Source organism: Leopardus geoffroyi, chromosome B3 (genome assembly GCF_018350155.1).
Source record: "Leopardus geoffroyi isolate Oge1 chromosome B3, O.geoffroyi_Oge1_pat1.0, whole genome shotgun sequence".
NCBI classification, from domain to species: Eukaryota; Metazoa; Chordata; class Mammalia; order Carnivora; family Felidae; genus Leopardus; species Leopardus geoffroyi.
Window position 1 is genome coordinate 108,462,083 of NC_059337.1, and position 119,958 is coordinate 108,582,040.

The 119,958-nt window shown below is 37.4% G+C and overlaps 2 protein-coding genes and 1 long non-coding RNA gene across 5 annotated transcripts; 2 read left to right on the top strand and 1 right to left on the bottom strand.

The window, feature by feature from the left end:
- Nucleotides 1-30,040: 30,040 nt before the first annotated feature.
- HIF1A (hypoxia inducible factor 1 subunit alpha) lies at nucleotides 30,041-72,964 on the top strand. Its single transcript, XM_045451176.1, has 15 exons — nucleotides 30,041-30,747; nucleotides 50,313-50,503; nucleotides 51,343-51,488; nucleotides 51,571-51,655; nucleotides 55,382-55,494; nucleotides 56,125-56,327; nucleotides 60,779-60,885; nucleotides 62,019-62,166; nucleotides 64,154-64,374; nucleotides 65,270-65,556; nucleotides 66,809-66,931; nucleotides 67,063-67,490; nucleotides 70,150-70,258; nucleotides 71,045-71,171; nucleotides 71,646-72,964. The coding sequence occupies exons 1-15, from the start codon at nucleotides 30,713-30,715 to the stop codon at nucleotides 71,795-71,797; spliced, it is 2,475 nt and encodes an 824-aa protein (XP_045307132.1). The 5' UTR covers nucleotides 30,041-30,712; the 3' UTR covers nucleotides 71,798-72,964.
- Nucleotides 41,250-75,896, bottom strand: LOC123583960. Its single transcript, XR_006705080.1, has 2 exons — nucleotides 75,573-75,896; nucleotides 41,250-50,532 (listed from the first exon to the last, which is right to left on the bottom strand). It is a non-coding gene; the product is annotated as an uncharacterized LOC123583960 (long non-coding RNA).
- A 240-nt stretch (nucleotides 75,897-76,136) lies between these two features.
- SNAPC1 (small nuclear RNA activating complex polypeptide 1) lies at nucleotides 76,137-119,672 on the top strand. Of its 3 annotated transcripts, XM_045451187.1 has the most exons (11): nucleotides 86,135-86,247; nucleotides 88,338-88,420; nucleotides 88,564-88,723; nucleotides 88,877-89,017; nucleotides 89,882-89,986; nucleotides 92,919-93,077; nucleotides 94,916-94,984; nucleotides 95,736-95,798; nucleotides 104,986-105,136; nucleotides 115,880-115,978; nucleotides 118,585-119,672. In XM_045451187.1, the coding sequence occupies exons 3-11, from the start codon at nucleotides 88,571-88,573 to the stop codon at nucleotides 118,635-118,637; spliced, it is 993 nt and encodes a 330-aa protein (XP_045307143.1). In that variant the 5' UTR covers nucleotides 86,135-86,247; nucleotides 88,338-88,420; nucleotides 88,564-88,570; the 3' UTR covers nucleotides 118,638-119,672. The 3 variants fall into 3 exon arrangements, with proteins under 3 accessions (XP_045307144.1, XP_045307142.1, XP_045307143.1); XM_045451188.1 differs by lacking the exons at nucleotides 86,135-86,247; nucleotides 88,338-88,420 and adding an exon at nucleotides 76,137-76,571; XM_045451186.1 differs by lacking the exon at nucleotides 88,338-88,420 and having other exon boundaries at nucleotides 85,737-86,247.
- Nucleotides 119,673-119,958: the final 286 nt, after the last annotated feature.

A 119,958-nucleotide genomic window follows, 5' to 3' on the forward strand; every position in this document is an offset into this window, starting at 1 on the left:
ACAACTTATGGGACCATTGAAGGAACAAATTTCCAATATATTAAATGACCTGTCTGTTCCATTCCTGTAACACGTACATGGTCTGGATCATTCTGACATGGATCAAACGTCGGGTTACTCCTCAACTGGTATTGATGCATAGCTGTTAGAAAAGAGTTGTGAAAGCTCTGTTTCTGAGTGGGTAGAGAGGAAACAACAGCCAAGCTATGGAACCTTTCGAAGGTATTTTTAAAGCCACACTTATATCATTTCATAATAATGTGAATGTCACGTCTGCTTCTATGTTGTGTGGTCTGAAAACAATTGCCAAATTAAAATATGGTGGCTGTCCCCATTATGTTTGTCCTGGCAAATTTTACTCTTTTCTACTCCTTTAGGTAGAACATGTCATTGACCCAATACTCTGAAGCAGATATATTCAACTGAGAGGGGAAAAAAAAGAAAGCCACAAATAAGGCAAAACAGGGCACAAGGAACTTTGGCCACCTTGTGAGAGACTAGCATAATGCTGGCCGATCTGTCCAGATGTCTGGGAATGGATTAAATGGTTCTTTGAGGTTCCTTTTAGGATCAGGATGCCATAGAAATCTTCAGTAACTGACACATTTAAAGAGAGAAAAAGTTGTGTCTACTTATCTATTTTTAAATACTATACAACTTTGTACATAGGTGAATATTTGTATGTTTCACACTGGAATCCTTTTAACTATTTTCAGAGATATCATTTACTACAACTGAGTAATATAATGAATTGACATGGGAGGAGGTGAAATGTCGTAACTTACAGGAAGTAATTTATCTTCCTGGTGGGTTATCAGGACTTGGTGATGACTAGACTTGTTACTCAAATTATTTCCTAGCAACTACTTCAAAGGAAAGGATGTTGAATTTGAAACCATCCAGCATTTGAAAGTCTGTGTGGGTTTCAACTCAACTTCTCAAGGACTATATTTTCCAATGGGTCAGAAATTAATATATATGTAGAATTTCAGGTATTATCTACCACAGTGGCTACTCTGAGCCTAAGCATGTCACAGCATGATCTACAAGACTATTTGTTTAAGGAAAATCAAGTGGAAGGGGGTAGAAAAAAGCAAATCTCTCTGTTGCATAGAAGAGGAAATTTGTGCAGAGGACGTTTCAATAGACCTATCAAGTTTACCAAAAAAAGAGGGGTGGGGAGAGGAGAATTATAAATGCAGAGTCCGACAGACACCTACAGCTCAAGGGAGCAGATACCAGTGATTTTTGAGCTGGATTCAAAAATTCCAAGAAGCAAAAGTAAAACAAGTTTACCAAGTAGCATCCTTTCCACATCCAAAGCTAAACCTACAAATACATGTGAATAATATCATGCAGGTTATGAAGCTCCCACACAGAAACAACACAAATTTTAAATACCGGAATTGTTGGAGCAGTTACAGATGTGTTTGTCTTTGAGTCCCTAATATCTCTGAAACACAAACCTGAGCCATGAAAAGTACAATTAAGCACATGTGTTCATTTTCTTGAACCCTCCCACTTCTAGAATCAGCCAATTTTAAACTCTGAAGTGAGTGAAGAGACTGTATACCATTTAGACACTAAAAACATCCTTCTACACTGTAGTGTAGCATTAAACAATATGCAATATTTTTTTTTAATGTAAAAATAAAACCAAAAAGCAAACAGGATTATGGAATTCCCTGACATTGCATTAAAGTATTCAGCAGCAGCATCCACGTGAACACTGGAACAGCTTAAATGTGTGCACTATATTTAATTTTCCTATTTTCCAGAAGAAGAAAGAAGTGCATTTTTTACAGTGAATAAGTTGGCATTGCACATACTAAGCAAACAGGATGCCTGAACCATACACATAAAAGAGTGCAGAAATGACAAGGCAAGCAAATTATACATACAGTGCTTAGGCTTTCAGAAAGAACAGAATGCTCAGGAAATACTAAATTATGTACTATGAAAAAATGATGAGCTAGGGTGTAGTTGATGAAGGTGAGGCTAGAAGCTTTTTTTCACTTAAAATACTTCAGGCTCCTTCGTGTGCACAATGCATCAATCCTTAATGGACAACAAGCCACGAATATGAACGGAGTAAAAGCCCTCTCTAAATGGAAATTAGAAACCAGAATCTTTGTTAGAGGAGGTTTGCCTCCACCCACTCTGCAGAGGTGGCTGGCACACACTCAGCTAGATGCAAGATAACATGATAGAGAAATGTGAAGAGGGTCCTCAGTGGTCTGTGCTGCCCTCACTCTGCCCAGGTCCTCCCATCGCTCTTCAGTAACAGGACTGACGTGAGCAGGTGGTTAACCGAAAGCAGTCTGGTTTGGTAGCCCCCGTTCTCCAAGGTCATGTGATTGGACATGCTTATATACTCCTGGGGTGGGATGGTATAAGTGACTAATCCTGCTGAGTCATGCTAAACTTGTTGGGCATGTAGCTTTAGTGCCTTAATTAAAGTGCCCTTAGGAGCATTTGGAAGCAATGACCCATCCCCCTCTTTGCTTGATGTGTGTCAATGACACAGGACAGAGCCCACACAGGATATGATTAATATGAGTCAGTCTTGGGAAGACTTTCTTCTTTTTTTTTTTTTTTCCAGTTACAATAAGAGAAACCTGACCACTTCTTATAGATTTGACAGTGCTAAAGGCATTTTCCTAATTTTTCTGTCCATGCAAAAGATCATACTGGGAAGAACAAAGGGCAGGGTTATTTGTGGACATATTCCCTCATTCCAACTCTGAGGTGTAGGAAAGTAGCAGAAATTTCTGTCTTTAATAAGATTCTTCTGATGCCAGAGTATAATAGAGTTCCAATCATTAACAAGATTGGGGCACCTGGGTGGCTCAGTCAGTTGAGCCTCCAACTTCAGCTCAGGTCATGATCTCGCAGTTCATGAGTTCAAGCCCCAGTTCACGAGTTCAAGCCCCAGTTCATGTTTTTAAGCCCCACATCAGGCTGTCTGCTGAGAGCTTAGAGCCTGGAGCCTGCTTCTGATTCTGTGTCTCCCTCTCTCTCTGCCCCTCCCCTGTTTGTGCTCTGTCCCTCTCTGTCTCTTAAAAAATAAAATAAAACGTTAAAAAAATTAAAAAAAAGACCTTACACTTGTACAGACTTTTACACCTTGCCAAACACTTTCACATAAATAATTTCATTTGTGCCTCATAGCTTCCATGCAATGTTAGGACTGTTTTCTTTATAAAAATTGATTTTTTAAAACCTTTGAATTCACTGTAATATTATACAAGTGATGTTCATGACACAAGTGATTTTCATTGTCCCCTATAAGGGTATAGAGGAAGTTTTGTAATAGAGGCCATCCTCTGGTCCCCACAAATAGAGGCCATCCTCTGGTCCCCACAAATACATACTCTACCCTACCCCCCAAATCTATGGAAGAATGATGCTTAAGAGAAAGTGGTTGTTCACACCTTAATTTTTCTAAAATGGGAAGCAAGCATGATAATACGGAGAAAGGAGAAGCTAACTCCTTCCTCTTATTTTCTTTGGGTCTGTGATGCAAAGCAATGATGAAAATGTTTATCTCCAGACAATCACCACAAGAAAAAACATGATTAAAAGTATCAGAGAGAAGAGTTAAGGAAAGCTATTTTTTTAAAGACAGTGTTTAACAAATGATATGCACATATGTGTAAGTTGGTGAATTAAGTGAAGTAGAATGGTATTTCTTAATTAATATTTTTCCTTTATTTCAGCATTTTTTAAAGGTTTCTCTGTATCTACCTTGATAACCAAAGTTCCCTTCAGGTTTTGGGCAATTTGCCCCCTTTTTCATTCATTCAGTGATATATCATTTGCATGGTGTAAATGCCACTGTCCCTTTTGGAGATCATCACAAAAGTTGTGTGTGTGTGTGTGTGTGTGTGTGTGTGTGTGTGTGTGTGTGTGTGTTTAAGGAGAATTGACAATTATTTGATCCTATTTGTTCTCATGGCATTCTTTCTTTCTCCTTGTCTGTCTCTCTGTCTATAGCCTGACTGTGTTTCTCTCTCCAGACCTGCCATTTCACCCTTTCTTACTTTCTCCCACTTCACCCCATCCTCCCCCATACTCTTGTTAACTGATGTCCTTTATACATCAAGAACAGTATCAGTTCATAAATACTTCCCTTCCTTGGCCCCTTCATATTCTTATTCTGTCCTTTCCAGCCTGCTCCAATATCTTGTTACAAACGCTTGAAGATTCAACTTAAAAATCAGTTGCTGATGGCTCATCCTATGTATGCAATAATGAAAAATCGGAGCTGACCCAAATGTCTCCCTGTGGGTGATTCATTAAATAAATATAGTGAATGTATAAAGTGGAATATCATTCAGCTATGAATAATACAATCTTCCATGGTGTGGAAGATTGTTCATGATGCATTTTGCATGGAAAAAGTGGGTTACAGTGCAGTATGTGTAATAGAAAGATACTTCTAAATATGCATATCTGTGTCTTAGTCTGCTCAAGCTGCTGTAACACAATATTGGACTGGGGGCTTGTAAACAACATTTATTTCTCACAGTTGGGAAGTTTGGGAAGTCCAAGATCAAGGTGCTGGCAGATTCAGTGTCTGGTAAGCTGCTTCCTGGTTCATAGATGGCTATCTTCTCGCTGTATCCTCACACTGAGAAAAGGACAAGGGAGCAATCTGGGGTCCCTTTTATAAGGGCACTGATCCCATCATGAGGGCTCCACCCTCGTGACCTAATCACCTCCCAAGGGCTCACCTCCACCTACCAACCCATTGGGGATTAGATTTCAATATGACTTACGGAAGACACAAACATTTAGTCTATAGCAATTTTTGTGGCAATGGTTTTAGAAGAGTTTATTCCAAATAGCCAGAAGAGGTTACCCCTACACAATGGAATTAACTTTTAGTTTTAGTTACTGTTACTGTTACTATTTAAGTTTTCTTACTGGTTTTTTACAAAATTAAACTGCTTCTGAAATACAATTTCATCACCACTTACTCAAAGTAAGTTATCAAAGAGTCACTTTCCCTAATTTCTCACTGCTTCTTCCTTTTTTTTGATATAGGAATCAGGGGAAATGTTTCTCATGGTTTCTCAACTACCAGAATTCAGAGAACAAACTGAAGCTGTCACTGGCCTCTTTCCTTCCCTCCCAACCACAAATTCAACAGTATGTAATATGTGTACAGCCCCTAGAGCCCAGGATGGCCTCTCCAACTGGTGACAGAAGCAAAGCCCATGATAGTCTGAGAGACAGACCTGACTCTTCCTCAAGGCCAAAGTCAATATCCACACTTTGTATGCCCTGTTGATGACATCTATTTCATTCAGCCACAGCTCAGAGTTGGTAATATGGACCCTTGCTGAGGTTACTTCTGCAAATCATTTCCAGGGAGATTGGTTGTGTTTCCAAAATAAGGAGATTTGGGGGAATGTTTAACCCATTTGAACAAACCTGCCATCTTCAATTTGTTTAGCAATATCCTTTTTGTACACAGTTGTATATGCAAGTACAATGATTTCTAATTATTCTTATTCTTATCTACTTAACAATTGGGGCAACTTTTTCCTGTTCATTTATTTGTATCATGACAATCTTGAGGACAACAATACGAGATGTGCTAATGAATATACAGCGAGCGATTCAGATTTCTTACCAATTCAGGCTGGGCACTCTCCATGTCAAATGAGTTTAACTTTACTATAAAAATGTATCCACAAGTAAATGTCACCTAAAAATAATGTGTAGGGTTTATGCCTTCATTTCTTCATTCAGTGAGAAAACATTATTGAGTGCCTATTCTTTGCCAGAAGTTGAGTTGATCTTGGGAAAATGGACAGAAATAAGACAATCTTTCTGCACTTAAGGATCTCCAAGTCTGGTGCAAGACACATACAGGTAAGGAGACAATTACTCTCCAGGGTAGTAAGTGCTATGATAGAAACTCCAGTTATCTCTTCCACATACTCAGCTGTTTTTTGGATATCCTCATTTAGATGTTCCTCAGAATAAACAGGCATCTCTGAGCATTTAAAACAGAGACAGTTTTGGGGCGCCTGGGTGGCTCAGTCGGTTAAGCGTCCGACTTTGACCCAGGTCATGATCTTGTGGTCCGTGAGTTCGAGCCCCGCGTCGGGCTCCGGGCTGATGGCTCAGAGCCTGGAGCCTGCTTCCGATTCTGTGTCTCCCTCTCTTTATGCCCCTCCCTCGTTCATGCTCTGTCTCTCTCTGCCTCAAAAATAAATAAACGTTAAAAAAAATTTTTTTTAAATAAAAATAAAAAAAATAAAACAGAGACAGTTTGGAGCACTTGGGTGGCTCAGTCAGTTAGGCATCCAACTTTGGTGAGGTTTCTCATGTTTTGTGAGTTTGAGACCCCCATCGCGCTCTCTGCTGTCAGCACAGAGCCTGCTTCAGATCCTCTGTCTCCCTCTCTCTCTGCTCCTCCCCCATTCACAAGTGCATGCTGTCTTCCTCAAAAATAAAAAGATAAATAAACATTTTTTAAAGTCTGTTTCAGGGGCACCTGGGTGGCTCAGTCGTTTAAGTGTCTGACTTCAGCTCCGGTCATGATCTCACAAATAGTGAGTTTGAGCCCTGCATAGGGCTATGTGCTGATGGCTCCGAGCCTGGAGCCTGCTACAGATTCTGTGTCTCCCTCTCTCTCTCTCTCTGCCCTTCCCCCACTCGTGCTCTGTGCGTGTCTCTCTGTCAGAAATAAATAAACATTAAAAATATTTTTTCTAAAAATCTGTTTCAAAAAATTAAATTAAGTTAAATTAAAATAAAAGAGAGACAGTTTAATGCTATGCAGGGGAGAGAAGAGGGGAGAGCCTGAACAGGAGACTCTGAGGAAACCCTGCGTTTGGCAACTCTAGGAAGCTAGTGCCACCCTTAAAGTGGAGGGACGGAGAGGGTGATTGAGTCACTAGAACAAAAGATGTGGGTTATTGGAGGAGAACGAGCTGGGCCACAGAGCAGACGCAATTGCTGCTGGAGACACTGCCAGAGGTAGAAAGGGAAGAGGAACAATATCTTGGCTTTTCCCCTCCTTTTGTTTTCTAATCCCTTGCCAGCGCTTCCCATTGCCCAAACCAAGCTACCAGCCAGCTAACACGGGAGCCTGGGAGTCTTAACCAGCAAGTCAGCTCCTGTTGATACACAACAGAGCAGGGAAGAGCAAGGAAAATGATATGCGGGCAAATGCCCAGTACCAATACACGCCTCACACTCAACACAAAGTGTTTAAAACTGAACTTTTCATTTCCCTCACAGCTGAACCCAACCCCCCAAAACCTCTCCATCCTCCTTTGCCCCTTAATGATTTCTGCCAACAACTGTCCAGTCCAAAAATTTGGGTATCATCCTTCATTCCTTTCTCATCCTCATCCTGCCAATCAGTCACCAATGCCATTGGCTCTGTCTCCTTCATCTGTCAAAACAATCATTCTTCTCCATCCCAACTGCTCATCCTCTTTTCAGACTACCATCATCGCTGATATCAGTGACCACACCAGCCTCCCAAATGATCTTCTGCTGTTAGACCTGCCTCTTGCTCTCCTTCCAATTCATTTTACCCAAAGTAATCTTTATAAAGCACAAATCTGATACATCAACCTCTTGCTTATGCCTTTCTTCCTTCTGTAGAGTACCGATGGGGTGTCCTCAGAATAAAGTCCAAATTCGTTTTCATATGAGGTCCTTCTAATCTGGCCCCTTCTTCAGCCTCATTTGTTCATTCATTGACTGTGTGCATTCAATCACTAAGTGTTCATTCATGAAGTGCCTGCTCTTTCTGTTGGGCACTGGGCCTAGCACTGAAGACACTCCTACTCTGAATGAGCCGGGCTCTTACTAACCAACACCTGGAACCATGTTCCCTCTCTCCTTTCTCTTCCCCAGCCGCTCCCTGCTTTACCCATTCCCATGTCCTAACTTATTCCTATTCTTCCTTCATATCTTAGGTGAGTCTTCCTCCAAATAGCTGTCCCTCATTCCCCAAGTCTGGACTTGTGTCCCTTCTGAGTATCCCCAGAGCACCTTGTGTATATTCATTCATGAGCTAACCACACTTTATCACAATTGTCCCCTTACTGTACTAAATCTCAACTAATGTGTAAATTCCTTGAAAGCAGGAGCGCTATTGTATTCACCATTGTATTCCCATCACCTCACACAATGCTCAGCCCATTGAAGAACTTCAAATCTTTATTAAATAATTCATTCAAGTAACTAATAAGGAAGGTGCCATAAAGGGGCATCTGACCCAGACCTAGGAGTGGTAGAATGTTGGGAAGGAAAGGCTGGGCAAGTTTACCCAGAAAAGGTAGCATCTAAACTCTATTTTGAAGGACAGGTTGGAAAGTTTGTTGGCAGTTGGAAAAACAAGAATTAGGTTAATAAACAAAAGAAAGCATACCAGTGAGAAAAGTTAGCATGGTGTGAACACAGGAACTTTAGGTCGCTTCCTTCAAATAGCCTGGTTCATAGAGTCAGAGGAAAGACAATGAAAGACGAGGTTAACTAGGGATAAGAAGGGCCTTGCTCAAGAGTTAAGAGCTTCAACTGAAAATTTTTAAAGATGTTAAATGAGGAATTGAGAGGACCACACTTATACTTACAAATACCACTGGCAACTGTGCAGTGAGTGAATTAGAGACAAGCAAGGCTGGAAGGAGGAAGAGCAGTTAGACATGAAATGATTAGGACCTGAACATGAGTGGAGTGGAGAGATACTAGAGAAACAGAATTGACAAGACTTGGTGACTAATTGACAGGACTTGGTGACAAGAAAAAAGACAGAGTGAATCTAGAATTATGAGTTCAATTCTATCATTTTGGGTTGGAGGTGTCACTTGTCCATCAAGGTAGGAATTTGTATTTGGACTACATAGGTCTGAACTTAGAAAGGTCTAAGCTGGGATGGGCGTTTCTATGGGAGTAGGAAAGGAATGGACATATGGATGTTCACTGCACAATATTTCTGGTTTTTCTTCAACTTGAAAATTTTCATAATAAAATGTTGAGGAGAAAAAGTGAGAACAGGCTGAATAAAGCAAAAGGAAAATAGAACAGAATTGCATAAAATAAAATAAATAAAATAAAAGTAAAGTAAAGTAAAAAAAAATTTAATGCAATTTAAGAGGTAGATAGAAAACCAGCAAGGGGTGGAATTCTAGAAATCAAGGGAAGTGTTTCAAAAAGAAGGAAGTAATTAACAGTGTCCATTTCTGCAGATCAGTAAAGTGAGGTAAGAAACTCTGACTCACTTATTGAACTAAGCAGTGGAAAACCTAGGTAAAGGCCATTTTGTGGAGTGTTGGGAGTAGAAGACAGTGAGGATAAACAGTGATCAGGAAGTGAACAATGGAGACAATGAGTGCAGACTACTCTTTTAAGGGAAAGCAATATCAGATGACAGCTATAGGGGACTATTGAAAGAGTCTCTTTCTAGATGGGAGGCATCTGAGCCTGTCTGTACCCTGAGGGAAAAGAGTCAGGGTAGAGGTTGAAGATACAGGTGAGAGAGGAGATAAACGGTGTTTCCAGATCCCTGAAGAAAGGGCAGGTGATGAAATCCAAACACAGGAGCAGAGATTAGCTGCTGGGAGCAGGAGAGATAGCTCTTCCTAGAAACAAAGAGTTAAGGATGGGAATAGATGCAGGCAAATTTGTTCAGGGACACAAGAAGCAGAGCAAATGCTTGTCCACCCACCTCTAGTTTCGTTGTGAAATGTTGGCCAGGACACTTGCTGATAGGGATGAGGAGGAGACAATCCAAACAGCAAGGTTATAGAATGGATCTATCTGTTTAATAGTTTTCATGTATACTGTGCACTTTTACCAATTTTCATGGAATTAGAGAACTGTGGGGTAGAATGCAAATACTCCACCAAACTATCCCTAACATGATATAATCTTTAAGCTTTCCATTGCCTGAGAGTAATTTTTAATTATCAGTCATATTTACAGTACAATCTGTTTGAAGAAGTGCCAGTGGATAGAAATAATCTCCCTATGCCTCACAATGCTCATCTGTAAACCAAAGCATTTGAATCACAACCAGATGGGTCTTAATTCTTACGGTTAGTGTATGTGAAGGGCCTTGAGTGCGCCCTATGCAATGTGTGATACTTTGATGTCCAAGCAATGTTTTCGACAATGTTTTCTTAAGAGGTATTTAAAAAATTTCTTGGATTCACACAGCTTTTATTTAGCATGCTATAAAACTCCCCTGGGCTAAGAATCCACTGCAGTGCATGTGGTAATCTCTCTCCTAGACAACGCAAAATATAAATTGAAGTCAGATTGGTTTTAGGTCAACCTCTTCCATAAATTCATTTCTTTATTACAGATATCTAGGAGGTAGAAAGTTGCAAATGTATTTTATAAGAATGAATGATAAAGCTGTCAGCCTTAAACTTCAAAGTAGCAGAGGGGTGCCTGGGTGGCTCAGTCAGTTGAGCATCTGACTTGTGATTTCTGCTCAGGTCATGATCCCAGGGTCATGGGATTGAACCCCGCATCAGGCTCAGTGCTGAGTGTGGAAGTCTGCTTAAGATTTTCTCTCCCTCTTCCCCTCTACCCCACTCACGTTCTCTTTCTAAAAAGAAAAAAATAATTTTTTAAAAAAAATTAGAAAGGGCGCCTGAGTGGCTCAGTCAGTTAAGCATTCGACTCTTGATTTTGGCTCAGGTCATGATCTCACGGTTCACGAGTTGGAGCCCTGCATCAGGCTCTCTGCTGTCAGTAACAGAGCCTGCTTCAGATCCTCTGTCCCTTTGTCTCTCTGCCCCTCCCCAGCTCATGCTCTGTCTCTCTCTGTCAAAAATAAATAAACATTTAAAAAAATAGCAGGAGTGTTAAGGGTAAGACATTGTCCTCTTAATGATTAGGGCCAATTACCCTTTCTGGGTAGTGATTCCTTTCTTGCCTCTGTCTTGGCACATGGAGCCCAAAGTAACCAGGTGCAAGCTGAAGCTTCAAATGCAATGGGATTCTTAGTATGTCCTCTGATAACAGGGCCTCCAGACCTACAATGCCCAAAGCAGGGATGAGAAGTACACATTTCTCAAATGTGTCACTGGGAGTGATGATGAAAAAGGATAGCCCCATTCCATTCCTTGTGTTCCAAACTTTTGTATTTTACCTATCAGGGATACAGAAATACCACACAATGTTTGTCATTGAGGATTTATACAGCATCCTGGAAGATGGTGCCAACCTCACAAGGTATCCTCTTCAGAATGGAGCCTCAGATTCATCTTTCAGAAGCTGTTTCACTGCTCTACTGGACTGATGGCTTCTGGGGGATACAGCATGAGATAGGAACAATGGACCCCATGGCCATGTGCCACTGCTGCACCCCTTTGTTGTAAAGTTAGTCCCTACAGGAGTCTGAAAGAATCCAGCTCATAATGGGCTGCATGAGCTGGAAGACTACTTGATGTCTCATGTTATATGCTCTCTCTCTACCATGACCCAATAGTCCACTGAGTACTGTTTTGAATGGTTTATAGCTTTTGCAGTAGAAAGCATGGCCTTGTGCCAGAATCCCAAAGGTGTACATTATGGTTTTCCTTTGAAACTTTCCATGAATTGCAAATGATGTCTTTTCCCACCACAAATATTTCTAATACACACATTTTTAAATGAGGGTGATAACACCCACAAGAGGGCAAAAAATGATTCTTGGGTAGTAAAAAAAAAATACAAAACTCTGAGATATTACAATGGTTTGTGGTTATTCAAAACTCAACTGTACCTGACAAAATCATATTCCTTAATATTTCATTTCTCTTACTGGATTTTCTTGGGCATTACATGAGTAGCATTGACATTGATTTAACAGAAAACACACAAAACATATATAAGATGAGTGCTACAAAACTATGGTGAATAATGGCTGTGATTGGCAGATTTTCTCTTGATGGATTGCTCTATCTTGCAATGATACAGTGAGAGTGGGCTGTGTGTATGTGTGTGTGTGTCTATTAGATGCTATTTACTACCTTGTAGATGTTGTCCATGTTGGATCCTCAGTGCTGTTGTGCGTGACTGGGACTTAATAAGTAAAAATAGTTTCTATTTTATAATTTAATTCTACAAAAGTCTTTCAACCCATCATTCATTATGTCAAGCATTTAGAACATGTTGACAATATCTCACTGAGTATCAGCCTATCGTTTTACTGAAAGCCCATTCAACTCAAGACAGTCCATGTGTCATAGTGATAGTTCTTTTTCCCCTGACCTTATGAAACTACTTGATCACTTGAAAAGGAAACACCCTGATAAAGTAGGCAAATGTATGTAATATATCAAGTCTTTAAAACAGAATTTTAAGCTATCTAACACTGTTACTTCCTTAGTTAAGAACACATGAATGAATGACAATGGAGTGACTGGGCCTTAGAAAATTGCAGAAATCATTACAAAACCTGGTAGTGCTCATACAGTTGTTAAGAGTATTGTGTGAATGTGGAGACTACAGTTTCAATAGTGATGTAGCAAAATTCAATATTTTAAAAGAACTGCCTTTAAGCAGTGATTAGATTCATAGATGTTATCTATGAGTTGTTAGTTGAGAAGCAACTAATCAGCATGTTAAAAACAAGAAAAATTTCTATGCAGAATGATGAAATACAGTTACTGACGATAAGTCCTTCTAATGGCAACTATTGTTATCTCTGGAGTGATTATAAATTATTAGGAGGGATGTTTCTAAATTCTTTAGAAACTATACTATCTATTTTTGCTGTTGTAGAATTTTGGCTCAATGAAACACAAGTACCATTGGAGAGTTAAGTGCCCCATGGTGCTTCTGGTGGAGCAAATTAAACGGTTGGAAGACATAAAGATATATAGCCCACCTAAAGGAAATATGTCCTTAAGTTCTCCCAGTAAACTGCATTGTGCATTGACAACAGCTGATCGCAACAAATGTTAGTCCAGTCCTTTATCTCACTATTGCAATTAAAACCATCAATAAAATAAAGTCACATAGAAAATATGATTACCTTTCCATAAAACTTAATGTTGGTAAGGAATAGTATGTGAGGCTTCTTCTGCAAAAAAAAAAAGTCAGATGGCTTCCTGAAGGAAACTAACAAGATTTGTAAGCCTTTTGGATATAATCCATTTTTCAGAAAATAAAGAAGACAGATTTAGCAAAGGAGATCAGCAAACACACACACACACACACACACACACACACACACACACACAAAGCTTATGTACTATGGTTTGAATTTTTCAAAAAACTTGATAAAGTAACATTTCAACTTCAGGTGAAATTATATATTATACAAATATGCAAATTTAGCAACACTCACTGAAAATCTGGAAATATTTTCAATCAATTGAATGAGAAAATGATGTAATAGAATGCAGGACTTAACTGAAATCAATGCATTAGTCACTGAGAATACAGTTAAGAATTTTTGAGAGAGTTTAAGAAGTCAAACTTCCAGCCAGATAGCAAGCTACAGCAGCATGGCTTAAGAAGAGCCAAATCCAGAAAAAAAAAATTCATTGCCATAACACTGCAGGACACTTTGTTAGCAGATGTTCCCACCTGTTCAGGTAAGTACTCCAATTCCCCCAAAGTGTTTTCGGAGAGCCCCAGAGGAGTATCTCACATACCTTCACTGATCAGTGTGGGTCCTTCATTTCCTTACTATAGCTGGCCTCTGTAGTGCCAGGGCTCTGCTTTGGTAAGTGCCAGCTGGGGATCTGCTTAAATGCTGTTACTTGCTTCTGCCATGTTGACGTTCTATGCCAGGTACATACCCTTGCCAATCACTCCAGCTACCAGTGCGCTCAACTCTTGCTGTATATAATGATACAGCAGCAGTGAACTGCAAAGTGAGGAGGGAGACTTTTCTCCCCTCTGTGTTATACTGTTGGAGGGTTTTGTAACAGCACTCCAACTGGTCTTAAGGGTTAACTTACTTCAAGTTTATGCACTCCTTGCTTGCTGACCTGAACCCCATAATTTATAATGGAACTAACCCACTTCCCTAAGATCCTGCAGACCGCTAGCCTTGAGAAAGGAAGGGCTGGACTTTTGGGAAGATAAGGCCTGACCACACTCGAAAACAGCCACCACTGACCATGATATCCTCAATAAGAGACACCTGGGAGCCTTGATTCCTGGGTACATGGGGAGGAGTGTGGATGGCCTTGTCAGGGCCTGGCTTGTTGGGCTGCAAGGGTATCCTTTACTGAGAGACACCTGGGAGCCTTGATTACGGGCAGAGAGGAGGACTCTGGACACCTTGCAAGGACAAATGATTAACTGCTGAGCACCGGCTTCTCCTGTATGTAGTCCGTACACCATTTCCTGTGCCTTCTTCTTTAAAAACATTTGGCTTCACCTCTATGGGGAGGATGGTCTTTGGAACATTAGTCTTCCACCTTCCCAGGTTGCCGACCTCTTGAATAAAGTAACCTTTCTTTTCCAACCAATACTTGTCTCTCGAGTATTGGCTCTCCAGAGGACAGGAGCCAACCCTGAGTTCGGAACCAGTCCTCTGTCCAGTAACAATCTCACAGCAACATTCTCAAACTCTAATATGTAAAAATAAAAATTAAAGTAAATAAATACAAAATAAAAAACACTACCAACAACAAAACAAAACTGCCTCCTTCAATCACTAGATCACTTAGATTATGTTGCTAAATCCAGTCTACAACAGACTTTCTATAGGATAAGTTGTCTTTGAGATTTAGTTGTCCTTTTGCTGTAATTTGGTTCCATTGAATTCCTCACAATTTACAGGTGCCTATGTATGCCTGAAATCAATAATTGCCATGATCCCAATTATTTTCCTAAAGGCTTATCACCGTCTGTATAAATCGAATAAAATGGAATAGATGCAGGTAGACAGGAAGTTGCCTGTCTCTGCCGATAGCTGGATTAGGACTCAGTTTTAGTCAACCTAGGATGTCCTAATTCATTCTCAAAGAAAATGTAAAGGATTTTACTGTGAAACTTAAAAAACACATATTTTTAGAAGGAAAAAACCCTAAAGCTCAGATTCTGGAAATCGGGTTTCTTTTTTTTTTTTTTTTTTTAATAGTTATTTATTTTCGAGAGAGACAGAGACAGAATGCGAGTGGGTCAGGGCAGAGAGAGAGGGAGGTACAGAATCTGAAGCAGGCTCCAGGCTCCGAGCTGTAAGCACAGAGCCTGACACGGGGCTTGAACTCACGAGCTGTGAGATCATGACCTGAGCCTAAGTCAGACACTCAACCAACGGAGCACCCCTGGAAATGGGTTTCTAATCTTATCTCTGTCTCTAGTTTTCTGTATGAGCTCATGCCTTGAACCTATTTCTTACCACACTGTATTAAATAGTTACACAAGATGGCTTTGATTGTCAAGCAGGGTGATAGATGTCAAAGTGCTTGGAAAATATTAACTGTGCTGTTCAAATGTGAAGGATTCTCATTTTTATAATATTTACTTCAAACTTTACCTTTTGAATTTGATTGTCCACCTACTAAGTTATGACATTAACTCTGTGTTTCTCAGTCTTATACCTTTAAAGGCTGTATGAGATAAATTACTTTAAGGGAGCTTTGTCATAAAACTTTAGAGTTAGTAGGGGCTCTGGGGATTACATAGCTCAAATCTCTCATATTTCAGATAAGGGAACTGAGTCCCAAAGAAGGATAGATTATCTTGGTTGTGGATGGTGTAAAAGGTCAGGAACACAGGATCCTGATTGATACATAGTACTGTCATGTCATAGAAGCATGCCCTCAAGTACATTATTTCTTTTCAGAGATTATTCAGTATGAACAGTTGTCCAACATGCCTATTCACCAGGCCTCCAGATAAGCTATGTGATATTCATTCACACCATTCCTTATTCCCAGAGCTTTTAAACACTAGTGCTCATAGAGCCCAGTTTTTAGGAGACCAACAAAATGGTATTTATTGAGTTCCTTTTCTGTACCAGGCAGTATCTGAGGCACTGAAGATCAGCATAACAAGATAGACAAACCACTGCTATAACAGAGCTTATATCCTACTGAAATACTGACATAAAAAGTAATATATATGTTAAAAGGAATCTGTTGTCTTAAGCTTATAGGACACACAGTGAATGCTCTCCTTGGCAGTGTATTTCTTTAGTTGGAAGTCTCTATTGGAACATTTTTCTCCATATTGTACTAATATTCAAGTTTCAGTCTTCCTAGAAATAGTTTCCAAGTCCTTTAACCATTTAAGAATATATCTATGGGGGGCACCTGGGTGGCTCATTTGGTTTCGTGTCTGACTCTTGATTTCAGCTCAGGTCATGATGTTGCAGTTCGTGAGATGGAGTCTGAATCAGGCTCTGCGCTGACAGCACAGAGCCTGCTTAGGATTCTCTCTCTCCCTGCCCCTCCCCTCTGTGTGTGTGTGCTCCCTCTCTCTCACTCTCAAAATAAATACATAAACTTATAATAAGAAAAGAGAATATATCTGTGGAGGCCCACATGCAATTATGACGACCAGCTGTATGTTTCAGGCATCTGCCTCGTACGCAATGACACTCATATTTTGCTAATACATACCTTTGGTGGCATTCATTTCCTAAACAGAGCAGCCCTTAGTTGAGTAGGAATGAGAAAAGAGCCATCTTTTAACCTCTGTGTCTGGTCATTTCATTTTCCCTTCACACTTTGGAGCAGAGGCAATTCATTCAGCTATTTTACCCTCCTGAATTTTTCTCCTTTATGCCAGCTGACAATCAGCTGCTATATATATTCTTCTGGCTGGAGTGGTGAGAACAGGGCATGTAAAGCTCTGAAAAATGGAACTGGAGCCAGGATCCAATGAGCCATAGACATAGCCACGATGAAAGACAACAAAGGACTAGGATATAGACAGCATTCAAGTGTTCAACCAATTGATAGTTGAAATGTATCCTAGTGAGGATAATACCGAAGAAAGGTCAGAAATTAGACAAGAGGCACAGTGAACAGGTGGTCAGCCTCTTTGTAAGAGTCTCATTTCTAATCTATTTTACTGAAGTGTAATTTACATACAAGAAAATAAACCACTTTATGTGAGTTTGATGTGTTTTGAAATATGGACATACTTGCATATCAATACGATAAGGTCTTAGGATGGACTCCTTTTTCCCTCCACGTAATCTTCTCAGCTATTTCTTCTTGCAGATTCTAGGATTGCTAAACTCTGGGATTTGTCTTTGCTCCAACAGAAAGTATCAATGAACTACTAGCAGCAATAACACCTTGAGATAAATTCTTGTCCCCAAACCTAGTTGCCACAGATCTTGTTAATGGGATTTGGAAAAGGCTTGGTGAATGTTTGTGCAGCAAGCATCAGAGATGTTCTGCTGTGTGGGCAGGTGGGGAATATGGAGGAAACAGTTTATAAATCCAGATGCCTATCTGTCCAAATACAAAAGGTTTTAACAGCTCATTAAGTTGTTTCCTTCTGTCCCTTACAATCCTAGAAAAGTAGACAGGAAGTGAGGAGCGGAGGTGAGGGTCAGGACTAGAAGTATTGGTTGAAGTAATGATAGACAATGTCTGCAACTCCCAAGATCCACCCCATATGTTGATACATAGTGCATGTTTAATATCATGTGTCCTGATAATAAGATAATGCTGGGAAGTTTTGGCTTACTTGGTATTGCCATGTAATGTACACTCACACAGGAGTGTAGCTAACCTGTCTTTGCAAGTCCAGGTATAAAATTAATCAACTTCTTGTGACTGCCTCTGGTTCTTCATAGGCAAGTCTTGACACACTTAACCAAAGGAATCTTTGTAAGTTTTCCAATATAAGAGCCAACTAGCTAATGTTTCTGCATTACCCACAAAAAATCAAAGGGAAAATATTATCCACCCCAAATTTGGAAAGTATGAGTTGCCAGTGGCTTAGTGCACATGGAAGGAAAACCAAGCTAGGATAAATATTAAGCAATGTAAGATTCTTGTTTTCTTTCTGCTATAATTTTTCTATCACAGTTTTTCACTTAAAAATTCTTATTTTAAAATACCTGGATAATAGAAAGATAAACTTGTAGTAGAAATTAACATCTAGAAGAAAAGTACCTTTTAAATGCCATGGTCACTGGTACTTTGAGTGTTCTGGGTAGTGTTTTCTTCCTAATAGAAACTGCAGTTGATTTGGAGAGGATGAGTATATCACACAAACAGTTTCTAAAAGTTAAGCACTCTGTCCTAAGATTTATTCTGGGGTTCTCTCACCTACTCTCTATCATCTGACTACCTATATTATAATTTGAAAAAGTTTTTTTCTGTGAGCATTGAAACAAAGTTGGATGGAGATGCACAGAGATTCTGGAAGGCTACAGGCTTGCAAAAGGTTATTGTTTGACAGGGTTTTGGCAGAACCTCAGCAGACAGTATGTAGAACTTGAAGATGTTTCTCCTCTAGAAATATGTGAGCCAATCTAAATTTCTACCCCGAAGTATAATTATTTAATATTAATTCATATCGCAATCAGAAATGCTCAAAATCTAATAAATGCATTCCTAAAACTCTTACTATAGAATTATTAGATTCACAGTGTCCTTTTCACTCATCACTTTCATAAAAAATCAGATGAAGCTCACCTGGTTTCAAATGGATCTGAAGTCATTAGTTGTTTACAATCAAGAGGTTTTGTGTCCTTGCAGCTAAAAAGATGATGTATGATACACAAATTCAGAGTAGTTGCTCTAAAGATGGTAAGGATAAAAGAAAGAAAAAATAATTTTTAACTAGTTAGAATGGTCAAAATAGGTAAAATACAGGCATTTTTTCCATTTATAACTCATTTAAGGTTGATAGCTTTCATAAACAGATAAGGAAATTGACATGGTGAAGTTTTTCCAAAGCAAACTATAACATAAAAATTTGTCTTGCTAGCTGTCAAATGTCTCTTTGTTAACCTGCCTAGAGAAATCCAATTTTATTTGCGGTCAAAATTAAAAGATACTTGTTCATAGATATTAAAATTACGTTAATTTTATTTTAAAATTCTTGCCAAGTTGCTGTCTTTGTCATCATCCATCGGTTTACTGTAAATACTGAAAATATTAGATGTATGTGAACTGATGAGAGATAATCTCCAAATGATATTGTTATGTGAAATAGATTTAGTAGGTAGTCAAAGTAAATACTAATCTATCACCTGTACAGAAAGGAAAGGACACAAAACAGATCTTTTGGTATGCTAATATCTCTGGACAGACACACAAATACTGGTAACAATGGGCTCCTCTACAGAGAAGGAGGAGGAGAGGGAGGTCAGGAGAACTTTTTGTATTTGCTCATTTGTTGAATTTGAATTTTTTCCAGCCAAAAGCACAACACACCCTACAATCACACACATAGTTATATTACTCAACTTTTCCTCATTCTAAAATTGATGCTGTAGGAAGATGATGAACTATGTTTTTGTCCTCCTCACCCTACCTTCCACAGCTTTGAGCATTTTCTGACACACAGGTATCACAGTTTAAGTGCCATAAAGGAGTGGCATGGTCTATAATCCTAGTTCCACTAATTCCTAGCTTTGTGATTTTGTATTTTTACCTCTTTGACCATTAACTCACTGATCATGACATGATCACCACAATTTCTACCTTGCAGGGATGTAATAGTGCTTAAATGAGTGTATCTAGAAATGCTTAGCCCACTACCCTCCAAAAAAACGCAAAAAATAAAAAAATAAAAATGCTTAGCCCAGTGATTAGAATATGACAGGTGCTTAAGAGATGGTTGTTCTTATGTGCTGGGCACCATCTCAGGTTCTAGGGCTGCCAATATAAAGGATTCCTGTTCATAAGGAGCTCATACTGTATAATGGCACATAAACCTGCAGATTAAAGAAAAAATATGTCTGGCCTAAAATAGAATGGCTTAGTTGGTTGAGCATCCGACTTTGACTCAGGTCATGATCTTGCAGTTCGTGAGTTCAAGCCCCGCACCAGGCTCACTGCTGTCAGCCTGTCAGCGCAGACCCTGCTTCGGATCCTCTGTCCCCCTCTCTCTGCCCCTCCCCAACTTGTGCTCTGCCCAAAATGAATAAATATTTAAAAACATGATACAATTGTATACTCTAAGTATGTAACATATTGGTGTGGTCTGGGATGGGGATAGAAAACAAGCAAGGCAGATTCTTAATAAATACCTTTTTTTGAGTTATTAATGTACCAACTTCCGTACAGGTGAAAAAAATATGTGGAAATACTATAAGCATTTGGATCGGGAGGTAGTATTACCATTATTTTTCAAAGATAAGACTCTATTCTCCTTTTTCTTTTATATCTTTACTTTCTAGAAATAACTTTTATAGAGCTGTGGCTTTTCAGAATCTTCTTGCTTACTTCAATGCTGGAAAAATATCCAAATTTCACTTTTCTTTTTAGTCAAAGGGATGTTTTATCAAGGTTGATTCTTACAAATTTAAGCCTTTTGCTTTATTCAGGAAGATAAGAAAACTTGACTTTGGAAGGATATTCCTTTTTTTTCTCTTATAATTAATAGACTATTTCTTAGTTTTAGGTTTACAGAAAAATTAAACAGAAAGTACAGAGAGTTCCCATGCATTCCTTCTTCCTCCCCCTATAAACACACCATTCCCTTATTATTAACATCTTGTGTTGGTATGGCTCATTTGTTACAACTGATGAAGCAATATTGATACGTTACTATTAAACAAAGCCCATAGTTTACATTAGGGTTCACACTTTGTGCTATAGAGTTCTATGGGTTTTGCCTAATGTATAACATCACATATGCGTCATTAGGGTATCATACAGAATAGTTTCACTGCCTTAAAAATTCCCTGTGCTCCACCTATGCATCCTTCCCCTCTTCCCTCTAATTCCTGGCAACCACTGATCTTTTTACAGTCTCCGTAGTTTTGCCTTTTCCAGAACGTCAATAGTTAGAATTATATGCTATGAAGCCCTTTCAACTTGGCTTCTTTCACTTAGCAATATGCATTTAAAGTTTTCTTAAATATGCATTTGATGTCTTTTGGTGACTTGATAGCTCATTTCCTTTTAGCCCTGAATAAGATTCCGTTGTTTGGATGTATCACAGTTTATCCACTTACCTAGTAGTGAGTTTTAGTTGCTTCCACTTCTTGGCAATTATGGATGAAGTTGCTATAAACATTCATGGGTAGGTTTTAGTGTGAATGTAAGTTTTCACCTCATTTAGTAAATATCTAGGAGCATCACTGCTAGATTGTTTAGCATTGTAATCAACTGATAAATTATACTCCAGAGTGGCTGTGCCATTTTGCATTCCTACCAGCAATGAATGAGAGTTCTATTGCTCCACATCCCTGCCAACACTGGTGTCAGTGCTTTGGATTTTAGCCATTTAAAGTGTGCAGTGGTATCTCATATTTAAATCTGCAATTCCACGGTCGCCTTGCTGGCTCCATGGGAAGAGCACTTGACTCTTGGCCTCAGTGTCATGAGTTTGAGCCCCAAATTGGGTGGAGAGATTACTTAAATAAATAAATAAATAAATAAATAAATAAATAAATAAATAAATAAATAAATAAATGTTTTTAGGGTGTCCAGGTGGCTGAGTTGGTTAGGCATCTGACTCTTGGTTTTGGCTCAGGTCATGATCTCATAGTTTGTGAGTTCGAGCCCCACATTAGGGTCTGCACTTACAGTACAGGGCCTGCTTGGGATTCTCTCTGTCCTCTGTCTCCCCTCCCCCACTCATGTTCTGTCTCTCTCAAAATAAATAAAACTTAAGAAGAAATAAATATTTTTAAAAAATAAAATAACTTTGCAATTCCCTAATGACATACGATGTTGAGCATCTTCTCATATGCTTGTTTGCCATCTGTATATCTTCTCTGGTGAAGCATCTGTTCAGGTTTTTGGTACATTTTTAAATTGGATTATCTATTTTTGACTTACTGTCAACAATTATCTTATTGTTCAGTTTTAAGAGTTCTTTGTATATTTTATATGCAAGTCCTCTAACAGATATGTGTTTTGTAAGTATTTTCTCCCAGTATGTGGCTTGTCTTTTCATTCTCCTAGTAGTGCCTTTTGCAAAGTAAAAGTTTTTAACTTACTAGACCCCAATTATTATAGAAATAATAATCTATATTTTTTCTTTGTCTCTGAAAACTTAACATTTTCTTTCATGGATAATGCTTTTGGTGTTGAAGCCAAGGTCACCTAGCTATTTCTCCTATGTTATCAAAAAAATGTACTGTTTTACATTGTACATTTAGGTCTAAGATCCATTTTGATTTAATTTTTGTGAAAAGTATGATGAGGTCAGAGTTTAAATTCATTTTTTTAAAATGTGGATGTCCAATCATTCTAGCACCATTTGTTGAAATGATTTTTTTCTCTATTGGATTGCCTTCTTTGCTCCTTTGTCAGAGATCACTTGGCTATTTTTGTGTGAGTTTATTTCGGAGCTCTTTATTCTGTTCCATTGTTCTATTTACCTATTCTTTTGCCAATACCACACTGTCTTGATTATTGCAGCTGTATACTAAATCTTGAAGTTCTTTGTTCTTCTTCAATACTGTGTTTAGTATTCTGATCTTTTGCTTCTCCATATAACTTTAGAATCAGTTTGTTGACAATGAAAAGTAACCTACCAGGGCTTTAGATTGCATTGAGTCTATAGATCAGTTGAGGCAAGAATTGACATCTTAACAATATTGAGTTTTCCTGTCCATGAACATGAAATCTCTGTTTATTTAGATCTTTGTTGTTGTTGTTTTTTTTTTTCTGAGAGTTTTTATAGTTTTCCCCACATAGGTCTTGTGCATTTTAGATTAGATTTATACCTAAGTTCCTTCCTTCCTTCCTTCCTTCCTTCCTTCCTTCCTTCCTTCCTTCCTTCCCTTTCTTTTTTCGGTGCTAATGTAAATGGCATTGTGTTCCGCCCTCCAGCTCTACTGAGGTATAATTAATATATAACACTGTGCACGTTTAAGGTGTACAATGTGGTGATTTGATACATGTATATGTTGCAAAGCGCTTACCACAATAAGATCAGTTAACACTCCTTTACCTCACATAATTGCTATTTTGTTGTTCTTGTTATGGTGAGAACATTTAAACTCTACTCTCATAACAATTTCCAAGTATACAATACAGTATTGTTAACTATAGTTAATGGTGCTGTGTTTTTAATTCAAATTCCAATTGCTCATTTCTGTATATAGAAAAGCAATAGACTTTCCTATATTAATCTGGTATCCTGCAATCTCACTGTAATTGTTTATTCATTCCCGAAGTTTTTGTTTGTTTTGTTTTTAGTTTTGTTTTGTTGAACCTTTAGAATTCTATTTGTTGCCCTTGTCCTTCATTTCTTTTTTGTCTTCCACTCCTTTTCTGCATCTTTGGTTTGAAAAAGAAGCACTCCTGGGGCACCTGGGTGGCTTGGTTGGTTGAGCATCCAGCTCTTGATTTCGACTTGGGTCATGATCTCACGGTTTGTGAGTTTGAGCCCCACGTAGGGCTTTGCACTGACAGCTTGGTTCTTGCTTGGGATTCTCTCCCTCCATTTCTCTCTCTGTCCCTCCCCCACTTGCTCTCTCTCTCTCTCTCAATCTAAAAATAAATACATAAACATTTTTTTTAAATTTTTTTTTTCAACGTTTATTTTATTTTTGGGACAGAGAGAGACAGAGCATGAACGGGGGAGGGGCAGCGAGAGAGGGAGACACAGAATCGGAAACAGGCTCCAGGCTCTGAGCCATCAGCCCAGAGCCTGACGCGGGGCTCGAACTCGCGGACCGCGAGATCGTGACCTGGCTGAAGTCGGACGCTTAACCGACTGCGCCACCCAGGCGCCCCAATAAACATTTTTAAAAAAAGAAACATTCCCTCTGATTTACTCTATATGATTACATTTTCTCTCCTCTCTTAGCATATCAATTATACTGAAAAAAAAAAAAAAAAAAAAAAGGCCCAGGAAAGGGGTGGGATAAAAAAAAGAAAAATCAGTGGTTACCCTATAGTTTGCAATGTACATTTATGACTAATCCAAGTCCACTTTCAGATAACATTATACTGCTTCATCAGAAATGCAAATACCTTATGAGAATTTTCCCAGTTCCTCCCTTCTGTCCATTTTAACACTGCTGCCATTCATTTCACTTATCCAAAGGTATAATCATTGAATACATTTTTACTATTATTTTTCTGAACAAACTGTTATTTGCTAGAACTAATAAAAATAAAAAAATTTACATTCATTTATTTTTTCTGTAACATTCTTTTTATGTAGATTTGAGTTTCTAATCTATATTATTTTCTTTGTCTCTGAAAACTTAACATTTCTTGCAAGGCAGGTCTACTGACAAATTTTTTTTTCAATTTTATTTCTCCTTCACTTTTTTTTAATTAAAAAACTTTTAATGTTTATTTATTTTGAGAGAGAGAGAGAGAGAGAGAGAGAGAGTGCAAGGGGGGGGGTGCAGAGAAAAAGAGGGAGAGAGAGAATTCCAAGCAGAACACATGCTGTCAGTGCAGAGCCCCATGTGGGGCTTGATCTCATGAACTGTGAGATCAGGACCTGAGCCAAAATCAAAAGTCAGACACTCAACAGTCAACTGACTGAGCTACCCAGGTGGCCCCCTCCTCCACTATTGAAGGATGATTTCACTGGGAACATTATTCAGGATGGTGTGTTTTCTTCCTTCAGCACTTTAAATATTTCACTCCACAGGCATCTGGTGGCTCTGTTGGTTAAGCGTGACTCTTGATTTTGGCCCAGATGATGATCTCACAGTTGTGAGATGGAGCCTCATGTTGGGTTCTGTGCTGGGTGTTAAGCCTGTTTGAGATTCTCCCTCTCCCTCTGCCCCTCTCCTCCACACCCCTCCTCACTTTCGTGTATTCATGAGTTTTCTCTCTCTCTCTCTCTCTCTCTCAAAAAAAAAAAAAAAATTCACTCCTCTGTCTTGCTTGGAAGATCTCTGAAGAGAAGTCCAATGTAATTCTTCCTTCCTCCTCTATACGTAAGGTATTTCCACCCCACCTCCTACCTAGCTTCTTTAAACACTTTGTCTTTGGTTGTCTGCAGTTTGAATATGCTATGTCTAAGTGTAGATTTTTTAGTATTTACCCTGCTTGGCATTCTCTGAGCTTCCTGGATTTGTGATTTACTGTCTGTCATTAACTTTGGAAATTTTTCAGTCATTATTTCTTCAAATATTTCTCGTGTTTTTCTTTCTTTCCCTTCTGTCATTCCCATTAAACCTTTTCTCATTGTTCCACAGTTCTTGGATAATTTGTTCCATCTTTTTCATTAATGCATTTTCTTTGCATTTCAGTTTCAGAAGCTTGCACTGACATACTTTCAAACTTTCATTCTTTCCTTAGCTGTGTCCAGTCTACTGATGGGCCCATCAAAAGCATTATTTCCATTACATTGTTTTTCATTTCTAGCATTTTCTTTTTCATATCTTTGCTTATATCACCATCTGCTCCTGCATGTTGTCCACTTTTTCCATTACAACCCTTAGCATACTGATCATAGTTATTTTATTTTATTTTATTTATTTTTTTTTTTTTTAATTTTTTTTTTTTCAACGTTTATTTATTTTTGGGACAGAGAGAGACAGAGCATGAACGGGGGAGGGGCAGAGAGAGAGGGAGACACAGAATCGGAAACAGGCTCCAGGCTCTGAGCCATCAGCCCAGAGCCTGACGCGGGGCTCGAACTCACGGACCGCGAGATCGTGACCTGGCTGAAGTCGGACGCCTAACCGACTGCGCCACCCAGGCGCCCCTGATCATAGTTATTTTAAATTCCTGGTCTGATAATTCCAAAATCTCGGGCATATCGGAGTCTTATTCTGGTGTCTGGTGTTTGGTTTATCGCTTCAGATTGTGGGGTGTTTTTTTTTTTTTTTTGCCTTTTAATATGTTTTGCAAATGTTGTTGTTGAAAGCTAGGTAGATAGAACTTTACTATGAAGTTTTATGTTTATCTGGCTAAGAGTTAGGCTGTGTTATTGTTTGTTGTAGCTGTGGTGTCTGAAGCTAAAACTGCCTCTAGTGTCCTTATTTTTGTTTCTCTTGTTGTCTTTGGATGTCCCTAGTGACTCTTTAAATAAGGTCTGAGCCTTGTTGTTCTTTTAGCTGCAGTTCCCTACTATTACACAGAAGCCCTACTGATGTGGTAGCATGGTCAGGTGTGGGAGGAAGGAAAGCATTCTATAGTCCTCTGATTAGTTCTCAGTCTTTTAGTGAGTCTGAGTTGAGTATTTCCCTTCCTCCATGTCGAAGGCTAGCTAGGGCTGGAGCTGGGTGTTTTCCCTCCACAAGGTCAGTTGAGCTCTGGCAAAATAGTTTCCTTTGAGGGCAGATCTTGTTAAAAAGAACAGAGTGCTCTGGGAGTATTTTTAAGGGTTACTTTCCCCCCCGGAAAGCAAGAGGAGAGTTTTCTCAGACCATCACAGTGAGAATTTGTTAGGGCTCCTGAACGTAAAACTGAGAAAAGTTGTGGTACCCCTCTAAGGCTGAGCCTCAGAGTTTTATTTTTTTATTTTGTTTTTTTTTCAATATATGAAATTTATTGTCAAATTGGTTTCCATACAACACCCAGTGCTCATCCCAAAATGTGCCCTCCTCAATACCCATCACCCACCCTCCCCTCCCTCCCACCCCCCATCAACCCTCAGTTTGTTCTCAGTTTTTAAGAATCTCTTATGCTTTGTGAGCCTCAGAGTTTTAAATGCTAAAGCTGATCCCCATAGAGCCCCCAGCAATCCACAATTATAATTAAATTAAAGTATTCCTACTGATATTTGCTCCAACTGTCATGTTGGCTTCAGCTGCTGGCTTCGGCTCCTGGTAAACTGTGATCTTCTGGTAAGCTGTGATTCTCCATATCCATCTGTCTGTCTCTTCAGTTTTCAGGACAACAGTTTGCCCAGTGACCTCAATTCTCTGATGGATCTAAAAAGAGTTGTTGGTTTTCAGTTTGTTCAGCTTTATTTTCTTATTGTGAGGATGGAAGCTTCCAAGCTTTTTACATATTGGACCAGAAACTAAAAATCCTTCAGCATTTTTCTGTAAAATTATGCTTAAAGTCCGTATCATAATTAAAAAGTGCTAGTGGCAAATTTTCAGTCTATTCTTATTTTCCATAAACTCAAACAATGTATTTATTTTCTGTTTTGATCCTTGAAAGAAAAAGAGAAAGATCTGTAATGTCTGTTACCTTCTAGGCACTTTCCTTCCAGATGATCTGCTTTTCTTTCTTCCTTCCTTTTTTTTTTTTTTTTTTTTACTGTTCCTAGAGTAGGTCAAAGGTGCAGGAGGAACTAAGGGTAATAATAAGCCAAGAATCACTTACCACAAGTTCTTCCCATATAGTTTGATACATTCTAAACTATCTGAATCTGACGTTTCACTCGTTAAAAGTTTCAATGCTCTATTTAGTAGCGATCCAAATTTCAAGTTTTACCTTGCCTCATCCTCAATCACTGCCTAACTTCCTGCTTCCTACTAATATGGGTTAAGGGTCAATCAAGTCATTTGCAAGTCACCTGTCAGTCTACTTAGAAAGTTCCTCGGAGTGTTTTACATTTAAATCTGCTTACACAAATTAGAAAGTGAATAAATAAGACTGCTCATTAAGCTTTATTTAAATTGTAATAAAATAAATATATTTACTAATAGGTGGTTGTAAAGAGGATAACTTAAAATTTTATCCTATAGAAACCCTTGCTTTTTCAAATTGTTACTTAAATAGGAGTGATTGGATTATGGAATACTACTTGTCTCATTGGTAATAACGTGAAAACAAATTGGTTGAATATTACTGCTTTCAATGCTCATACATGGTACGTGTGTGTGTGTGTATAAGCATATATACATACATACTTTTCACACATCCATAAAATACCATATTCTACACATTTTTGGAAAGGAAAATTGAACTTTCGGGCAAATTTAACGGAGGCTGAAAATGTCTTTTGCTGATTGAATTATCCTTCTGCTTTTAACATTTGAAATGCTCAGTTTTTAATAAATGGCTTAATTTGCTATTACAAAGTGCTCATTTTTTAAAAATGTAACAGACATTATATACTTTGGCTATAATCACAGGCTAGAGAGAATTTCTTAGCAGTATAATGAGAAAGGAACTGATTGAGGGTCTCTGCCACCATGCTTATATACAAGGATGGTAACACCATGGGCAATTCCAAAGTTTAAAAGAAAGAATATTTGTGGATTATATTAACATAATAGGCAGTCTTGGATAGTTAAAACTAGCTGAACTGTGACAGAAGCCCAAGTAATTACTACCAACAGAAGCACAAATTTGGGGGCAAAAATAAAAAGAATAATTTTTAAAAGCCCACCAACAATACTCATATTAACATTTATTGATTGCTTACTGTGTTCCAGCAACTATTCTAAGTGCTTTAAATGTATTATCTCCATTATGCCATAATTCTGTGACATAGACATAAATGAATAAACTGAGGCACTGAGAGATTAAATAACTTGTTAGTGTCAGAGTCTGTCTTCAAACTCACTCCTGACTGGTATCAGTATATTTAACATTGAGTTTTCAGCATGTCAAATTAAAAGGTTTGTGTTTTCTAGAGCTATTCTTTTCACAACTAAGAAAGAAAATATGAGTAAATATTTTTGGTCTTTTCTTCTTTTCAGGCCTTTCCAATGGTATTTTTCTTTTTTTTTTTTTTTCTTTTTTTTTTTTTCAACGTTTATTTATTTTTGGGACAGAGAGAGACAGAGCATGAACGGGGGAGGGGCAGAGAGAGAGGGAGACACAGAATCGGAAACAGGCTCCAGGCTCTGAGCCATCAGCCCAGAGCCTGACGCGGGGCTCGAACTCACGGACCGCAAGATCGTGACCTGGCTGAAGTCAGACGCTTAACTGACTGCGCCACCCAGGCGCCCCTCCAATGGTATTTTTCAAGAAGACATATCATTCAGCAATGTAGAACTAAAACTTAAAAAAAAAAACATTAAGATCAGTCTTTATATCTTTATGGGTCTAGTGAATCGATTTTTAACAGAGTTTAATGCTGTGTTAGATGGACTATTGTTTTTACACAACAATATAACTGAATCCAATATAGATATCCACATTAATATACCACTCTAAGCTGGATTGTAACAATATAATATGGCAAATATGAGAAGTAAAATAATCCAGCATCAAGTGCAGATAAAAGCGCAATGATTTTTTGTTGAACTCAAAATACATTTTTCTTTCGTTTAAAAGATTTACAGGTTTGAAATATATTTTTTCAAAGGCAAAAAGTGATTTTTATTCAGTAGCTTGCAAAGTCATGTTAGCAAACAGACAATACTGGCCGCCACCATGTCAAGTTAACTTCGGTTCAGCAGTCCGCTGCCCAAGTCTGGGCAGGGGGTTAAAAGAATCCTTCCTCTTTCCAGTCTATACAGTGAATTAAAGGTGGTGAGTCTCAAACTAAGGATCATCTTCCATTTTTCCCAGTCCATCTAAGATTATTGTGGGCTCTTTTACAAACAACAAGAAAGTCTACCTAAAGCCATTTTCCTCCCATAGCCCTGAAATTCTGGTTTACGCTTTTATTTAAGCCACTGACACCTATTTGTAAATGCTTAATTTCAGATTTTAAGATTTCCCTGCTACCTTAACTACTTCCCTTGAGAAGTTTACAGCATGAGGAGTTTGTTTGCTTTATATTTTTATTTGCATTTACTCAGTAATCAAACTTCTTCATAGAAAAACTTAGTGGACAAGGAGAGTACCCTTGAGTTCCATGGCAAAAAGGGCGCTCGGTGACAGGGCCCCGTGGTTGGACAACGTGGCAAGAAAAACCCCATTGTAACATATAAGCAAAGGGTCGAAAGAGAGCTGCCACGACGTGAAAAGTCTGCTTTGTTGAACTGGGGCTCAGCACAGCTGTCAGCAACCTTGCACAGCACAGCCACAGAGGAGAAAGGCAGCGCAAGACTTTTGCTGCACCGGGAGCAGGAAACGCGATGCAGGCTTGAGACCCAAATCCCTTCTCAGCAGCGCCTCCCAAAGCCAGCCACTGCTTTCCCTAGGAGAAGGCAAAGCGTCCCCAGACCCAGGTTGGCCGCACCCCAGCTCCTTTCTCTTTCCTCCGCAGCTGCACACAGACGAGCACGTGAGCCCGGCAGCGCTTCCCAGCTGTGCCTCAGCTGACCGCTTCCTGATTGGCTGAGACAGACGTGGGCTGGGGTGGGACTGGCCGCCGGCGTCGCTCGCCATTGGCTCTCAGGGAACCCGCCTCCCCCTCAGGTGAGGCGGGCTTGCGTGAGCGCGAGCCGGGCTCCGCGGGCGGGCGCGCCCCCGACACTCTCCTCCCCCCCCCCCCCCCCCCCGCCCCATCCCGCGCGCCCCCGAGCGCGCCTCCGCCCTTGCCCGCCCCCTGCCGCTGCCTCAGCTCCTCAGTGCACAGAGACGCCTCGTCTGAGGGGACGCGAGGATCGGCCTCGCCGCCGCTTCGTCCGGTGCTCGGGGCCCTGACAAGCTGCCTGAGGGGAGGCTCTTCTGAGCCGGACCTGGACCCTTACGATTGCCGCCTGCTGCTCCTGCCTCCGGGTTTACGAGGGGGTTCCCGCCTTGCACCTCCCACCTCTGGACGTGCCTCCCCTTCTCTCCTCGCGTGTGGAGGGAGCCAGCGCTTAGGCCGGAGCGAGCCTGGGGGCGGCCGGCCGTGAAGGCTTCGCGGGGACCGATTCGCCATGGAGGGCGCCGGCGGCGCGAACGACAAGAAAAAGTAAGCCCCTTTCCTCCGTCCGTCGCGTTCTCCGCCGGCGCCCCCCGTCCGCCCGCCGCCGCGGGCTCGGGGGCCAGCCTCAGCGCTCCGGAGGGGGCCGCCTTTTTGTTTCTGCCTCTTCTCCCCTCCCCTCTCTCCCCCCAGCCTCGCCGGCCGGGCTCCCCCGCTGCCCACGTCGCCATCTTGTCGTGGGGGGTGGGAGACGCCTCGAAAGTGCTTTCAGGGGCCGGGGGCTGAGCCCCGCTGGCCCTCCCCTCCCGGCCGCCGGGGCCTCGCGCCGCCCTCCTGCTAGCCTTGAAAATCACCCGGCCTGCCCTATACCCCCATCCGGGTGGACTTTCCCTGGCCCGAAAACCCCGGGAAGAGAGACGAGCCGCAGCTCGGTCGCCGCCGTTTGCACCCGAGCTTCCGCTCCTTCCCGCCCCCATTCTCTCCAGTTCCATTGAACACTCGGCCCCGGGGCGGACCCTGCGCGCTGGTCCTGGCTTCCCAGTGGGCTCGGGGCCCTGGGTTTCCCACCCAGGGGCTCGCGTGGTCAGATGAGACCTTACGGTGCGGTTGTCTAGTCGCGGCGGGTGTCTTTGCCTTTGTGCATTAGGGATTTGTCGCGACGGCCTGAAGATGCTAACTTTAGTTTGCACGTGCAGGTTTTGTTTTGTTTTAATCGCCTTGAAAAACTTGTCTAGATTGAGGAGTCGGAGTAACGGGAATTTGGCGAAGTAGCAACATTTTAAAGAGGGCATCACAATTGGATTCTTGTGTTTATGTCAGCTGTCAAGGGAGCCCAGACGTTATAAATTAATATGTGAGATTGAAAACGTATGTGATCGCAGCAAGTTTCAATGTAGCATCGAAATTTTTAGAACGGTCTCATTTTCATGAAATTGAGGCATATTAAAGGAAAACCTTCAAGATGTATCCGAAGTAAATAATCATTCTGTTAGAACTTAATGCAAGTTTTTAAAACACCTTAAAGTTTGAGTCTAAATGGTACATTATAGGATTAAGAATTATAAATGGATCCAGTGGGATTTAGGCCCCCCCCCCCCCCCCCCGCCCCAGCCCCTCACACAATTTGGTACATTTTTGGTATTTTAACCTTTGTGGAAATCGTTTTTAAGGAATTGGAGATTTATATAGTAAGAGTTGTGGTTGGTAGACTGGCTTTACTCCTTAAAGTCCTTCCACTCTTCTGGGAGAGATTAAGATTAACTTCCCTAATCAGTATTAGCAGAAGATAAACTTGTTTATATGTTCTTGCTATTTCGTAGATACCATTTTGGTCCTTATTTCGTAGAATGATAAATTCTCTTTGTACACCAGAGAAAACCCTTATATAATTCAAAAAGTGAGTAAATAGGCCTGGACTTAATTCCAAGAGTTGACAGGAATTAATTGCAATTATTTTTGCGGAAATGATTACAGTGCTTTTAATGAAATGATGAAGCTGCTATATTATAAACGTGAGGCAGATTACCTCTGTGTAGTGCCAATTTTCAGTTCTTATTCTGTGCTGAATCATACTTAATATTGTGCATCAAGTTATACACCAATCATTTCTTTTTTATATGCAATTCTCTTTAATTGTAAATTCTTTGCAGTTAGTTGAGATTATCACAAGCAGCTTTAATATATTTGAATTAATTAGTTACTGTGCATCACCCCCCAATTCTAAATTGGTTCTTAGATATTGCTCAGTCCCATGTGTTATTTTCAAAATACTCTCATTTGAAAATTTAGCAAACTTGAATCGGATTGCATCATATTTCTTAATATAGAGATTCTTATAACTGAAAAATTAAGTTAAACACTTAATAAATAGCTACTCAACAACATTTAGATGTTTGTTAAAGATATCTGGTTTTTATCCTTTTCTAACTAATCATTTTAAAACTTTCTGAAAAGGTAACTGAGATTGAGGGGCAAGGTACTTTCTTCTTACAATTTTTCCATTTTAAATGTGCTGTAGAGTCCAGTTTGGGAAGACAAATTTGTCTTCTTAAAGATGTTCTAGGAAACTAAAAAACTGAAGGATTGGAAGAAATCACAACAGGATGGAATAGTTACAATAGATTTAACAGGGAATTTCATGTTGATTTCTTAGTGGTAGGTAGGGCCTGGACTTAATAGCACATTAATACTGATTTTTAGATTTCAGAGTAATGTCAAGAGGTTCATTGTTCTCTTTAAGGTGTCAGGCCAGACTCCTTCAGTTTCCAATAACAGTTATTGGATCGTTAGAGTAAAATTTCTGAGAATGGACATTTCTTCTTTAACTTTGGCCATTAAAGTCAAGAAGCTCTCATTTATTAGTAAACTTTTCTCTTGTTACAATTGTACTTTGATTTTCCTCTTTTCTGAAGAAGAGCACGGTTGGTAGTTGAGAGTATAGGATCTGGACCTAGACACTTCTAGTTAAGAGTCCAGTTTTTTCGCTTGTTAGCTTTGTGAGCTTGGGCAAGTTACTGAATGCTGTTGAGCATATTTCCTCCTTTTGGAATGATAATAATAGCAACCATCTCAGTGGTTATTGTCAACATTACATGATATAATGTTCACTGTATGTCTGGTTTAGGAATCTTGGGAACACTGTATACTTGGAAATATGCATTACCTGTTAAAGTTCTATTTAAACTTCCACAACACTTAAAAACTTTTTTGCAAGTGTTTCCAAATATATATGTTAGTTCTTCTCCCCGCCTTCATAGCTTTTTTCAAAATCTCCTGAAAATGAAGGTCAACATTGGATTTAGAGCTTTAAAAGGGGTTCTTTTCCAGTTAAAACAGTATATCCCTGGGTTATGTTGGCAGCTAGCATCGGTTACTCTTCTTGAGCATCTGTTCTTCTCTCTACTCTCGGGTCCCTTCTTCACAATTCCTTACCCTGCTGTTTCCTCCCCAAATAGGCCACTTGTATTTACTTTGGGCATCAGAGACTAGAGTTGTAAACAAATATACTAGGCTTAGAGTTTATTTCAGTAAGGTATGTGCAAGTAACTTAAAGGTATGTGCAAGGAGTGGCAGTAACTTAAAACATTTTTTGTCTTGACTCCACAGTTAAGAGTAGATAGTTGCATAAATACTTTCTTTGCTAAACATGGTAAGTTGATAAAATACTGGTAAAACATGTGAACCTACACAATAGAAAAACTCCTTTGCTTTTGAATTTCTCCAGGTAAGACTACTGGCCTCTGTCTCAAGGCAAGGCTTCAAGCTGTATGTTAGTCTGATTTTTTGAGGCTTGATTTGTATGAAATCTGTATTAGTGCAGTCTTTTACCTGAACTGTGGTAGTTTGTTCCTGTAGTCCACTGGAAAGCATTTTGTGCCATTGGGAGAATGTCCAATCTTTACCTGGTGATTTCCATTGTCTGCAGCACTAATGGTGTGTGGGCCCAAAGTTAAGATTTTGTGGTTATATTCTATTGTTGTATATTAAGAATGATGTGTAGGAGGCTGAGGAAGATTAGTCTTGACTGATGTTTTCTGAAGAACTCCTAACAGTTGATTATGTTTGCTGGTGAAATTAAAAAAAAAAACTGTTACCATACATGAATGTTAAAGATTTGGGTTAGATTACTGAGTTTGTTCATAGATACGGCCTCTTAAAATGTAATTTTTAACATATAGTTACTTCTTAAAATAATATATTCTTTGTTAAAAATTTTTTTTAATGTTTTCTATTTTTGAGAGAGGGAAAGGGAGACATAGAATCCGAAGCAGGCTCTAGGCTCTGAGGTGTCAGCACAGAACTCGATGCGGGGCTTGAACTCCTGAGCCTTGAGATCATGACCTGAGCCAAAGTTGGGACACTTAACTGACTGAACCATCCAGGCACCCTTAAAATACTGTATTTTTATCTAAGATTGTTAACGTAAGTCTGTTTATAAAGTAGGAGAAAATAATCAAAATTAAATGTGTTGTTAGATAGTTTTCTATTAAGAAATTGATTTTAATTCATAAGAATGTTCTCTTTTTATCTTGTTTCTTTTTTTTTAATGATGGGACTAACTATCCAGTTGGTGGATTTTAGCCAGCTTTCTGCGACTTGTGGTGTATGTATTGTGTATGTTTTCTGCCTAACTACAGAGCTAGAAAAAGAATTTGAAGCTAAGTCAATCATATTGCTCAGTATTTTTGGTAAAAGTTTGGCAAGAATTTTTGAAATAACTAGATCTTGGAATTTTAAAAATAATTTTATACCTCTCTTTCTTGGAGCATCAAGAATTAACTCTTTTGTATGTATATTGAGATTTAGATTAAAATTCACGTTTCTGCAATAAAGACTGCCAAACCCATATCATTTGCCAGACATGACTCTTTCAGAAAAATGGAATATATAAAATCTACATTTATAAAAACAAAATTTAAGTGATTTCCTCATGACTTGTTTTTCCATAGCTTTTGAAGTGATTGTGAGGTTTTTTTTAAATTGTGGCTAAAAAAAAAACCTCACATAATGTAAAAATTCCCATCTGAAGCATTTCTAAGTGTGCAGTTCAAGAGTAAGTGTGTTCATGTTGTTGTGTAACTAGAATTTTTTTTACCTTGTAAAACTGAAAGCATTAAGCATTTCTCCTAGTTTCCCCCTCCTAGTTCTTGATGACCATCATTCCACTCTGTTTTTATGAATTTGACTACTGAATACCTTACATATGTGGAGTCATAAAGTTTTTGTCTTTTTGTGACTGGTTTATTTCACTTAGCATAGTGTTGTCAAGATTTATCCATGTTGTAGGCCTGTGTGAAAATTTCCTTATTTTTAAGGCCAATATACACTACATTTTGTTCATCCATTCATCTTTCGGTGGACACATAGGTTGCTTCCACGTGTTGGCTGTTGTGAATAGTACTGTTATGAACACGGGTGTACAAATATCTCTTATAGATCTTGTTTTCAGTTCTTTTGGATATATCCCCAGAAGTATGTTGCTGGATCGTATAGTAACTATTTTTAAGTTTTTAAGGAACTGCCATACTGTTTTCCATAGTGGCTGCACCATTTTATATTTCCACCAACAGTGCACAGGGGTTCCTATTACTCCATATCCTCCCCAACATTTGTTAATTTCTGTTTTTGTGATAATGCCCATTCTAATGGATATGTTCAAGTGGTTGTATTTTAAGGGTTTGTGTGTAATAACCAACTTAAAGTTAACAACAGAGAACAGTTGCCAGGGGAAGCTTTATCGGACATGAGGTTAAGCTCCTGTAAAATGAGAATTAAGTTTTTCTAGGGACTTAGATTTGATCTTCCAGTACATTTTCAGAAATACTTACTGATTAAAATGGCCTGTAACTGTTTTGTTGTTAATAAAGTTACACTTAATTGGTAACTTATTTTAAATGATTTTTAAAAATAATTGAAATGACTTATTTTCATAAGAAAATCACCTCCAAGATGATACCATTTAGTTCTGGTGATCTCAACTGTTGAAGTATTTCTTCATTTTAAAATTTAATTTACTTATAATATTAAACATGAAGATGATTTCACAGTGTGATTTTCAAAATTTATTGTTTTGCAAGTGGTTCAAAAATCTAGTGATGGAACATAACTTATGGTGGTTCTTTACCTACTTGTTTTGAAAGTCACAGTATATTTAGGCAAATTAAGTGTCTGCCACTTAATACTGCAATTTTCACTCATTTGTAACAATTTCCTGTGCTGCTTCTCTTTTCCTAATAGTTTGTGAGAATCTGTTTTGCCAACTGAAAAATAAGATTTAAAGGCAGTAAGTTTAAGTCTTTAAGAGTTCTGATATATTTCTGTTCTTAGAGATCTTGTAAATTAAGATGCTAACTAGATTTCTCTAAAGTGACCCTCTCTCCTTTTTTCAATTATAAAATTGAAACATTTCAATGGGCAAGATCACAAATGGGAATAATTGGAAGCTTGTGGTGTAAAAGAGAATACACACAGTGAGTTCTTAATAAATATTTGAATGAATGAAGAGAAAGCAGAGAAAGATTTTAAGGTTTTTAAAAGGTTTTTTGGAAGTCATTATTGTCCTCTCTTCTATGTCTTAATTTTCATAGGAATTTTTCTTATGCTTGGAAATGCCTTGTGTTACTTTGGAACTTCCTTGAATCTTGAAATTTATTTTTTTTGTTCTTTCAGAAATGTTTATAGTATCTATTAGAACCAGGCTAAAAAAATTTTGTTAGTAAATACAGCTATATCATACATACTTGGCCTTGAAAGTAAATCAGTACCCTATTTTAAGGTATGTTAAAACTTAGTGCTTGCCAATTCAATATTGGAGCACTGAGTAAAAAAAGTTTACCAAAAGAAGCATATGTATATGACTGCAGGAAATTCGCTAGTTAAAAGTATGGAATGTGTCTTTACCTTGTTTCATCTTTAGCAAATGTTTCTTAAGTCTGCTCTAAACTTTCAGAAAGTTTGGACCAGTTTATAGTCTCCAGCAGTGTTGGGGAGTGCCAGTTTCTTGTACTTGGTCATTATTAAAGTTTGCTTCAAGTATGAAATACTTGAGGTTTATAGGTGTATTGGGATGCTTTCTATTGCAGTGAAGAGACATAACTCAAGCTAGTTTAAGGGGGTATGGCAGTCATGGGCTTACACATGACAAGATACAACTCAAGCTAGTTTAAAGGGGTTAGGCAGTTAATTGGCTTACACAGTCTAGTTTTGGTTGAGAGAATAGTTAAATCCAGAGTCTCAAGTGATGTCCTCAGAGTATAATTTCTGACTTTCTCTTGAATATTACTTGGTTTATATGTCTTTGTTCTATATGCATGTTGGCCTTGTTCTGCCGCTGACCGGCTATCTGTATGGTATGAAAGATGGTACCTAGCATTCCCATGCCTGCATTCATAGAGTTTGTGATTTAAAAAATGAAAAGAAACTGGCTCTTCTAGTATCCATATAGCTGTCTCCTGGATTAATGCCAGTTTGCCCTGCGTGGACTATTCATTTTTAACCATGTCAGTGGGGTTCCCTGATTACATGAGTCAAATGTCTTATTATAGTATTTCATTGTCTTGATGTAGATTATTAATTATCTCCTTATCTAGGACTCTTGGTCATTGCTGGTATTGTAATGAATGGGCTATAGGTTTTTGTTGCAAATCATCTGAATTCGTATTCTACAGATACCAACCATAATTGTTCTTGCCGTGCACTTTGGGAAGCTTAGAGTCTCTTCTGTGGATTAGGGTTTTCATTTCAGGTTCCTTAAGAAAGAAGTAGAATGACTAATGGCTAAGAACTTAGGTGCTAGAGGCTGGCTGCTTGCTTTGCCATTTACTAGCTATGTGGTCTTGTACAAGTTGCTTTACCTCTGTAGATCTCACTTTCTTCATCTATAAATTAGGATAAGAATATTTGCCTTTTAGGATCGTTGTGAGGATAAAAAAAGATATTAACTCATGTGAAACACTCAAGAGTTCTTGGCACAAAGTAGGGGCTTAATAAACTAGAAACTATTATTAGGTTTATATTATAATTATTATGTTTTTTCAGAAGAGTTTCACTCTTTTGAAGTCTCATATTTAGAATCATTCAAGCCTTCTTTGGGACAGTCTAAGAACGGATGGTATCTTTTGGGCCACACCATTAGTAAACTTGTAATAGTAGTAGAATATTAGTGATGCTTTTCCTCTACATTGGTTTTTTTTTCTCCACGAATGCCTGGCCTTTGCAGGTTAAATAAAGATATTTGTGTGTGTGTGTAGATATGCTGTTTTAAAGTATTTTTTCTGGGGTTCTTGGGTGGCTCAGTTGGTTAAGCGTCTAACTCCTGGTTTTGGCTCAGGTCATGATCTCGCTGTTCATTAGTTTGAGCCTCACGTTGGGCTCTGTGCTGACAATGTGGAGCCTGCTTGGGATTCTCTCTCTCCCTCTTTCTGCCTCTCCCCTGCTCATGCTCACTCGCTCTCTAAATAAATAAATAAATAAAACAAAAAAACGTTTTAAAGTAATCATTCTTCATAGTGATGATGGTAGAGGAAAAAAAATATTCACAAGGCTCTTTATTTGGCTGTTAGAGGATGGCAAATTAAGAAAGCCTACTTTTCCATACTCTTTTGGTGTCAGGAAATCATTAAATGTCTTTTAATCCGTTTGCAGAGGAGAGTTGGAAATTGCTTGCCTTTGCAGATAACATAGCTAAAATGTTTAAATGGGTTATATGTCAAACCAGTAATCAAAGCCTTCACTGTGAATCGAGGAAGTACTATTTTTCTTGGGTAATGTGAGCAAGTTGATTTATTTCAGTGGTTCAAAAAATTTTTTTCAACCCAGGACCATTGCTCCAGCACCTAACCACTTGACCTGTAACAGATTATTGTATATTCATTTGTTTAGCAGATATTTGTGCATCTAATTTGTCAAGCAGAGCATTGAGTTGTTGATGGCTCAGGCCACAGTTGAGTAATTAGTTTTTGATGCATCTGTTATGTAGTCCATCTTTTATTTTTTAGTACAGTGATTTCAAGTTTGGGGTTCTTGCAAAATGTAGACCAGGATTTAAGTTTTGTTATTAATACCAATCATCATGGAAGCATCCTCTATAATTGTATTTACTTATTTGGCCAGTCTGCTTTGAGAATTTTGACATACACAGAAGCACTCTCATAAAACAGTCTATTCATTTTTGGCAGCTTTAAATGTTAGAAAGTTCTTTTGTTCCAGTATTTCTTGACACTGACCAATGTTTAGATCTCTTTTGGATCAAAGCAATCCCTGTGAACCTTTGAGATGTACCGTCTGAGTGTGCACTTTAAAAAAAATGTAACTATTCCTTTTAGTGATCATTTGGTACCAATTTGATCATAAACAAATGCAACCTCAAACATAGAAAGTTTGTGGCAACAATATAGACTTATGTAGAGATTATTTAGATGATCCAGAATATGATTTTTTTCCCTTTTTCTTACATTGCCACCAGAACGGGAACACAATTTAAAAATTCATAAAGTTTACCTTCAATACTGTTTTAACTCTGTTGAGCAAAAAGCCTGCCATCTTTTAATTCCCATGTATTACTCTCTGCATTTGAAAAAATCACCGAATCTGTATGACATCCTTTTCAAATACCTGAAGGTAGTTATTTCTATTCCTAAGTAAAAACATCCCCAAATTTCTTTAATTTTTCCATTTAAAAATTATTGAGCATCTGATTTGTGGAAAGGCATAGGCTATATTAAATATGGGAGCTTCAGTCTTTGGTGGAATCTGAGCCCTGCCACTTACTGATAGTGTTACTTCCTTTATATAAAGGAAACAGGATCATGGGATTCATTGGGAAAATTTATTGGGTAACATTGGATAGGATTGATTAATGTAGGTGGAGGACCGAGACATTTGCTTAGGAGAGCTTTTTCTTTGTCATTGTTTCCAGGATCTTCATTATGGTCAGGGTTTAGAACTAAATAAAAATCTTCAGCTTGTGATTTCTATGTCTACACCTTTATTTCAATACATGTGAATTTTTTTATTAAGTACTTATTGTAACTTACATATTTTCTGTTATATTTAAGCAAGTAATTAAGGGCACATTCTTCTGAATACGTACATCCACACACACACACATGTAGTGTCATTGACCTTCTTTAAGCTCCAGTGTCAGTTCTATTAATATAATAAAGAAAACAAAATCATTTACAAGCTGAGGTGGCTAAAACGTAAAGGGAGAAGAGTAATAGAGGAGGTGATGTGCTTTGGGGAAAGCCATTAACACATAGCTGTTACTCAGGGACAGTGATTCTCAACCCCTTTGATGTTTGTGACATTCATAAAGAGATTTAAAGGTGAATTTTAAAAATTGTTTAAAAGGTTTGAAAAAAATCATTCTATGGTTATTATGTTTTTTAATTGGTCATCTTTGAAGCCTAATTATGCTCTTGTATTTTATTACTGACTTGTCACTGAGCTGTACCATTCATTAGCTTCTTTATTCCTAGCAATTGTGCCTCATTCTACACAGCATCGCCCAACCCACTGAGTGCAGTGTTCTGCCTGACAAACATAGTTGTCTAGTATGTATATGTAGTTGCAGCTAAAAATAAATTTTTCTTATTTTTCAAAATTTGCTGGCTAACCTGTTAAATCTCTGCTATAACACCTGCTGGTGGTTCTCAAATTTCTGTGACTTAATCACCTGGGTGTTTACTTAATATAAGGATTCCCAGGTACCCACCTGTAGACATTCGGATTTGATGATTTTGGGATGAGATTCAGGAATTTTTAAACTTTACAAGCACTGATAGATGAAATACAAACTTTGAATAGCTCAGAGTGCTAAACAGAATCATCTGAGAGATTGTTTTTTGAAAGACACATTCCAGGTCTACCATTTGAATTTCCAGGGTTGGGATTTAAGCACAAATACCTGGAAAGAAAGTTCCATTAGTGATGATGATGTATATCACAGATCAACCAGTGTCTAATCTAGTCTAAGTCCTTAGTGTATTTTGTAGTTTTTGAGTTCCTAAGTATTTGGCAATGCTAATATATGAGAGATTGGATATGTTTCCTGTACATGTAAAGCATTTGGGCAGATTGAAAAAAAAAAAAAAGTTAACCATTTTTGGGTGTTGAACAGTCTTTTACTTCTCTGGGAATTTTTGAAAGACACATAAAGTATTTTCTTAGAGTAGAGGGGCTCAAAGTATTCTCCAGAGCAGCATCATTGGTACCTACCTGCTAACTTGTTACAAATGGAGATTCTCAGGCCCCATCCAGCTCTCCTGGATAAAAAAACCCTGGGTAAGGCCCAATAATCTGTTTCCAGAATCCTGCCAGTTGATTGTGATACAAGCTAAAATTAGAGTAATACCTTCACATACACATTTTTGGTTTTATATATCTAGTACTTCATATGTAGCAGAGGATCAAAGACTTTTTTGAGAGGCCCAATACCAATTCTGAACCAGGAGAGAGATGATGTAAATCACTAGTTAGGAATAATCTAAAAACAAAAGCATATTCCTTTTACAGACAGAACTTTAGTACATAATATTGTCAACAAATGTAAATCTGTTAGCTAATTAATAAGTTTATTTAATGTATAAATAGAACATTTTCACATTAATGCTACCTCAGATGTGATACAGATTTTTTTTTCAGAATGTACCCTGAATTTAAAACAGTAAATCTTTCTTCCCTGTTTATTTTACTGCAGCATTAGAAAATCGAGTATTAAGCATTTCTGTGAGGTTATTGGAAGGAGAATAATCTATCTTTTCCCTAATTGTGGATATTTACAAGATATTGCCAAGCTAGTAAGATAGTAAACACTTAAACCAAGAAATTTAAGTTCCTTTCAAAACTCAAATAAGTATGTGTATACTGAGTATTTTTCTTTGGAAACCATTTCACTTGATTTTATAATTTCAGATTAATTATGAAATGCCAAATTTAAAAGCCAATAATTAGATGAGAACGAGAGACTGAAAATATTGAATTATATTGCTTACTCAGTCACCACTTTCTGTTTCTCTGAAAGAAATATGATCGTTCCTGCTTCATTTCCAAAATGAAGAAAACATTTAACTCCTTTCTAATTAGTCTTTCTGGAAAACAAATTGAAACGTGAGTTGACTACTTCTTTCAGACTTTTCTGACAAATGCAGGTACATAATAGTATCAGTTCACCGATGAATTTTGAAGTACAAAATATTCTGGGATCTTGCCATCTTGAAACTATGAATTTGCTAACTGTATATTGTGTTTTTCAGCTTTTATCTAAGCATTTGTAAGTTACATGTCTGTATGTATATATGTACATATATACATACTGGTTTACATATGTACACAGGTATTATACACAGAGAAAAATGGATTCATATTCAAATTTTGTTGTATACCCTCTTCACAATATACTGTAACATCTTCTATAAGCACAGATTAATTTTTGTAGACTTTTTTCTTGTGTCTTTAATTTTTGTTACTTGATTTTATGGAAAGATTTTTCCTAGGGCAAATGTGTCAGTTAGGGATTGACTTACTAACTGCTACTGAATAAAGACAAGAAACATAATGGTATATTTGTCCTAGAATGTAAGCTCCATGGGACAAGTAACATGGTCTGTTTTGTTAATCAGTCTTGCTGAGAACAGTATATGGCTCAATGGAGATGACTAATAAATACTTGTTGAATAAATGAATAATATTCTTTAACATGAATATCCTAAAGGTTCATTTTTAAGTTTATTAGAAGTTAGAAGACATTTTCCTGGAGAAAATAGTTATAAATAATAACTAGCTGTCCTGAAAATGTAATTCATGTTTAATTTTAAATGTCACTGTTTGCAGTTTTTTTCCATTAAGTAAGGATATATATTTTTAAACATTATCTGTTTGAAGTATTAGGGTTTTGCAGCAATTACCAGGTAGAAAATAGAACAACAAATCTTATTAATTGTAAGAATACTCGAAGTAATAAATATGCTTGTCTAGGGGTAACCTCCTCTTGAAAATAAAGCCAATAAGATTAGAAATAAACTTAATAAAAATTTTCATGTCTTATGAAAATTACAACACTTCTTGAAAACAATTTTAGAAAACAGACAAATGTTGTGTTTCCAGCTGTGCCAGGAAGACATAATTATAAAGGTGTTGATTTAATTGATTAATAGCATTAACTACAACTCATGCATTTACCTGACCACATCAGTTTAGGAATAAAAAGTAAAAGACATTAGAGTATAGATTAGAGTGATAAGGGAAATAATCTTAAATCTTTAGCCTCTTTTTAATAAATTGGTATTCTAGTTTCTCTGCCTTCTCCCTTTGCCTCCAGATCTCTTCTCTGGCGGTATCACTTGCTCTCTCTTTGGTGATATAGTATTGGTGCCACTCACTGTTAGGCTGCTAGGTGATTTTTTTTTTTTTTTAATCAGTAGCTTTTCTAACTTACATCTAGTATACCCACCAAATGCTTACTTACACTTGAAAGTGCATATCCATATAATCATGGTAAATCCAAATTGTATGCTTTGTTCATAGTACTAACATTATTATTCTGTTTAATTATGATCATGACCTGTAGGATTACGGGAGCACTGATGAAGCACATATTCAGGGATCCTAAAACAAATGTTGAAGGGTGGGGTAGTCAGCCTTCCATGGGCTGAAGTCAAAGTCAAATAGATTAGGGCTAAGTACTAAAGCCAAGTGGAACTTACACACATCTCTACTAAGAATACAAAGGTAAAGATGAATGAGGCAGTTTCCTGCCTCCAAGAAGCTTTGAGGATTGTAGAGGAAGATAAGTACAGTTAACCCTTCAGCAATGCAGGTGGTTAGGGGCACTGACCCCCTGCACAGTTGAAAATCCACGTATATATAACTTTTGACTCCCCCAGAAATGTGACTAATTGCCTTCCCCTCAAAACTTGACTGTTAACTGGAAGCCTTACCGATAACTATTAACACATATTTTATATATGTTTTATATACTGTATTCTTACAATAAAGCAAATTAGAGAAAAGAAAATGGTGTTAAGAAAATCATAAAGAGAAAATAACATTTATAGTACTATATTGCATTTATCAAAAAAAATTCCGTATATAAGTGGATCTACACATTTCAGATCTGTGCTGTTCAAAGGTCATGTGTATGTAGCAAAATAACCAGAGTGGTGAAATTTAGGGGAGAAGAACAGTTTTGGAAGACAGAGTAGAGACAAAATAATGCTGGGTTGAATCTTAAAAGTTTCTCACATAAATTTGCCAAGTCATATACTGAGAAGGGTACCTCAGGCTGAGACAGACTGAGCGAGAAAGGAATGAAATATGTTTTTGAGTAACTGCAGTGTGACCAAAGGAATAGGGAATAATGAGGATGAAGAGATGGACAGGGAGCTAGCTAAGGGAGGGTTTCTTTAGAAAATAGATTTTGTCCTGTGTACATTTGATGGGATTTTAAGCAGGGCATAATATGAGATTTCTGACTGTGGAATGATAATTGGGTAGATATTTGGGTGAAATTAAAGCGCAGTAATAGTGAAATAGTTCAGTCAATGGTTCCCAGATCTAACTGTATATCATATGCATCTTGGGAGTTTTACAAACCCAGAATTTTGGGCCCTGCTTCAGATCTACTGAACCAGAATTTACGAAGGTGGAGCCCAGAAGTTTGGAATGTTGAATGCCCCTAAATAATTATGATGCACCTAGACCAGCATTTGAAAATATAGCACTAGGTAACTATTTCTACAGTAGGCTAAGTGGGAGGCTATCCTGCTTGTCACTATATTCCTTATAAATTGAACAGTGCATGGTAAATGCTCAATAAATATTTATGTAACAAATATTTCTTGAATGAAAGAAGTTATTCTGAGGTTCAGGAAGTCCACTTCCCATCTTGTGTTTTGGTTCTTTATAGAGTTGTTTTCATGAACTGAGCTAATACATGAAAGTGTTTAACATAGTGCCTGATACACATTAAGTGCTCAATAAATGGTAGAAGGGGAAGATTTTCTTCGTCTTTTTTCTCTTACATTACTTTGTGTGATTAGTTATCTTGGCAATTTAGCTTATGCTTATCCAGCTTTGAAGTGAGTATGCAGATTGGTTTTACTTTGGGGATCCAGATGTGGAGCAAATAAAACACCAGCAATAGTGAGCTGATGTTTGAGTACAGTCTGGTGGGATTATATGAGGTAGATTGAATTACTGTCCTCTGATTCTCTCCCCTTAGTGGTTGGCAGTATCCACTAAAGGCTGTATTGCTTTGAAGAGCTGGTGGACAGTGGAGCCCAGAGCATTGCCATTGTAGGTGCTTTTGAATTAGGATTTTGGATTTATAAGCGGATACCAGGAAAGAGCCTGCCCATGAGTGCTTCTGAATGGCTTAGAGTCAAGTCCTAAATTCCAGAGCCAACCCCTCTACCTCTCCTTTATGTCTTGGGAGATGTGTAGACAAATTTTGAACTTTATAATGCCTGGATATATGTATACTTACCTTAGTAATTAGAATTGAATTTCTGAGAGGTAGCATAGTCTGTTGTTAACAGCATAGTTTTTAGAGCCAGACTGCTTGAGTTTGAATAAAGCTGTGCCACTTATTAACTCTATAAACTTGGGTAAGTTATTTAACCTGGTTCCTTATTTGTAACATGGTGATGATAATAAAAATTAAGTTAATTGATGAGAAATGTTTAGAGTACCACTGTGTACATAGTATAATCACCTTGTATAGGAGTTTGGATTAAAGCTGCAGGCCAAAATGCCAACTAAGAACATGAAAATTTCCTTGGAATTTCCTCTGGCCTGAGATTTTAAGAAGTGCAGGGCAGTTAAAACAGTGAGATGTACAATTTTTCACCTATCAGCTTCACAAAAATTAAAAAGGTAAAAAAGACCCATAATATATATATTACAGCAGAGTGCGTGGAGAAATAGATAAACACATTCATGAATTTGCAGAGACAAAAATAGTTACAGACCTTTTTGGAAAGGTACATTTAAATGCCACATCCTTTAGATCATGGAATTTCACTTCAGAAGTTCTGTCCTGTAGAAATACCAACATAAGAAGTGGAAAACAACAACTTGTACCTTCAAAGCCAGAAAGAGATTTTAAAGCAGCAAATAATAGATTGAGAGACTTTTTTAAAAAAAATGTATACATTAACTTTATTAGAAATAGGATGGATCAGGGTGCCTAGGTGGCTCAGTCGGTTAAGCATCCGACTTCAGCTCAGGTCATGATCTCGTGGCTCATGAGTTCGAGCCCCACATCCAGCTCTGTGCTGATAGCTCGGAGCCTGGAGCCTGCTTCAGAATCTGTGACTGCCCCACCTCTCTGTCCCCTCCCCAGCTCATGCCCTGTCTCTCTCAAAAAATAAGTAAACGTTAAAAAAGAAAAAAGTAAAAAAAAAAAAAAAAAAGATGAATCAGTTCTTAACGTTTTGAATGATTGGCTCTAACTTCAGGTCTTAAAGTCACATGTATTTATAATCAGGAATGTTAATAGGCTTTTCTTTTATAATTAGACAACAAAAAGAGATGAATTAAAATATCTGCAATTATTTTGTGTTCTTGTTAATCTAAAGAATACTAAGCATTCTCTGTAAAATGGCTATTGCCATTCAACTTTGTATACAAGAAGTTTAGTGACAGCGGCTCATTTTCCTAAGTGTATTTTCTATACAAAATAATTTCAAGATATAATTTAGTTAGCTTCTTGTCCAGTGCTGTATGTTAAATAATGATGAAATAGTAAGTGTGTGAAAACTACAGTACCACAAAGATCAACTTATTTTGCTATTTTCCTCAAATGTTAGTCCTAAAACAATCATAGAGGTGGGTAAGCAAACTATTGAAAAGATAGATTTTTTTACTATACTCTTAACTGATTTCTACTAAGATGTGAAATAGCACTTTATACAGACATGTCAGTGCAGAACTTTACTTGATTTGTACTTAATTAAAAACAACAAAGATGGAATTGATAATTTAGAGAAATACAGTACCTTATTTGCATGCAGAAAATCTGCCCATTTTCTTCTGATCTACAAAAACTTTTATTTCACAATCTAAGTAGTAAGTAAATAAATAGTACAGGATTTATCTCTGTGGGACCCAGATGCTGTGGTTTGCCCGAAATAATTTCTTGGCTAGTACTTTAATTCTGTGGGGTATGACCTGATAAAAAGAGCCTTCTGAGGAGACAGGAAGCTGAGCCGTGCTGATGCTGAAACTCATAAGAACTTTGTTGGTTATAGCTTTAAGCTAAGAAATGTTTTAAGAGCCCCCATAGTCACATGTGTGAAGAACATCATATAAATTCCTATATTAAATCTTTATTATAGGTCTCCTGATTGTTTTATGTCTAGATAGATTATGTAATATAGGACACAATGATTTTCATCACCTTCATCTAATTTAGGTTTGTCGACTCTTGAAATACCCTGTTACTTGTTTTATTGAGGCTTATTTTTCTTCCAGAATTCTGGCTCATGCTCAAATTCTTACTCTCCTAGTCTTCACTGCTTAAGTGTATTATGCTATAAATGTTTTATCCAGGCTCACATTTCTTATGGATTTGTCTTATAAATTTAGTTGCCACATCTTTAACAATATTATCTTCAGAGTTCTGGACAATACAAGTGTTTCTAAAGGTGTAATCACCATGGTTAGCTAGATCAGATACCCTTTAAAAGCATATAGCAGGTAATAAAAGGATTTAAATTTTTTACCAAGTAAAAATTTGGATAGTCATTTGTTGGTAGCTTTAATTTGGTTGAGTAATTAACAAAAGAAGCCTAGTAAGTTTGATGAAAGTTGTTGATAAAATTCTGATCACCTGGACTAATTGTGACATTTGAACTAATATTCAGGTCAGTTGGTCATCACACTTTTTTTGCTGGCTTTACTTGAACCAGATACTAATCTGATTTCCACTATCATCCCTTCCTCTCACTTGCCAATTCAGAAGGGAAAGAGAGGAAAGTTAGATGCTAGAGCCAATAGGGACATATTGGATCTCTCTCCCCTAGAAACTCTGGTATGTGTATAAAATAGATGTTGAAAACTTTTATTATTTTACATTTTATTCTAAGTTCAAATTTAAACATTCATTAAAAGTTAACGAGAACAGTGAGGCAGTTCTAATGCACATAAAAAATGAAGTTGCAGACTTGACATTATTGAATTTTCATGGTAGCCTCAGAGTCTAATTTATTTTCATGTTTTTTAAAAATTATACAGCATTGGGGTGCCTGGGTGGCTCAGTTGGTTAAGCGTCTGACTCTTGATTTTGGTTCAGGTCATGATCTCACGGCCCGTGAGTTCGAGCCCCATGTCGGGCTGCACATTTGACAGTGTAGAGCCTGCTTGGGATTCTCTCTCTTCCTGTCTCTCTGTCCACCCCCCCCCCCAAAATAAATAAACTTAAAAATATTATATGTCATTAAGAAAATCTTGATTCACATAGATCGCTAGTTCTAAATAGTAATAGTTTTTAATAGCTTACCTTAAATCTCAAAATACTCAAGTAAAATTGATCTAGATGCTTGAGTTGAAAAATTTGTATCAAAGTTCAGTTACTAACAACAGCAAATATTCACATTCCTTATTAATGTATAAAAGTCAGATACACACACAAATTTAAGTGTTAAAACTAGATTATCACTGTTGCACAATACAACTATTACTCAACATAATGGGAGCATGTGCTGAGAACCCTGCCTGTTTTTTTGAGAGTGTTGCTTCTGTGATTGAACCTTGCAGTTTTGCAGATCATTTGGAGGGAGGAGAGATTTGAGGTAGATACAATTATGTGCTTCATTCATAGGATGTGAGGAGGATTAAGTGATATAATGCTGACAAAGTCGTTAGCATAGTGCTAAGTGCTTAATAAATGGTAACAGCCGTTTTCAACACTTAATAAATAATTGACTTAACAGAATTAGGTTGAAAGTCATAGGAGCATGCTGAGTATTTGAGGTAGAAGCAGCATTCTTCCTTAAGATAAAACACTGGAAGAGCAAACAGACTTTGGAGTGAAAAAAACACCTTGTGTTCAAACCCCGTCTGCTAATGGCTGTTTTTAGCCTACTGTATAACCTCATCTGTAAAAAGGGATAATATTTACCCTATTTACAAATTTTGAGAGAACTAGGCACCTGGTACGGGGTAACATTTGGCACATAGTAGGTTTTAATAAACAACAGCTCTTAAAGAAGCTAAGGACAGAACCAGGGTTAGCCTTGTTTACCTCCTCCAGCTGCGTCAGGAGGAATAGATGTTTCTACACAGTCAAGCAAAGGAAGGTGAATGTCTCTGCTTAGGAAAATCTTTCTGACTTTATTCTTGGAAAAGTTCCCTAAAGATATATCCTTGTTTTGACACCTTTGTTAATGTTTATTAACCTGTTTCTTTCAATTCTTAGTATTGTGTCACATCTTTTTTTTCTCTTCTATACTCCTGCCTTTATTTGGTACTTGTGCCAGTAAAGAAAAGGGGCTGCTAAAGAGGCTGCTAAGGGAATAAGCAACCTGAAAATGGTAACTTATTATAGCTGCTAATATAGATTTCTTTAGCTTATAGTCAGTATTGCTCATGTGGTAGGGTAGAAGAAGTTGGGAAAATATCAGAGTCCAAAGAAACAAGTCAAAAATCAGTTTGTAGCTGTAACTGTTCTGCCTGCTTAACAACTCCTGTTTTCAAGTTAATATGTACAGCTTTAGTTTCTTTAGACTTAATGGTGCTTTCTTTATGTTGAAACTACTTCTGAATGGCTATGAGGGTGCACATACACAGGCTACTTTTAAGACTTTGGCTAAAACAAAATATCCTCTCTAATTTGATATGCCAGGAAGGAAATACCTGTTTCAGACAGGTTTAAAGCTCCATCTTGGACTTCTTTGTTAGAGTTCCCTATGTCTTCAGTAATCCAGAAATTTGTGTATCTGTCTCCTACATTCTTACTTTACACATTCATGTAGTAGACCAATCTCTATATAATTACATGGCATCTTCACATTGTTTTATGGAAAGCAGAAAAATGTAAAATTAGTTTTATCCAAGCAAAGGCAAGCTAACTTATATAAATTTTCTTTTTCTGTCCTCCTTTTTTTGCTCAATAGGATAAGTTCTGAACGTCGAAAAGAAAAGTCTAGAGATGCAGCGAGATCTCGGCGAAGTAAAGAGTCTGAAGTTTTCTATGAACTTGCTCATCAGTTGCCACTTCCCCATAATGTGAGCTCGCATCTCGATAAGGCTTCTGTTATGAGGCTCACCATCAGCTATTTGCGTGTGAGGAAACTTCTGGATGCTGGTGAGTTGTTTTACAGGGGCGTAATGAGCCTAAAAATTAGAAATTAGAAGTAATTAGAAGGTGGTCATACTCTCTGTCCTTTAATGTAATTTTTATTACCTGCTTTTAAAGCTTCAGTAAGGAATTTTTAGGATACTGGCCTTTTCCCCCCTCTTTCTCTTTTGCCCCACCTTGCTACCAGTCTTCCTTTTAATAACATGACCCTTCTTTTCAATGGTTTGCTTGCCATGTTACTTTAAAAATAATCAGGGGCGCCTGGGTGGCTCAGTCGGTTGAGCGGCCGACTTCAGCTCAGGTCATGATCTCGCGGTCCGTGAGTTCGAGCCCCGCGTCGGGCTCTGTGCTGACAGCTCAGAGCCTGGAGCCTGTTTCAGATTCTGTGTCTCCCTCTCTCTCTCTGACCCTCCCCCGTTCATGCTCTGTCTCTCTCTGTCTCAAAAATAAATAAACATTAAAAAAATAATAATAATGATAATCATTAAAAGCAACTGGCAAGGGGCGCCTGGGTGGCGCAGTCGGTTAAGCGTCCGACTTCAGCCAGGTCACGATCTCGCGGTCCGTGAGTTCGAGCCCCACGTCAGGCTCTGGGCTGATGGCTCAGAGCCTGGAGCCTGTTTCCGATTCTGTGTCTCCCTCTCTCTCTGCCCCTCCCCCGTTCATGCTCTGTCTCTCTCTGTCCCAAAAATAAATAAACGTTGAAAAAAAAAAAAAAAAAAACAACTGGCAAGTCTAATTTTAGTTTTTAAATAAAGTATCTGGGGAAAACTTTATACAACTACCTAAATATTGCTATCATTTAAGTATAACTTTTATTTTCCTTTTCTTGTGTCCTTTTTTAGGTGATTTAGATATTGAAGATGAAATGAAGGCACAGATGAATTGCTTTTATTTGAAAGCCTTGGATGGTTTTGTTATGGTTCTCACAGATGATGGTGACATGATCTACATTTCTGATAATGTGAACAAGTACATGGGATTAACTCAGGTAAAATACCCACATATTAAGAGCACTTCTAATTTTTTTTTGATTTTATGATACAGATCTAATTTTTTTAATGTTTTTACAGTTTGAACTAACTGGACACAGTGTGTTTGATTTTACTCATCCATGTGACCATGAAGAAATGAGAGAAATGCTTACACATAGAAATGGTAAGAAGAAAAGTCTGTTGTTTGATTTAATCTGGCAGGTGGTTTTACCTAATAAAATACTGTTACTAATTTAAAAATTCTGCTATTGTACTAACCTAAGGCTCAAAACATCATTTCATGTTTAATAAAATGTTATTCTGTTCTTTGTTAAATCTTTGTTACTCTATTTTTTAGAAATTTCATAAAAATACCTTAATTTTTAAAGCTCACTGAATTCCATAAATAATTATATAGATAATAATAACTACATAAAATGAAAAAGTCAAGACCCAAAGAGGTCAGTTTATAACATACAACTTTTAGGCAAGGGGAAGTCATAATAAATAATAAGATTTTAGATAGTTGTTATACTTGAGGTACCAGTTTATGTTCAAGCTTTCTCAAGGACCAGGGTAAAGAAAAGAGAAAGTTCACCAGATTTTTTAAAAGCCTAATTGTTTATTTGACTTCATGATGTTCAGTACTACAGTAATTTGAGACTATGTAGTAAGATCATAAAGTATTATATTATTGAATGCCCCCACATTAGCAGCAACAAAAAAGACCCACTAAGACCTCTTAACTCTCAGGCTTGAGGGTTTTTTTTTCTTTTATTTTTTTTTAATGTCTATGTATTTTGAGAGAGACAGAGCATGAGCTGGGGAGGGGCAGAGAGAGAGACGGAGAGGGAGAATTCCAAGCAGGCTTCATGCTGTCAGTGCAGAGCCCAGTGAGGGGCTTGATCTCACGAACCCTGAGATCATGGCATGAGCCAAAATCAAGACTCAGATACTTAACTGACTGAGCCACCATATGCCCCTAGGATTGAATTGTTCAAAATAAGTCTTCAAAGATTTTTGGAAAATACCTCTTGAATTACAAAAGCTTAATAATTAGTCTCTCCACCTGTACCTTCTTAAGGCACAAAGTATACTGATAATTTATAGTCACCACAATGAAAATTTGTCATTATGCTCTGTAGCTGTCCTTTGCAGCTCTCTGATTTAAGTGTATAAGTTTGTTTGCTTCTGTACTAAACAACCTCAAGTTCATAGCACTTTTTGAATATTTTTTATGTTTTTTTAATCTCCTTTCATTTATGATAATAGTTAACCTCTATTGAGAGATTACTCTGTGCCAGAACACTGTTCTCTGCATATTATATGCTTTAATGCCTTTTTTCTTCACAACACCCTGTGAAGTTACTATTTCTATTTTACTGAGGAAACTAAGGCACAAAATTATTTGGAAACTTACCCAAGATTACTTGGTTAGTAAATGGCACAGTATAGGTTAAACTCAGGTAGTTGGGCTCATTAGTACTTTGGAGATCTTTCATGTTCAACAACTCTCAGTACTTTCTGTGGCTACTTTTGACCCTTTCAGTAGGAGCCTTCTCCTGTTTTTTTTAATTTAATACTTGGTGTTCACTGTGAACTTGGGAAAACAAATATGATTTTTAGAATTCTGTATAAAGAAAGAGTAAATACACTTCACACAGGGACCTAAGTGGGCTGTCAATTAGTTTAGTATAATAGGACTTCTAGTGTTTAGACTTTGAAGTTTAGACACTGAAGTTTGGATGCTCAGTTCTTCCCTTGGGCTATGAATGGATGGATATGAGGAAATTTTGTTTTGATTGGGCAGTGATGCTAATGCTTTATTCTAAATCAAATATATTCCACATAATACAGTTTAAATGTATGTTTTTGAACAAATTTTTTTTTTTAAACAAATGGCTTTTTAAAGCACATGAACTTTTTGAAAATCATTCCTAATGTAATGAATGTTTGATGTTTTGTTGGGAAACAGATACGCACTTTTCACTTTTAGAAAAAGGGTTTGCTGCAATGCGTCACATATTAATGTTATGCTAAGAACCAGTGGTGTGTTTATACAACATAGTTCTATTATTTTTTTCATTTAAATTCTAAAATGATGACTTAGAGTTCATTAAATTATTATAAAATATGATTTATTTTTAGAGGTCTGAAAATTTAGTTCTTTTAAAATGTTTTTTTTTTTTCCATTAGGAAAATGATAGTACCTTGGTTTTTAAATTAATCTTCCTGTCCCAATTCAAAGGCTTTGGGTTTCCAAAGGTCAGTACAATTCAAGCTTAGATTACGAAGGACTGAAAATCCTCAAAGAATTTACAAGTAGATCTCTGTTGGCATCACAACCACAACACAGCTCTGTACCACCACTGAGACCAGTGTGGTTCTTGTGGCATCTTTTTAAAATCCATTCCCAAACACTGTGAGGCAGGGCAAATTGAATCCTGATTTGACTAAACCCAAATAACTTATATCAGCACCAAGACTGCCCCTTTGCCTAATTCCGCTAGCATGGAATTAGAACTCTTCTAGAAGAGTCTGGCGTTTCTACCTAAGTAAGCCTAAATTTAAACTATCTTATTTCTTTTCTACTTGACACTTTTTTTCAATATACTAGCCTTAAAATCTCCAGATCCTTTTTTTAATTTCCCTCCTCCCCACTTATTTCTATCAGTTTTCAAGTTTTTTCTAGTTCTTTATATGTCATTTGTCACCCTTCTTTTCACTTCTCTTTACTGTTCAGCCTGATTACCATCATTGTATTTTAATTCTTTTTTTTTTTTTTTTTTAATTTTTTTTTTCAACGTTTATTTATTTTTTGGGACAGAGAGAGACAGAGCATGAACGGGGGAGGGGCAGAGAGAGAGGGAGACACAGAATCGGAAACAGGCTCCAGGCTCTGAGCCATCAGCCCAGAGCCTGACGCGGGGCTCGAACTCACGGACCGCGAGATCGTGACCTGGCTGAAGTCGGACGTTTAACCGACTGCGCCACCCAGGCGCCCCCATTGTATTTTAATTCTAATACATCATATATATTGCTTCTAGATTAATGTACCGTAAGTTCCTGACTGTGCTTCCCATCTCAGAATTTTTTAGAAGCTCCATGTTGTATATTTAAAGCTGAACTCCTAATTAGGGCATCCAAGGCCCTCCAGTTACAGCCCTAATCTTCCCTTTCTAACTATCTCATTACGCTTCTGCAAGTACTTTATATTGCAGCAGCATCTATCTATTCCCCAAACGTGTGTTCTTTTTCCCCACCTCTGTGCTTTTCATTATTTTCCTTTTCACCATGTTTTAGTTATATAAGGTTTGGAATGGGAATAAATAGACCTAAATTTATTTCACTTCTAATTTTGCTTTGAAAAGTCATTCAATATTTTGGTTTTTTCCTCTAATAACAAAGTAGAAGTAACGTCATGCCTGCTTTACAGGAAGATTTAAGGAAACGTCAGATATATAAAAATGTTACCTGCTTTGAAAAGAAAGTTGATATTTTAAAAGTTCTGTAAATACATGGAGTGTTTATTATAAATTGAGCTAACACATTTAGCAAAGGTTGGAGGAGTTCACTGAAGTTCTTTTTTGGGGGGGTGTGCTTATTACACGCATACAGCAATTAAACGGGTACACTTAATAAGGCAGATTCCTACATTTGTATTTCTTTGTAATTTTGCCAGCTTTACTGGCTTCAGTGTGAAATGGTTAACTGTTATTTGCAATCAGGGAATCACTGGAATTGTGAACCCCAGTTACTGATTCGAGCATATTAATCCCTTGGATGTGTTTGAGTATGAATCACTGTTTATGCTGAGACTTTTAATTGAATAGTACCTAGGTGCTACTCTTACTAAAACAAATTTAAATATTTAATTATGTTTTTAAATTTTATTTCCTGCTTTTATTAGGCCTTGTGAAGAAGGGTAAAGAGCAGAATACACAGCGAAGCTTTTTTCTCAGAATGAAGTGTACCCTAACTAGCCGAGGGAGAACCATGAACATAAAGTCAGCAACATGGAAAGTAAGTAAAAATGATTTCTAAGTGGTGATGCACTTGGTTTATAGATAAATTCATACATCTTAACACTGCTAATAATTAAGATAGCATTAGAATTGTGAGGGGAAACGTACAGTTGTTCATTGGCATTTGCAGATTTACCATCCCAAATTATAGTAATTTGCCATTTTGAGGCATGAACTTATGTGAATTGTGATACTGGTATACCAATCTAACTTAATCAGCTGGTTTTTCCAACCCACCCAGTGTTTGAATCTTGATAGAAATTAATTTTCTATTCATTTTTGTTTCATTTCTTTGCTCGGTGTTGAAATAATCATCAAAGCAAGAAATAATAAAAATAATAAATAAAACTGCCACTATGACTAAATGAATGAAAAATCAGCCCAGATTTGTATGAAGAGAGTATTTTAAAGAGTAATTTATGGTGCCTGAGTCTTGAGTGGTGTCACAGGGGAAACATTTATTGATTTCAAAGATAGGGTTAATCCATGAATGACAGTAAATCCATGAATGACAGCTTAAATATCAAAGCTTACTTGCCATGTCACACTTCAGCTATTTATCTCTGTGGTTTTTTTTAACTAGCATTTTATATTTTTTAAAGAATTGCTTTGTTTTCTTTGTACACAGGTACTTCACTGCACAGGCCATATTCATGTCTACGATACCAATAGTAACCAATCTCAGTGTGGGTATAAGAAACCACCCATGACGTGCTTGGTGCTGATTTGTGAACCCATTCCTCATCCATCAAATATTGAAATTCCTTTAGATAGCAAGACTTTTCTGAGTCGTCATAGTCTGGATATGAAATTTTCTTATTGTGATGAAAGGTAAATGATATACAAACTATAACATGAAAGTTTTAATTAGTCCATAGCAAAAACATATAATGCATAATTTGAGGAAGAATAGGTTACTTTTGGTTATGGACAAGAAAGGAAAGTGTTTGATCATCTCCTCACCCTACATATTGCCCATGATTTCTATTGCCATTTCCCTTTACATTCATAACTATTTTTAATTGCCAATTTGATATTTTTATTTGGATATTTTTCTATATTAATAAAATATTTCTGTAACTGAACTGTACTACTATTGCCCCAAAACATCAACCTCAGAAATTGCTTTTCCTTTTATAATGCCTAGCATGGTTAGTATATCACTATAGGCATACGACTCCTACAAATATTTGGAAGTCATCCTTAACTTTTCTTTTACCTTCATTATGTATACCCAGTCGGTCTCTAAATCTTACAGATTTACTGTCTAAATACATTTCTTGATCCATTTGTTCCTTTCCACCCTTGCTTTCCTGCCACTGAATTCTTCAGCTCATTACCTTTGGCTTAAATTGTTGCCATAATCTCCTAAACTGTCTCTTTGCCCACAGATTTTTGCCCTCTAGTCTCTCATCCAGGATCCCAAAAAGTGGACTTCCTAATGTGAAAATCAGATCTTTACACAGAAAAAACTCTGGTTTATAGAAATATTAGAGGAGGGCAGGAGATTTTTCTTTATCAAAAGAAAAGTGTGCATTTTGAAAAGCTGAAAGAAAAATAGACCTTGACAATAAAACCCAAACTTTGCTTAGCATGGCCAACAAAGATATTTATGATTTGGCCTCTGCCCACTTGTCTAAATTAATAAGGAAGAGAGGGTGTGACCCCCCCCCCCCCAACACCCTACAGCTAGAGAGCACCATGTGCTCATTTGCTGTCTTAGCGCCTTTACATATATTTTCCCATTCTGCAGTGAGGTTTTCTTCAACTCCTAACACATATTTACCTTTCAGGAGCCATCTAGATACTCCTTTGGGAAGCCTTCCTTGTTCCTTCAGGACACTATACTATTCTTGTGCATATGTCTGTCATAATATTTCTTCTACTCTTGTAGTTATTTACTTGTCTCACTTTTTACTATAAGACTATAACATCATAGCTGAAGGCATAGATTATGTAGCCAGACTACTAAATCCTGATTCTGTTGCCTATATCCAAGTGATCTTGGTCCCATTAGTTCTTTTTGAGCATCAGTTTCTTCATCTTTTGTAACACCTACCTAACGTAGGGTCATCTTAAAGATTGTATGAGGGAACCAATTTTAAGCACTTAGTCCTAATATAAAGTAGGTAGAAATCCCCACCATAGTGGACAAGGAAATGTGACAGATCTCTGGCTTTAGAATCACATAATCCTGGATTCAGTCCTGGCTTGCAGCTCTGATACTACACTGTGGTCTTGGTATTAAAACTTAACTCTTTCAGGGGCGCCTGGGTGGCTCAGTCGGTTAAGTGGCCGACTTCGGCTCAGGTCATGATTTCACCGTCCATGAGTTCGAGCCCTGCGTCGGGCTCTGTGCTGACAGCTCAGAGCCTGGAGCCTGTTTCAGATTCTGTGTCTCCCTCTCTCTGACCCTCCCCTGTTCATGCTCTGTCTCTGTCTCAAAAATAAATAAACGTTAAAAAAAAAATTTTTTTTTAAAAACTTAACTCTTTCAAATTTTACTATCCTTACAATAAGGGTAATATTTCAAAAGGTTGTCACAATTGAAGGAGTTTGTTGAGTGCCTTGTACACGTAATAAATGCTTCACTACTGGTGACAAGCATTTTATGGTGTTTATTGCCATTAATCATGTGAATATATGATAGAACAGAGATACCCATCCCTTTTTGAGGAATTATTTTTTATCTTTTGAACTCACTAGCAAGGTATAGAGATAGGCTGGGGAGAATGGAAAGTAGTGGAGCTAGAATGAGAATTGAGGAAGGGAGTGACATTTCTCTCAGGTCCTATCAGAAAACTGGCAAAATGATCATGACAGAGGAGTAAAGACTGCCAACTTAGAGATCAGCCAAGTGAGGTTTTAAGTTTGACCGGGAGATTGTTATTTTCTGGTTAGAGCTCTTTACAGAAACTTCTCACATCTAAAACCCCTAATAACTGAGATCTAGAAAAATTTTTGCCCAATTTTGAGAAAATCTAACCTACCCAAAACTTATGGCATTCAAAATATCTCACAAATGCTTATTATTTACTGTACTAATTTCTGCTTATAGTTAATCCACACATTTATTTGAGCATCTACAATGTTCATGGCAAAGTAGAAATGAAGAGTAACAGTTCTTGGTCTCAGGACACTTAGAATGAATGAATAATACGCTGCATTGTTGCTTTAGATCACAGGTTTCCTAGTCCATTAAAAACACATTATGATCAAATTTCCTGGATCATTCTCCTTTTTGGTTCAGTATATAAGCTATATAATTCTCTAAAGTTAAATAAAATTGACTTTCTAGGAAAGCATTCTGTTTATATTTTAACATCTTGCATCCCTTAATGATAGATGTACCTCAACTCTGAGAAGCACTGATTGACATCTAATTAAATCAGAGCTTCTTAACATGATAATAAAAGGCCCCCATTAATCTGCTTACATCTCTAGCCTCATCTCTTCTCACCTGCCCCCACTAACCACATGAAAGTCTTTCTCATTTATACACTGTCAAGCATTGTGTTCTCTCTGTCTTTGCTTCTGGTATATCTTCTTCCTGAAATGGTTTTGCTGCTCACCCAACCATTTCTTCGCATTGATAAGGGTGGTTCCTCTGATTCCTGCAACAGATTACCATCATTACACTTACCACATTATTTCATTAGTAGTATGGTAAGTGTTCCAGAAGATTAGCTACACGTTGAGTTTTGACCTTGCATTTTCACACCTAGAACAATGCCAGGCATACTTAGCATATAAAGATTTATTTTTTTTGTTAAGTTTACTTATTTATTTATTTTGAGAGATAGAGTACAAACAGGGGAGGGGTAGACAGAGGGAGACAGACTCCAAAGCATTCTTCGTGCTGTCAGTGTAGAGCCTGATGTGGGGTTTGAACTCATGAACCGTGAGATCATGACCTGACCTGACTGGAATCAAGAGTCTGATGCTTCAACCCACTGAGCCACAGAGGTGCCCCAGGCATATAAAGATTTAAATAATGGAAGTTTTTTTAATCCCACAGGAATTTTGTTTAAAAGTAACCAATATAAGATGAATTAAAGTTCTTTTTAAAGCATAATTTAAAGAAATAGGACCATTTTTTAAAAATACTAGTTTCCTTTGTAATGCTGCCACCTAGTGCAGATGTGTTTAGAGATACCTCTTTGTAAAGAAGTCTGGATTTTAGCTTTGGTTTAGTTTTTGTTTTTTGTGTTTTTTTACAAACCTCTTTTTATTTATAATTATTTTGGAATAAACTGTATGGCAGATCTTGCCTTAAAGTGTGACAACACAAACTCTTACTTTTATACATTTATACATTTTACTTTTATACATTTCTTAGAAGGATATCTTTCTTGTGTGTTTTTTGTAGTTGTTTTTTTTTTTTTTTTTGGACACAGTACACTAAGTAACTTTTGCTTACAACTCAGGAAGTCCTGAGAAATTGAAAAGTTTAACTCAGGTTTTGCTCCTAGAAAAAAGAGAGCAAAGTGTGGTGTTAAGAAGACAACTTTCTCTTTCACATGAAATGGGTTCCGTTTCTGACTGGTTACACAGAGTAGTAAGATCTAATCTGTGTCCTAAAAGAACTTTCAGGAAACCAAAAGCGGTTTAGACTAGATTACTTTCTAGTCCATTTTCAGTTTGATATCATTGTTTCATCTAAAATGAATTCCTATAATTTTATATTATTTAAAAAACTAAGTTACAAGAGCATCTTCTAAAACAAACATAATGTGTATCTCTTTACTTCCATTTAGTGTAGATATTCTTTGGTTGGTGATACTAAAATTGTGTAGTATATGTTGACTGAAGCCTTGCCTAAGGGCACTGTTAAATAAAGAATTTGGTTTGTACACACTCAATACAAAAAGAATCTGGTTTTATGGTAAACTAATGTTATGGATTTAATCTTATATTTCAAGTTAAATGTCAGTGATTACCATTACAACTTTTACCATTTTATTTAGCAGTACTTTCTATCTACTTATGAATCCCCTTATTACCAAAAGTAAGTACAGTAAAACATGATGACAATATGTAATGAGTTTGGGTGAAAGGGATAAACGGGTTAAGTAGCAGGATGTGAATCCAGAGGATTTAAAGAACATGCATGGTGCCGTATTTAGTAACTGTAGAGTTACCAAAATGAGATGTAAACTACTTCTTAGCAAAGAAGGATGCTCTTTAGTTTTGAAAATTCACTTGTCCATGGGATTAATTCATATCAGTTACTTTAAAGAAGCAAAATTTCTCTTTCTCTTCTTACATTTTTTACTTAACAGAATTACTGAATTGATGGGATATGAGCCAGAGGAACTTTTGGGCCGCTCGATATATGAATATTACCACGCTTTGGACTCTGACCATCTGACCAAAACTCATCATGACAGTAAGTACAATGGAAAAACTATATAGATTTTCTAATTATGTAATTTGCAATCTCCTTACTGTTTGGCCATATATCTAACTTTTTGGTTAAAATTAATGTCTTCCTAGACTAAATATCTTAATAGAACTCTTCATAAGGGATGTCAACCATTAAATCTATGTTTTGTATTTGTTGTAACTGATACTAGTTAAAGTAGAATCATTTAATAATATATAAAACTAACCTGGCATTTTTAATACAAAGACTAAAAAATGTCATGGAATATTATAGCATCATTTTCAGAATTCACATTGAAATATTTAGATCAGTTGTTAGCACATGGAAGGCACTTAGAAAATAATTATTGAGTGACTTAGTGAATGTGAAGGCAATCAATGTCATGTACAAGTGGTAACAAGTACACTTGACATTAGATAAATACTCGTGAATGTTATTTGAAGATCCCATAGTAAGACTTTTGAATCTCACTTGCTTATTTAATCTGTACCTAAACATGACTTCCCAATGTGATCGGGGATACCTGAATGTCACTGAATTAGAATGATTAGCCTTGAACTACAAAATGAGCCCAAGTCAGCAGTCAGGACCCCAAGACTCAAGATAATGTCATCATTACTTTTTATCTGGTACTTGCTCCCAAATTAGCAATTGATTAAGTTTGCCTAAATTGCCAAGATTTCAGCATGATACCAGTTGAGATTCAAATATGCAAGCACAGCTATTTGAAGCATTGCTAATTCTCTGGAAACCTCAGTAGAAACATAAGGAAATGTAGCAGTGCCACTTGCTCAAATGTGCTCTGTAGAATCAAGATTATTCATTGTCTAGTCTTTTTGATACTTTCAACATATAAGTCATTAAAGGAATTAGTCACTGCTGTCCCTCATTCCTGGCTTTCATTTTATTTAAAGTGAAGATTGGCAGGAAAGGAGTTTATTTTAGGGGTTAGAAGAATGAACTGTGTATATTTTTGGCTATGCTGGGGCTTTTTCTCTGTCACTTTAAACAATTATAACTGATTCTATTAAAATAAACATCTCTTTTCTAAAATAATCAACATTCAGCATCCATTTATTTGATTGAAAATTAGAAGTTATTTTCTCTGCATGACTGTTTTTCCTTTTCACTCCTAGTGTTTACTAAAGGCCAAGTCACCACAGGACAGTACAGGATGCTTGCCAAAAGAGGTGGATATGTCTGGGTTGAAACTCAAGCAACCGTCATATATAACACTAAGAACTCTCAACCACAGTGCATTGTATGTGTAAATTATGTTGTGAGGTAAGCCTGAAAAGTAAATATTTTGGGGGAGGAAGTAATAACCTTTTTGGATATTTAGTTCTTTTATATAAAGGGAGATAAGATTATAAAATGTTAACTGAATTTTATTTTCACATTTCCACCTAATTACGGTTTTCAGTACTTAGACCTGAGTGTCCAGGCCTGCTATTCTGCAGTGATTGTACTATTACCAGTATCCATCTATTCACATTCTTTTCACTCCCATTTTTAAAAAGACGTTAAAAAAATACCATATCTCCTATTGGGTTAGTTTGCTCTAGTCCTATTTCTGTCAGCATATACTATCTCAAATAGCTATGTTATTTTTGTAGGAAGAACCCTGGCCTTGGAATAGGTAGCTTTGTGTCATAGCTCTTTCACTTAGTAGCTGCATGACCTTGGGAAGTTCTTATTACTTTGAATTTCACCCATATAGGAGAAATGATATTTATCTCCTCAATATTCTGAGGATATTTAATCCTCAGAAATGAGGATTAAATGAAATTCTATGTGAGATTACCATAAAAGGCTGTATAATATAGTGCATGGCTCTTGTGTATTCAAGAACTCTTCTTTTAGTTGGCTGGCTTGTGAATATTATGGATATCATAAACTGGCCTTCCATTTGATCTGCTTCAGCAGGTGACTACTCCCTTCTAGTCCATCTTCCACATTACCACCATGCTGAGTTTTCTTGCATGGATATCTGAGCATCTCCTTTTCCTTAGAATTGTTTTAAAGATGCTTTATCACCCCCGAGATAAACCCTTGCTTAACTTACATAGCATCATTTCTTGTCATTTTCTATATTCTTCATGCTTTCGTTGATTCCACCTACCCTCTTTCTAAAATCTGTGACTACCTCTCTTGGTAAGACTTTGGTCTCTTGTTTTAATTTTTGCCACTTCTGACACCATCCTTTAATGTTTTTTGTTTTTTTTTTTTTTTTAATTTTTAATTTTAGAGTGTGCAATTGGGGGAGAGGGGCAGAGGGAGAGAGAGAATCTTAAGCAGACTCCACACTCAGTGCAGAGGCTGACTCAGGGCAGAATCCTATGACCCTCGGATCATGACCTGAGCTGAAATCAAGAGTTGGACGCTCAACTGACTGAGCCACCCAGGCGCCCATCCTTTAATGTTTTAATATTAGTGTCAGAGTTCTTTTGTGACTTTCCCATTAAATTACCCACTTGGAATGTCCTTCTTTTGCCCCTGTCCCATCTGCCTAACAATCCCTACTTGAGCCGAAGTTTCAGTTTGTTGGCTGTGAAGCACACCTTCTCTATTTTAGCAATTACCATTTTGTATTTTAATTGTTTGCACATCTACATTGCACTTCTGAGGACAAGGGTTAGATATTTTAAACTTTGTATCCTTGGTTTATTTCACTTAGTAAACACCTAAATGTTTGTGATTAAAGAAACAATAAAAACTTACATTTAAGCCAAACACATGGATCTGTTGTTCATCATCCCTCTTCCACTCTATCCTGTAGGTGTTATTACCGTATCATTTTCTTACCACCAGGAAAATATGGCACCTGCCTTAGGCCTTGGTCATTTATCTATATGTCTTTATATTCTAGGGCCATCCTTAGGTCATGCCTCATACATCAGTCCCAAAGAGTTCTTCTGTGCCAGTTTCATTACATGTGAATCCTAACAAAAATTGTTTAGATGTGTTGGTGCCCTTCATGTACTTGACTATTCCATTTCTTTGTCACCATCACTCTTCCCAAAGGGATAGCTGAAGTTTCTTAATTTAGTCAAATATTTAAATTATCTTATACTATGAATTTTTATAGGTCTTTATTTCATATTGGCATTTTAAACGCTGAATGTGAGCAAGTATGCATGAACTATTAGGTTAAAGCATCTTAAAATGTTCCTTTTCATAAAGCAGTATTTTAAGAGACAAGGTTGTTTCAGAGACCCCCTGCATTGTGTCAGTGCTCAGTTAAGAATTACTAATCTCTCTTTTTTGACAGTGGTATTATTCAGCACGACTTGATTTTCTCCCTTCAACAAACAGAATGTGTCCTCAAACCAGTTGAATCTTCAGATATGAAAATGACTCAGCTGTTCACCAAAGTTGAATCAGAAGACACAAGTAGTCTGTTTGATAAACTTAAGAAGGAACCTGATGCTTTAACTTTGCTGGCCCCAGCTGCTGGAGACACAATCATATCTTTAGATTTCGGCAGCAATGGTGGGTCTTTAGTTATGCTGTTGATTGCCTAAACTATGTCTATTGCTGTAAGCCCATTTTAACTGAATTTGGACATTTTTTGTTGGTAATCATTTGGATGTTGTAGTCTTATATAATTTGTTTTTCAAAGTCTTCAAAGTATTTGCTTAAATATTTTTGCCTCTGTAATTTATCAGCATTCCTACTTCTGTCATATTATTGGAAATTGTGCTTCAAAGGGTGCTTAGGTATTTCTTCTTCCCACTTTAATGTTTCTCAACCACCCTGCTATTTCTGTATTTCCCATTGCCCTATTTTCTTCACAATTGAGCAGAGTTCTATTGCAATAGGCATAGTTCACTAAAGGATAAATCACCAGTCATACCATAATATCAGACATTGAAAATGAAAACTGTAATTTCAAAGTTAGTTAAATTTTAATGAATAAAAGGTGTGAAAGGGTTGGAATTGCAGAGTTGGTTATTTTTTTTTTTAATATTTATTTTGAGGGAGAGAGCACGTGTAAGTGGGGGAGGGGCAGAGAGAAAGAGAGTGAGAACTCCAAGCAGGCTCTGCACTGTCCACAGGGAGCCCACCCAACTCAGGCTCAGTGCCACAGAACTGTGAGGTCATGACCTGAGCCACAATCAAGGGTTGGAAGCTTAACCAGCTAAGCCACCCGGGTGCCCTTGCGGGGGTTTTTATGCTATAAATATAATAGGAGCTATCAATAGTAGATTGGAAAGATAATTCAGATTTAGAGTTGTACCATAAGATCTGTAAACTTTCTGATGAAGGGAAATTTAGCAACATTTTTGTTTGAGTGAATTAGACGTGTTGTAAAAGGGGGCTTGCATTTCTGTATATGTTAAAATATAGCTATTCTTTAAATTGACTAATAATTTTTTACCTATAGACACAGAAACTGATGACCAGCAACTTGAGGAAGTTCCATTGTATAATGATGTAATGCTTCCCTCATCCAATGAAAAATTGCAGAACATAAATTTGGCAATGTCTCCATTACCTGCTTCTGAAACTCCAAAGCCACTTCGAAGTAGTGCTGACCCTGCACTCAATCAAGAAGTTGTACTAAAATTAGAGCCAAATCCAGAGTCACTGGAACTTTCTTTTACTATGCCCCAGATTCAAGATCAGCCAGCTAGTCCTTCTGATGGAAGCACTAGACAGAGTTCACCTGAGGTAGGTGTCATAATAAAAGAAGAGCATAACTTTCATATTTTAATGTTGAGGAATGTATTTATAAAATGAGTACCAAAAAAGTTTTGAATTTAGTCATTGATAGAGAATAATGTCTGTGCCTATAATAGCGCCAAGCCCATACATACTACTCATTGTGTTGGAGAATTGTCAAGTAGCAAAAACCTTACTTTAGCAAAGCTTAAAAAGGGAAAGGACCATAAGCTAATTGCTGAATTTTGTCCAATTTCCATTACTTGAAATTCTGGGTAAATTTAACATGAAAATACCAAGTCTTACACAGAGCAAATACTTGGTAACTATTTTTTATTCAAGTTCTGTCTTGATAATAGTTTTTCTATAAACACAAAGAAAATAGTCTTTAAGGGCTAGGCTGAGGTCAAGTCTAACGATGTCACATGGGGCTCTATTTCTAAATCTAGAATGATTCAATTTTGATTCAGTAGAGCTTCCTATATCTAAAGATAGCTCAGGAGTAGCACAACTCAGACTTGAATATTCCGACTTGGTGAGGCACAAATAAGCCTTAATAAGTGGTGAATAAGTTTACATTAAATATTTATCAATTCAAACTGGCAGGCTAAGAGGAGATTTGACATTTCATAGCCTTCGGGAAAATATACTCTGTGCTTTGGTGGCTCACCTTCCCCAGCATAAAAATCTATTGATTCATTTTGTTTTTTATCAGACAAAGGTAAATCTAACAAAAATGTTAAAATGAGGGAAGCAAAAGTTTATGCTTAAATTATATAGCTTTGGTTTTCTGGTTATAATCCTTGCTCAGAACTCCCAAAATCATACTACATATGTTAAGGTGAATGCAAGTAAAACACCTTAAGTCTCTACCCCTACTTCATCCCAGGGTAGATGTGAGATTTTTAGGTAGATCACCACAGTAGCGTGGCCTCTCAGTACAAAGGTAGAGTCCAGTGAATAGTAAGTATATCATATCTAATTATTGGCCAATTAGGTACCATGTGGGCGTTGAATTATTAAATGAATTCTCCTAGAAGCAGATCAATACCTTTTAGTCCTAATTTCATAAATGATGTTACACAGAAATGTATGTGTTGGCAAAATTAGTTACAAGGGTAAGTTCAAAAGTTTAACTTCTTTCTAGTTAGATAAAATGTGATAGAAGAGATGAACTTTGTTGGTTTAAGAATTCTAACAACTAGCAAAATACGTGCAGGTTTCCTCAGGGAAAAGTAAACCCATTGAATTCCTTTTACAGCCTACCAGTCCCAGTGAATATTGTTTTGATGTGGATAGTGATATGGTCAATGAATTTAAGCTGGAATTGGTAGAGAAACTTTTTGCTGAAGACACAGAAGCCAAGAATCCATTTTCCACCCAGGTATATAAACTTGTTTATTATATTTTCTGTTAAACTTTATTAATTGTTAGTTGGAAGTGACTTTGGGTTTAACTTGTTTTTCTTTTATAAGATGTGGCCATTGAAAAACTCATGTATTTTTTGCTTTAAAGGACACTGATTTAGACTTGGAGATGTTAGCTCCTTACATCCCAATGGATGATGACTTCCAGTTACGTTCCTTTGATCAGTTGTCGCCACTGGAAAGCAGTTCTACAAGCCCTCAAAGCGTGGGCACAATTACAGTATTCCAGCCGGCTCAAATGCAGGAGGAACCTCCTGTTACCACTACCAGTACCACTGCCACCACTGATGAATTAAAAACAGTGACAAAAGATGGTATAGAAGACATTAAAATACTGATTGCATCTCCATCTCCTACCCATGTACCCAAAGTAACTACTGGTGCCACAACATCACTGTATGGTGATACTGGAAGTCGGACAGCCTCACCAAACAGAGCAGGAAAAGGAGTCATAGAACAGACAGAAAAATCGCATCCAAGAAGCCCTAATGTGTTATCTGTCACTTTGAGTCAAAGGTAATTATATACAACGTTAAAGTTATAGTTGATTTATTATTTTTGAGAAAGTATGTGTGGTAATAACTTAATTCTAAGCATAGAAAACTTTCTGGTAATATGTTTTTGACACACAAATTCTGGACTTAAAACAAGCACTCAAATTAACTTGTGTATTTGTTTTCTTGAAGATAACCTTAGCACCTATCTAAATGTAGGAGGTAGGAGGATCTTCTAGTACTTCTAAAAATTAAATGCAGCCAGTAAGTTCAGTAAATGTACAAAAATTGGCCCAGTTTTTTGCAGTTGTTTAAATCAGACTAGTTAACTCTCCTCACTGTTTCTGTCTCTTTGAGCTATTTTAAAGCTTACCTGAATAAAAGACCTTCCAACATAAGGGTATTTCCAATTCCCCATTTCACACTGAGCCTGATGATCTTCAATCCTCAGTATTCAACATAGGTATTTATAAGCCTCCTTTTAAAATTTATGTATAATTGTGCTCTTTTTCCATTACATTTTTATAGAACATTAGCTAGACTATAGGTTTAAAAGCTACAACAGGAATCTGAATATGACTTATGGTATTGCTTTTGTGGAGTTAGTTTGAACAAATACCTGTACACTACCCAAATTTTAAGTTATAATTTCTGTATATAATTTGTAGCAGGATTTGACATTTTAAATTTTTTTTTTTTTTAACGTTTATTTATTTTTGAGACAGAGACAGAGCATGAACAGGGGAGGGGCAGAGAGAGAGGGAGACACAGAATCTGAAACAGGCTCCAGGCTCTGAGCTGTCAGCACAGAGCCCGACACGGGGCTCAAACTCACGGACCGTGAGATTGTGACCTGAGCCGAAGTCGGACGCTTAACCGACCGAGCCACCCAGGCGCCCCAGGATTTGACATTTTAAATTTGAGGCTGTAATCAAAGGAAACATGTTTTAGCTAGTCAGAGAGGCAGTTTGTAGAGGAAAGAAACAATTTCTGTTGTGCCTACACTGAACCAGATAACAACAGCAAGGAAAAAGCACTGCCATAAGAAGAGTCTATGACTTTTCTTCTCCTGCCTTTCATCACTGTTTTGAACTAGAATGCTAGGAGAAACCTTTTCCCAGAACTAAGAAAAGATCTTGGGGCTTTAGATTAACAAGGAAGCGTTTATATTACTTTATAAATTAGTATGTCACCAAATGACTATAGGCTCTGACCTTTAAGGCAGTGACAGTCTCTTAAACATTTCATTGTATTAATATTTGGTCACTAAATGGCTATTAGAAGATGAGTGAATATGGTAATAGAATTGGCTATGACCTATAATTTACAGTTTACTATTAGCTACAGAGGACTATGGGATATTCCGTTTTCTGAACAACTGTGTGCTTGTCAAAACCAAAGTCTAACATCTAGTCACTTTTTTTCACATTAGTATCAAAATAGTATGCACTGAATACTTGCAGAACTGTACGAAGGCTTTTTCTTTATGACCTCTCTAATTGCAAAATCAACATGTTGCACTAAACCAGATGACTTACAGCTTTAGAGCAAAGATTAAAGATAACCCATTAAGAAGTGCCTGGGTGGCTCAGTTGGTTAAGTGTTCAACTCTTGATTTTGGCTTGGGTTGTGATCTCAGGGTCATGGGATTGAGCCTCGCGTCAAGCTGCATGCTGAGTGGGGGGGTGGAGCCTGCTTCAGATTCTCCCTCTCTCCCTCTTCCCCTTAGCCCCCCTTACACGTGCTGATAAATCATTAGAAGTGCTACTACTAAGATGATATTTATATGATAGATTGCACTGTACTTCATAAAGATAATATATTTCTATAGGAATTTAAAAACCTGCCTATCTATAATAATGAAGGTTTTACAGAATTTTTTAAAATACAAAACAAAACTGCATGTCGGAGAGCAGTTTGAATAATGTGTCACTCATATGGCATTTTCAACTATATGGAACAGAGCAAGAAGCTGTTGTGATTGTGTATGGGCTGGGGGGAGGAGTTCTTGAAAAGACAAAATAGATAACAGAATTCATGTGCCTGATACATAAAACAGTTATTTACTACTTAATTTTAAATGGAGATAGTTCAGTTTTGACAACCAGATCAATACTGAGGGCAGAGTGGCTTAGTGGAAAGATCACTGGGAGGGGAATGGGTATCAGGAGATCTAGAAGGCACTTCCATATCTGCAGCTAACCAGGTAATTTGCTCCAAGTCCATTGCTAACAAGCCTCAGGTTTCTCATTTATAAAATGGGTGTTTTATACCTCTTGGAGATTGGCGTGAGACTAAAATGAACTAATGAACATGCAATGTTTTATAAACTAAAAAAGCCATAGAAATGTGAAGTTACTCTTATAATAGTCCCAGGAATATTTGAATATTATACTGGCTGGAATGGAAAAGCCAGTATTTAACTTTAACCTACAAAAATGTCAACTTAGTTCTGTTCAGATTTATTTTATAAATAGGTAAATGCATATTTTAAGAAATTTTCTTTTAAAAACTGTGCTTTGACTTCAGATGATAAACTTTAGTAATCAGAAAAATTCTCTTACATATTAACATTATATTCCTTAATGTTGGAAAACAGGCATCATTTATTTTGTTCAAAAAATGTTAGTTGGGTATTTTAAAAATAGTAAAGCAGCTATGTGTTTTTTTTTTTTTTCCAGAACTACCATTCCTGAAGAAGAACTAAATCCAAAGATACTAGCTTTGCAGAATGCTCAGAGAAAGCGAAAAATAGAACATGACGGTTCACTTTTTCAAGCAGTAGGAATTGTAAGTGTGAGAATATGTTTCTTTTTCTGTTGTATAGAAGCTAATGTGCTGTATACAATGTGAGTCAATATATAGGTGATTTCTCATTTCTTCCATATACGAAAGTTATATATTCAGAGGTTAAACATTGTTTCTTTCACTTGGTATAAAAGACTATTTCATAAAAATACATTTAAATGAGGGTATCTGGGTGGCTCAGTTGGTTAAGCATCGGACTTCAGCACAGGTCATGATCTCACAGTTTGTTGAGTTCCAAGCCCTGCATCAGGCTCTTTGCTATCAGCACAGAGCCTGCTTTGGATCCTCTGTCTCCCTCTCTCTCAGCGCCTCCCCTTCTCTCTCTCTCTCAAAAATGAAACATTAAAAAAAATACATTTAATGAATACATTCTCATTGTAAAAATTCCAAACAAAGCAGATGTATTTTAAGTAAAAAGTGAATTTCTCCCCTCATTCTAACCTCAGTGTCACCACCAGTCTTGTTCTCTTCTCTTTCAGTTACTTTTCCTTCTTACCTCCAAAAAAACAGTAGTTAAAGTTAAGTTAGTGCTGGTATAATTCATACTGATATTTTCAGACTATATTTACTGGAAAGCATTTACAGAAACAGTTGCCATAATGAGTGGCAAATGACTTTATCATAGTAGTATTAAGAGAATTCAAAATAATTTAGAACCATATTTAAGAAATTTGCCTTTGTACGGTTATTAATCTGCTTTTACAAAGTAAGTTTCTGCTTTTACAAAATTTCAACATAGTAAAATTGAAATAACTGTGCTGTTTTTAGGGAACATTATTACAGCAGCCAGATGATCGTGCAACTACTACATCACTTTCTTGGAAACGCGTAAAAGGATGCAAATCTAGTGAGCAGAATGGAATGGAGCAAAAGACAATTATTTTAATACCCTCTGGTTAGTTTATTCTTTCTACCCTTGAACATCCCACAGAGAATTAAAATGTATGAAAGTTTTTTATTTAGAAACTTTACTTTCAAAGTGATTTTCATTCTTTAGCATCATTAAAAACTAAGGTAGCATTTTATCCACTGGTGGTGAATACAGGAATAGCTATTCAAGATGGAACTTTTAATTTATCTTTGTGTGCCATCAATGTTCAGTAGAAGCTAAAACTTGTACATTTGTATGCCTTTTTCAGAATTGATTTATCACTTCTTTGTGCCATCATTGTATCCTTTAAACACTTCTGACATAGCACCAGTAACACTTTATTCCACTTGCTTTTTCACATAGTTGTGGTTTTGCCCTGTAGACTAGAAACCCAGAGCTTATTTGCTTTAGTTTTCTGCAATACCTATAGCACAGTGAGTGTTCAGTAATATTTATTGACTAGGTGAATGAATACTTAGGTATGTCTTTGTTTTTCAGATTTAGCATGTAGACTGCTGGGGCAATCAATGGATGAGAGTGGATTACCACAACTGACCAGTTATGATTGTGAAGTTAATGCTCCTGTACAAGGCAGCAGAAACCTACTGCAGGGTGAAGAATTACTCAGAGCTTTGGATCAAGTTAACTGAGCTTTTTCATAATCTCATTCCTTTTTTTGGACACTGGTGGCTCATTATCTAAAGCAGTCTATTTATATTTTCTATATCTAATTTTAGAAGCCTGGCTACAATACTGCACAAACTTGGTTAGTTCAATCTTGATCCCCTTTCTACTTCATTTACATTAATGCTCTTTTTTAGTACGTTCTTTAATGCCAGATCACAGACAGCACGTCTTCACAGTTCCTTGGTATTTAAACCATTACATTGCAGTAGCGTCATTTTTAAAATGCACCTTTTTATTTATTTATTTTGGGCTAGGGAGTTTGTCCCTTATCGAATTATTTTTAATAAGATGCCAATATAATTTTTGTAAGAAGGCAGTAACCTTTCATCATGATCAGTTTGAAAAATTCTTACTCAGTTTTTTCACATTTTACATACACAATAATGATTTGCCAGCAGTACATGGTAGCCACAATTGCACAATATATTTTCTTAAAAAAATACCAGCAGTTACTCATGCAATATATTCTGCATTTATAAAACTAGTTTTTAAGAAGAAATTTTTTTTGGCCTATGAAATTGTTAAACCTGGAACATGACATTGTTAATCATATAATAATGATTCTTAAATGCTTGTATGGTTTATTATTTAAATGGGTAAAGCCATTTACATGATAAAGAAAGATATGCATATATCTGGAAGGTATGTGACATTTATTTGGATAAAATTCTCAATTCAGAGAAATGATCTGATGTTTCTGTAGTCACTTTGCCAGCTCAAAAGAAAACAATACCCTATCTGTAGTTGTGGAAGTTTATGCTAATATTGTGTAAATGATATTAAACCTAAATGTTCTGCCCACCCTGTTGGTATAAAGATATTTTGAGCAGATTGTGAACAAGAAAAAAAAATCATGCTTTGTTAGCAAAATTGCCTAGTATGTTAATTTGCTCAAAATTTGATGTTTGGTTTTATGCACTTTGTCGCTATTAACATCCTTCTGTTTTCATATAGATTTCAATAATTGAGTAATTTTAGAAGCATTATTTTAGAAATATATAGTTGTCAGTAAACATCTTGTTTTTCTATGTGCATTGTACAAATTTTTCATTCCTTTTACTTTTTGTGGTTGGATCTAACACTAACTGTATTGTTTTGTTACATCAAATAAACATCTTCTGTGGACCAGGCCCCCTTTGGTCAGCTTTTATATTAAAAATTTTGTTTCAATGCCTCCAACTCATAAAATTGATTACCAGCAGTTATCTTATGAAAATTAAATTGCCAGTAATTATTTCTACATTTATTTTATTTCCATCACTTAAATGTATACTGTGTCCGTAAATGTCCTATTAAGTAAAAGCAAACTATAATGTTCCACTGTAAAAAATACACTTTTAGAAAAGAAACTTGTCATTTATAAATTTATGAACCTATTAAAGTAAAGCAAATTTTAATGCTTTAATATGAATGGGATGAGTAAAGCAAATCCCAAATATTATAGTTACATAATGTTGTAAGGATGAGAAGTACCTCTAAAGATTTCTAATCTATTTCCATTTCACAGATGAAGAAATGTAGACCTCAAATGATAATCGATTTGTCCAAGTCTTCGAGGTAATAAATGGTACACCAAAGATTTACACTTAGGTTTTCTCTTAGTATGAAACTAGAACAAACCTTGCATGTTTTTTAAATCAGAACTGTATATTTTATATTTTTTAAATAACTTAATTCATTTTTTTCTGTATGTTTTTATGGAATTGCTATATTTCTTCCTGATTATAAAAGTAATATTCTCGCTGTAAAAAAAAAAAATTGCACAAAAAGATGAAAAATCACCATGAGCCTCTGCACCTAGAAGTAACAGCAAATTATTTTTATGGACAAATTACAAAGGCAGTGGCCAGAGCCTTAGGTCCTGTAGCCTGAGGTTACAAGAACCAAAATATCTTGAACAAAATGAACTAAGTCCAAATCTTATCTTAGACTGAACAAAATGTTATTACAGCGGCATGAAAATTTGGGAACAAAAATTTATAATTCGAAGACTCCAAGTTTTGGGGGGCACATGCATACTTCACTGTAAATACTATGACCCAAAGTAGTTTTGCATTTCATTACAGATAGTATAGAGGTGGTATTTTAGAATAAAATAGTTGCTTAGTATTTTCAGGTCGAAAACACCCCAAAATTATGCTTATTTTGGTAGCAGAATTAGCTTTAGTCGAAAGCTAGAAGTTTATGTGTAGTTTTCAAATATTAATAAGTGGTCAGGTTATGTAATGACCGGGAGTCAGAAAATGACTTGTAAAAGCAGTGATTTAGAAGAGAAAGCCACTTTAACAGACAGTAGAACTGGAAGAAAGTAAGTACCCACCTCTTGGTCATTCAGGAAACAACCCCCATGGAGTGCTTGAAGCTGCTGGAAATAGAAGAACCAGCCCTTCCTTCCCAGCTTTGTGCCCTCTCTCTCAGACTGTCACTTACTTCCTTATAATGCCTTTCTCTGAAGTATAACCCTACCCTAGCAACTAGAATTCTATAATAGCTCTTCTCTCCTCCCGATGGATGCCTATACTTTCCACTTTTCTGGTGCTGCTGTGAATGAATGACCACAGTATTATTTTACTTACCTGAAAAAAGTATGGCAAAGGAGTTTAGTGTATTTTGTTCTTTTGTGCTCACCATTAACTTTGGAACTAAAAAGGGTTCTACAGAGAGCTTACCACAACTAAGTACAATGGCTTTTAGATGAGTTAAAATGAATCTAAACATCTATTAGGTCCTATATGCTAGACTTTGTGCTAGGATGTTATCTCACAGTCTTCAAAAAACACTTCTGAATTAATATTTATATCATTTTGTAGATACGAAAACATTCTTGAGACCTAGCCTAAGGATCAGAGCATTTGAGGTGGCCATCAGTGACTCCATAGCTCATGGTGCTAAACACCAGGGGGGTACTAGCCAGTTGGGTAGCAGTAGAGCATGCCCTTTACCCTATTAACTGTTTAAACAGCAAACAAGAGAAAGCAATGGGGTGAAGGTAATGAAATCATAGGGGATGTGCTAAGAGGAATGGCAAGACAAACGGAAATGAGTTAAGTGGTGTTCTAAAGTGCTATCGAGAATTTTGAGTTTGAACTAGAGATTCAGGTGTCTGGTGATGGAGATATTAACAGGTAAATGAGATGATGTATGGAAAGCCCGTTAATGAACTATAAAAGATTACATCAGTGTATGGCATGGTCCTCCTAGAGCTGTCTGACTTAATGGCATTATACACGTTTATTTTAAATTTGTATAACTTTGCAACTACCTTTCCAAATAGCAATTTTCCCCTACAACCTTTAAAACAGAGAAGTGCCCTTAAAGTTACTGGCTGTGCAGAAATTTAAACATTTAGATTCTAGAAGTTCAGATTTCTAATGTAGCAACGTCAAAAAAAAAGTTGCAAAGAATATGTAATCTTTTTTTTAACAATGGGCTTTTGGGTAAATAAAACCTTTGCAAACATGTTGCCAACTGAAACCAACAACAGTGTAAAGAAAAAAAATCTTACTCAGGTGTTTTTTAGGTCTGCCGCTAACCACTTTACTCGTATTTCATCCCTTAAAATAGCGCTGAACCTGTTGTCCCAGATCGTTTTACAGATCGTTGTTTGATCTGTAGAATTTGATACAAAATAGTCTCCCTGTAATATTAAGCTACGTCTTACCACAAACCCTCCTATCAATACCTTCTGGAGCTTTTTTGTGTTCACACCTTTCAGAGGTTTGGGCATAATTTTCTTACCTGTAGTGGACGGTTTTATCCAAGACGCTGCCCAGACACCCGATCTCCTCGTACTATTTAATTTCCTTTATTCCCTTGTCTCGGATCCATCCCGGGACGGAGAGGAAAGACAGGTGCCTGAGAGCAGTAGTGATCAGACAGCCCCCTCAGCGGGGAAAATAACAAGGATGCGGAGGGGACCGACCACCCCTAAAGTCCGTGGTGCCGCTGGTACTACATGATGAGGATGCGAAACACAAGCCGCCGGGAGAAACTTCCCCAAACCCCGCCCGCCGCGCTGCAGGCCACGCCCCGGTACGTGCTCGGGCGCAGCACAGCAGCCCCGGCCCCCGCCCTCCGCCCCAGGCCCGGTTCGCTCCGTGGGGCGGGTGCTCCCAGCCCGGGCCTACGTGTAAGATCTCACGTGGGAGGCTCGGCCCCACCCGGCCTGCTGCGGCGCGGGGTGGGGCGGATTCTCGAGGGGTCAACGCTGCTCTTTGTCTTCCGTGACTTGTCCAATTCTGATGCCTGGCGCTTTCCCGATTTTTTTGGGGGGATGGGGTGGGGTGGGGTATAGGACTGTTCGGAGGTTCAGGGAAGGAGTCTCATGTGTCGCTGTAGAGCTGTCTGCGGAATTCCCAAGTGTTTTGGGGGTATGAAACTGTTTTGTGGAATAGAAACATATCTGAGGTCTCCTAACAGATGGGACCTTGCTTAACTATACAAAAAGGTTTTAAAATATTAATCATCTACTAATCTGGTCAAAAATGGAGGACTCTTTTGGTTATTTAACTATATTCCCCATGAGGCACTCAAAGACTTAGTTCATTTTAAATAAAGCACTTTGAGATATCCCTGATAATGTAAATTGAAACTTTACCTGCCCCAGGTGGTTTTTTGTTTGTTTTTTGTTTTTGTTTTGCTTTTTGCTTGTTTTTTGAATACTGTGTGCCAGCACCCTACCAATGCCAGATATTAAGACTCCTTTGGAAGAAGATAATCTTGTTGGACAGAAGGGAGGTGAGTTTACGGAATATGGGAAGGCTTGGGGCATTGAATTTAATCTCCTGTAATTCGTATGTTTAGGTTGATCAGTTTGTAGTAAAGTACAAAGAAAGGTATTGTTTAAAATAACCTCATCCATGCATATCCGGGGTTGTCAACATTTTACATTTTATTTTAAATTGTTTCCTTCAGGATAATTCATTGTTTATGGTTTTTCAAACAATATTTAAGAAAGTATGAGTCCATTTTTAAAAAGTGGGGGAGGTGTTTTAAATGTTTTTTTACTAATAAAAACTGATCTGTAGCCTTAGTATCTTGTGTGTTTGTGTTTAATTAGAGAGGTGCTATTTAAAGAGGGTGCTCAAGTCTTTTGGTCCTATGCTTAATAACCATAAACTGGTGATTCTCCACAGAGGGGAGCAGGCTGGGCGGAGGGGGGGGGGGGGCCGGGGGGGGGTGAAGTGGCTGCCTGTAATGTTTATCAGCAAGGGCAATGCATTTTAAAAAGTTCAGAAACATCATATAATTAGCCTCACAAGTAGACTAGGACTCTGTTAAGTCAAATCTGTTTTTTTAGAGATCTTTGAAACATTAAAACATTAAGAAAAACATTAAGGTCCTTTTCAGTATTTCTTGTTTATATTTTTTGCTCTTTGAAACAAATTGTTTTTAATGTTCTACACACAACTATGTGTCATATACACAGCGATGACAAACTCTTTACTAGGAGCACTGAACAGCTGTGGGGTGAGCCATTATAAGCTGTGTCCTGATTTTGCAGTCTGCTGGTAGAATATTGAAAGCAAAACCAAAGTGAAGTATTAACAGTACAAATCAGAGGGGCTAGCACAGCTTGGGTGGGTGCTATGCCCTCTTCCCAGGCGGATTCAGCTGCAAATATTTGCCACCCCTGTGAACTTACATGGCACTACACCTTTAGCTTTCTTACTTTACTTCTTGTTGTATGTGTGGTTTTTTTCTTTTGTTTTAATTTAATTTTTTTTTTAATTTACATTCAAATTAGTTAGCATCTAGTGCAACAATGATTTCAGGAGTAGATTCCTTAATGCCCCTTTCCCATTTATCCCATCCCCCCTCCCACAACCCCTCCGGTAACCCTCTGTTCTCCATATTTAAGAGTCTCTTATGTTTTGTCACTCTCCCTGTTTTTATATTATTTTTGTTTCCCTTCCCTTATGTTCATCTGTTTTGTATCTTAAAGTCCTCTTACGAGTGAAGTCATATGATATTTGTCTTTCTCTGACTGGCTAATTTCGCTTACCATAATACCCTCCAGTTCCATCCACATAGTTGAAAATGGCAAGATTTCATTCTTCTTGTTTACTGAGTAATACTCCATTGTATATGTATATACCACATCTTCTTTACCCATTCATCCATCAATGGACATTTGGACTCTTTCCATACTTTGGCTATTGTTGATAGTGCTGCTGTAAACGTTGGGGTGCATGTGTCCCTTCGAAACAGCACACCTGTATCCTTTGGATAACTACCTAGTAGTGCAGTTGATGGGTGGTAGGGTAGTTCTATTTTTACTTTTTTGAGGAACCTCCATACTGTGTTCCAAAGTGGCTGCACCAGTTTGCGTTCCCACCAGCAGTGCAAAAGAGATCCTCTTTCTCTGCATCCTCGCCAACATCTGTTATTGCCTGAGTTGTTAATGTTAGCCGTTCTGACAGGTGTGAGGTGGTATCTCAATATGGTTTTGATTTGTATTTCCCTGATGATGAGTGATGTTGAGCATTTTTTCATGTGTCGGTTGGCCATCTGGATGTCCTCTTTGGAGAAGTGTCTATTCATGTCTTTTGCCCATTTCTTCACTGGATTATTTGTTTTTTGGATGTTGAGTTTGGTAAGTTCTTTATTGATTTTGGATCCTAACCCTTTATCTGACATGTCATTTGCAAATATCTTCTCCTATTCTGTCGGTTGCCTTTTAGTTTTGCTGATTGTTTCCTTTGCTGTGCAGAAGCTTTTTATTTTGATGAGGTCCCAGTAGTTCATTTTTGCTTTTGTTTCCCTTGCCTCTGGAGACGTGTTGAGTAAGAAGTTGCTGCGGCCAAGATCAAAGAAGTTTTTGTCTGCTTTCTCCTTGAGGATTTTGATGGCTTCCTGTCTTATGTTTAGGTCTCTCACCCATTTTGAGTTTATTTTTGTGCATGGTGTAAGAAAGTGGTCCAGGTTCATTTTTCTGCATGCCGCTGTCCAGTTTTCCCAGCACCACTTGCTGAAGAGACTGTCTTTATTCCATTGGATATTCTTTCCTGCTTTGTCAAAGATTAGTTGGCCATACGTTGGTGGGTCCATTTCTGGGTTCTTTATTCTGTTCCATTGATCTCAGTGTCTGTTCTTGTGCCGGTACCATACCATCTTGATGATTACAGCTTTGTAGTATAGTTTGAAGTCCGGGATTGTGATGCCTCCTGCTTTGGTTTTCTTTTTCAAGATTGCTTTGGCTATTCGGGGTCTTTTCTGGTTCCATACAAATTTTAGGATTATTTGTTCTAGCTCTGTGAAGAATGCTGGTGTTATTCTGGTAGGTATTGCACTGAATATGTAGATTGTTTTGGGTAGTATCGACATATTAACAATATTTGTTCTTCCTATCCAGGAGCATGGAATCTTTTTCCATTTTTTTTTGTGTCTTCAGTTTCTTTCATAAGCTTTCTATAGTTTTCGGTGTATAGATTTTTCACCTCTTTGGTTAGATTTATTCCTAGGTATTTTATAGGTTTTGGTGCAGTTGTAAATGGGATAAATTCCTTGATTTCTCATTCTGTTGCTTCATTGTTGGTGAGTAGGAATGCAACTGATTTCTGTGCATTGATTTTATATCCTGCAACTTTGCTGAATTCATGAATCAGTTCTAGCGGTATTTTGGTGAACTATAGACCAATTTCCCTGATGAACATGGATGCAAAAATCCTCAACAAGATATTAGCCAACCGGCTCCACCAATACATTAAAAAAATTATCCACCACAACCAAGTGGGATTTACACCCGGGATGCAGGGCTGGTTTAATATCTGCAAAACAATTAATGTGATTCATCACATCAATAAAAGAAAGGACAAGAACCGTATGATCCTCTCAATAGATGCAGAGAAAGCATTTGATAAAATACAGCATCCTTTCTTGATAAAAACCCTCAAGAAAGTAGGGATAGAAGGATCAGATCTCGAGATCATAAAAGCCATATATGAACGACCCAACGCTAATATCATCCTCAATGGGGAAAAACTGAGAGCTTTCCTGCTAAGGTCAGGAACAAGACAGGGATGTTCATTCTCACCAGTGTTATTCAACATAGTATTGGAAGTCTTAGCCTCTGCAATCAGACAACATAAAGGAATAAAAGGCATCCAAATCGGCCAGGAGGAGGTCAAACTTGCACTCTTCACAGATGACATGATACTCTATGTGTTTTTGGTTTTTTTTTTTTAATCTTCCTTGATCATTCATGCATGTCTCATCTCCCCTATAAAAATTCTTAATTCCTTTGGAGCATGATTCCATCGGATTGATAATTTGTTCCTTAAAAACTACCACTCTGTTTGCACAAAGACAACTCACATATGATTAAAGGTGGGAGAGGATCTCCTATGATGTGGGAACCAGAGAAGAATTATGATCAGAGAAACAGAATGGGGAAAACAAGACTGTTTTCTAGTCCTTGCAGTGAAATCCATTCATTCAGTGAACAACAACCGAGGGCTGAGTGAGTCCAAGGTGTTTGCTATGTTCCAACTATTTGTTTCCTCTCAAATTCATATGCTGAAACCTAACCTCCAAGATGATAGTATTAGGAGGTAGGGCCTTTGGGCAGTGATTAGGTAGCATGAGGGTAGACCCTGAAAGGGATTCATGCTCCTACAAGAGAGGCTCCAGAGAGCTCTTTTTCCCCTTTGGCTGTGTGAGGATTCAATGAGAAATCAGCAGTCTGCAACTGGAACAGGGTTCTCGCCAGCCTCCAGAACTGTAAGGAGTAAGTAGATGTTTGTTGTTTATAAGCTACCCAGCTTATGGTATTTGTTACAGCAGCATGAACAGACTCGGACAATTGTTACTATAAGACCTGTTGGTGATTCAAATATTCTAGAATGTAGTGCCTGCCATCAAGAGTATGGTTAATTCCCATTCTATGAGCTACTCACATTCAACTGTAATTGGGAAAAACACAACTGGAAGCTAAACAGAATGTTTTGGCCATTTAAGATATTCTAAGTCACCATTACCTTTCCTTTTCATGAATTGTTTGTAGCTTGATAATCTGAATCCAGACTATACTGCTCCCCACAAGAACCTCAAATTCGGCCTCTGAAAAACTAACTGTGCTCCAAATGGTTCATCATATGTTCTCCAAATAGCTCCCATCCTGTGTTCCCTGCTCAGTGAATGGCACCACACAGTCTCCCAAACCAGAACCCCAGAGGTCATTTGTCACTTACAATCTTATCCACCACATCCAGTCTGATTCAGTTCTTTTCTTTCCTTACATCTTCACTATGAACATGTACAAAACTTTTAACATGTACAAAAGTAAAGAGAGTAGTATAATGGTACCCAAGTCTCTGCCATTGGGTTCCCTAGGAAGTGGACTCTGAGATGGACATCGCAGGTCATGTCTTAGGGAGTGCTTTAAGGAACAACACAAGGAAACGAAAACACAGAAGGGGGTAGAGGAAGAACCTGAGTTGAGATGCAGTCCCAACAAAGATCTTCAGCAGCCATATGGGAGCTCTGGCCCTGGGATAGTCCTTGAGAGTTGTCCCAAGTCACAGAGAGGGCCAGAGCCTTTTCATCCCTACACTGATCAGTCATTGGATGGGGGAGTTATGCCTTTAAATCCATCTCCAGGAAAATGGCAGTAATAGTAGCTCTGTGGACTTGCTCTCCAGTGAAAGTACAACTGGCGAGAATTTTTTTTTAAATACCATTTAAAGTTTCTTGAAATTGAAGAGAATACAGCAGATGAAGAAATTTTTATTCAAGAAAATCTACTAAATCTTGTTAAGAACATCAGGAGTTAGTGACCCTTGAGACGGGATCTGCTGCCTCTCCCATCCTGCTCAGTAGGACAGAAGCTCAACTCCCTCTAAGGGGCTCCCTCTTTTGCTAGATCCCAGTAAAGGGCTATGTCATCTCTCTGGGAGGGCCAGGCTGCTAGCATTTCTCATCTTTAGATTCATGTTGCAAAAGCTAAATTTCAGGTAAGTATGGCCTAGAGATTGGGGAGATTGCGAACCCCTTTCCTTTCAGGCACCATTCATTGGACAGAGGCTCTATCCCAGGGGCAGCAGTCCAAAAGTGCTGTGATCCCAATCACTTTCACCCCAGCTCACATGTAAACTGGGAAGTTCCAGGCCAGCAGAAGCAGCCTGAGAAGAATAGAAACTGCCTCCTCCCAGAGCCCTGCTCCTAAAGCAGAGGTATCATTCTGAGAGAAGTGGGCCATTGTCCCCATCCTCAGCTCCACAGCAGTGGCTCAGAGATTTTGCCCAGGGGGAGAGAAAATCCATTAGAATGGAGAACTCAGAAGCTCTCCCAAAAGAAAGGGCTTTATTTGGAAGAGTGTGAGAAAATTCAAACTCAAAGGTGCTCTTGAAAACAACGGATATTTTGGTGGTAAATAATTAAGAGGAGGCTGGTAGCTCCATGGCAGCAAGAAGTTAAACTGCAGGCTAACTAGTTTACCAGAGAAATCCAGGGAAAGAGACAACTAAGAGGAGCCCTCTTGGGATCAGAACAAACCTCAAAGACTACCTCTAAAGGAGCCTAAATGTGATTGGATTAGACTCTGGAGCAATTCATGCCCCAGCACACTCAAAAACAGTGGAGCAATCAATAGGCAATTGGGGTAGCCTAATAGCTGGGTGTGATACCAACAGAGTCAGGCTCTTTAACAGAGAGCTCTGGAAAAGAGACAGCCAAAGAAAGCCTTGGTAAAACCACTGTGATCCCAGGCAAGTGTGTGCATAGCCAGGGCTGTACCCTCTGAAGAGCTACTTAGGCTCTTAAGTGGCCTTAAGAGGGAAATGGACTTCACTAAAATAGTCTAATAAGGTAAGTAAACAAATAAAGAAAGAAACCACAAAAACAGCAAGCCCCATGGGAAAGGGGGAGCAACAGGTATTCAGAATTGCTACAATAAATTATATATACTAACAGTAATGTAAATATTCTGACATCGTAACAACAGGTACAGAGCCACACAATTGTGTATTGGCTTCAGTTAGCCCTGCACACTTAGTATGTGACAGAAGTGACTTTTTAGATCATTAGGGAAAGGATGGATTATTCAGTTGGAGGTGCTAGGAAATTACACATACATGCATATATATATTTATATATATGCAAAAAAAAAGTGAAATTGGATCCTTAACCCATACCATACATAGAAATCATTTTTATTTTTATTTTTTAACGTTTATTTATTTTTGAGACAGGGAGAGACAGAGCATGAACAGGGGAGGGTCAGAGAGAGGGAGACACAGAATCGGAAGCAGGCTCCAGGCTATGAGCTGTCAGCACAAAGCCCGACGCGGGGCTCGAACTCACAAACCGCGAGATCATGACCTGAGCTGAAGTCGGCCGCTTAACCGACTGAGCCACCCAGGCACCCCTAGAAATCATTTTTAGATGGATATAGTGAATTAACAGTGAAAGGCAATACTTTAAGACTTTGGATATAAAATTGTGGCAGCAATGTTGGCAGGTCGACAAAGATTAAGTACCTCTTCCACAGATTGGAGTTGTGAGGAAGAGTTTGCCCAGTTAGGGACAACATTTCTCAGGTCTCTTTGCCTCTGGGTGGGCCCATGTGACTAACTTTTGGCCAACGGGATATGGACTGAAATGGTGTACCCCAGCACTTCTCAAACTATCTGTGGTAATGGACAATTTCTCTCCAATTGTGGACCAGTGCTTTTGTAAATGGAAAAAAGAAATAAATTACCAGAAGACTGAGATTTAAAAAGTCATGTCATAATGCAGTCCCACTTTTTATTATTAGATTTAACAGACATAAAATTACTTTGCCAGATTGCTAGTAAGCGTTTGCAAATACTTACTCTTAATTTCTGTACTAAAGAGTGATGGGGAGGTAATAGTTTGTAGACCAGCAGAGGTCAGCAGACCACCTTTGAGGGTGTACCACTTCCAGGCAGGGCCCATAAAGTCTCTCATGCAGTCTTTCACATCCTCTTTCTTTCCCTGTCTACAGACTAGATGTCAGGGCTCAGCGTGCTCTTGAAAACCAATGACTGGAGACAGCAGAGGCTTCATCAGTCTGGGTCCCTGGATGACTTCTTGGTGCAGAACCCTTCCCATCCCAACTTGCCATTAATTGAATTTAATGGGAAAGAAAAATAAATTTCATTTATGTTAAGCCACTGAGCATTTAAGGTCTATTAAGTTACGCTATTGGTATTCCCTATAATGAAATATAGAGAACATATGTATCGACAAAAGTCCTTATTGGAAAAGATTTAAAAATTGACTACAGTAAAAATAAGAATTTCTGTATATCAAATATCACCATAAAGATAGTAAACAAAAATAAGTCAGACTGGGGAAAGATATTTATAATGCATATAACAAACACCAGTTTAAGATCCAGAATATATAAGGTGATCCTACAGATCAGTATGAAAAAGGCAAACAACCCAATTGAAACATGGACAAAACATATGAACAAGCATTTCATAGTAGAGGGAACAGGAAGAAGATTAGAATTTAAGAAGATGCACAACCATTAATAATCACAGAAATGAATGTTAACAGCACAATTAGGTATCAAGTTTCTGAGATGATATGGCTGAATTTGGAACTGCCATACACGGATATTGAAGTGACAATCCGTTCAACCACTCTAGAAAAACGATTTGACGTTATCTTTTAAAGTTTTACACTTGCACCCATTATCACCCAACATTTCTACATATATATGTATATATATACATATATACACGTGTGTATACATATGTATATATATACTGCTGTAATGTGTAAGTAGAATTGCCATATTTGACAAAGAAAAATAAAGGACGTCCTTTAAAATACAGTTAAACTGTATTTAAGATAAACAAGGAATAACTTTTAAATATTTATTTATTTTTGAGAAAGAGCACACGTGCGGTAGGAGCAGAGAGAGAGAGAGAAGGAGACAGAATCTGAAGCAGGCTCCAGGCCCTGAGCTGTCAGTACAGAACCCAACAAGGGGCTTGAACCCACAAACTATGAGATCATGACCTGAGCTGAAGTCTGACGCAAAAGAATGAGAAGCAAAACAAGGTAGCTGTTACCATGGTAGTGGTAAAGGCAGGGGAATAAATTAGGGGAGGAGTTCACAGATGAATGTGACAGACTTGTTCCTGTTCCTGTTCTTCCACAGGTAGAAGGTACACAAATGTTCACTTCATTGTTATGCTTATCTTAGACATGTTACATAAGGTTTTCTGTATACATAAATATTACATAAATTTTTTTAAAAAGATCAATGATCAGGAAAGTTAAGTGAGTTGAATCTCCATCTACAGATGGTCTAATGCTTTCCATTATATTGGCATACCACTCCTAAAGAATAAAAATAGCATGCCCTGCAATCTGAAAATGGCGAGAAGTCCAGCATACTACTCCATATCTAGCTCCAGGGAGTAAGAGGTGGAGGATACACAGAGTGCCAATTAAGCCAAATAATCGATAAATACGTACTTTCTGCCAAGTACTAGGCCAGATTATTATGAACATAGGGGTGTGAGCGGCGGTGGGGAGATCTTCACAAGTTTCTCAATTTGCGGTTGCAGAAGACTGCAATGGTTACAACGAGAGACACACATTGAACACTATACTATGTGGTTGTAAACTATGAGAGAATAAGTGGAGTTCATTTCCTAGTAAAAGGTCTTCTTTAGATCCTGTTTCCACGAAGAATTAGGTGGAAGATGGGACCTGTTCTTGCCGAACTATAAAAGTTGACTTCTGTCACTCCAGGATCACTTTAATGTTTATTTTTGATATAAAGACAAAGTGCCAGCGGGAGAAGGGCAGTGAGAGAGGGAGACACAGAATCTCAAGCAGGCTCCAGGTTCTGAGCTGTTAGCACAGAGCAGGATGAGGGGCTCGAACTCACAAACCCCCGAGATTATGACCTGAACCGAAGTCAGGGGCTTAACTGAGCCACCCAGGCGCCCCCAGGGTCACTTTAAAGGAAAGTAAGGGTAAAGCCAATTTACATAAGCTAGCCTAATGCAGACCTAAAATCCTGCTTGGGCTCACACGACTCCTGAGATAGAAACTTCTTCAATGAAATTGAGAGAACTGACCTTAGCCCTCTATCTTTAAGCAGATCAGAGCAGGTACGGGCACACATCCACTCATGCGCAAGAAGCAAAACCCACAATTCCCACCAGTCCGGCTAGAGGCGGAGCTAAAGGGGCCGGATAAGGTAAGTACGTCAAGCACAGGGGGCGGGACGTCCGGCTTCGGTTTCCTGGGCGACAGCCGCCGGCTGGTCCGCGCGTGGTCTAGGGGCTTTTGCAGGCATGGGGACTCCTGCAGGCCTGCAGACTGACTGCGAGGCGCTGCTCAGCCGCTTCCAGGAGACCGATAGCGTGCGCTTCGAGGACTTCACGGAGCTCTGGAGGAGCATGAAGTTCGGGACCATCTTCTGGTGGGTGTTTCTAGTCCGCTACCCTCGCATCACTCCCTGCTCAGAGGCGGAGTAGGAAGCTTTTTTCTTCCCCAAAGCGCTGCTGCTCCTGGGAAGGGCTGAGGAAGGCTGCAGCACCTGCACGCTGCCCCCAGCTCTCCCGGGCCTTCTTCCTGGGCAGTTTCATTGGCTTCGTCTGCGTCCTTTTGTGGCCTCCTGCCGAGTATGTATTTCTGCCTGGCCACCCTTCTAAACCGTCTTCTCCATCTCCTCTTCCTCACCCTGGCCCAGGTCACCCACCATTTGCCCTCCTCCAGCCTTGTTCTCCTAAAGCCCCTTGTTTAAAAACAAAACAAACACCCAAGCAAAGACAGAACGCTGCACGACTGAATTCGTTTTTCATACAACCACAGTTGTCTTTCTAGAGTGCCAGTCCGATCCTGTCCTTCCCCTGCTTACCACTCCAGTGGTTTGTCTTGCTCCAGGCCGCCTGTGGTCCTCTTCAGGCTTTACTGGGCCTGGAGCTTTCCCCCCAGTTCCTTCTGCCAGACCACCTTTTTCTAAACTCAGATTAATCTCAAATGAACAGTGTTTCAGGGAAGCCTTCCTTTGCCCTTCTAGAGTAAGTCAGGCGTTCATACTGGGTTTTTCCCCCAGAGCATTATGCTTCTTTTATCTCTCGACTTAGCACAGGTTATTTTCAGCGTGTAGTTCAAAAGGTGGTAGAGTATAGCGGTTAAGAGCAAGCAGATTACAGAGCGGGACTGCCTGAATTTGAATCACAGCCCAAAGAGTAACTCTGACTTCGGGCAAATTACTTGCCTGAACTTCCATATCCATTGCATGGAGACTGGAATACCTCTTATTGCAGTCATGAGTGTTAAATGAGCTAATACGTGTTAAGGGTACCCTTCATTGCCCTGTAAATATTCATTTATTATTATTATTGTTGCTTTAAAGTTTTCCTTCCATTAGACAGAGCTCTGTGAGGACAGTGACTGGATAAGTTTGATATTCATTAGCATAACACACACAATATTGAAAAAGCTAAATGATTGGCTGAATGAATTCTTGTGATTAAGACTGTGTTTTCCTGAATCAGAAGTAAAAGTTCTCTTTGTTTCGATGTAATAATTACCTGTGTAGTTTGTATATTGCGGGGGATGGAGGATAGAGAGCTATTTGTTGTACAGTTAATGAAAGGAACTAATTTTTTTAATGGCTACTAAATGTAATACATTTATAGCTTAATGTATTTAATCCGTAGAACAACTTTGAAAAGCAGGTACATAATTATCCTTGTTTTATGGAAGGGGAAATTGAGGCTTAATGAGATTAAGTAATCTCCGTGGTCACACAGCTAGTAGGTGGTAAAGCAGATATTGGAAAATATTGCGCGGGTTACCTCCATATATTTAGCTAAGGAGGAAAAAGTAAAATGAGAAAAAAAGTAGACACTACTTGAGTAGTGGTGATGTTTCTTTAGCAGTTGCTTTGGTTGCTAATACTACAGTAAGTATTTTGCATTATTTATTTATTTTTTTTTCAACATTTATTTTTGGGACAGAGAGAGACAGAGCATGAACGGGGGAGGGGCAGAGAGAGAGGGAGACACAGAATCGGAAACAGGCTCCAGGCTCTGAGCCATCAGCCCAGAGCCCGACGCGGGGCTCGAACTCACGGACCGAGAGATCATGACCTGGCTGAAGTCGGACGCCCAACCGACTGCGCCACCCAGGCGCCCCAGTATTTTGCATTCTTTTAGTGTATTTATTATTTGAAGATCCCAGGCTTTGGGAGTATAGTGAAGTCTGCTTTTCTACCCTGCTCCTTCTTGGCTTTGGTGAGCTTTGTCCTGCAGAATTGGGAGGAGGGTGTGGGTTATGTTGTATTGTGGTTCTTTAACTTTTTCACCTAGGTGTCTCAAGGACTAATGAGGTGTAGAGTATATCCCTGAGAGTATTGGGGAAAATCTCCATTGTATATTAGAAGGCATATAACTTTTGTATTTTATTCTGTAATATAACCATGGTTATTTTAATTTTGAAAAATGTTTTAAATTCTTAACCAGGAATAATTTGTAGCCCCTCCCCCTTTGCTCCCCTATTCAGCAAGTAAAGTTGATGCCTTAGGAAGATGCATCCTGTTTACTGGGTGCATGCCTATTCCTCAGTGTAAGAAGCACAGCAGAAAAGTAAGTTTTTGTGCTTGAATTGTGAAAGGATCAGATGTGGAATGCCCATCCAGTTTCTAGTAGCTGCGAGAATATACCTCTTCTAATTTGTGTTCATTACTGGTTTACTTAGAGTCATAATATATTTTCTCTTTGTTTTCTAGTGGTAGAATGAGAAATTTAGAAAAGAACATGTTTACAAAAGAAGCATTAGCTTTGGCTTGGCAATATTTTTTACCGCCCTACACCTTCCAGATCAGAGTTGGTGCTTTGTATCTGCTATATGGATTATATAACACCCAACTGTGTCAACCAAAACAAAAGGTAATACTTGTTATTTTCCCTCAGCAGAAAGAGGAAACAGGTACAGTATTTTTACAACAAACTGATTTAAACAGGAATGCCAATGTTTCAAAATTAAAATACATTAATGAAAAAGATATACCTTTAGTAACTATTTTACTCTCTTGTTTGTAGATTAGAGTTGCCCTGAAAGATTGGGATGAAGTCTTAAAATTTCAGCAAGATTTGATAAATGCACAACATTTTGATGCAGCTTATATCTTTAGGAAACTGCGACTAGACAAAGCATTTCACTTTACAGCAATGCCCAAATTGGTATGTTATCTAAAATAGATTGTTTTTCAAAATGAGAAATTATACTTCATTGTTCATAAAGTACCTCAGTCTCCATAAAGTAGAAAGAATATTATATAATTTCCAATACAATTAGAACAGTGTCTTAAAATAGGAGAAAATGCTTTCTGATAACTTTTTTTTGCAAACAAAAATTTAGTCTCTGCTTTTAAATACAGTGTGTTTCTAGATGCCATCTGTTAAGCAAATTGTTAGAATAGGAAATGAGATTTGGCATTTGCCATTTGTTTATTCCTTTATTCAGATCAGAGAGGTTACTGAAAGAAGACCAAGGAATTTTAAAGTCAGTTGGTGAAGAATTGAAATGTCCACTAATAAAATATGTTTCTTCAGTCTTATGACACTTGAGATATTAGATTAAAAGAGCACCAGGTCCTAATTCTGGATCTGACATCAGCTAGCCAATCATGTAACTTCTCTATCATTTGAATTTATAATCATGTGGCATGACATCTTAAAGGCTATTTTATTTTATTATTTTTTTAAATACTTTATTTTATCTATCTATCTATCTATCTGTCTGTCTATCAAAGAGGGCACAAGTGAATGAGGGGCAGAGAGAGAGGGAGAGAGAAAGAATCCCACACAGGCTCCATACTGTCAGCCTGGCCAAATTGGGCTCGAGCTCCCCTGAAATGGGGCTCAAGCTCACCTGGTTTGGGGCTCAAACTCATGACCTGTGAGATCATGACCTGAGCTGAAGTTGGATACTTAACCGACTGAACCACCCAGGTGCCCCTTAAAGGTTATTTTAAAAGTCTGATACTCTTTGGAAAATGGATTATCTAAAAAAATGTCCTTTAAAAGACATTCATTATCACACAGCTATCATATAGAATGAAGAAGAAAATTCAACGAGCTGAAGTTACAGAAGAATTTAAGGACCCAAATGATCGTGTAATGAAACTTATCACTTCTGATGTGTTAGAGGTAAATTTGTTTTTTATGCTCTTGAAATAAAAAAAAAAAATGTTTTATTGTTAACTATGTATAGAAGTTACACCTTCATCTAGGGATACTGAAATTTTTTCTAATGATTTTAACCAATCATAGAATGCTTATTGTTTCTCTAAAGTATCAGATGTAATACACTCTAAATATATGAAAACTTATGGAATAAATCTTGAAATTCTGTGAGAAGCAAAAAATATAGAAGACTGCCCTTGGACTTGGGATGTTTAGATTCAAATACTGAAGCCACCATTTATGTTTGATTTTAAATAGGTCATAAAACAAGAATTTTAAGTGACTTAATTTTTATTTTTTAACACTATGTATTTCTTAAGTTGCTTTTTATAATGCTTATTTTAAAAGCCACTGAAAACAATAAAGCTGTTCTGATAAAGCAAAAATATGAAATCAAGATTTATGGATAAGAGGCATAGTCTTTTTTTTTTTTTTTTGCAATATATGAAATTTATTGTCAAATTGGTTTCCATACAACACCCAGTGCTCATCCCAAAAGGTGCCCTCCTCAATACCTATCACCCACCCTCCCCTCCCTCCCACCCCCCATCAACCCTCAGTTTGTTCTCAGTTTTTAAGAGTCTCTTATGCTTTGGCTCTCTAAGAGGCACAGTCTTAAAGCAGCTTTACCATCTAATGTATTTTGGTATTTTATTTGAGTTGTCAGTATTGAGAAAAATCATCTTTCACATGAATAAGTAGTGAGACTCCCAGAATTTTACATGCATGGAATAGCACTGCCCTGAGGTTGAAACAAAACCCATTTTTGGTTGTGGACTGATATGGTGGTAGAAAGTTAATTTTTTGTCAACATACCTTCTTAAACATGGTTTTTGATTTTACGTTCTTTTAAGAATTAAAGGTTCTGAAAGTGTTGAAATACAGGTTCCTTTGTTTGAAAATATTGTCTATGTCAGCAAACAGGTATGGAAGATTTTATATTTTATTTTTTTAAGTTTATTTTTATTTTGAGAGAGAGAATGGGCAGGGTAAGGGCAGAGAGAGAGGGAAGGAGAGAATCCCAAGCCAGTGCCACACTCAGCATGGAGCCCGATGTGGGGCTCGATCTCATGACCATGAGAACATGACCTGAGCTGAAATCAAGAATTGGATGCTTAACCGACTGAGCCACCCAGGTGCCCCTGACAGATTTTAGAGAACAGAGCTGGGGTGAACAAAGGCATATCCTTTTAGGGTGATTGGGGAGAAGGGTCCAAAGGGCCAAGCTATGGAATGCCTATTCCTAGAAGCTTCTATGTGAAGTCATCGTGATTTTTTGTAGGGTCTTTCACTTACCACAGACCTGCTTTAAGAGCCTTTTCCCTCTGTTGACTCTGTTCACCCTGTCCTTGTGCAGTCTTTCACCTGTTCTCATAGTAATCCTTACATTTAATACTTCCCTACGTTGCTTCTCCGCCTGCAAATGCTATTAAGCCTACATGTCAGCAGACCTGAATTTGGGTCATGATTCAGCTACTCATTAGTTCTAGCTTTGTGGTTAAGGATGCATAATAAAATGAAGAGACTAGGATATTGAATCAGAACTTCTGATTTTTGTTGAATCACGGTGTTGTATACTTAAAACTAATATAACACTGTATGTTTACTATACTGGAATTAAAAAAAAAAAAGCATATGGGGAAAAAGAAACTTTTGATTTCGAATTATAACTCTATTACTTAAATATGACCTTAAGCCAGTCATTTCTTTGTTTCTTTACTTCTACAATTATAATACAGTAGTGGCTATCATGTGTTGCGTGTTCAGCACGTGCCAGGAACTGTTAGGTGTTTTATGTCTGTTATCTCACTAATGATCATAGTAACCCTGCAAAGGAGGTGGTATTTTCCTGATTTCAAAAACAAGGAAACTGAGGTTCAGAGAAAGTAAGTAATTTGCATAAAGTAGGGTACAGTAAGGTATAGACACTGGATTTGAATGTCCAAGCCTATAAGGCTCCAAGGTGCATGTACTTTCTTTTATTTCTTAATCCTTTAACTTTGTATGTTGCTTTACATTTGATAGAACATTCCCACTTGTATAAGCTCACTTCATAGTTTACAGTGGGCTAGATGGCATCACTTAATTTTGTACAAATGTGGAATGTGATTCTCAGATTGAGGGATTTGCTCAAGGTCACAGTCTAGCAAATGACAGAACTCAGCCTCAAAACCGGATCCAGCTAGTGGTCTCCTCTGTATTTTATTGCATGTAGTAAAATAATGGAATTCAGCACACTGCAAGCTGTACAAAGTTAGGGGCTCCCCATGTCTGGACAGTGTTCTCCTTTGAAGGTCCTGCATGAGTGAGCACTCAGCACTGCCCAGCAGCTCGTGATTGTTTGAACAGATCCCTGTCAATGCCATCAAAACCTACTAGAAATGAATTGAGTAGCCTAACTTGGGGATGACTCGGGTGTTGCAGTGGTCATCTGTGATGGGAGTGTCAGTCGTTCTCTGCTGCTCTTTGAGCCAAGTCTCAATACTGGCTTTATCTGATTTCTGAAGTCTACCTGTAATGTGCTATCTTTCCCTTACCCCATAGACCTGCCCAACTGGCTGGAGGTTTCTGGGGAAGAATGTCTAAGTGATGCCTCAAATGTTGTCATAAATTGCCTTCTATTTCTTTTAATCGTGGATCTTACTAGTGAAGTAATGATGGAGCTTATGGGGACAGGCACAGAGGCTTTGAGGTTTGTGAAGATTAGTGGATCTCTGGGGAGACCATTAATAAAGTTGTACTATTTGGGTTGTATGATTATATTGTTTTCAATATACTGTAGCTTATTATTCTTTGTCAACTTAGTCACTTGGGAGTGTCATTTTATTTTGTGTTGGTTTTGCCTTTAAGTTTCTCCTCAAAAATTGAACTGAAAGATTCATCTTTTCACTTTTAGGAAATGCTGAATGTTCATGATCATTATCAGAATATGAAACATATAATTTCAGGTGATAAATCCAATCCAGACAAAGCCCTCAGCTTGATAAAGGATGATTTTTTTGACAATATTAAGAACATAGTTTTAGAGCATCAGCAGTGGCACAAAGACAGAAAGGTATGTGACTGCTTGTTTAATATATCACTGTTGTATTTGCATTCTACACTAATGGCTAGACAGGGATGATGAGGTTGAGAGGCAGTTTAGTTGAGTGGCTACATTCTCCTGGAGTTAAGATTTCGAGAGCTTTACTTTTCTAGGTCTGGCTTTGCCAGTTATCAGCTATGTAATGCTATTTAACCTTACAAACATCTTGTATGTCATTATATATATATTTACACAATTATCAATAATAATTCTATAATATGTATTAAATAACATATATTATATATAATATCTATCTAACTTTAGAGGAATAAGTAATCTTGGTATACCATAGATTTATTCCAATCTTTATAATTTAGCATTTTCTAGAGGTTGCACACTGGCGGTCTTTGGGCCAAATCCTACACACACGTGTGGTTTGTTTGACACAGTGTTGATCCTAAAATTGTTCTAAAATGTCAAAATAATTACTGGCACTTAAATATTTGTGGACTTCAGTTAAAATTCCAGACATCCAGCTTCTGTTAAAAATCAGTGGTTTGTAATAGTGGTCCCACTTTTGTGCATGGCAACAGACTGCTAGACCTGAGTGGTGACTTCTTCCATTGTGAGAGGGCATGCTCTGCCTGCCTCGATTTATCCATTTACAGATCTCATCAGCACAGTTTAGTTTTACACAGTTTTACAGATTTTCAGTTTAGTTTTCTGATCCAGATACTGACACTGGAGCTGCCCACATTCCACAGTAACCTTTTCACCTAGAGAAACTTTTTACCCTGGAAACCTCATGGCCAGCCTTGCTGAATTTAGCTTTGAAATCACCACTCCATCTTATTTTAGTAAATACTTTTAGGAAAAAATAAAAGTAAAACATAAGCAATTTCTGATGACTTATTATGTGTCTGATAATGTATTAGTGTTTTCATAAATGCTAGATGGGAATTATTATTTTATATATTGTCTTTCAGAAAGATTGGTTGCCAGTTTTTGGCTTTTCATTATATAAAGGGATTTGGCTCAAAACTTAATTTTATTTATTTATTTATTTTTTTTTTTTAATTTTTTTTTCAACGTTTATTTATTTTTGGGACAGAGAGAGACAGAGCATGAATGGGGGAGGGGCAGAGAGAGAGGGAGACACAGAATCGGAAACAGGCTCCAGGCTCTGAGCCATCAGCCCAGAGCCCGACGCGGGGCTCGAACTCACGGACCGCGAGATCGTGACCTGGCTGAAGTCGGACGCTTAACCGTCTGCGCCACCCAGGCGCCCCAAAACTTAATTTTAGAAAAGATAAACAAAGAAAGTGATGAGATGACAGTCTTGAGAAGAAGGGAACAGTTTGCTTCCTCTACCCACATTTATTTTAATGAGAGACAGCACAGTTTAGAATGTTTGAATACTTCAAGTGTTACAAATGGGTTACACAAATGACCTAGGCAATCAATGTAAAAATCTATCGGAGTACTCTCTTATTGCCCTTTTTTTATACTACTTCTTTTTTTATAGCACCCTCTGACTAAACTCTCTAGTTAGCATTACTAAGACCTCTGAATACCTGAAGGAAAGGAGAATAAACCAATTTTCTTACTACTATATGAAATGCATGTTTTCCTTCCTTAGTTAGGAGGATTTAGGCATTTTATTGATGATTTTTAGAACTATTCTGAAACCTAACCTTGATCTTAACTTAATGTCAGGTGGTGAACCGTGCAGTAATAAGGTGAAATGATCTTTTAGTTTTGCAGTAATTAAAAAAATAAATGATTCTCATTGCTCTGAAATTATTTGCAATTGATTTTTAGTTAATTTGAATTGTAAATGTGTATATATGACTTTTGTGCTCTTCCAGAATCCATCCTTAAAATCAAAAGTTAAAGATGGAGAAGAAAAGAGAGAAGGAAATTCACAAGAATCAGAGGTCAGAGAAATTCACTATCTGATTGTTTGCAGGGCAATAGTTTGGTTAGTTTGTTTTCATTTTCTGTGTGGTTCTGTATACAAGTATTATGTATACAAGTGATTCTGTGTACAGATATTATGACCCTTGGTATTAAAATAATTATCTCAGACAATCCTGAAATATCGGCTCTATGAAAAGTTAGTCTGTTTTTTCCTGGAAACCTTGTGGAAGACCACAACAAGTATAAATTGGGAGTGAGGATGTTAAGGGTTTTTGCAGGGAAAGGGGAGAATGATGGTGGAAGGTGCTCTTAGTCCTTACACAGGCAGAGTAGGGTTTTTGAAATATGTCTTTTCTTCCTGTTCTACTTTCAGCCAGTGTGGAGCTCTAGCTACTGTTTATTGCTTCCTGCCTCCAGGGTTTTCATCCATGTTCGTGGATGAGACAGGAGTCATTTTGGGGCATAGGCAGAAGAGGAGGCAGATGAGGAGGGAGTGGCCTGATCACCAAGGCTTTCATTCATATAATCTTCCTTAAATCCTGAATTTCAACAGTCAGTAGCTATGGAGATGGTGTTGTGGACCTGCTATGAGAATGGTGTCTGTGTTTATATGTCTTTGGTCAATATGTGTCCAAAAAACGTTAATTTCTTTTTACCGTGCCTTCTATCTCCAATCTTATTTCTGATAACAAATACCTGGGTATTCATAATTTCTTTTAATGTTTATGTGTTTTAACTTTTTCTCCTTCTTGTTTATTTTTTATCCAGAGATGTGAAAGGGCAGAATCCTTAGCGAGAATAAAATCAAAGGCCTTTTCAGTTGTTGTTCAGGTAAGTTCGTTCTTTCTTTCTTTCTTTCTTTCTTTCTTTCTTTCTTTCTTTCTTTCTTTTTTTTTTAATTTTTTTAACATTTATTTTTTTATTTTTTATTTTTTCAATATATGAAATTTCTTGTCAAATTGGTTTCCATACAACACCCAGTGCTCATCCCAAAAGGTGCCCTCCTCAATACCCATCACCCACCCTCCCACCCCCCCAACCCCCCCATCAACCCTCAGTTTGTTCTCAGTTTTTAAGAGTCTCTTACGCTTTGGCTCTCTCCCACTCTAACCTCTTTTTTTTTTTTCCCTTCCCCTCCCCCATGGGTTCCTGTTAAGTTTCTCAGGATCCACATAAGAGTGAAACCGTATGGTATCTGTCTTTCTCTGTATGGCTTATTTCACTGAGCATCACACTCTCCAGTTCCATCCACGTTGCTACAAAGGGCCATATTTCATTCTTTCTCATTGCCATGTAGTACTCCATTGTGTATATAAACCACAATTTCTTTATCCATTCATCAGTTGATGGACATTTAGGCTCTTTCCATAATTTGGCTATTGTTGAGAGTGCTGCTATAAACATTGGGGTACAAGTGCCCCTATGCATCAGTACTCCTGTATCCCCTGGGTAAATTCCTAGCAGTGCTACTGCTGAGTCATAGGGTAGGTCTGTTTTTAATTTTTTGAGGAACCTCCACACTCTTTTCCAGAGTGGCTGCACCAATTTGTATTCCCACCAATAGTGCAGGAGGGTTCCCGTTTCTCCACATCCTCTCCAGCATCTATAGTCTCCTGATTTGTTCATTTTGGCCACTCTGACTGGCATGAGGTGATATCTGAGTGTGGTTTTGATTTGTATTTCCCTGATAAGGAGTGACATTGAGCATCTTTTCATGTGCCTGTTGGCCATCAGGATGTCTTCTTTAGAGAAGTGTCTATTCATGTTTTCTGCCCATTTCTTCACTGGGTTATTTGTTTTTCGGGTGTGGAGTTTGGTGAGCTCTTTATAGATTTTGGATACTAGCCCTTTGTCCCATATGTCATTTGCAAATATCTTTTCCCATTCCATTGGTTGCCTTTTAGTTTTGTTGGCTGTTTCCTTTGCTGTGCCAAAGCTTTTTATCTTCATGAGGGAGGTCCCAGTAGTTCATTTTTGCTTTTAATTCCCTTGTCTTTGGGGATGTGTCAAGTAAGAAATTGCTACGACTGAGGTCAGAGAGGTCTTTTCCTGCTTTCTCCTCTAGGGTTTTGATGGTTTCCTGTCTCACATTCAGGTCCTTTATCCATTTTGAGTTTATTTTTGTGAATGGTGTGAGAAAGTGGTCTAGTTTCAACCTTCTGCATGTTGCTGTCCAGTTCTCCCAGCACCATTTGTTAAAGAGACTGTCTTTTTTCCATTGGATGTCCTTTCCTGCTTTGTCAAAGATTAGGTGGCCATACGTTTGTAGGTCTACTTCTGGGGTTTCTATTCTATTCCATTGGTCTATGTGTCTGTTTTTGTGCCAATACCATGCTGTCTTGATGATGACAGCTTTGTAGTAGAGGCTAAAGTCTGGGATTGTGATGCCTCCTGCTTTGGTCTTCTTCTTCAAAATTCCTTTGGCTATTCGGGGCCTTTTGTGGTTCCATATGAATTTTAGGATTGCTTGTTCTAGCTTCGAGAAGAATGCTGGTGCAATTTTGATTGGGATTGCATTGAATGTGTAGATAGCTTTGGGTAGTATTGACATTTTGACAGTATTTATTCTTCTAATCCATGAGCACAGAATGTTTTTCCATTTCTTTATATCTTCTTCAGTTTCCGTCATAAGCTTTCTATAGTTTTCAGCATACAGATCTTTTACATCTTTGGTTAGATTTATCCCTAGGTATTTTATGCTTCTTGGTGCAATTGTGAATGGGATCAGTTTCTTTATTTGTCTTTCTGTTGCTTCATTATTAGTGTATAAGAATGCAACTGATTTCTGTACATTGATTTTGTATCCTGCGACTTTGCTGAATTCATGTATCAGTTCTAGCAGACTTCTGGTGGAGTCTATCAGATTTTCCATGTATAATATCATGTCATCTGCAAAAAGTGAAAGCTTGACTTCATCTTTGCCAATTTTGATGCCTTTGATTTCCTTTTGTTGTCTGATTTCTGATGCTAGAACTTCCAACACTATGTTAAACAACAGTGGTGAGAGTGGACATCCCTGTCATGTTCCTGATCTCAGGGAAAAAGCTCTCAGTTTACCCCATTGAGGATGATATTAGCTGTGGGCTTTTCATAAATTGCTTTTATGATCTTAAATATGTTCCTTCTATCCTGACTTTCTCGAGGGTTTTTATTAAGAAACGTTGCTGAATTTTGTCAAAGGCCTTTTCTGCATCAATTGACAGGATCATATGGTTCTTATCTTTTCTTTTATTAATGTGATGTATCACATTGATTGATTTGCGAATGTTGAAGCAGCCCTGCATCCCAGGAATGAATCCCACTAGATCATGGTGAATAATTCTTTTTATATGCTGTTGAATTCGATTTGCTAGTATCTTACTGAGAATTTTTGCATCCATATTCATCAGGGATATTGGCCTGTAGTTCCCTTTTTTTACTGGGTCTCTGGTTTAGGAATCAAAGTAATACTGGCTTCATAGAATGAGTCTGGAAGTTTTCCTTCCCTTTCTATTTTTTGGAATAGCTTGAGAAGGATAGGTATTATCTCTGCTTTAAACGTGTGGTAGAACTCCCCTGGGAAGCCATCTGGTCCTGGACTCTTATTTGTTGGGAGATTTTTGATAATTGATTCAATTTCTTCGCTGGTTATGGATCTGTTCAAGCTGTCTATTTCCTCCTGATTGAGTTTTGGAAGTGTGTGAGTGTTTAGGAATTTGTCCATTTCTTCCAGGTTGTCCAGTTTGTTGGCATATAATTTTTCATAGTATTCCCTGATAATTGTTTGTATCTCTGAGGGATTGGTTGTAATAATTCCATTTTCATTCATGATTTTATCTATTTGGGTCATCTCCCTTTTCTTTTTGAGAAGCCTGGCTAGAGGTTTATCAGTTTTGTTTATTTTTTCAAAAAACCAACTCTTGGTTTCGTTGATCTGCTCTACAGTTTTTTCAGATTCTATATTGTTTATTTCTGCTCTGATCTTTATTATTTCTCTTCTTCTGCTGGGTTTAGGGTGTCTTTGCTGTTCTGCTTCTATTTCCTTTAGGTGTGCTGTTAGATTTTGTATTTGGGATTTTTCTTGTTTCTTGAGATAGGCCTGGATTGCACTGTATTTTCCTCTCAGGACTGCCTTCGCTGCATCCCAAAGCGTTTGGATTGTTGTATTTTCATTTTCGTTTGTTTCCATATATTTTTTAATTTCTTCTCTAATTGCCTGGCGGACCCATTCATTCTTTAGTAGGGTGTTCTTTAACCTCCATGCTTTTGGAGGTTTCCAGGCTTCTTCCTGTGGTTGATTTCAAGCTTCATAGCATGTAGTGAAAGTATGCATGGTATGATCTCAATTCTTGTATACTTATGAAGGGCTGTTTTGTGACCCAGTATGTGATCTATCTTGGAGAATGTTCCATGTGCAGTCGAGAAGAAAGTATATTCTGTTGCTTTGGGATGCAGAGTTCTAAATATATCTGTCAAGTCCATCTGATCCAATGTATCATTCAGGGCCCTTGTTTCTTTATTGACCATGTGTCTAGATGATCTATCCATTTCTGTAAGTGAAGTGTTAAAGTCCCCTGCAATTACCACATTCTTATCAATAAGGTTGCTTATGTTTGTGAGTAGTTGTTTTATATATTTGGGGGCTCCTGTATTTGGCACATAGACATGTATAATTGTTAGCTCTTCCTGATGGATAGACCCTGTAATTATTATATAATGCCCTTCTTCATTTCTTGTTACAGCCTTTAAAGTCTAGTTTGTCTGATACAAGTATGGCTACTCCAGCTCTTTTGACTTCCAGTAGCATGATAAATAGTTCTCCATCCCCTCACTTTCAATCTGAAGGTGTCCTCATGTCTAAAATGAGTCTCTTGTAGACAGCAAATGGATGGGTCTTGTTTTTTTATCCATTCTGATACCGTATGTCTTTTGGTTGGCACATTTAGTCCATTTACGTTCAGTGTTATTGTAGAAAGATATGGGTTTAGAGTCATTGTGATGTCTGTAGGTTTCATGCTTGTAGCGATGTCTCTGGTGTTTTGTCTCACAGGATCCCCCTTAGGATCTCTTGTAGGGCTGGTTTAGTGGTGACGAATTCCTTCAGTTTTTGTTTGGGAAGACCTTTATCTCTCCTTCTATTCTAAATGACAGACTTGCTGGATAAAGGATTCTCGGCTGCATATTTTTTCCGTTCATCACATTGAAGATCTCCTGCCATTCCTTTCTGGCCTTCCAAGTTTCAGTAGAGAGATCCGTCACGAGTCTTATCGGTCTCCCTTTATATGTTAGAGCACGTTTATCCCTAGCTGCTTTCAGAATTTTCTCTTTATCCTTTTATTTTGCCAGTTTCACTATGATATGTCGTGCAGAAGATCGATTCAAGTTACGTCTGAAGGGAGTTCTCTGTGCCTCTTGGATTTCAATGCCTTTTTCCTTCCCCAGATCAGGGAAGTTCTCAGCTATTATTTCTTCAAGTACACCTCTAGCACCTTTCCCTCTCTCTTCCTCCTCTGGAATACCAATTATGTGTATATTATTTCTCTTTAGTGCATCACTTAGTTCTCTAATTTTCCCCTCATACTCCTGGATTTTTTTATCTCTTTTTCTCAGCTTCCTCTTTTTCTATAATTTTATCTTCTAGCTCACCTATTCTCTCCTCTGCCTCTTCTTTTTTTTTTTTTTTTTTTTTTAAATTTTTTTTTTTTTTTCAACGTTTATTTATTTTTGGGACAGAGAGAGACAGAGCATGAACAGGGGAGGGGCAGAGAGAGAGGGAGACACAGAATCGGAAACAGGCTCCAGGCTCTGAGCCATCAGCCCAGAGCCTGATGCGGGGCTCGAACTCACAGACCGCGAGATCGTGACCTGGCTGAAGTCGGACGCTTAACCGACTGCGCCACCCAGGCGCCCCTCTCCTCTGCCTCTTCAATCCGAGCTGTGCTTGTCTCCATTTTATTTTGCAGTTCTTTTATAGCATTTTTTAGCTCCTCCTGACTGTTCCTTAGTCCCTTGATCTCTGTAGCAATAGATTCTCTATTCTCCTCTATACTGTTTTCAAGCCCAGCGATTAATTTTATGACTATTATTCTAAATTCACTTTCTGTTATATTGTTTAAATCGTTTTTGATCAGTTCATTAGCTGTCGCTATTTCCTGGAGTTTCTTTTGAGGGGAATTCTTCTGTTTCATCACTTTGGATAGTCCCTGGAGTGGTGCAGAACTGCGGGCACTTCCCCTGTGCTGTCTTGAATAACTTGCATTGGTGGGCGGGGCCGGCAGTCAGACCTGATGTCTGCCCCCAGCCCACCGCTGGGGCCACAGTCAGACTGGTGTGTGCCTTCTCTTCCCCTCTCCTAGGGGCGGGATTCGCTGTGGGGTGGCGTGGCCCGTCTGGGCTACTTGCACACTGCCAGGCTTGTGGTGCTGGGGATCTGGCGTATTAGCTGGGGTGGATCGGCAAGGTGCACAGGGGCAGGAGGGGCAGGCTCAGCTCACTTATCCTTCGTGATCCACTTTGGGAGCGGCCCTATGGCACCAGGAGGGAGTCAGACCCGCCGCTGGAGGGACGGATCCGCAGAAGCACAGCGTTGGGTGTTCGCGTGGTGCAAGCAAGTTCCCTGGCAGGAACTGGTTCCCTTTGGGATTTTGGCTGGGGGATGGGTGAGGGAGATGGCGCTGGCGAGTGCCTTTGTTCCCCGCCAAGCTGAGCTCTGTCGTCGGGGGCTCAACAACTCTCCCTCCCGTTGTCCTCCAGCCTTCCCGCTCTCCGAGCAGAGCTGTTAACTTATAACTGTCAAGTCCCGCTTGCTGTCAGAACACATTCCGTCCGGCCCCTCCGCTTTTGCAAGCCAGACTCGGGGGCTCTGCTTGGCCGGCAGGACGCCCCTCCACCCCGGCTCCCTCCCACCAGTCCGTGTAGTGCGTACTGCCTCTCCGCCCTCCCTACCCTCTTCCATGGGCCTCTTGTCTGAGCTTGGCTCCAGAGAATCCATTCTGCTAGTCTTTTGGTGGTTTTCTGGGTTATTTAGGCAGCTGTAGGTGGAATCTGGGTGATCAGCATGACGTGGTGAGCCCAGCGTCCTCCTATGCCTCCATCTTCCCCTCTCACCCCTTAACATTTATTTTTGAGAGACAGAGAGAGACAGAGTGCGAGCAGGGAAGAGGCAGAGAGAGAGGGAGACACAGAATCCAAAGCAGGCTCCAGGCTCTGAGCTGTCAGCACAGAGCACTACGTGGGGCTCCAACTCATGAACTGTGAGATCATGACCTGAGCCAACTTCCGATGCTTAACCAACTGAGCCACCCAGGCTCCACAATACAAGTATGTAGTTTAAAAAGTCTAATACTACTACAGAGCTCATATAACCCAGCAGTCTCCTGCTCCACGACTTCCACCCCGAAATTCCTAATCCATCTTTAACTTTTTCTCTTTCAGTTATCTTTTCTGGTGTTTACTTGGAATTTTGACACTGTTGTTTGTTATTGTCTTCCAGCTTTTGATATTCTTGATCATGGAAGGTTTTAGGACTTTCTATCCCTGGAGTTTTGAAATTTCATGATAATGTAACTTGGTGTGGGTCTTTTTTTTTCCATCACTGCCCTTGGCTTTCAGGGCAGGCATCCTTTCAATCTGATAGCCTTCAGTTATGAGGAGTTTTTTATATTGTTTCTTTGATAGTATTTTTGCTGCATTCTTGCTTTTTCTCTTGAATTTTCATTTTCTTATTTTTGTTTTCTGTTTTCAATCCCTGTTTTCAGGAAGTCTGTCTAAACTTTGTCTTCTGAACCATTATTTGAATTGTTTATTTCTGCTGACCTTTTTTTATTGCTAAGATTTTTTTTTTTCTTCTCTGAATCTTTTCTTACTTAAAAAATTTTTTTTTTCTGGAGGCACTATCTTTATCTTTTATCTGTTTGAGGATATTACAGTTTTGAAGTTTCCTCCTTTCTCCCTAGAGTTCCTATTTTTGTTTATTTTGATCTCTTTCATTTTGGTGGCTTTGTTGAAACTTTTGAAGAGCCTTAGATCATATTTAAGAGTGGTCATATAGAGCTACAACTTTTAGCCTCAGTATTTCTTTTCCTTGGATCTGGTCATTTTTACCAGACAGCTTGTCTGCGGGAAGGAGAGGTAAATAAACCAGGCTGCCAATATTTTGGGAGCCTACAGAGAGAGTCCCTCAAGAGGCTTACCGTTCCTTATGCAGATTTCACCTAACTCCTGGGTTGTCAGTGAGAGACTGTCCCCTTCTTCTGTTACACCATTCCTCAACCTTGCAGCTTAGCCTCTCCAGAGTGCAAGCCTCCTGTTTTCTGCAGGAGGTCAGTTGTTGAGTTTTGAGGTTGGCAAACAGGACACAATTAATTCTGTAGATTTTCAGCCTATCTGCCATTTTTGTTGTCCCATTTCTTTTTTTTTTTTTAATGTTTATTTAGTTTTGAAAGAGAGAGGGACACAAAGTGTGAGTAGGGGAGGGGCAGAAAGAGAGGGAGACACAGAATGCAAAGCAGGCTCCAGGCTCTAAGCTGTCAGCATAGAGCCTGATGCAAGGCTCCAACTCATGAACTGTGAGATCATGACCTGAGTCAAAGTCAGGCACTTAACCAACTGAGCCACCTAGGTGCCCCTTTGTTGTCCCATTTCTGATGAATAATTCCTGATCCACTTGGGTCAGCTTGCTTTCTAGTAACTTCCTCAATATAGGTAATTAGATTTCAAATTTCTTCATTCACTTCAATCAGCTACCACTCACTGTTTCTACTGCTAAAATTTTTTTAGCAGCTGCATTGTTTTCTGTTAGCTCTGTTTTGTGAATTTATTCATTTTTAGCTTCTTACTTTCATGTTAGTGGCATTTTAGGAGAGAGCACTGATAAACTTATGTGCTCAATCCCCTATTTTTTCCTGTTTTTTTTTCATGAATCCAAGAATGTCTGTATTCTGTGGGAAATTACTATCATTTTCTAGTTGTAGAAATGAAAAGGAATAAAAAAAGTTAAAAGCGACTGTAGATTTGTTAAGTGTTACATATAGGTATCTCACACTAAATTAAGTACAAAATATTGTTGAACAAAGAACAATAAATTAATTAATCCAAATTGTTTTAAACCAGAACTGTTTCCATATAATATAGTGTCAATTGATATTTAATGTGTATCTTTAGACATTATGAAATACTTTTTAAAAGTTATTAAAGAATTAAATTATAATTCCCATAAAGTGTTAATAGAGTGTCATAGCATAGCTGCAGATTTTTTCTTTATTGAGACACAATTAACATATAATGCATGATAGTTTTTAAACAATTGTTAATACCTGCACTGCATACATGGCATTAACTGAAAACTCCTGTGAGAACTCTGCTTAAGCAAGTAAGGGAATTCATTGACTGATGAAACCAAAATGTCCTTGCACCGTCCCTCCATTTCTTACCTGCTGTGTTGCTTTTACTGTCTTCAAGTGTTCTTCCTGACAGCCCGCTTTGCCGTGGTCCCAGCTTAAGTTCAATAGAAAGGGAGAATTTTCCTTCCTGATAGTTAACTAGAACTCTAAAATGGAGTTATTCTGGCCATGATAGAGATCACATGCCCAAAATCAGTGGCCGTGGGAATGTGAAACTTTTGACTAGGTCAGCGGCACATACCTGGAACCAGGCATAAAGTAGTTCCACTCAAAACATATGGTGGTAACTAGGGAACATAAATGTTATTAGAAGAAAGGAAAAATAGGTTATTAGACAGTAAGAAACAGTACTCATCCTTTACACCTGTTTCCCAGCCATGCAACTACAACTACATTTTAACCCAACAACTACATTTTTCACCCAGTTTGAGTAGTTGCTGATGACACTCCAGAGAGGCTTTCCTATTGTAAAGATAAAAGATATATATGCAACAAGTGTTAAGCCAGCATTATGGTAAAGTACTTTATGATTTTTATTTTTCCTCCTCTTTGATTGTATATGCTTCTTTCCCTAAATTATCCATCAGTTGGATTCATTTTGTGATTCATTGTGGTTAATTGGATTTCTCACTCTCAAGGCATCCAAGTCAAGGAGGCACCGTCAAGTGAAACTTGACTCTTCTGACTCTGATTCTGCATCTGGTCAAGGACAGATCAAAGCAACTAGGAAAAAAAGAAATAAAGAAACATTGAAATCAGCAGGAAGGAAGATGTCTTCCAAAAACAGAGGTAACTTTTTAAAGTCTTTTTGAGACTCAACAAGGGATAATGGGTTTTATTCAAAGCCTCCCCTTACCATTTTTTTAAGTTATATTCCTATTTTATTTTAATTTTTTAAAAATTCTTTATTTAAAAATTTTTTTAAGTTCATTTATTTATTTTGAGAGAGAGAGAGGGAGAGAGAGAGACAGAAAGAGTGACATAGGGAAAGGGAGAGAGAGAATCCTAAGCAGGCTCCATGCTGTCAGCACAGAGCCCAATGCAGGGCTCAAACTCACAAACTGAGATCATGACCTGAGCTGAAATCAAGAGTTGGATACTTAACCAACTGAGCCACGCAGGCACACCTATATTATTCTTTTAAAATATGTATGTTGTGTGATAATTATGGCCTTAGACAATTTTGCAGAACAAATACATCCAATGAAAACTGGACAAATTTACAAAGATAAACATGAGGCTAATAAAGCTATTACATCATATCAAACTTACCTATTTTTTCTTTATTAAAAAGGATTAGACACTTGTTTGAGAACCTTGTGAGATTTAATATAAAAAATAAATTAGTTATCTTAGATTCTTAGAATCTTACTGCTGAAAGGGACTCTAGGAGTCATCAAATTCATCATTTCATAGACGATGAGATTCAGTTCAGGTCCATACAGATTAAATAACTTGTCCAAAAGTCATGTAGCTATATAATTATAGAATCAGTCTAGAATTATCCAGAGCATACTTTATTAGTAATTTTTGTGTGTGAAATAATGTATTCTATAAACTGTATTTCCCTTTAGCTGCATTAGTTAAGATGCACCTTTTCTTTTAAAATAGTGTGTCTATAAAATTAACCTTGGTATGTGATTCCTAAAGAAATTACATTTTAATAGTTTAATTTTTAAGAAATTACATTAAGTATTACATATTCACCATACATACACACATAGCAGACTCAGGAGAAAAAAAAAAAAAGCATTAGGAGCATTAGTAAATATTCAGTCTAGTATAAAACACTCCCAGCTTCTAGAGCAGTATATGAAAATATGTTACAGCCTTTTAGCATTGTTTTCCTTCTTATACTGAGGCAGTAGAAGGGGAATTGAAGTTAAATTCCTTTAACATAGTTCAGATATGATTAAGTTCAGTAACAGTTGCTTGAAGAACACTGAACATTCAGAAGAACAGATACCGTATTTGTTAAGGATAATCAGGAAATACTTCAAAAGCAGATTTCTTTAGTTCTTTTTTACAAGGCTAGCAGATATTGGGAAGAGAACTGTTAGACCAATCTCACTTATAAGTATTACTGATAAAAAAATTCCTGTTACATGTATCAGAAGAATCCCAGATATAAAACAACTTGACTGGGGTACCTGGGTGACTCAGTGGGTTAAGTGTCCAACTCTTGATTTTGGCTCAGGTCATGATTTCATAGTTCTAGAGAATCAAGCCCTGTGTCGGGCTGTGTGCAGACAACCTATTTGGATTCTGTCTCTCCCTCTGTCTCTGCCCCCAGCCCCACTCACACATGCTCTCTCTCTCAAAATAAACATTAAAAAAAAAAGAAAAAAAAAAACAAAAAACACCTTGGTGCATTCATTCCAGGATGCAGGGATGGTGCAATTAGGAATCTCAATATAATTTGCCATATAAATAGGTTAAAGAGGAAAATGTAAATTCATTATAACACTTACCCAAGAAGATGTTTGATAAAATCTAGCATCCATTCTTGATTAAAAGAAGAATCCTCTAAATTAGGGGGTTAGCAAAACTGTTGTAAAGGGCCAGAGGGTAAATATTTTAGGCTTCATGGGCTGTCTGATTTCTGTCACATCTACTCAATTCTGCCATCGTAAGGTGAAAGTAACTACAGACAATATATAAATAAATGAGTGTGTTTCAAAAAAAGTGTGTTACAAAAACAGGTGGTAGGCCAGATTTAGCCTGGGTCCATAGTTTGTCAATCCCTGCTCCAGATAAAAGAAGTAGATGGTTATTTCTTTAACTCAGTTTTAAAAAGTGTATGTCAAAAGGCCACCTCATGTTTGTTGGTAATATATAGAAGTATCACAATTGTATTTAATATTGATCTTGAAGGGCTAGGCCTATTAGTGTAATTAGGCAGGAGAGTGAAGTGAGATATGCTTTTTTATAAAGGTTATAAAATTACCATGATTTATAAATGACTGATTTTATGTTTAAAAGTATCTTAAAGAGAATTCACTGAAAAGAAAATAGTAACAAAAAATTTAGTAAGGTAAGGGATACTACTGTGGACCTTACAGAAATTAAGAGGACAATAAATAAAAATTGGGAATACCTTTTTTAAAAAATATTTATTTATTTTGATAGAGAATGTGTGAGTGGGAAAGAGGCAGAGCCTGATGTGAGGCTTGATCCCCAAAACCATGAGATCATGAGCTGAGCTAAAATCAAGAGCTGGACACTCAACTGACTGAGCCACCCAGGTGTCCCTGAATACTTTTGTGCCAATAAGTTAGATAGCTTAGATAAAATGGATATATTTTTTAAAAGACATTTCCAAAACCAATACAAGAAGAAATAGAGAATCTGAGTAGTTCTATGTTTACTAAAAAATTAAATTCCCAGATGGCTTTGCTGGGAATTCTAGCAAACACTTAAAAAAGGAATACTGTCAATCCTGTTCTTTCTGAAAAAACAAGAAAGAACACTTACCAGCTTATTGATACTATAAGAAAAGACAACTAAAGACCAATATCCCTCATGAAAGTAAATGTAAAAATCCTTACAAACTGTTAGCAAGTTGAATCCAACAGTATATTAAAAGGACAATTTGGTAGGACAAACTAAGGTTTATCCCAGGAATATCAGGCTGGTTTATTTAGGAAATAAACCAACATAATTCACCAAATTAGCAGAATAAAGGAGAAGGACTATATAATCATCTCAATAGATACAGACAAAATATTTGACAGAATCCAGCATCTACTCATGATAAAAGCTCTGGGAAAATTAGCGTTAGAAGGGAACTTCCTCACCCTGATAAAGGACTTCTGTGAAAAACTGTAACTAACATCATACTTAATGATGAGACCATACTTTTCCCCTAAAATTGGAAACAAGGCAGGGATGACCGCTTGTTGCTCCTCTTACACATGATACTGGAGGTCCTAGCCAGTGAAGTAAGGCAAGAAAAGGAAGAATAGACATTTAGATTGGAAAGGAGGAAATAATACTATGTCTGTTTGCAAATGAAGTTATTTCTTACACAGAAACTCTCAAAAAATCTACACAGTAGCTACCAGAACTAATAAGTGAGTTTAACGAGGTCACAAGGTGCAGGGTTAGTATTTCTCTGTACTAGCAATGGAATAATTGTTAATTGAAAAAAATGTTAAAAAGTATAACACCCAAAACACCCAATAACACCCAAAACACAAAATACCGTGGTATATAGGTAACAACATATGTTCAGGATCTGCATGCTGAAAACTACAAAACGATGAAAGAAATCAGAAAAATTAAGCAAATAGAGGGATAATATGGACTTCATGGATTAGAAGACCCAATACGTTAAGAGTCAACTAATCCCAAATTGTTCTGTAGCTTAAATGGAATCCCAGTAGAGTTATTTTTTATAAATTAACAAGCTAATTCTTAAGAATATAGGGAAATGAAGAGAAACCAGAGTAGCCAAAACAGTTTTGAGAAATAACTGTAAAGCTTCAGAAATCAAGACTGTGCTCTCTGCAAAAAGACAGACATACAAGGTAATGGAAAAGAACAAGACATCCTAGAAATAGATCCATACTTCAATTTTATATTCATATGCAAAAAACAGACCCTCAACTCATACCTCTCATCATTTACAGAAATTAATTTAAAATGATCACAGACCTAAATATAAAACCTAAAATTATGAAACTTATAGACAAAAACATAGAAAATGTGGTCTTAGATTGGGCAAAGACTTTTATACATGACATAATAAATACAAGCCATAAAGGGAAAAAATTGACAAATTGGACTTGACTCAAATTAAAATTCTTTGGAAGACACTGTTAAGAAAACAAAAATACCAGACTACAGACTGGAGAAAATATTTGTAAAATACAGACCTGATGGAGGTCTTGTATCCAAATATATAAAGAACCGTCCAAACTTAATAATAAACAAACAACCCAATTAAAAAATGGGCAAAAGATTTGAGCAGAGACTTTGAAAAGAATATATAGATGGCAAATAAACATATCAAAAGATGTTTGACATCTTATAGTTATTAGGAATACAAATTAAAAGCATAGTGACATTCTATTTTCCCTGTTGGAATGGCTACAAAAAACAAAAAAAAAAACAAAAAAATTGGCAATAACAAAAGCTGATAAGGACACAAAACAGTTTGAACCTTTGTACATTTCTGGTGGGAATCCAGAATGGTGTATAGTCACTTTAGAAGACTGGCAGCTTCTAATAAAGTTAAACACACAACTTAACCATATGACCCAGGAGTCCTACTACTCCTTGGTATTTACCCAAGAGAAATGAAAAATTATATATTCACATAAAAATTTGTATGTAAAAGTTTATAATGGTTTCATTCATAATTGTGAAAGATTGTAGACAGCTTATATAACTTCAACTGGTCATTGGATAAACCAACCGTGGAGTAAGCATCCAGTGGATACTATGCAGGAATAAAGAAACTACTGATAACATGTAATAGCATGGACGACTCATATGCATTGTGCTAAATACGGTGCTAAATACATGAAGGAAGACAGATACAAAAGGCATATAAGACATTCTGGAAAAGGCAAATCTGTAGGGGCAGAAAACATTACTGGTTGCTAGGAACTGAGGGTGGAGGGAGGTGTTGACTGCAAAAGGGCACACGGGGAATTTTCGATATGATAGAAGTGTTCTGTATGGTAATCACACAACTGCATTGTCCAAACTCCTAAACCTGTAATTGAAAATGGTGACTCTTATTATATGTAAACAATACTTCAACAACCAAAAACAAAACCAAATGAGAGGACATAAAGAAAAGACTGATTAGTTTGATTATATGTAAAAATTCTGGAAGATTAAGACTTTTTTTTCTAAGGTACCAAAGAGAACTTAGGTTTCAAAAGCTGCAGGAGCATTTTTTATTAGTAATCAACCTTCACACAAGTGCAGAGAGAGGTCAACTGACCAGGCTGCTTTCTTAAGCCCCTAAAAAACAGGTAGTGAAATAGGGTGTGTGTGTGTGTGTGTGTGTGTGTGTGTGTGTGTGTGTGTGTGTGTGTGTGTGTGTGTGTGTGTTTAATGTAGTTGAGGAACAAAGGAGAAGCAAGTGCAAGATGGGAAAGAAATTAAAGTGGTTTTTTTTAATGTTTATTTTTAAGAGAGGGAGAGGGGGAGGGCAGAGGATATAAAGCGGGATCTGCACTGACAGCACAGAGGCCGATGCGGGGCTCCAACTTACGAACTGTGAGGTCAATGACCTGAGCTGGTCAGACGCTCAACTGACTGAGCCACCTAGGCGTCTCAATGAAAGTTTCTTTTCATCTTAAATATTTGGCAGGTGTAACTTATGAAATATCACTTCCTTCACTAACTGTATCTTATTACTTAATGTAGTTGAAACATTTTCATCACCTCTGAAATTAACTTTGAGAACTGGTTCTTTATCACATCCAAGATTTGTTACTGAATTTACTTAGAAGTATTAGGATTTAACCCGTGAGAAAGAAAGTGGCTCAGAAGGTATTGTAAATACTCTGAAGCAGAGGTGGTTTGTTTGTATGTTAATAGAGGTCCATCTGCTTACTTCATAGTTTCTTTTTAATCAAAAATTCATTTCCCTAATGTGAAAGGGTATTTTTGATTTCATGCTCTTTCCAAGAGACACCTTATATTCTATAAAATGCAAAAGAGTTTGTAAAACTACTTGCAGCACATATAATAATGTTAACATTTCTAATTTTAGGGAGCTCTTACCAATTAGTAACAAAAGGGCCACCATTCAGTAGAAAAATTGGCTTAGAAGATGAGCAGGCAATTCACAAAGTGCAGTCAACATGCATATGAAGAGATATTTAATCTCAATAATTAATATAAATTAAAATATGATTTTTATATAATTTGCTAGATTGGCAAAGGTTAAGTATAAGTGAATACCCATTGATAGTGAATGTGTGAAGATGTAGAATCTGAATTTAAGTGGGAGTATAAATTGGCACATCCTTTTCAGACAGCAGTTTGGAATCATCTGTCAAAATTTTAAAGGTATGTGTCTTTCAACGTAGCAATTTAATTTCTCAGAATTTATCCTTTACAAGTGACAAACATAGGACATTCACTCCAGGATTATTTGAAATGGCAAGTACTAAACAACTCAAATGTATAACATTAAAAACTTGGGTATATAAATTTGTCAGCCCATATAAAAGAATATTTTGCAGTTATTAAAAAGCTAGAGAAAGTTCTATGTATACTGACATGAAAATATGTTCAAAATCTACCAAGACATTGCTTAGTGAAAATGTTTTTTTTATTTTTTTTTAATTTTAAAGACTTTTTTTTTTTTAAGTTTATTTGAGAGAGAGAGAGAGCGAGAAAGCATGGGAGGGGTAGAGAGACAGGGAGAGAGAGAGAGAATCCCAAGCAGGCTCTGCACTGTCAGGGTGGAGTCCAGTGCAGGGCTTGATCCTGCCAACTGTGAGATTGACCTGAGCCAAAATCAAGAGTTGGACGCTAAACTGACCGAATCACCCACGTGCCCCAAAAATGTCTTTTTAAAGAGGAGTATGATTGCATTTCTGTTCATAAAAATATATGTAGACATAAATACAATATATATCATTGAAGAAATCTAGAAGCTTTTTAACAGTGGTTAATTCTCAGGGATGGGATCATGGGGAATTTCCAAGTCCATAAATTTCTGTAATGTTTGAATTTTATGTGATAACTATATGTTACTTTAGTAATCGGGAAAATTCAGAGATTTTTTATTTTTAATAAAATAAACATAATAATTTCATAGGCTTAAGACAAGTAGAGGGATTGGTATGAAAAAAAGTCAGGGTAGTTGGAAGTATAGAGTGACTCCATTTTGCTTGGAGTGTAAAGGATGGGTTGAGGAGTTAATGTAGAAAAATATGTTGAGGATTCTATTGTGACCAGCCCTGAAATGTGGAACCAGCAGACTTTGGTAGGCAGTGGGGAGTCATCTGAGACTTTTGAGCAAGGAAGTGGTATGACCAGTTTTCTTTGAAGAAAATCAATCTGGGAGTAGTATGATGGGTAGGTGGGGACAAACTGAAAATAGGAACACTAAGTAAAAGGCTGTTTAGGAGTAATGAGCATCTGGCCAGGTGGTGGTAGGAATTAGACAAGCAGACGAACAGATAGGAGAACCAATGTCTATAACCAAACGTAGATGCAATTTAGAGGTATGTCACCAAACACAGAGGCTGATGGAGAGGGGTGAGATAAGGATGCTTAATGCAACTGAAGGAATATTGTTGCCTTTAACAGGAATAATGATCACAGGGTGAAGATTTCTTTTGGGGTAGAATTTGCCCTGATCTGCCTTTTCAGGTTCAATTCCTGTAAGAGCCGTCTGGCACATAAGTAACTGCTCAGTGTATTGGTTGGATTTACCTAAATTTGTATTATTTAAGCTCCAGCTATATCTGTTCCCAATTCCTAGACCATAGCATGCACATTTCTAGGAGGACATCAATAATTGTAATGATATGGTTGTGAAGAAGATAGCGGCTATTATTTATGCCACATTTATGATCTGCCACAGTTTTTTCACATGTCCAACGTCAACTAGCTATAAATAGAGCTGAGATTTGAATAGCATTCTGTCTGAATATAAGCCTGAATCTTTAATTGCTATACTTGCTGTTTCTAACTGGAAATAAGGATCTGGAGCTCAAATTAGACATGCAGTTAGGTACATTGTATTCTAGCTGCATGTCTAGTAACCATTTGTTTTGAGATTGAGCATTAGTCTTTAGTTATAATTGTGTCCCACATTGGTAGCTTTGAGCACAATATAACCATCTACCTGATACCCTCTGGGGAGTTAAGTGTTTGTGATAACTGAGGTTAATGATTTAAATGTCGAAATTTACTTTTTAAAAGTTTATTTATTCTGGTTAATATCTTTCTAAAACATTCTTCTCTATATATTTCTTGTTTTCTACAATGTGCACTTATCATTTTTATAATGAGAAAAATACTAAAATGTATTTTCTGCTCTCCTTTTTTCTAGAACAGTGTACCCTAAACATAAATTTTCTCTTTACGACTCAGAGTTATCATCATAAGCATATCACATTACTGGGTTTTATAATAATTGTATCAAGAAATATGTTAAGGGGCACCTGGGGGGCTCAGTCGGTTAAGCATCCAACTTTGGCTCAGGTCATGGTCTCTCAGTTCATGAGTTCAAACCCCACGTCGGGCTCTGTGCTGACAGCTCAGAGCCTGGAGCCTGCTTCAGAGTCTGTGTCTCCCTCTCTCTGCCCCCTCCACCACTCGTGTGCTGTCTCTCTCTCTCTGTCTCAAAAATAAATAAACATTAAAAAAAATATGTTAAGTGTGGGGAAATTTATCTTTATACTTATGGCTTCATGATACAGTACTTTGTCAGCTCTTAGGTCTTGTTTTGTAAAAAGTTTTTCTGTTATATTTATTGTGGTGGGTGTCTTATTTCTACTCTCATTGTGGCTTGTTGCAATTTTTGGCCCTTTTGCTCCTTCTTAACTGTAATGGTTTAGGAAACTGGGTGGCCATTCAATTCAGTTTTTATGTACAATAAATGCAATCAGGTTCTGGATAAAGGCCTGGATAAATAAATGCAACATACTGGTGACTAAAGTTCATAAGCTTTATTTACTGTGTGGACTTTGAGATAAACATCTGAAGTTTTGTGTGCCTACTTCCTGGTTCCTTGTATTTGTATTGTACTTCTTGGTTTGTATTTGGTTTCCAAATACAAAAGCACTGTATTTGTTTTTAAGAGCTTTTAGAGAACGTTGCTTTTTAGTTTTTAAACTTCATGTAGAAATCCATCTCTAAAATGTAGTTAATCGTCATGTGACTAGATGAAAACTGGTTTCTCAGCTGTCAGTTTTTAACTCAGTCCTTTGACATTGTTGGATAGATTGTTAGGTTGTAAATGTGAATTTAGGGAAAAACCATTAATAATGGATATGGATGGACATTGCTAAAAGATTGTGAAGAATAGTATCAGTAACTTTGAGTAGATTGTACTGATTATAATTCTGCAAATTGAAAAATTTTATAGGTTCAAGTTAAAAAAAAAGTGATTAGATATACAAAAAGATTTCCTAAAACTACCATCTTAAAAATCATGTAGTAATTTACTATAATTAATATTTATGATTTGCAAGTAAAGGTAAAATTCTATTTTAATGACTTGAAACTTGGTATTATTTTATTAAGCTTGAATTGTGTTTAAATGGAAGCTTATTACCATTTACTCAACTCTACCTTAGAGCAGTCTATTCACTGCATAAAGTCTATACTCCATTAAGGTCCCAAGCATACATACGTTCAGAGTAGAAAGCTTAAACTTATTTTCATTTAATTTCTTGCCTTTTGCACTGATAGGTACATATTAGCATATGTGCTAAATGAAATACTGTGGTATAAAAAAAGTCAAATCCATATTTAATCATTTAATAAATATTTGTTGAGGCTCTACTATATGCCAGGCACTTTTCTAAGTGCTAGGGGTACCTTAACTTAAATCAAAATCTGTCTTTGGGAAACTTACATTCTAGTGGGAGGAGGCAGACCATAGAGAAAGAAATTCACATATAATAATAGATCAGGTGGTAAAAGGATTGGGGAAAAGAATAAGGCAGCATAAGGAATAGAGAATGACTGGATGTGGGTGTTGATGTTGGGACCTAAAAATTACGTGCTAAATGGGACCTGATAAGACAAAGGTGTTTCATAAATTTGATTATGATATTTCTTCAGGCACCAGAAGGTTGATGTAGAAAAATCTTTTGGGGGCGCCTGGGTGGCGCAGTCGGTTAAGCGTCCGACTTCAGCCAGGTCACGATCTCGCAGTCCGTGAGTTCGAGCCCCGCGTCGGGCTCTGGGCTGATGGCTCAGAGCCTGGAGCCTGTTTCCGATTCTGTGTCTCCCTCTCTCTCTCTCTGACCCTCCCCCGTTCATGCTCTGTCTCTCTCTGTCCCAAAAATAAATAAAAATAAACTTTGAAAAAAAAAAAAAAAGAAAAATCTTTTGGAAAATGGAAAGTCAATGGCAAATTATGACTAGAGAAATCTGTCTTGTAGAGTATATATAGTGAGAAAAGAAAGTATACATTTAAAAACAAGGCCATTAACTTTAAAATTAAATTTGTGATTAGTTAATAAAGTTGAAATAACACACATGATTATTCCCTGATGTCTGTAGATATAACCCATGATGTGTATGAATAAAGCTTGAGTAAGATACTCATGTTTGGTTAATTTCATTTTTCCCCTTTTTCTCCATTTTCTTTACTTTAATGGAAGACTTAGGTTATTTTCAAAGCATAGATACAAATGTATTAGTACTTAAAGACAGATACATGTTTTAAAATGCATATTTCTCTTTATCATTACAATTTTAGCTTTTAGTTTAAATATCTAATTTTTGTTATTGTAATAATGACATTATTTGTGTAAAAAATTTCCTCAAAGACTAACATTCTTTGCTTTTGTATAAAATCATTTTCCCAACTATTTCCAGATGACATGCAGAATGTACATAAAGAAGATAAATCTTTAAGGCTGAGTATGCCTGTAATTACAGAAGAAGAAGAGGACAATGAAAGTTTTAGTGAAACAGGTAAGATGAAATTTTGTTAAGCTCCTGATGGAAGGTTTTGGTCTTAGAGTGTCAAGGTTTAGAGTCCTTAAAGAGCTTGATGGTTGGCTGTATATTCCAGTGGTACTTTCTTCTTTGACACTTGGGGAATTTTAGTATTAATCATACCATAAATCATGACACTTTAAATGTTAAGACAATAAATAAATGGAAAGGAGAGGTAGTGGTCGATTGAGGTGAGAAGTGAAGGTAACATTCTGTTATTAGTAAGTGAATATGCCTCATCATGAGGATGTCTGCTTGAGTACTCCTAACAAATGGCAAGGTTCACAAGTTACAAATTTTTGGATAAAACTTTAAAAAGATTTTATTGTTAAAAAATAGTTATTTCAAATTCTAAGGAAAAATTTTCACCTATGAAATGATGATTGTAAGTATTTAGTGGTAAATTGCATGACGTGAATTAAAATGGCTATACCTTTTAGTGTAGTTGTAGTTTTCATAATTTGTAGTTTTATTAAACAACAGTTTAAATAATATTACCTCTGGTAATGATAGTATTACAGAGAATAAGTTATATTTAGCAGGCTAGGCTTGATAATTGGTAATCCAATAATGAATATAATGTGGATTAAGAATAATGCGTAAAGACTTGTTTCATTTTTGCTCTGTATTCATTCAGCATTTATTGAGTGCCTATCATGTTTCAAACACTTAGCTATGTACAGGGCTACAAAGACATATACTACTAGAATTTAAGAACCATTTTATTTTGATCACAGTTATGTAGATCTGAGCAGTGACTGGCTCATAGTAGACTTAAGTAAATGTTTATTGAATGAATCAGATCAGTCTGTGCCTTCAAGAACCTTACAGTTTAGTTAGGGAGAAAAACAACCCAGTTCATTATGGTAGAAACAGGGTGTTATTCAAGTATGTAGAAGACAAAGAATAGACATTTAAAAGGGAATATTTGTACCTTCAGAAATGTGAGTGCTTCTGTGATTTGCTTATGGCAGCGTAAAATAGTTCTTTACAATCTTGTGATGAATTTCACAATAGTTTCTTTCTAGTCTTGGTTGGCAGCTTTATTTTGTGAGTAAACAATTAAACACACATACACACTTTTATGGCTGTTTGGCAAGTCCCATTTTTGTCAGTTTGTGGGGCACCTGGGTGGCTCAGTCGGTTTAGCCTCCGACTCTTGATACCAGTTTAGATCATGATTTCACGGTTCGTGGGACTGAGCTGTTAGCGCAGAGCCTGCTTGGGATTTGTTTTCTCTGCCCCTCCCCCCTCTCAAAATAAATAAATAAACATTAAAAAAAATAAAATCTTTCAGTTTGTGATTTCTAAAAATTTGGTTAAATCATGACATATGCACATGATTTAACAATTAAAATGATTTTATAATATTCATTATAAGAAGCCACAGTCTTCTGACTTTGACTCCTATTTCATTCTTTCTTCATCATTTTTGACTCTTTATTGTTTTGGTGTTTATTACCTCCATGTCTTTAAATAACAGGTGTATTTTGTCACTTCTTTTGTGGATTATCTCTTGACTTTCCACTGAGGAAGGCAAGGATTTAAGTCTGTTTAATATATTTTTCACATCCCACCTCAAACACATGTATACTTCCCAGTTCCCAGCCTCCCAATTTAATTATTATTTTACTTATATCAGTATTCAGCATTTACAAAACATTACTGGCAATAGAGCCATGTAATATAGTATGATTCTTCCTTAATCTGTAGATTTGTTATTTTTCCTTATTTTTTGCCTTATTTTTTCTATAGACTTAACACTGATTTTTCCTCAAACTTTTCCTCATTTGTATAAATCTCCTCTTAGGACATTCACACACATGAGGCATTTTGTCAGTTTCATCTTTTTAAAGAAGCCTCTTGCTGACCTCTGAACCTACTTTACTGTGGAAAGTTTGCTGTCTTGGTCTGCTGCACTCCATCCTGGCCATTGCTCTCTTCTAGGAATCTAGAAGATTGCTGGAATCTCTTTTTCTTCTTAGTTTCTTCCTTGTTTTTTCTCATTCCTTTTCCTGTCACTCCTCTTTTGTTTTTCATTGGTGGGGAATATTTCACTTCTTCACATCTTTCATAATTTTCATGTTTTTGTATCTTCTGTTATTTTGTTTTAATGATCTGTAATTTTTAGGTTCACAGCTATTTCTAGATAAACACTCAGTTGAGTGTTAGTTGTGGCATCTGCTGTTGTATCCGAAAAGATGTATGGTACTAGGGGTTTGGGTTACATTTTCAGGTTTAATTGAAATGAAAATCACATCTTTATCTCTCTTTGCACTGGTCTGTATACCTTTCAGATCTGGTTTACTGGGTCTGTGTTAGTTATAGGGAGAGCATACCCCTATGAAACAACTTCAAAGTAGCCAATTATTAAATAGGATTTAGGAAGACTAGGACCTACCTTAGTAGATTTTCAACTGCAGTATATCCTTTTGAAGAAAATCATGTATGTTGGTTTAGGATTTATTTTTGGAGCTTTGTTTGAAGGCATTCCAATTAAGCAGCTATATAGTTTAAATGTATGTTATCAGTTAAAGTATTATTTTTTAGACCTGACAGACTTCTTAATTTTATGTCTTTAGAGTTCACGGCACCCAAGAGGAAAAGAAAATCCAGAACAAAGAACCTGGTGTAGAGTTCTTAATTTTGACCTTTCTGAAAGAAGAAAAGATTATATTTTTTGTATATTGAACAGGAAGACTGTCAGTATTAAAAATAATTTTTCCGGGAAACTGTAGGTTATTTCTTTGAAATGACAATATCTTAACATAGTTCTATACTAAAGGAACAAAAAAATAGAAATAAAAATTTACTTCAGAATTTAACTTTAACATTTCTGTTTATGAAGTCTGCATAAATGGAAATAAAGTTTGGATTTAGAATGTAAAAGAAATAATCCTGTTATGTGCAGATTATTACTGTTTCTGAAAACTTTTTGTGATGTTTTATTACTACAGTTCTGATAATATTAACTATTTAAAATGCTTGTTCTTGAAATAGTAATGTTTATTACATGCAAGTGGTTAATTATATTTATAGTCTGGTAATGGATTTGTTTATGATGTGTATTAACTATTCTATATGTTGTATGGTTGAGTGCAATACAATTTTTGCCTTATTTGCTTTATTTTTAAACCTATGAAACTTCTGTGGTCCGTAACTTAAATGATTGATAATTTAGGAAGCTCAGTTTCTACTTCTGCAATCAATTAAATATTCTCTGGTGCTTGTTTCAAAGCTCCCTTTGGCCTAACATTTATGAATGTATGTATGTTTTTTTGTGTATATATAGATACATGTAGGCATGTGTCCATATGTACATATATGATTAGTTCAGTACATTATTTAAATACATTTAAATACTAATTATTTCTGACAAAACCTTTAAGAGTGGTAATGTGAATTCTAGAATGTGTCGTACATACAGAAAAAAATGTCTATAGCTTTGTGGATGTGCCTCTGTTTAATTTCTCATTTAAGACCTTTAAATGGAGATCACTTAAGTTATGTTGTTTGAATTGCTGCCATTAGCAGACCATCTCCAGACCATGTAGTTGGCTCCGCCTGTCTTACAGTTGATTATACTCCATGTTGTCTTCTAGCATTGTAAATTCAGGAATTTTGCAAATGTCCTGTGAGTGAAAACGTGTGATATCTGTCATCTTTTAAAATCAAAATACTGGGGCGCCTGGGTGGCGCAGTCGGTTAAGCGTCCGACTTCAGCCAGGTCACGATCTCGCGGTCCGTGAGTTCGAGCCCCGCGTCAGGCTCTGGGCTGATGGCTCAGAGCCTGGAGCCTGTTTCCGATTCTGTGTCTCCCTCTCTCTCTGCCCCTCCCCCATTCATGCTCTGTCTCTCTCTGTCCCAAAAAATAAATAAACGTTGAAAAAAAAAAAAAATTTAAAATCAAAATACTAATGCTAGCCCAAATAAACTTTTATAAGAATCTATGATAT

What these genes read in the sequence shown, in the direction of transcription:
- HIF1A (XM_045451176.1), top strand. Translation starts at nt 30,713, where the DNA reads ATGGAGGGCGCCGGCGGCGCGAACGACAAGAAAAA. An exon ending in CTAGACAGAGTTCACCTGAG is followed by an intron (nt 65,557 to 66,808) that starts GTAGGTGTCATA and finishes TTCCTTTTACAG; the next exon opens with CCTACCAGTCCCAGTGAATA. An exon ending in TCTGTCACTTTGAGTCAAAG is followed by an intron (nt 67,491 to 70,149) that starts GTAATTATATAC and finishes TTTTTTTTCCAG; the next exon opens with AACTACCATTCCTGAAGAAG.
- SNAPC1 (XM_045451186.1), top strand. Translation starts at nt 86,120, where the DNA reads ATGGGGACTCCTGCAGGCCTGCAGACTGACTGCGAGGCGCTGCTCAGC. An exon ending in TCACTTCTGATGTGTTAGAG is followed by an intron (nt 89,987 to 92,918) that starts GTAAATTTGTTT and finishes TTTCACTTTTAG; the next exon opens with GAAATGCTGAATGTTCATGA. An exon ending in TGAAAGTTTTAGTGAAACAG is followed by an intron (nt 115,979 to 118,584) that starts GTAAGATGAAAT and finishes TTATGTCTTTAG; the next exon opens with AGTTCACGGCACCCAAGAGG.